Below are 123301 nucleotides of genomic sequence, written 5' to 3' on the forward strand. Positions count from 1 at the left end.
ATAGAGCAGCAGGTCATCTCAAGTGAACACCTGGGAAAGTATGGCCAAAGGTGGCCATTTGGGCTTCCTCCCAGTATTCTGGGCTCAGGACCTGGGGGTCAGTGGATTCTGGGGAGGGCAGTAGGCCTGGTGCTGCTGGAAGAGGATTTGCTCTTTGGGAACGCGGTCCAAGGAGGCCCTGGATGCCCAAAAGACCCACAATGGGCCTCAGACCAGGCCCCTAGAAGAAGCCAAAATGGCTAAGTCAAAGCTGTATCACCAGAAACCAAGCCTCATTGGGAAGAACGGCAATGCTTTGCAAAGTTGAAGGCTGAGAGAGTGTCACCTGCCCAATGCCTCCTGGGGGCTTCCATGGCTGAGGTAGGATTCGAACCCTGGTCTCTAGAATTCAACTCCCAAACCTGTGCACTCTGGCACTTAAAATGCAATGGGGTTAAAGTACCCATAAACTCAGAATCAAGGAAGCGAAGATACCAAAAGCAACAAGGCCCAGTCCTGGCCCTCAAAATGGGCATTGTTCTCAGCAACAAGGACAAGGAGTAAATGCCTGTCTAATGGACACACAGTCTAATATGGAGTCTCCCAGGAGCAACTGATTAAAAAATGACCCTAGTCCTGGCCTGCAGTTGGGGATGATGGGAGCTGGAGTCCAAGGAGCCCTCCCTCCATTGGTGCCATGCTCTTCCTTGGCCCCTTTAATACTGGTTTGTTTTTGGAGGCTATCAACGTCTTTTGAGGGAGGACAGATGCATGCTTGTGTTCATTTGTGTCGATGTCGAAAGTGTACAAGAGAGAAAGCGCCGCTGTCTCTTTAAATATGCAAATAAGCTCTCCCCCGCCCTGGAAAAAGGGAGGGAGGGAACCGTCAGCGCTGGTGACGGACAAGGCGGGCGACCAATCAGGAGCACGCTTGCCTTCCCTTTTGCAAAGCCAGGCTCTGCAGAGGCCCCGCCCCCTTGTCCCCCCTTTTGGCTGCAGGGGGGGTTCTCTTCTTTGGGAAAGAGGCTGAAGAAGGGAAGCGGAGCAGGTGCGGGATCGACGCGGAGCAGGAGCGGGAGGTGAGTGCGCAGCCCTTGCCCCCTTTTGCAGGCGCAGGGTTTGCAAAGGGAGCCCCCCAAGTGCAGAATGGCAAGGGCAAAGGGCCCCCCTTGGAGCTGCCCAGGCATTTGGAGAGAGCCACGCCCCCCGCCTTGGCTGCTGCAGCCCCCCCAAAAAAAGGTAGTGTTTATTTGGTGGGGGCTCTCTCTCTTTCCTTCCAAGGAGCCCCCCCCAAAAAAAAAAGATATCAGGGGGAAAAACAGGTTGGGAAAAAAGGGGGGGAAATGGTGCACTGGATCCCCTCTGATGATAATAATGGCAGAAGAGGCAAAGAGAGGGAAAGCAGGGCCATTGGCCAAGGCAGGTGCAGCCAGGAAGTGTGTGCCTTCTTGTGTGGGTTGTTGTGTGTTGTGTTTCTGCACAATCATCGATGGAGGAGGCTCTTCTGCCCAGGGCTCAGCCTCAGCCTCTCTCTCTCTGGGGCTGCTGCTGCTGATGCCTCCGACGCAGAGAGAGAGAGAGAGAGAGAGGGAAGGCATGGCCAGCACTGCCAATGGTCAAGGCTAAAGAGGAAGGAGGAGGAGGAGAGGAAAAGGAAGGGGAAAGGGAAAAGAAGAGGAGGAGGAAAGGGGGAGGAAGAGAAAGAGAAGGAAAAGGAAAAAGGAAAGGAAGAGGAAGAGAGGGAAGAGGAAAAGGAAGGGAGGAGGAGGAGGGGAAGAGAAATGGAAGAAGAGAATGAAGAGGAAAGGGAAGAGGAGAAGGAAAGGGGAAAGGGCAAGGCCTTGGCAGGTGCCTTGTCGCAGGTGGGGCTGCTCCCTTGCAGAGGCAGCCATGGGTCCAGCCCACCTTTTGGGCAATGGGGGCTTTGGAGGAGGAGGAGGAGGAGGAGGAGGAGGGGACAGATCTCCAAGGAGGCCCCCCAAATCCCCAAAAGAGGGGCACCCCCAGACCCACCTCCCTCTTTTTGCCTATCTTTACTTTTTGCAGACCTTTGGCCAGGATGCCCCTTCTCTGCCACTTCTGCAAAAGACGGCTGAGGGTCTGGGGGCTCTTGGGGTCCCCTTCTGGGGATAATGGGTCCTCCTCCTCCTCCTCTGGAGCATTTGGGGCCCCTCTTTGGGGGAGGGTTGGCCAAAGGTCTGGTTCCTCCTTTCCCCCGGAGGACCTTGGACAGAGCAAACAAAGATAAATGCACATTTTGAAAAATACATCTATGTCATTTACCTCTCCAAAACAGCCGCCTGGATTTTTGACCCTTTTAAACTCTCAGACACCAAAAGAGGATTTCGGTGGCACTTATGCACCATCCACAGGTTTCTCCATGGTTTGAATCTGCATCTGAGGGAGTTGGGTAAGAAAAAGGGGTGCCAGTGGACTCCAAGTCCCATCATCCCCCAACCATTGATCCCTATGGGTTTGGGGTCCCTGCCACCAATGACCCATCCCCTCAGTAGTGTTTTTTAAGCATCTTTTGTGAGGCTCCTGGGGTTCAGCTGAGTGGAAAGGCAGCATATAGGCACAATAATGAATAAACTGATGGTTCAGAGGCTCCATTTTGCAGAATTGGATCTGGCCCAGGCTGAAGCATCAGCCGAGGGACATCTCTGGGCCTCCGGCAATTTGGGCTCCTTGCTTGCAAATGTGGCAACTCTTAGGACACACAGCCTTGTTCTCAGTACGCACCTCCATGGCCCATATCTTTTCCCTTTCGGTTTGCATTTGGTGCGTCCAGATGATCCTAAATACTTTGGCCCCTGGCATCCTGGGCAAAGTGTCCCATTTGTGAGCAGATTCCCAACTCTGGGTCAGGACTGGCTTTGTAGACCAGAGCAAAGGAGAACAATATCACACATTCACACACACTGCAAAATGATAGAATGGCGATGGAGATCAGGGTTCGAATCCTGTCTTGGCCATGAAACCCGCTGAGCGACTTTGGGCAATAAGTCACACTCTCTCAGCCTCAAGGGAAGGCAGTGGCAAGCCCCCGCTGAACAATTTGGGTGGGTTTGCCTTAGTGTTGCCATAAGTTGGAAATGACTTGAAGGCACACAACAAATACCTTGGAAACATAATTGTTAATGTTGTTTTTGCTGTTAATTTGCTTTCATCTCCATGAAAACAAACCCACACACAAGGCTGCGTTTAGCCATTGCCCTGTTTTTTATTTAATGTTCATGTTGCAAAGTCGTTTTTGCTTTGCAAACTTCCTTTTCTCTGCAATTGTCAGCCATTTTCTTTGTTTTGGATTGAGCCTCATGCAGTTGTGATTCTGAGGCTTCGTTCTGGAAGCAAAAAGCAAAGCCTCCTTCAGTGGAAAAACAGGACTCTTCCCTTGGCTATTGCCATTCCCAAAATCCACAGCCAGTGCTGCTTTTTCCTCTGGGATCTTCCGAAATGCCACAAAAAAGGAGTATGTCAGCCTTCAGATTCTACAGAGCTCTTCATCAACATTCAGACTGATACTGAAAAATGGAAAAGAGTTCTACAGGACTCACAAGTGGCACACTTTTGTTTTATTTGCACTGATGGTTTTGCATAGAACATGGCTAGAATGGGATATTTTTCTTCAATGTTTTGGTTGTTGCCTCTGCCCCACAAACAAGGTCCGCATTGCTGTACATATCTTTCCATGAAGATGCTTTAGACTTTGACCATGCTGCTTTTTACATCTCTTTTCCTCCAACCTTCCTGCAAGAGCTTTCACATTTCCTGTAGCTAGAAACAAACAGTGCACCAGGGCAGCGGTTTCATCCCTTAAGCTCTAGCTTTCTGTCTGCGGGGACGATGTGCTTTCGCTTCCTGCGGAGGACGGTTCAGGCATGCAATCCTCCAGCTGCAGATTCTGCACAAACAACCCAGCTCTCTGGTTTTGTGAGAGTTGTAAATGATTTTGCTCATTCGGTTCAGAGGACTGTGTGATCCTTTATATAAGGGCATTCTAGGTCCCCCGTTGTGGGGCTTTCAGTATATTTTTGGCTATGTTTTCTTTGCTAGACTGTTCAGTCATGAGATCCTTCATACTGTTCCCTGACACTCTAGCTTTCTCTCTGCGTGGATTTTATATTTTTGCTCATTTGGTTTGGAGAACCGCCATCAGAGTCTGCCCTGGCACTCTGCCTTTCTCTGCACAGGGTTTTCAAATTTTCCATTTGTTTTCTTCAGCCGCGCGATTGCATGACTTCAGACCAAAGCCATAGACAACCCAAACCTAGGCTGACCTCTGTGAGCCTCTGGGGCAACAGGTTGCATTCCTCTTTGCAGACCAGGAAAGAATGTGAGTTATTTATGAAGGAGGCAGGTGGCAGGGAAAGGGAGGCCATGGCTGCAGTCCACTCCAGGCAAAGCCTTTAGACCGAGACGAGCAACAACAACAACAACACTCTCTCTCTCTCTCTGTGAGTGCATGCATATTATTAGTCATTATTAGTATTATTATTTATTAATACCCTGTCTTTCTCCTGATATAGGGACTCAAAGCTGCCGCCTCGTCATGTGCACTGAACCATATTGCATTAGCTTTATAGGAATTGCCTGGCTGCCCATACACTTCTGGCCTGAATTTAAGGTGCTGCTCATGGCATTGCATTTGCATTGCAGAATTAATGGCAGTTTGACACCGCTTTAATTGCTGTGGCTCCATGCTGTGGGACCCTGGGATTTGTAGTTAGTTGTGGCACCTGAGATCTCTGACATCAAGGGCAAAATCTATCATGAAACTACAAATTTCATTACCTGCCTCGATCCTCAAAAAGGGAGAGGCGGGATATAAATAATAATAATAATAATAATAATAATAATTATTATTATTATTATTATTTATTAAATCCCTGGATTCCATAGCATTGGGCCATGGCAATTAGAGCGGTGTCAAATGGCATCATTTCTGCAGTGTAGACGCAGCCCTAGATAGCTCCTTCCTTCCTTCTCTTCCCTTCTCTTCCCTTCTCTCTTCATCTTCCAGATTTTATCCCATAACTCCCATCTGAAAAGTCCTGCCAGTTTTTATCTTTGAATTCACAGATATTCCTTCCCAACAGTTATCAGGCTGGGGACTGATAGTCAACTTCCATTTTTGCTGACAGCCAATTACTTCTCTGTGTTTGTGTGTGTGTTTTAAAAAAACTCAAACCCTAAAAAAGCACTTGCAGGGAAAAAAGCAAGCTGGCTTTGCAAGAGCAGCCGGGAAGGAAGCGTGTGACTAAAGCTCTCTCGGGGAACGATGGGAAGCAGTCTCTGCAAAAGATGGTGGGCGACCAGAGGGTCTCTCTTGTGATGCTTTTCATGCCGAGGAGAATGGTGTGGTTGTCTCTTCCCTTCTGTCTCCTGCACCGAGAAAGGGAAGCAAACAAACGAGAAGCCTGTCCCCCGTTTCAGGAACTGGGTTCTAATCCCCTGCATTTGGTTCTGGACACCTTTCCGTCATGTGGGCATCTTTTTCTCCTCTCTGCAGGGTGAGTTCCCCGGTGCTCCCTTGAACACAGGACCTGGGAGAATGAGCCAGCGGCAGGCCTTCCTCCATCACTTTTGGGTAAGGAGCCAAAGGGGTCCCCTCCCCAGTTATTTAGCAACCCTTTTCCCTTTTGGTGGCAGCAGGACACTAGGAGTTAGAGCTAGAAAGAAAAGGAAAGAAAAGAAAAGAATTAAAGAGGCTACTTGGCTCCTTTTTATAGTTTTTGGGAAGCCTAGTCTGTCCTGCTTAGGGTTGTCTGGGGAAACACAGGACTCCTGTCTCTGTAGTGGCTGCATAAAAGAGAGTGAAGAGGCGGCATGATGTAGTTGTTCTGATGTTCAAATTCTGTCAGTCCTGAGAACTCCCTGAGTGCCCTTGGGCAAGCCAGGCACTTCTCTCAACCTTTGAGGAGGGCAAGGGTGGCAAGGTTCTTATAACAATTGTGGGTCAGTCTGGCATAATGGCTGGACAAAGGCTTGAGGGGATGCTTTGATTGAGATTTCCTGCATGGCAGGGGGTTGGACTGGATGGCCCTTGTGATCTCTTCCAACTCTACGATTCTATGATTCTATGAGTCCCAATCGGCCATGAAACCGGCTGGGTGCCCTTGGGCAGGTCATACTCTCCCAGCCTCAGAGAAAGGCATTGGCAAGCCCCCTTTGAACAAACCTTCCCAGAAAGCCCTGCAATGGATTCCTCTGAGAGTTGGCATATGAGAAGTGAGAATTTGAGACAAGCCACACAGCTGATGCCCCTTCTTCTACACAGCCATTAAAGGGAGAGGAGCCTCATTCCTTGCATCACATGGCACCCCTGAGTCCCCTCTCCCAAATATCTCTGGGAGAACCTAGGTTGGCAGTCCCTTGTCCGCTTCAGCCTTGCCCTGATAATGCAAGTGGCAAATTCACCCGTTCCTCTTCTCTCGTTTCCTGTTTTGGGGCTGTTGGTGGTTCTTGTTGGGCCGGAAAGGAGGGCGGTTTCAGCCCCATCTGTTGCACATCTCTCTCTGTGTGAGAGAAGGTGCCATCCTGTGACACGACCCGAAACCCGGTAGAGGAGCCTTGAAAAGCTTTGGGGCGCAGCAGCCACACTAGTTAGAAAGGCATTTGGGAGCTCAGTGTGCCAGGACCCCTCTGTCCTGGGTCCAGGTGATGCCTTTACCCCACATGTGTCAAGCTCAAGGTAGATTTGCATTCTGTGCGCACTCTTGGCTTCAGAGATTGTTCAGACGACGGAGTTACTTTCTTGAGCTGGGAGGCTGGAACAGCTGGAATCCCCCAGAAAAAAGGACTGTTTTATTTCCCCATATTGTTCCCCAAACTTTTGGGAGTGGTTCCTCTTTCTTAGAGGAGTGCGCATGTTATGTGCGGAAGAGCTTTGCAGAGGGAAGAGCAGAGAGTGGAAGGCGGCAGGAGAAAAGCAAAGAAGCCCTTGGCAAGGCAGCTTCGATAAGGAGGCCATTAAGGCACAGGAGCCTTTATATGGACTGGGGCCTTGAAATGGATGCCTAAAACCTCACAAAGTGGTGGGCCGAGGGCAGAGGGCAGAGGGGTTGCTTTGCGGGGTGTCCATCTGTCCGTCTGTCCATCTGCAGTCCTCCTGTTTCCACTTCCCTTCCTCTACTACTTTCCTTTGCACAGCATCCTCTGTTTCTATCTTTATTATTATTATTATTATTATTATTATTACTTTTGAATTTTCCATTCCTTTGCACAAATATTGGTCCATTTTTTAAATTTTTTAATGTACAGCATCTATTGTCTTCTCCAAACCTTAATGAAAACCGTAACTCAATTTGCAATACTCACTGAAACCCTTTATGTGCTCATATAAGTCATGCTTTCCCACTGTAATCTTTTTCCAATCTGTCCTAATCAGTTAATCTTCCTCATAATCTACAGCTTTTTAACTTGAATTCCTAAACTATCAATGAACATGTTTATATATATATATTTCACAGCAAGGGCCGTCAACTATCCATATAAATTTGCTCCACTCTGGGCCCACAACAAACTCCAACTCCCAGAATTCCATAGTCTTGGGACAGGGCAGTTCAAGCGGGACTAAACTGGGTTATTTATCCAGTGTGGATGCAGCCTTGGTGGGTCCACATTGCCTGGACCCCTTTTCACCCTATTTGTGTTTTCCTAGGATCCCAAGAGCTAAGACGAGGCCCGGCCTCAACCTGCGCCATCAACATGTCGTATTTTACCAACCATTTTTGGGTAAGAAATCCCACACTGTGTGGGCAGTCAAGATGTGAATTGCTGTGTTGTTGCTCGTTCTTGTGCATAAAGTCAAACCGTTCCAATAGTACTTTCCCCATTGTGAGAAAATGCAGAGATACCTGCGCAGAACTCTTCCAATATTTGCCCTTTGAGAAGCCATTAGTAATTCTGCACAGAAATACACATAGTTTTTCTGTTTCTCTCCTTGGAGGAAAGAATGGGCTTTTTTAATGCAAAAATGCACCTGCATAAAAAATAGGCTCTGGTGCAACAACAAACTGCGGTTCCCAGGATTCCACAGGATTTAGACATGGCTGTTAAAAGTGGTGTCAAAACTGGGTTATTTCTGCAGTGTGGATGCAGCCTGAGCACATCATCTCCTGTGTTGAAAACACTGGTGTGCCAGATTGTGTTTTATGCACAACACCAATATTCTGTATGTGTTTATGTTTGTAGAGTCATCCCTATGTTAATAGACTGAAATAGTTCATTTCGTGGAAAGTACCCTTTTCCAGCCTGATGCGTGTATGTATGCGTGACTGCAAGTCCCATCATTACCAGCCCCTTTCTAACCAGATGGTTGGGGATGATGGAGGTTGCAGTTACACACACACACACACACACAGACACACGTTAAATGCAGAAGGCAGCAGGCAGGAGAGGGCTGGCATAAGTACCCATCCTGGACGGAAATGGCTTTGTTGATCCCCAGCTCTTGGTGCTGAGGAGCTCCCTTTCTGCATGCGGGGAATGTTGTTGTTATGTGCGAGGATTGCCTTACTTTTAGAGGTTTACTGGTTGACTCAGGTGGTTTCCAAACATCCTTGACTTCTTCTTCCTCAGGGCTGTAAAGAGATAAACACAGAAAAGCAGAAGAGAGCCTCTCCCTGGGACTCCCTCAAAAAGGGAAGGGCACTTTGTCCTCCAGGCCACGGCTAGCGTCCCCCCCCCCCAATCCCAAAGGGGAGACCCCCTTCCCATTTGGCACAAGGGTCTGGCTGCTTCTTCCCCCCCCCCCCAAATTTCCCAGCTTTCCTTTCCTCCTCATAGGCTCCATTACTGGCAATGAAGAGCATGGGGGTATTTCGAACAGGCCTGGGAGGGGTCTTTCTTCCCTCCTCCCCCCCAAAATGGTCACGACTCCCTCCCCCCCATGACGGATGGATGCCACTCTCACCCCCTTCACCACCTACTCCTCCCAGGCGTCTTGCATCCGTGTCGCTTGGCAACCATCTCCAGTGGCAACGGGAAAAGCAAGGTGCCTCCAATGCCCAGGTGGCAAAAGAGGGTGGGTCTTTGCATAAAGGGGGGCTTGTTGCCGCTTCTCTTCTCCCCATTGCATGCTCTTCTGCCTGGCTGGCAATGACTGGGGAGCAATGGCTTCCCATTCAGAGTCACTGCCTTATGCTGAGCCTGGCGCAAGTGCAGCTGACTCTCCAAATTTTCCAGCAGGACCCTCCCTGAGACCCACCCAGAGATCCCTAGTCTTTGTCTTTGGAGGGGTCTCCGGTCTTTTCTGCCCACTGCTTGCTTTGAGGTTTGGAAATTTTTCAAAGGGAAGGACAAAGTTATCCTGTCCTAAAAAGCAGAGCTGTGCCTTCCTTTTGCAAAGGGATGACCCCTAGGAGACACAACTTGTCCCTTTTTTCTGGATAGTCCCATGCTTGGTCCACCATCCATCTGTCTGTCCATCCATCCACCCCAAAGCAGATCTTGGTGTTGAAACTATTGTCTCACTGCAGGGAATGCCAGGCATTTTTAAAACACCAAGATCTGTTTTGGAATGGATGGATGGATGGATGGATGGATGGATGGATGGATGGACGGATGGACGGACACCAATGGATGGATAATTAAATGCTAAGATGAGACTCATCCAGACCACGGGCTGCCAAAAAGACAGAATAATGGATCAGAGAACAAATTGAGCCCAGACCTTCCCTAGAAGCAAAACAACTCATCTGTCACACTTTGTGAGTGAATGTGATTCCTTAGGAAAAGCGATAATGCTTGGTCAAGTGAAAGGCAATAGGAAAAGAGGGATGGACTCCATTAAGGATGCTCCGTCTGCCCTGAGTTTTGCAAGACCTGAGTTGGGCAGCAGAAGATCAAAGGGCCCTTAAAAATCTGTCACTCTCTCAGAGGGTTACCATAAGTCAAAGCTGGCTTGATGCAAATATCCGCTTTGTTTTAGCCATTGCAAGAAGAGAGAGCCTGTTCTGATAATGATGGTGAGGAGGAGGACTGGAGATCCCCTCTCTCCCTCTCTTTCTTTCTCTTTCTCTATTTCTCCCTCCTTTTCCCTGAGTGGCACAGCCCTGATGCCCTTGGGCTTGTTTACTCTGCGGCTGGCACTGCCTGGCAGCAAGGGAAGCATCCCGAGGAGGAGCAAATGCCGGGCTTTTGGAGCAGTCATAGCAGACTCTTGGCCTGTTTCTACAGACTGCATCCTCACAGCCCTGCAGGTTTTTGAGACTGACCGGGCGCATACAAAGAGATTCAAGGAGCGCAGCGAAGGAGGAAGGCCTAGTGCCCAGATCCCAGTGGTGGGCAGCTTTTCCCCCCAGGACAGTGGTGCCCAAATGCCATCAAGCATTGCCACAGCAATGCAGCCAGCGCAAGGAGGGACTTATAGAAGGTAGAATGAGAGAGTAGTAGAAATAGAAGGGACACCCCAGGCCAATCTGTTCCAGCCCCATTTTGCCATGCAGGAATGCACAACTCAAGCACCCCCCAGAGATGCCCACCATGTAAAGACCTGCAAAGAAGGAGAGTCCTTCACCCTCTGAAGCAGCCCATATTCCACTGTCAATGCTCTTACAAGTCAAGGCATCCTTCATAACACTGCTTTCCTAGCAGTTTGGGTCCATTGGTTTTTGTTTTTGACAGGCATTTGGCTTTTTGCCTGGGTGGGAGCTGCTCCAAATACTGCCAGGGTCCTGATCCTTGTCTTTTTGTTTCCCTCTCTTCGCAGGGGGAGAAAAACCATGGTTTCGATGTCCTTTACCACAACATGAAGCATGGGCAGATCTCAGCCAAGGAGCTGGCGGACTTTGTGCGGGAGAGGTACAGAGTGGCCAGGGGTCTCTGTGCTTCGGTGCCCCTTTTTCTTCCTCTCTGTCTCCTCTCTTGTGGCTTGCACTTCCTTTCTCCAGATCTTGGGAGAGTTACTTTTTGGTTCCCACAAAGGATTCTAGGATTCTGACAAGTTAAAACACACCTCCCCTGAGTTCAATGCATGGCTCCTTCTTGCTTTATCTTCACAACAACATACTAGTGAGGCAGGCCAGGCCAGGCCAGGCATGTGTTACAATGAGGTTCTCGTCCACCATTTTAATGGCTTTCCTCTCCTTGTTCCTTCTCCAGGGCGGCTGTGGAAGAGGCCTACGCTAAATCCATGGTCAAGATGTCCAAGCTGGCCGGCAACTGCACACAGCTGGGGTGAGCGACAGCCGTGTGGGGCAGGAGATGTCGATGGGGGGGGGGGGGGCAGAGAGAGGCCGACGTCCTCAGGCAGCCAAAATTGGGCACCCAGGGGGTTCTCTAACCTGGAGTCCAAGTCAAGAAGGGGCCCACCATTGTCCTTGCTGTGTATTTCTTGCATGCCCCCTTGTTCACCCGCTCTCCATCGCCCTCCTAGGACTTTTGCCCCACTTTGGGAGGTCTTCCGCATCTCTTCGGACAAGCTGGCCCTCTGCCACGCTGAGCTGGTGAAGAAGCTCCAGGACCTCATCAAGGAGATCGGACGATACGGAGACGAACAGCTGCGCGCCCACAAAAAGGTAGGGGTTTCATGTGTTCGTGTGTGTTTTGGGTCCCCTGCCATTAGAAAAGGTATTAATGCCTCTCTTGGAAACCAGAGGATGGGGAGGAGGGAGCTAAACCTATTTGACCATTTTGGCCTGGCTCCTGGAACTTCTTAGAAACTGAATTTGGTCCTTGGGGAGGGCTGAACGGGGATCTGCTCTCTCTGCAAAACCAATCCTGCTCAGAAGGAACTGCAGCTGAATGGAGAACTTCGTGCTTCCCCAAAAGAAGGAACCAGCCGTCCTCTGGCAAGCTAGAATACTTTGCAGCCTTCAAAAAGGGTAGTAATGACCAGCTTTCTTCTTTGACAAACAGGCTCAAATCCGGTTTAGGTCCCCACTAGAGTGGGATTTATTATGCGTTCTGCCGCAGTTCAGCAACTGACCCTACAAACTGGCTGATCTAGTTGGGACTCACATGCAGGATGTGGCCTCAGTTGGAACCTGAGCCTTCTGCTTATGGTGGGATTCCAACACCCATCACCTGCAGCTGGGGCTGATGTGACCTGGAGTTGTCCCGCAGTGTCTGTGACCTGGAGTCCCTCTCCCCCTGGTCTTGCTGTGAACATCCATGCACAAACTCTTTGTGGTTTTCCTTCTTGTCCCTTCAGTCCAAGGATGAAGTGACCGGGACCCTGGAGGCGGTCCAGACATTGCAAGGAGCCACCCAGCACCTCCCAAAGGCCAAGGAGAACTTTCACAGCCGGTACCAGGAGCTGGAGAGGCTCCGCAGGGAGGGTGCCAGCCAGAAGGAGATCGACAAGGTGGGTCTCAGGGACTTATGGATTTATTCAGGGGCAGCCGTGACAGTGGGGTGTGTGTGAGAAAGAGAGAGATCAGAATTGCCTTGACTACTTTGGCTGCTGCTTCACACTCTTGACTTGTCTTTAGTTTGTGGTATAAGGAGACCCATATATGCTTTCTGCATCTACTATTTGTTGTATGTATTGTCTGCATTGCCTTATATTTTTGTCCCATGCTTTTGCATTAAAAAAAAATCACTCAAAGCAGGATCATAACCATAAAACCATTGCAACAGGCCGCTAAAAGTCCTCCTAGTAATCTGCCCAGGGCTACCTTTGCCTCCCTCTCTCTAGGCTGAGCTAAAGTCCCGGAAGGCGGTGGAGGCCCTTCGGCGGGCGGTGGAGAAGTACAATGCGGCACGCGGTGACTTCGAGCAGAAGATGCTGGACTCCGCTGTGGTACGCAAAGGGGCCGGAGGATGCTGGGTGGACAGCGGGTGTGACGGGGATCCCGTTCCCTCTGCTGACCATGAAGCTGACCAGAGAATAGACGTAACATGCATCATTGTTTTTAAGCACAGAGCACAACTAGGGAAAACGCTGTCTCTTTGCAACTCCCAGAATCTCCCAGCCAGCCCTGCATGCCGGAAGGTGTAGTCCAGTTAGGGGAAACATTTCCCCAGCTCCGAAAGATAAACCAATTTACACTTGCTTGGCAGCCACTTCCAACATATTTACTCTCCTGCTTTTCTGGACTGTGAATGCCATTGCCCACTCCAGGCAATCCAGAGTAGTAAACTGACATCTTCTTTTTGCTTCAGCGTTTCCAGGAGGTTGAGGAGTTCCACCTGCAGCACATGAAGGCCCTCATCGGGTCCTACGTCCACTCCGTTGAGGACACCCATGTTCAGATTGGACAGGTGAGCCAGAAAGAATCCCCAAAAGTGGGCAAGGGAATGACCTGGGAGGCCTTCTCAGAAGAGAGTGTGGGGCAGACCTTGTATGGGACCCAGCCCATATATACTGGGTGGGAAGCCCTGCTGTGTCAGCAACCCACCAATCTTGGATGAGCTAATGCACCTCAAGATTTCATCTGGTCTTCTTTTTTTACTGAGACTGGATAAATGTAATTGTTTAGATGGGAACAGCAGCCCTCCAGAATCCTCCCCATTCTTCTAGTATGGTCACAGAGAGCAAAATAGCAACTTCTGCAAGCTCAGTCCAGGAGCGTGGCCAGGATCTGGCTAGGTGTCCCTGCCTCATAACATCTGAAATTTCGGGTGGGAATGAACAGCTTTGTTGGCCTGTGACCCTGGGTCATGGTCAGGTAAAGGTTGACCTTTTTTGGACCACAACTCTGGGAGTAGCAGTCCCCCAAAAGAGTAATTTCCACCAGGATAGCTTGTGTTGTGGATAGCTGCCAGCATAATTATGATAGAACATACTTTGAGGATATGGTGCAGCACCTTGGATGGTCTTGCCAAATTTAGGAGAGCGTCCAGCCTTCCCCCAATACTGCCACGGGTGCAAGGTTTACCACCGTCTGCAGAATGGCGGCTTGGAAGGGAAACTGAAGCCGAGGGGTTTCCTCCTGGGTCTGTTGCTGTTCCTCTCCAGGTCCATGAGGAGTTCAAGCAGAACATGGAGAACATTGGGGTGGAGACCCTCCTGCGCAACTTCGCAGAGAGCAAAGGGACCGGATGCCACCCGCCAGGTGAGCGACTTGAGGGTGCTCCAAGTCCCGGATGGCTTGCTATTCAGGACAGCAACTTGGATGTAGCACCTTAAAAGTGGTGCTGTGAGTTTATGTTTAAAAATGGGTAACAACAGCAGGGCAAAGTCACATTTCATGATCAAGTCACAAGCAATGGCTGTTTGTTCTTGTGCACCTTTTCCACCTTTTTGGTGGAAAAAATGAAAGCTCTGTTGACGTCCATCCCCTTTTCCCCGATCCAGGACCCCTGGACTTTGAGGAGATCAGCATGACTCCTGTGCAGGAAGGCAAGTACGTCTGAATGCTGAGGATCAGCACCGCAGGTCTGGCAAAATGGGCGACTATGGGGGGACGATGGGCTCTGGAGTGGGGTGGAGAACAGGGGATCTGCCAGATCTATACGGTCGAAGTTGTGCAGAGGAGGACAAACTCAAGGCCATGAAACACAAAGACCATGATCTCAACAAGGTTAAGATACAGTTGGTTAGTCAGCCACCCTTGGACCGGTAGAAATCTTGGTTTCATGCAGTCTAGTGGAAACATGGATTTAGTATAACTGATAGTAAATTATAACACAACATTTTGGGGTGATCAGTTGTCGGAGAACCAGTGTAAGCCTTTGGCTTTCACAACACTGTTTATCATCTGTTTCTCCTTCCGTAGGTCCCAAACGCACCCGCAGCAAGGCCTTCCGCATTCCTGGCCTGGGCCGGAAGGAACGCGAGCGGGACTCTGTGTGAGCAAAAGCCCTGCCCTTCCCTTCCCTTCCTGGGCTTTACACTTGGAGAGGAGTACCTTCCATTTGGCTCTCTTGCCTCTCCAAAAGAGTAACTCTGCATCTCTCCTTCTTTTCCTTCTTTGGTCAGGGAGTCTCCGGATGCGGAGTCAGGGGTAAGCCATCATCCCTGTTCACAAAAACAGGGCCTCCTTTGAGACTCCATTTGCTTCCCCATCAACACTGCTATCCCATTATTATTATTATTGGGGGGATATTTCATAATGGAAAAGAGCCAGCCAAGACCTGGCACGGATCCACTGTCCACTGCCTTGTCACCCACCAGCTACCGCTGGCATCTCCCCATGTCTCTGATCACAGTTCTCTCCCTTTAGCTCCCAGAAGTCGATGAGGAGGGATTCACTGTCCGGCCTGAAATGGACCGGAACGATATCCTTTGATATTTGCGACACTTTGAGCTGGAGAAGGGGGCTGGGTTGGCCTTTGAGAATGACAGGGGGTCCGACTAGATTGCTTCTGGGGTTATCTCCTATGATTCCCTTTATTCCAAGAAAGGTTCCTATCATGCCCTTCCTGAGGCTGAAAGAGAGTGGTTTGAACCCAGACCTCCAGTGGCTTTCTGTGGCTGAGCTGAGGGGTTTTGAACTCTGGTCTGCTGGAGTCTTGCTCCAGCACCAAACTCTACACCCTGCTCTCTCTCTCTCTCTCTCTCTCTCTCTCTCTCTCTAGTCAAATATTTTGTTATATTGAACAGTATGTGTAGAAATAGATGGTTTCCATGTATTTCTCAATGCAATCTCTTAAGTGGCTTCCATTGAAATATACCTCTAGCACAAAATAAGAGCAATGTCCCAAATATATTTTGTTATAAGACACACACACACACACACTCTGAAAGTCCACCAGCCTACATGCAAATGGCTGAGCAACCTCATCCCCCTGGCAAGCCAAACCCAGGCACAGAAACTGTCTTGGAGAGATGCTTGCATGGCGCCATTTCCCTTGACTCGGTAGCTGCACGGGAAGCCGCCCCACGGCTCTGTTCCTCCAGTGACTCGGACTACGACGATGAGGAGCCCCACAAGTTCTACATCCGGATCAAGCCGGTCCAGCCCCGAGAGCGGGCCAGCAGCGCCGCAGCTGTCGAGCAACTCAAGGCCTCCGTGGGGAACCTCATCCTGCCGCCCAGCGTTGGGGTAAGGGGCTGGGACTTTGGGGCCCCAGGGTCTTTGGGGGGCAAGGTCAGTGTGGCTGGGACAACGTTGCCACAGCCACGCTGCAGGGTACTTTTAGGAACATCTTTGAGGTAGTGCAGGCATGGCCAAGTTAGTTAGTTTTTCCTGTTGTTGTTGTTGTTATCCCCATCATTGTACCCCCTTTTCTCCAGGGACTTAGTAGGATTTTGGGCATTGGGGTATTTGCAAATGTTCCTTAAATCCCTGCCTCCTCTCCATGCTTACATGTTGTGGTGTGTGAACACACTTCATTGTGGCTCCAACGTGCCTTCCAGATTTGGGTTGTCTTGTGTGGGAGTGGGTATGGGTAAGGGGCATGTTGGGTAATGCAAAAGAGGGATGTGTCCCCCACTTTCTCCTTGCACCCCATTTTTCATCCCCTGACGTCCCTCCTCTCTTTCCCTCTTTTTCAGTCCACGGTGAAACGACACTCATCCCGTAAGTCCCTTGTTTTCCCCTACGCCTTGGTTTATCCAATGTCTGTCCATGGCTCAGTGTGTATCTTTAAGGGGCCAATGGGAAATCTCTTTGCAGTGCATCTTCAAAGTGGGGTGGGCAACACATTTTCCTACCCAAGTAGGCTTGCAGCTCCTGTCAGCAAAGGATACTGGGAGTTGCAATCCAACATCTGGCAGAGGGAGAGAAACAGACAATTACATTGTACTGGGAGTGTAAAGAAAAATGGTGCAAAAATAAGTGTTTTGGTTTTGCACCATTCCTTTTTGAATATATGAGCAGGAAAGAGGATGATGTGGGTGTGAATGTCTGTATTTCTATCACTTCTTTCAGGCACAAATCCTCTTTCTTCCTCCTCCTATTTTCTTTTCCTCCTCTCCTCCCTTTTATCTTTCTCTTCTTCCTCCTCCTCCTCCTCAGTTCAGTTATCTTTACCCCAAAACCAGGACTCAGGTCAGCTTAGAGGAATCAGAGCCAATCCCTGTGAAATCCCATGCACAGCATCACCAAAACTCTCTTCCTTCCCCTTTATTTACCCCCAGGACATTTAAGAGCCCTCGCTTCTTCTTCTGCGGCCGAAGCAGATTCTGACCGGGTCCCAGTTCCAGGTGAGAGAGATTTATTTGGAAGAGAAATGGGCAAGAAAGAAACACAAAACAATCGCTTCCATCAATCTAATCTTTGATTTCCTTCCTTCCTCTGTACAGGTGACAAATCAGGAACCATGCAGACCCCTCATTTCTCCACCCGGACCAACAGGTACCACAAGCCCCTGATAAACAGACCCTTGAATCTATGGGGTGGTTGTGGTGGGTTTAATAGCTGGGCTTCAATACTTTACTCCCTCCTAAAAAACCTCTGCATGCGGCATTTACTTCCATTTTCCATCTGTTTCCTTGTTTGCTTGTAACATGTGGAAATGGACTGAAATGCAGAAATTGTTTGCAGGATTTATGGTCCATAGCATGGAAAAAAATTGGTGCATTCGTGGGATTTGACAAAATGTTGCCATATCCCACAGCTTAGCATGAAGGGTTCTGGGAGATGCAGTTCATAAAAGGAACATTTTCAGTTCTGAGACTGTGGGGTTTTCCCCTTAATATCCTCCCCCAAATCGAGATTATTTTTCTTCCCTTTCCAGCTGCAATGCCAAAGCTGAGCCGCAGGTCTTGCCTGTCAGTGCGCTTTTTGGACCTCCGCTGGAATCAGCCTTTGAAAACGAAGACTTTGCAGGTTATAAAAGATGTTTCTTTTCCTGGGTTCAAGAAAATCATGAGCCCACAGAGTTTGCACTGTTAGCCACCTCTGCCCCATCCTCAAAAGAGGATATGGGGGTTTAGGGTCGGCATCCCAATATTCAGGCGCTAATGGCTTTGCTGGTGGCTCCATAAATGTTGCTGGACTTTGCATCCCATCAGCCCCAGTGGTTTAGGTGATGGGTGTTGGAGAGTGACAGATGGAGGAAGTTGGTTTTAATTTTGGGGATGGTCTCCCCCCTGCAGCCCCCCGTTCGTACCTCCTGGCCTCCAGCCCGTCTCCATTCTCCTCTTCATCTCCTGAGAACGTGGAAGACTCCGGCCTGGACTCCCCTTCGCATGCGGCCACCGGACCCTCCCCAGAGTCCCGCCTGTGGAGCCCCCGGCCGGCCACCCCACAAAGCCCCCCCAGCAGCAAAAGGGCCCCCAAGAGCAACCTTGGCCTCCGTGGTGACTGCTGCAGCCTCCCCTCCGAAGAAGGACCCAGCCCCTGGCTGCCCCAGCCGGCCTCCCGGGAGCTCCCTGGCTTTGCAGAGGAGCCGGACTGGGCCGACCCGGAGCCCGCCTGGCCGCCACCGGTGGGGACTCATGGTAACAACCCCCCTGGTAGCCGCGATGTGGACTCTCCGGACCCCTTCTCCTTAGACGGTGTGGCCGGCGGACGGCGGGTCTGGGCCGGTCGGCCTCGCAGCCCCAGTTCGGAGTGCCCGCCGCGGACGATCTGTGAACGGGACAGCTGCCTCTCGTCCAACTCGGCCTCCTCCTCCTCCTCTTCCCCAGCGCCCCCCAGCAGCAGCGGGGACTCCACCAGTCCTTCCCCTTGGGCCCCCCGGAGCCGAGATGCAGAGAGCAGGACCCCGGGGATCCCAGACGTTTCCTCTGAGCCTGGTGAGTGGCCTTGGGCTGGTCTGGCACCATGATGGACCAGTCTGGGAGGGAGGGAGAGAAGAAGCAAGAAAGATGGGTTATCAGGGTGCAAAGAATGGAGATCTCACCCCAAAGACCTCACTGGGGTCCCACCAGGGTTTCAGTTACTCCCATGTCTCTTCCGTCTGTATTCCGCCTTTTCTGCCAGAATGCAATCCCAGTGCACAAATGTTGGAGAGCTCATTCCACACACCAGGACCCATGGTGGAACCTGTTTCTCCACATTGATTTATTCCTGTAAACATAAATATTTAATTGTTTATGGCCGCACATTATAATCACACATCCAGGGCATTTCTTTATTGCTTTGGTCCCTCAGGGCTCATGGAGCGATACACCACTGATAAAAGCATTCTTGGAAACATTAAATATCGTGGGAGGTAACAGAATTGTGTTCCACTGTTATGTCCGCTGCCACTGCCCTGTGGAAGTTTCTGGATCTTCCTGGGTCTACTGGGGGTCTTAGTGACCTTTCCCCAATTTCTTTCCTTCAGCCAACCTTCCTCCATCAGCTGCAACCGGTTTGGCGACCATGGTGGCTCCCCCTCGGCGTTGCCGGGCAAAGAGGCCTTCGGCCATTTCGGCCACCTGCGTCGGCAGCGAGACGGTAAGCGGGCCAATGTCCAAGTCACACTCTCTCAGCTTCAGAGGAATGCAAAGGCTAAGCCCCTCTGAACAAATCTTGCCATGAAAACCCATGATAGGTTCACCCTTAGCTCCCCATAAGTTGGAAACGCCTTGAAGGCGCACAACATTGTCCATCCCTGGATTGCGGTATTGAATCTGGTCTTTAAATTGGGGGGGGGATTAGAACGGGCTTTACCCACCCCACCACACCCTCTATAACCCCCCCATGTTCTCCCCCCGCAGCCGCGTTCCCTCAGCCCCTCTCCACTCTGGGCTTTGTCGGCCCCCCAGGGCTCCGGCAGCCTGACCGAAAGGGCCTTCTTCATGGCCACCCAGACTGGACTCGGTACGTACCCTGCGAGGCAGACCATCTGTGCCTGGAGGTCTCAGGGGGAGGGGGCAAGGCTTTGGGGGGTGTAAGCGATTAACAAACATAACAGTCATCCTCAGCTGAGAAAGGTAGAAATGGAAAGGTTTTCCTCATTAATTCAGTTATTAAGTTCTGCTTGTTTATTATTATAATAAATACATATTTTTAGTGAGTAACTGCATCTTTTTGGGATCCAGAACAAGCTTTTGAGAGATGTCTTTTATTTGCTTTTAAATTATATATCCATAGACACAGACACACGTTTCAAGTGCGAAGCAATTCTTAATTTTAATAATGTGAACATCTCTATGCACCTCATAAATTGATCTTCGGTTTTTTTCTGTTGTTCACTTCATTGAACATTGTAATATATATATATATATATATATATATATATATATATATATATATATTAAAAAAACCCAGCACACATTACCATACAGAATACAACCTTTCATTTTTGAATTTATCGTTCCTGGGTTTTTATTATCACGTACAAGACAGGCTCCCATCTTTGGTTTTATGACTATTGGTGTTTTGATGGCATTTTGCAGCCTTTGAAATTTTGACTTTGTTGGAGCAGGGAATCCCTAGGATTCTGAGGCCAGATGCGGGCGTCCAGGGAGCCAAAAGCAGCCCTGTCAGACCTTGGAAACAAACTTCTTTTTCTTAAATGGAGTCCTTCTTCCTAATCCTTTTTTGCTGGCAGTCTTGGCTGCATAACTCTGTGCTGTGACCCTTTCCTTCATTGGCTCTTGTTGCCTTTCCTTCCAAGGCATCTCCCGTGGTCCCTCTCCGGTGGTCCTGGGTGCGCAGGGTGGCTTACCCGTGGCAACCGCCTTTACCGAATACATCCATGCCTACTTCAAGGGCCACAATCCTGACAGGTAGTCATAATAATAACAGTAGTAATAATAGGGTGACAGAGAGGAGGAGGTGGGTGAGATTTAGGCTCCTTGAACATTTCACCTTTCTCAGAGCCATCTTGGGTGGGTGTCCTTTTGCAGGCTTCTCCCCATCTGTGAAGTTCCTCTGTCTGCTTGGCCATGCTGGACAGATGCATAGTGGTCAGTCCCTTGGTCAGCACAGTGGAGAAGATGGTGTACTTGACCATCCCTTCCTAGAGGGGACTGTCTTTCGCTGCTGAACGACTGACCGACTCGCTTTTTTCCTCTGCCAGCTGCCTGGTCAAAGTCACGGGTGAACTGACCATGTCTTTCCCAGCGGGCATCCTGCGCGTCTTCACCAGCGCCCCGGCCCCTCCAGTCCTCAGCTTCCGCCTCCTCCGCACGGCCGCCATTGAGCAATTCCTGCCCAACGCAGACCTCCTCTTCAGGTACGCAAAGGAGCACTGGAAAATTTGGGCACTGTTTGTTGGGAGGGTTGTGGACTCACAAAGAGAAAGGTTTGTACCCCTCAGCCGCATACTTCTGGATGTGAGCTTTGGAAACCGCAAGGGAATGGCTCCCTGTCCCAGAGAGGTGGCAAATATTTAAAACCTCAACACAGGGGCACTGATAAGAAGGAATAATATCCTAGTATTCTTATTTTTGAGAGCTAGCGTGGCATAGTGTTCCAATGTTAATCTGAAGTCATTAAGGTGTTTTCTTGGACATAGTCTGTGCATTTTTATCAGATCCTGGCGTCCAGTTATTTAGGTTGAGATGATGCTGTAATTTTCTTTAAATCTCCCCCTCCATCCATGAAGTGACACTTCCCAGAGTGACCCAACCAGCAAGGACTTCTGGCTCAACATGGCCGCCCTGACTGCGCACCTCCAGAAACAGGCGGAACAAGCCACCACGGCTCCGTATTACAACGTGACTTTGCTCCGATACCAGGTGGGATGCCAGCCTCTGGGGACAGGAGGTTGGTAGTGGAAGGGGGTAGGAATTAGGAGGTGAATGCCTAGTAGTTGGAGCTTACAGTAGCTGAGATAACCTCTCTCCATCCCTGTTTTATCCCCTTCAGAGCATGTGGGACCATTTGTTCTGAATCTTGTGCTCCTACATTGCAGACCTTGGAAGTACTAGAACTGTGGTAGTGCCTAAGGTGTCTTTAAATATTTATAACCTGCCTTCCATCCAAAAATCTCAAGGTGTTGTACAGTAAAATCAATTTAAGGCAATAAATCACAATGCCAGTATAAGCTTGCGCAGGGCACATGCTCTCAGCCACAGGGAAGACAGTGGCAAATCTCCTCTAAACACACCTTGCCAAGAAAACTCCATGATAAATTTACTTTAGGTTGCCATAATTTGGAAATGACTTGAAGGCACACAAAACAATAATTTTAAAAGACCAATGCTATATTGCCAAGCTCTGTCTCATTTTTTAAAACTGCCTGTTTTATTATCCCCCGAATTGGGCTTTGAACCCAAGGGTGATAATTCCAGGAGGCCAAACATGAACCTGGATTTTAGGAGAAATAAAAATTCTCCCCCAGAGTCCCAAGCGGTTGTTGGCCCATCTTTCTCTCCTCTTTTCCAAAACCCTCAGTATTCAAAGCAGGGCCAAGCCTGGGCCCCTTTGCAGCTCTCCGTCAGCTGGGACTGCGCTGTGGACGCCACACGGGTTTGCGTGGATTACAGCTACAACGGGGAAGCCCTCGGCACAGCGGTCACCCTCTCCAACGTCCAGATCCTCCTGCCGATTGAGGAGCCTGCTGCCAACGTCCAGCCCCAGCCCAAGGCATGCTGGTAAGGCCTGGATTCATAGCGCCGGGTGGGCGAAGAAGCAAACCGCGCCAGCCAGCTCATCTCGCCTCTCAGTTTTTTCTCTCTGCCTACATTTCCTCTCTTTATTTATTCACCTGACGTCTGTCCTCCCAGTTCTTCTCCAATTCCCAATGTTCAGTTCCTTCTAAGTTGTAGTGGCAAAGGACGTTTGGGTTGCAGTCTAGAAACAGATGGAAGGTAATGGGAGGATATTTATAAGTCCTGCCCGGTTGATGCCCAATGGGAAAGGATTGTGGGAATGGTGATCCAGGCTCCTTTCTGGGTTCTCCTCCTTGTAGGAACCTGGAAGAGAAACGTTTGTTGTGGCAACTCCTGGACGTCCCTGGCACCCAAGGCCGCGGAGGTGAGCTTATGGAGGATGGGGGTCAATGGGGCAGGTGGGTTTTAGGCCTGCTTCTAGGGCAGATGGAGGAGCTGTCTATTCCTTCTGAAGAGGCAATGGGTCCCTGGTTTTGGTGGGAGCATCGGTGTAACTGGAGGACCGTTGGTTGACTTCTCTCTTCCCTTCCCATCTCCTCCTCCTCAGGATCTGGCCGCCTACTGGCCAACTGGGAGCCCCTAAATGGTCCCAGTAAGCCAAGTCCAGTGGCCGCCCAGTTCACCAGTGAGGGGAGCACGGTTTCGGGAGCGGATGTGGAGCTGGTTGGCAGCGGCTATCGGATGTCGCTGGTGAAGAAGAGGTTTGCCACAGGTAACTGAGGACCCCAACTCACTCCTCTTGCTGGTGTGCAGTAAATTGTATCTTACTGTCAGTGTAAATCATACCATCAGCGTAAATCATTATGATCAGCGTAAATCACAGAATCATAGATTTGTCCTAACATATCCATAATCATATCCTATCATCAGTGTACAAAATTACCTTCTGTATACCTGCCTTTCCCCCCCTGATTCCCCACTATGCTTTTATTTTCTCCTTCTCCAGGGATTTACATTGCTGGCTCATGAACAACCCATGATCCTACTGCTGCTGTTTTTCGGGGGCCAGGGGGGTTGTTTTAGTTTTTAAAGTGTTCTGGAAAATGGAGAGAATATATTTGTGTGTTCTTAAATTATTATTATTATTGTTAATTATTGTTATTATTATTGGCCTGGATTTTAAAAAAACACTGGAAAGAATAAGCAAGGCAAGGACTTTTGGACGCTGGAGAATCCATCCAAGGGGAAAAGGAGGCAGCTGTGAATTGCACTGGAGGATAACCTTCCCTTCTCTTCTCCCTGCCACCTTTTCTTATTCTTTTAAAAAACTGACTTTCTCAACCTGTCCGTTCCTAAATTATTATTGCTCCAGTTGCCCCTCTTTCTTTGGAAGCCGTTGCCTCCTGCTGCTAGGGCCTCTCTGGGCCTTTGGGAACCTTGTTGCTCTTTTAATAAAAACACTTGGTTTTTCTAATTAAAAGAACACAAAAGCAAACCAGGAGCCTTTGCGTTAATTTATTTGTTCAGACAATAATTTGATTTTTTAAAAAATAACAGCACAGTAAAGCATGCAATCTCCCAGCTTAAAAGAATAAATTCAGCCAGATTCTCTCCTCCTAAAACCAGTTGCCGAAAAGGCTGTTCTGGGAATGGTGGGAGTTGTGATCCAACACATATGGAAGACGCCGCTTAGATGGAGGTTGGTGGATGTTGGAGGGGATATATGTATGTGTATGAACTGGTTTTTAAAAAATTGCTAGTTACATAGCTTTTTGTGAGGTTTTGGGGCTATGTGGCTGTGCTCTAAAAGAGTTTATTCCTGACGTTTTACCAGCATCTGTGGCTTTGGCGTCTTCAAATGCATTCTCCGAAGATGCCAATGCCACAGATGCTGGCGAAACGTCAGGAAGAAACTCTTCTAGAACATGGGCACATAGCCCTAAAAACCCACCAAAAAATATGGATGCCGTCCATGGAAGCCTTCGACTTCACATTTACTAGTTACGTTTTTATCTTTGGTATCTCCTCTTCTGCCTTCTCCGTTTTTTAAATCAAGATTTTGGGGTGGGTTTTAGCCTTTGGTGGCAGCGGATTCCCCCAGGTTAACTGTGATTTAAAATAACAGAGTCACACCATACCTGGGAAAAAGAAATCCCAGCAAGTCTCTTTTAAATCTTTATTGCCAGTTAAATTTGTTCTGAAATCACACTTGCCCAATAAAGATGCCAGCAAGGCCAACCTTGCCTTGCCCTCCCTGGCGTTTTCTTGCAACCCGCCACGGATCTGGACTGACACTGGTTTAACTGCCCTGGTTCAATGCTATGGCATTCTGGGAACTGAAGTTTGTGGTGGCCCCAGAGCGAAGCAGAGCTCTGCTCTGGGGCCACCACAAACTTCAGTTCCCAGAATGCCATAGCATTGAGCCAGCGCAGTTAAACGAGACCTTTTGTCCGTCTGGAGGGGACAAACCAGCCAAACAGGCTCCTTGCAGATAAGAGGCCGGCTAGACCAGAAAATCATACCTGCGTTGCGTGATCTTTGTGTGAACGACAATTCAAACCCTGCTGTCTAGTTTGTCGGCATCCTAATGCTCAAACCATGACACAAATAGGTTTTCTTGGCCAGATTCCTTCGGTGGAGGTTTCCATAGCCGAGTGGATATCCGGTCCCTGGTATCTCCTAGACTTATCCTCCAACATTCAAACCAGGTTTGTTAAGTCACGGCTGGTTTGCCATAGTGCTCCTCTTGAGGCTGAGAGAGTGTGACTTGGCTGAGTTCATTTTGTGGGTTTCCAGGGCTGAGCAGAGAGGATTTGAACCCTGGTCTCCCACCAGAGTCCCAGTCCAATGCTTGCACCAATAGGCCTTGCTGGCTCTCATGAATGCTAGCGCTAAGTACAGTCAGATGGATGGAAGGAAGGAAGGAAGAGAGGAAGGGAGGGCGGGAGGGAGAGAGAGAGAGAGGAAGGAAGGAATTTTTCCCAAGCCCAGTTAGCTTGGAAGGAGACATTTATTCAACTGGTTCCATTTCCCAAATTAAAACATCCAATTTTTTTTGTCATTTGATGTTTAATTTTTGGATTGAGGGAAAGGGATGGAGAAACACATATTTTTGATCTTTGGAAAAGAGGATTTAAAGCAAAGCAAACCAAAAAAGCCCCTTTCCTTGAAGCTTATGAATCATCGAGTTGAAGAAGTTCGTAAGGAGTTGAACTCCGCATGGAAAGAACAACCCTCCTTACTCACACGATAAATGTTCTTTTTCCTTCCGCTCGCCGAGCTGTAAATATAAATTTTGGTCCAGTTCTTGACATCTGTAATTTTAACCAGTCATGCCGCTCCTCCCTTCTGTGTTTCCAAAGCATGTATTTAATCCCAAGTGCGTATTTGTACCTCTCCTATTCCAGCATGACTTTCAGAAGGAAAAAAAGAGAAAGCAAAATGCACGGGAGGCATTATTTGAAAACGTTCGTGCGATCGAAGGAACGGGTTGCATCAGACCGATGCAGATTTAGCCAGGCTGGTCATAAGACAAATTCTGAAGTGCATATTTTGGTAATAACAAATACCTTTGTTTAGGCAGCTCCAAAAAAGGCGCAGGAGTTTGACGGTTGGGTTGATAAAGGAGAGGCTACAAAACGGCCTTTGCACCAGAGAGCAAGACGAAAAATTAGAGTTGGAAGGGACTCTAAGGATAATCTAGTCTGACCCTTTATCCTACAAAAATACACAACTAAAGCACTCTCAATACCTCCAAAAATGGAGACTCCCGCGCCCGCCGAAGCCGTCCGCATTCCTCCCTCAAAGGGCTCTTTCAGCCAAAAAGTTCTTCCTGATGTTTGGGTGGACTCTCTCTCCTTGCAGTTCGAATCCATTGGTTTGCGTTCTAGGTTTTATGTGTTTTAACCCATGCTGTACCCGGCTTCAACCCTTGGAAAGAAGTGGGTAAGACCTCTATTAATGTGGTTGTGATCATTTTCATGTTAGACAATTATTGCGCCATGGTTCCACTTTAACCACCATGTGGCTGCTTCCTAAGGAAAGTAGGGCTGCATAGTTTTACGAGGTGCTTCGAATTCTCTAACCCCAGGATTTCATAGGATGCCACTTTGCCAGTTAAAATGGAACCATTACACTGTCTTTCTGTAATGCAAACTGTCCCCTGAGTCTGGGAGCATTAGGAAACAAGCGCTCTCCATCTTCTTTTTGACAACCATGTCTCTCCTATCCCTTTATCACATCTTAAAAGAGAAAGTGCTAACACTCCCAAATGGTCCAATCCCCAAAAGAGAAGGGCTCTAGTGCCTCAATGTTGTCCCTTTGGAGCGCGAGATGAAGGGTGCCGACTTTGCCCTTGCCAAGGCTGCCTGCTTGGAGCAGAGGGGTGCCATTCCATGGTTCCTTTTTCTCTCTTGCCTTTGCTCCAATCCCTGCCTTGCTTTGCTGGGCCTGCCCTTACCTGCTCAGGCGAGATGGCCCTCAGGTGTGCTCCAAGGCGGGGCTGCAGCAGTCAAGAGCAGGGGAGCCTGGAGGCAGCACAGCCAGCAAACAGCTGAGAGGCAACTGCAGAGGAGCAGGCGCCCAGGTAAGGCCCCGGTTTATTGGCTTTTCCGAAGCATGGGCCGCCTTTTCCTTGGTGGAAAAGCAAGCCCACCATCCCTGAGAGAAGAGGGACCCGTTGATCAGAAGGAGACACAACTGGGATCCAGAGGGCAGGGCTTTTCAATAGCCAGGGCCTGGATCAGACATTGGAAGCATGGCTCTTTTGAAAGAAAACAGCACACTCTGGGAGTTGGAGTACAGAAAGTACCTTCCCCAGCATCTAGATTTGGATGAAATTGGTGGTGTTTTCTTTTTACTGATCATCCTTTTCTTTCCACATTGGCTTTTTGGCATCCATTAGGCATTTGTGGTAATTATTACCTGATCATTTTCTCTCCAGTGCCGGTTCCTTACTGTTTGCAAAGATTAATGTTTTAAGTCGAGTGCCATCATTCTCTTCTGAGGATCAGAAGATATCCTTCTTGCTCTCAGCTGGGTTTGGACCAAGTTTTTAGCCATGGAAAAGAGGCAACACAAAGCAAAACAAAACCACAACACTGGGGCTAATTATAAATCAGAATTAAAGGGCTGCGTACAATCCGAGCGAAGGGTCTTTTGCCACCAAAATCAAATCCTATTCAAGTCAAACATTGCCATTCTTTGCCTTTTTCAGGATAGAAAGAAATAGCAAGGGATCGTGCAGCTCCTTTGAGACTTAACCAAGGAAAATGCATTGGCAGAAGAAGTTTCCATGGATGGACTTCAATATGTTTTGCCAGATGATGCATTTATTTATTGGATTTATATCCCACCTTTCTCCCAAAATGGGATTCAAGTCATTGGGCCTTGGCTATCTGTTAATTTATGTTAGTTTAAAATCAATTTCTCATGACCTCTTAAGGGCCTTTCTCTCTCTTTCTTTTTATTATGTGGTTGGGCTCCAGCTCCCAGCATTCCTGACCACTGGCTAGGGGATGATGGGACTTGCAGCCCAACCATGTCTGGAAGGCCACCATATTCTCATCCAAGGGCTAGATCTAGCATGGTCAGCCACATGAAATGTTGCCATTGAGACGGACGATCCGGTCACTCAAACTTGCCCCTGAGCTGCGTAGGGAATCAGTGGGTCAAAGACCAGAGCTTTCTGGAGGACCATTCTAAGTCCCTGGCCAAACTACAAATCCCAGAATTCCACATTAAATCCATTTAATGTGGGATCACTTTCCCCAACTCCAATCCCTGTTACAGCAACAAACCTGGACATTAAAACACTGGGCACATCAACAACACAGAAACAATGCAGCTTGGCACCACTTTTGCTCCATTTTAGGGAATGCTAGGGATGTGTAATAATAATACACATAATATTTGTGAGACACCAGCTCTCTTTGGCACAGAAGGCTAGAGACCTTGCAAAACTACAAATCCCAGGGTTCCCTAAGATGGAGTTGCAGCATTCAACAAGTGGTGTCGAACTGCATTATTTCTACAATGTAGATGCAACCAGCAAAGCTTCTGCCATCAGATCTGAATGCGAACCCTTCTAGATGTCGGACTGTAGTTGAAATGGGATCATAGCGCAATAACTCTGTGGTGCGGAATGGCCCTGGGTTCAGAACTGGAGCAGACCTTTTCTGGCCGCTCTGACTTTGCGGAGCCAAAAATGACACTCCCCTTTCCCCTTTAAACTGTTTTTTTTGGTGTGTGAAGGCAATGTTTGTTTAATCGTCCGGCGAATCTTAACAATGGCTCTCTGTGTGCTTTTCTTGCTCTTAAGAGCAACTCAAACAGCGTTAGGGAATGCAAGTGGTGTTTGCTCAAGGGCTGCTGGTTTTGGGAAGCCAGTCCAGTCTCCCCAGATCAGTGTTTCCACAATAAGGATCAGGAAAGACCTGGGGCTTAAGGGAAAGAAAGGGGTCCGCATTTAGATTAAAATGATATTGGGACTCTCTGCACTTGGCCCATCTATCGCTAGACTTTGCAAGCTATGCTGTTGAACCAGTGTTGCGCCCAGTCTGTGCTGGGAATACCGGGCTCAGAAGCCCACTCTTTTGCCATCCCAGAAGCCTAGAGGTTGGATGCCTGCCTCTCAGGGTCCTTAAAATGGCCTCTTCCTTCAGGGCAAAGGGCTGGAATAGATGGCCCTTGAGATCTAAGCTTCTGCGACAGTGAATGTGGAGCTCTTTTGGCCAGGACTGTCCATTTCCTCTTCCTTTTTTATGCAAGTTTAATCATTTTGGGGTTTTTTATTATTTGCAAAATGAAGGGGAGAAATGTGCTCTCCAAGGTGCTGAAATTAATCTCCCTTCATTCCCGGAATCTGGAACAGCTTCTGTCTCGCTTTGCACACTTTGCGGAGCCTCCTTGATGCACACTCATCCCTGACCGTTTCCCAGGGGTCACTTTGGCTGTTAAAGCACTGGACATTCTAGCGCCAGGGTGGGAGACGTGGTCCTCTTGGCTCTCAGGACCATGGGACTGTTAATCAGTTTATTAATATGAAAATAATAAAATAAGTGGACTCTGGGAGACCATGGTTTGTACCCCTGGTCAGCCATAGCAATGCACTGGGAGACCTTGGGCCATAAGTCACACTCTATCAGCCTCAGAGGAGGGCAAAGGCAAGCCTCCTCTGAACAAGAAAACCCCATGATAGGTTCACTTTAGGATCGGCATAAGTTGGAATCAACTTGGAGGCACACAACAACAACGACCATGCCACAGTATAGTCCGAACTCATTTGCACATCTTCCTCTGAATTATCTAATGCCACATGGCTATGAATTCCTTAAGCCACACATTCCCAAGGTTCATGTAGTCCAGAGTTCAAATCCCAGACTGTGAAAAAGTAGGACGGTGCATAAATCATGCGGCTCATGAACATGTTTTCGGGGCAAGGCAATTTTGGCAAGCATCCTCGCACAATATGTCCTTCCCTTTCTGTAGCCCTTCCCTTGTTTTTCCATCATGGGAAGGTTTTCCATCATGGGAAGGTTTTCAGAAACTCTGCCTTAAGAAAAGCCCAGTTGGGTTTTGGGCAATCCTTGAGTCACATTCCCTCTGAGGGTCTCAGGATCAGAAAGGATCAGTGAGATATTGTTGAATATTATTTCTGCAGTGCGGAAGAAGCCCGTTTCACTAAAGGCTTTCAGGTGTTACCGGCTGGACTTTTGGACCATCTGTGATTGAAATTCTACCCTTAGTGACTCTCACAGCCCCTGGCCTACCTTGCAGGGTGGTTGTCTGAGGCCAAAATGGGGGGGGGGGAGAGCCACGTAGGTTGTGAAGGAAACTAATTGCAAGTATGCATAATAATATGTGTGTCATGCTTTGTACTTTGTGGGGATTAAATGCGAGGGCGAGGTGTTTCCTCTTCGTGGCTGGACGCCTTCTCAGCCTCGCACTCACACCCCGAAGGAGCCAAAAGCCCTCACTCTCCTCTGTCTGCCCTTCAGCTACGCTGCCACTTTCCTTCCTTGCCAGACTGGCTCTTCCAGTGTGTGGCCTTCATAACACCCTTCGCTCTCAGGCCTCTTTTGTCCTGCCCTTGGAAAGGCAGGGTGTGCCCTCCGTCACCGACCCAAACAAGGAGGGACAAAACTCACTACACTGCCCATCATCCTGGCCGTCCCAAGCCTTGCATCCTCTGCTCGCCTCTTCCCAAACTGTGCAGCCTTCCTTTCTGGCCCTCCTTTGCGGCCCGAGTGCCTTGAACCCAGGACACTGGTCTGGATGCCGCTCTTCACACATTCTTGTCATTTGCTGTCAATCAGACTTTGATGTACATTGATTTCACTATACATCTTAGGCCCCAGAATAACCTCCCAGTTCTACCAGTATCAGGAAGAAAAGCAAAAACAAATCTGAGCACACTGTTAAACCAAAAGCCGCCGAGGGCAGAGCTGGCAGCTGCCTTTGCTTTTATTGCTCTCTCGCTTGGCAAATAAAATTCCCTTTCTTCCTTACATAAAGATTGTTATCTGCAAGGGCTTCACACATTGGCAGGACTGGTTGCGCCTCTGACCCTACGTCTCCCTTGAGTTCATCATCACCTCCTTTTAACCCTCCTTTGTATGTTTCTGTGGCTGCTTTGTGTGTGTTTTTTCCTTTCAAAAAGAAAAGAGACAGAAATGCCAGGATTCTGATGGTATCTCACAAGTTTAGAAGTGTTTGGACATAGTTGTCTGATGTGAAACTTCTGCACATTAGGATGACTGTAACACACTCCACATGGGGCTGCCCTTGGAAACTGTTCAGAAACCTCAGTGGGTCCAAAAAGCTGAGGTGGGCAAAGTGCTGACCAGGGCTGGGTCCAGGGAACCCACAACTTCACTGCCTTTGGCTTATAATTCATGTGCCAGAATGAGCTTTTGACAGGGTTGTACCATGATTTTATTGCATGTTATATGGTTTTAACTGTTCTTTATTTTTACAAAACCTTTTCACCAGTTGTACCAAGAAGAGTGTGTCATCCTGTGTTGTTCATCCGCTCGCATCTCTCTTTCTCTTTCAGGGGGAAGAATGGTCCGCGGCTGGATCTACAAAGTGGAAGCCATTATCCTGAGCCTGGTTGGGTTCACCGGCTTCCTCTTTCTTCTCCAAACCAATGATTCCCAGGATATCCACATCCCAAAGGAAGCCAGAGAAAACCTGGCTCTGATCCCAGCCACCCCAAAGGGAACCCCCAGACCCATTGCCGAGTGTTGGGCAAACGCATCAGTGGGCAACGTCTCTGGCTTTGCCGAACTCCCGGATCACATCAAGGACTTCTTGAGGTACAAACACTGTCGGACATTTCCGCTCCTCCTGGACATCCCAGAGAAATGCGGCCCTCCCGACTCTTCTCACCTTGTCTTCTTGCTCCTGGCCATCAAATCCTCACCGGGGAACTACGAGCGCCGCGAAATCATCCGCAAGACATGGGGAGAAGAGCGGACCTTCGAGGGGGTCCGCATCCGGAGGGTCTTCCTCTCTGGCGTCGCCTCCAGCCCCCGGGAGACCCGCAAGCTGAACCGCCTCTTACGGCTGGAGACGGAGGAGCACCGCGACATCCTGCAGTGGGACTTCCAGGACAGCTTCTTCAACCTGACCCTCAAGCAGGCCCTCTTCCACGCCTGGATGGAGGCCCGATGCCCAGGGGTGCGCTTCATCTTCAACGGTGACGATGACGTCTTCGCCAACACTGACAACATCGTCCGCTACCTGCTGAGTGTCCCGGGGGCCGGCGACCAGCACCTTTTCGTGGGCCAGCTCATCACCAATGTGGGCCCCATCCGTGAGAAGTGGAGCAAGTATTATGTGCCGGAGCAGGTCACCGCATCCAAGTCCTACCCACCGTACTGTGGCGGAGGGGGCCTCCTCATGTCCGGCTACACCTCCCGTGCCATCTACAAGGAGTCCCTGGCCCTGGAGCTCTTCCCCATTGATGACGTCTACCTGGGCATGTGCCTCCAGAAGGCAGGTCTGGCCCCTGCATCACACATGGGCATCAGGACGGTGGGCGTGAGGGTGCCCTCCTCCAAGCTGGAACCCTTTGACCCCTGCTACTACAAGGAGCTGCTCCTGGTGCACCGCTTCGTTCCCTACGAAATGCTGGTGATGTGGAGGGACATCCACCGGCCGGACTTGGTCTGTGGGAAGAAGGTGGCTGTCTATGGCAGCCTCTGAGCCTCAGGAGGAACTTTACAGGCAGCGGACTCTACTTTGTCCCTTCCTCCTCCGTGGTTCTGCAAAGAAGGAAAGGAGAAAGCCGATCAAAGGAAAGATAGGTGCCAAAGATGCCAGGAAGGGGTCCTCCAGGGCTGGGCAGTGGCGGCCGGGAGGATGCTGTTAAGGGCTCCTGTTTCTCTTTTTGTCTCAGTGAATCCTCACTGGCTTGGCTTGGCTTCAGATGCCTTCTCTCCAACTCATTTCTCCTCCTTCCTCTTCACCTCTTACAACACCAGCAGAAGCAGCCCAAAGTTTCTCCTAGTCCTTTGATAAATATTCTAGCGTTGTCTCCATGGAAGATGCCTCAGTCGGGATTGGGACCCTCCTCTCAATGGCTTCTTTGGCTCTTCAGGGGAGATCCATGTCACACTCCTGAATCCTTTCAGGATATAAGCAAAGGAAGGGTGTCTCCAGACCCAGGAATTGATATTATTATTGTTAGCATTAAATTACAAATGTGGAGAGTTGCGTGTCTTTGTGGCAGTGGTGGCTCCACTCTATTGTTCTTTAGCTATGCCTTCTTCAGACCAGTTGCTCAAATCGGTGCGCTCTGGACTGTTTTTGTGGCCCTGCGGAGTTGGTGGCCCTGAAAGGCCAAGGGTGGCCTCACCCCCTCAGTGGTCTGGGGCACCTTCTGCTCCCCTTCATCTATGGACAGGGTTCCCTCCCTGGCACTCGGTTCTAGGTGCTGCCTAGTTCCCATGAAAACTAGGATAATATCCATTAATTGTGTTGTAAAAATGGCGATGATAATAAAACAATTATTTTTCCTATCTGGAATGCCTGCTGCTTTGGATGCCACCTTTTTGGATCTGTTGTTGTAAGTGTGTGTGGGCAGGAAAGGCCATTGGGATCAGCCTCTCAGCTTGAGCCTCATGTGCTGCTCCATTGTGGTCTCCCTACTGCAGTTTCACTCTCTTGTGGCATTATTACTGCAGTTGCACTGTGTTGTGGTGTCCAACAGCGGTGACACTGCACTGAGGACACCACAACACAGTGGCACTGCAATAGAGACACCTTGCTGTTGGTCAGCCCTCTGGACCATGCTGTTGCGGTGCCATACTAGTGCTCCCCTCTGCACCTTGCTGTCATAGCACTGTAACAGTGTGGCCCATTGGACTTCACTGTCATTCAATCCCACCGGACCTTGATGTCGCAGCGCCACACCAGTGCAACCTCTGGAACTGGTTGTCAGTCTGGACCTCAATGTTATGACAGTGTGACAGTGCAATCTCCAGACCTCACTGTCAGTCTGTCCCTCCACACCTCACTGTTGCTGATATAATAATAATAATAACAACTAACAGTATATATGCCCCACTCCCTTCCATGGTAGCATTCTCTGAAGAATAACTTTGCATTTATATCAATGTTTTTAGGTTTGATTTTGTAATGTCCTACATTTCGCAGTGCCTTGTCCTCTGTGGCTATGACACCTGGTCACTAGATGTGCAATTGCAGCCACCGGAGGGCGCCCGAGTGGAAGGAAGGGGGAGCTTTGGAGGATTCGGAGAGACAGGAGGCAATGCTCTCTTTCAGCCACCAGAGGGCGCTTCAATGGGAATGCCAGGGGAAGGAATTCGCGGGTTAGAGGGAAATACTCTATGCGTCCCTGCTGCCACAGGAGGGCGCCCGCGAGCAAGTAATGCTATTATGGTCCCTATGGACTTGCGCCCTCTGGTGGCGGGAAAGGGGCGTTCTTTTCTGTCTCTCCCCAAAAGCAACGAAAGGCTTCATTCTTGGCTCTCGGGCGCCCTCCGGTGGCTGTATTTGCACACTACAGCCTCCTCAGCATTTTTCGGCTCCCAAATGACCAATTCTTTATATTTTCCTGCAAAGGGGCCTTGTAACACCTCTCAGACTAGCCCTTCGGGAAAGTCAATGTTTGGGGTGTTGGACTGGAGAGTACTCCCCATCATCCCCAGGAGGCACAGAAAGTGCGGGGGAGACTCCCACTCAACCATCCTCAGCCCTAGAGCCCTTAAAGCAGTTGGACTATACAGTACAGTACTTCCCATCATCCTGTCCCCACATGCTGTGCCTTGTGAGGATGATGGGAACTGTCCTCCAAGACCCCCCCACATCCTGTACCTTGTGAGGATGATGATGGGAACTGTCCTCCAAGACCCCCCCATGCTGTGCCTTGTGAGGATGATGGGAAGTGTCCTCCAAGACCCCCCCCCTACATGCAGTGCCTTGTGAGGATGGGAAGTGTCCTCCAAGACCCCCCCACATGCTGTGCTTTGTGAGGATGATGGGAAGTGTCCTCCAAGACCCCCCTACATGCTGTGCCTTGTGAGGATGATGGGAAGTGTCCTCCAAGACCCCCTCACATGCTGTGCCTTGTGAGGATGATGGGAAATGTCCTCCAACCCCCCCCCCCCCACATGCTGTGCCTAGAGAATGCATAAGGCGGGGGGACGCCTGAAGCCAGCCCCTCAAACGTTTCGGAACAAAATTCCCACAATCCTCTAGCCCTCAGGGGTGGTGGCCATGTTTTCCTGGGTGATTATGGGAATTGTAGTCCAAAAGCAATGCTGGAGCGCCCTCTGGTGACCGAAAGGGGCGCTCTGGAACGTGGATCTCAAGCCAAAGCGCCCCCTTCCCTGCTCTCGGGCGCCCTCCTGTGGCCGCATTTGGGCACATTCCACTCTCTATGGAGCACATTCCCCTCTTTATGGCTCGCCTATGGAGCTCCTGTTACTCTCCACAAGCAACGAAGGGGCCTCAGCACTACTCTCGCGCGCCCTCGTGTGGCTGCATTGCCACACCACAGCCTCCAAAATGAGTAGTGATTCCTAATAGGAGTAGTATTGCAAAGAGGGGGGGGGGGGAATTAATTCTGTTCAGGAGATATATAAACAGTCTGAAAAAGGGGGCTTCCAGAAAAGGCCATTCACCTTTGCTTTTTGTCACACAAATTATTTAACTTTTTTTAAAAAAAAACTTTTGAAAACTTGTAAAAAAAAATTTAAAAACCCAAATTTTATTTCTTTCATTTAAAAAAAAATAAATCAGACAAAAAAGTATGGACAATACAAAATATTATTTCCACATTTTTATGAAGGTTATTTTATTTGCATATCAGGCATTTTTCATGAGTTCTAATAACTGCAGATAAAAGCACCCTAACGCCTCTGAAGAAGGGGGGGAAACCACACGGAAAACGATGGTTAAAATGCAGGGAAACTACAGACAGAATTAAAACCGTTTCAGACCGACCCATTAAAAGGTCATTTTTCCTCCCAACTTAAATATCAGAATCCAGAAATTGGTGCTTTGCAAATAAAAACCAGTCCGGAGCTTAGCTCTTGTGAGATGCAGCCAAAAGTCTTGGTTGAAAAGCAGGAAATCTCCTTAAATTGCTATTTCTTTTGTGCATTCTTACCTGGGAGGAAGTTGCATTGACACCCCTGGGACTCAGAGGCCATAACAAACTACAAATCCCAGCATTCCATAGACAATCAAAGCGGTGTCAAACCGCATTAATTCTGCAGTGTGGACACAGCAGCCCTCCATTTACAACATGGGCCTACTTTGCAAGGCTGGTGTAAAAATGCCCCCTGCAAAGAACCTCTCAAACCCTAAATATTTAAAGGCATTTTTATCTGGAGTATACTGGATGGGTTTAAAAAGATAAATGTAATATATTGACTGTACAAATTAAAATGTTTATTACGATTGCTGCCCTACCTAAGTGAAGTTGGAAGCAAAGAAATAAGGCAAAACCAATTATTAGCTTTTGGGAAGGAAAGCGCAGTATGGAAATGGGAGACCTGCAAGTCAAGATCGGTTTTTGCTAAGCAGCAGCACAAGTTGAAGGAAACAGTCCCTGCAGACTTGAGAATAATACAGGTCTTGCAAAATTAATAATGTAAATTTGGGGGAAACAAGGAGATCATACGCTCCCACCATCACCATAGCTACCATCCTCACTGGCGCGGCTGTTCGTGACTCTGGTTTCTTCATATATCTCTACGAGAAATATTAGGAAATGATCATGCCTAAAAAAGCGAGGAAGGCTATGCAACAGATGGCAGCATCTGCAGACACACACAAACCCACTTCACGCCTGGAAAAACCAAGGGATACCTTGCGATTATAGCAGGAGATTAGAAGGAAAAGGTCTAAGAATAACAGTAATAATAATAATAACGGCAATAAAAATAATAGAGGTATCCACATTTTTGTATTTATGGTAAAGAGCAGGCTCCTGATGCAATCTTGGGGTTTTTAGTTCTCTTCCGGAGAGCTGGACTCTGGGTGTGTTTTGTGGGATGATGGTGAAAAGGAGGCGCTGGGTATCTCCTGGCACAACATTGGAGAAAGTGGTGATGATGCCAAACAGAGTCACACAAAGAACCCCAGCCCTAAACGTTTAAGGTAGCTTCCCCCCAACCTTTGGGACCCCAAAGTCCCCAAACCACCGCCAGCAGGGATGTAGCTAGGATTTTAGGAAGGGGGGGGGGTCCAGACTAGGTGCCACCATTATAATAGGGTTGGGTGTGGCAGCACAGCAGCACACACCATTTATTTTTCTAATGGAAGGGGGGGTGGTCCGGACCCCAAGAACCCCCCCCTTGGCTACGTCCCTGCTGCCAGCCCCCCAAGTCTGGGAACGGTGCCTCTCCTTCCCTCCCAAAGGTGGGTCCATCCTGACCCAGTGGCTGGAAGGGCAAACCTGCCCTGTGTTCTTTGCAAAAGGCCTTTAATCGGCTTATGTCCCTCTCAGCACATGGGTCCGCCTGCTCCCCTCCAAAGGCTGGATGGAAATTGGTTTGGTTCGGCTTAGTCCAGCCCCATCCAAGCCAAAACCTTGAGGACTGGAATCCTACTTTATCTGTTAAAGGAAGGACTGACACTCCATCTGAAATATAACCAGCCTAAAATGATAGAAACTCATGGCAGAGGGAACCTGCACTGGGGGAGACCCTGACATACTCTCAGGTTTTCTGCCCAGCGCTTCCAGGTAAGGCTGGGGATGAGGGGGATCCTAACTCTGGGTGGTCTGTATCAACTTCCCACAACCTAGCGTCTCCCAGATGCCTTGGACTGCAGTTCTCATCATCCCCTGACTGGAGCCTCAGGGTGACTAAGTCCATGGCATCGGAAGGGAGATTAGGAGGCTCAGGAAGGAGGGGCTGGTACATTTACAAGTGTGGACTAATAGATATATATATATTTCCCTGGGAGGCTTAAATCCAGGAAGATAAATGAAATCGTCCTCAATTAATGGTCTCCTTCCGATCGCTGGCGCCCATTATCCCCAATTGAGCAGGAGGCACAAAGTTGGCGATGGAACAGGCAGCAGCGAAAGGGAATAAATCTTGAACTTTCCACGAAATCGGATTGGAGATGATTAATCTGAGATCCCTGCCTGGGAGGGTCCCCCCGGTTTGGCTCCATCTCATTAGGAGCCCCCCGCCTCTGAGCATGGACAGATGGCGCTTCCCTCCAATTGGCGAAGGGCGAAGGGTGGGCAATGGCCTGGGCCTGGTGGGCGCCATCCCCCCTTCCTTCCCGCTCTGCTTGCGCTGCTTCCTTCATCCTCACCTTTTGCTGGTGCAATTGATGCTCTGTCTCCATAGGAACCGGTTGTCTGGGGGTGTCTGCCAAGGACCACTTTCTCCCAGCCTCTCCATCGCTATTGCTGCCTCCTCTTCCTCCCCTTCTTCCCTGGGGAACAGGCGCGGCCGGCGGCTCGGATGAGGACCAGAGGACTAGGGCAGCACCGCTTCACAGGTAAGTCGTTGCTTCGTCTTCCAGAAGTTTAGGAAGGGGGTGTGTGCTCCTGAGTCAGAGAGAGAGAGAGAGAGAGAAGAGTTTCACCAACAGCTCCCCAAGACACGCCATGCCTCCCCGAATCTTGGCCTCGCTCCTGGATGACAGGTCCCATCGCCCACAAGGCAGAGGTGATGGGAGCTGAAATCCAGATGGTCAGTTCTGAATCGAAATTAATTTCTGAAAAAGAAAAGCTACCCCATTTTGTTTTGTTTTGGCCTCAGAGGCTGGCAGGACTTGGCTGGGCTCAACGAACGCAAGCGGCCGTTTGGGTCGGAGGGTTTGTGTTTTGGAAATGTCTGAGGCTGGGGAAGGCGAGGCTGAGATTGTGTGTAGTTTAATGGTGTGTGTGTGTGTGTGTGTGTGTGTGTATGCCTGTGAAAAAGGTGTCCAAAGTGTAAATGCCTTAAATTAAAGCCCTTGAATGCAGCAGGAACCATCTTCTGGGTCACTCTGCTCCATCGGTCAGTCTCTCTGGACAAAGCGTGAGAGGCCCCTGTCCTGCCTTTGGGTCACTCCTTTTCCCTTAGACACTCCTCAAACCACCTGTGTCTTTGATGGCTTTGCCGCCAAAATGACTCCCAACCTCTGGGCATGTGCAAAAGGCTCCTTCTTCCCTACAAAAGTGATCCCAAGCATTACCTTGCCTCTCCCCATGTAAAGCATGCCATTTGAGAGCTCCAAAGGCTGACTGGGGGGATCACACAGCCCTGTAGGGAAGGCACTCTGCGTATGTCCCAGGGACCTTTGTTTCATCCCATTTACAAGGAGTAGGCTCGTCACTGGAAAGAAGAACCTAAAAGGAGGGAAGATGTGAAAACCTTGCAGCTGGACAGGTGGGCTGAGTCCTCTTTGCAACATAGGGAAAGCAACAACCCACCATCTTGAACTTAGAAACGTTCCTTTTCTGGACTGCAACTCCCAGAATCCCCCAAACAGTGCCATCCATCCTCCCTGAAGGATGCTGCAGTCCAGCAAAGAGAACTTTTCCGAGCTTTGGTTTCTGTCCCCGATATCCGCAAAGCAAAGCTTGGGAAAAGAATAAAGGTACACATCAGAATAAAGAAACTTGGATCTCCAAAATCTATGGAAAAAATTGGAAGGGAGGGTGAATGTCACAGAACTAAAAAAGTGGAAGAGATTCCCAAGGGCCATAGAGTCCATATAGTCCAGGGCTGTGTGCTTTGCTTTTCCCTCCCTGGCTCTTTTGCACGGCTTTTGCACAACTTTCTGCGCACACCCATCTGGCGCTTTCCACCCCCATCTTTCAATCCGCCGCTGCAGTGAATTGAAAGGAAGACGTAAATCCCATAATCTGGAGGGATGGGCAGCAGCCTCCAAAGGTTATAGATTAACAGGAGAAGGGACCTTCTGGAAAACAGCCGGGTGGGATTTGGAGGGCACCTGGCCTGGGAAGGAGCCACAGAACAATCCCCTGCAAACTGGCAGTAGACCAGGGAGGCCGGGTTGGCAGGAGCCAGGAGTGCCAGGCCGCTTGGTCCAGAGGGTCAGTGGTTCCGCTGGGGCAATGGGTCCAGCCTCGGAGGGTGCAATGCCCTTCTTCTTCCTCAGCCCTTTCCCAAATCTCCTGACACTTCTGCTAGCACCAACATTTTTGCACGTTACCTGAGTAGCCGAGTAGCCATAAACTTATCTTGTGGGTTGGGAACACTCTCCAGACGTTGTGGGACTGGGATGCCTAGCATTCCTTACTGCTGGGAGTTGTAGTCCAACAGTCCACACAGTTCCCATCCCCTCCTGTGCCAGAAGAAGGCAGGCTTCACATGCTCAGAGGTCTTGTCTTCTTCAGCCATCCCTCTTGTGCCACAGTCGGTTACATCGCTTTCCGTGCCATTCCCGGTCTTCCAGCTCTTTCTTCGGAGTTGCTATGGCCATGACTGAGCCATGAGCAAACCTTTTGGGGAACAGCAAGGAGGGATGGAGAGCAAGAGGCTCTTTCCTTTATTGCAAAAGTCTCTGGCTCAGTCCCCTTAGAAGCTGGGACAGCCATGTTCTTGGAAACCCAGCAATTGAGCAACAGGGACCAGGATTTGTAAACTGGATGTACCTTGGAGGCTGGGGCTCTTCATTCTTGAGCTCAAAGGGAGCCCTGGGTTTCCCAAAATGTTTTGTCTCAGGAAGGAGAAGACATGGATCTAGGCTGCAAGGCAAAGACAAACCTGGCAAACCTCCTCTGAAAAAAAGTCTTGCCAATAAAACCTTGGGAGGCCACACTGAATCAGAAACAACCTGAAGGGACACAAGAAGGAACAGAAGTGGTTCCCATTTCATAAGGTGAGAAAGTCAGGGAAGTCATGTAAAAAACCTGCTCACTCTCTGGCTATACTAGTTTGGGTTCCAAGGAGCAGATAGAGAAGCCTTGGTTGCTGCACCAATTCGGTTCGGGAAATGTTTGTGTTTGGGTGTGCTTCTAGTGCTGACCAGCTTGCAAAAATGCTAAGCAAAGTGCGTTTGTTGGCTTGGGTGACAGTCAGCTGTGGCCAACAGAAGCTGGCAAAAGAAAGGAAGCACCCTTCAACCTGGGCACAGAAGCTTTGCAGGGCTAGAAGCCAAATTCTGATTTGGGAGAACTTCCTATGGTCTGCATCCCAAGAAGTACATGAGTTGGGTGGGAAAGCGGGGCAAGGGCAAAGCCAAGTAGGCAAGCAAAGCACCATTCTTACAACTACGGACCCAGTGTCCCCATGGCACACTTTCCAGGGCTGCCAACCAGAGCTCAAGTTATTTTCTCAAACAAATGCTTTGCTTTTTGTTCACTACTTTTAAGCACTTGCTGGTTCTCAGTTTTTTAAACGGGCGGCTTATCATGCTGCTTATTACATTTCAATCATTTACCATTTATTTATTTTTTAAATCTAAAACTACAAATATGATTAGGAATCACCACGCGGTGCAATGTTTCAAGAGGCACTTCGAACCTGTGCAACACCCTGAAATATTCAATAGGCTGGTTCTTAAACTATGTGTCTGGGTTCTCCCAAGGCATTATAAAAGGAAACATTTCCTGACCATGACCTGCCATACCTTTATGTTTTCCAGGAAACTGTGGCACGTAGCTAGCTTTTCTTCACCACCAGCACCAACCACCACCAAATAAATATTTGGGTTGCAAGGAGCCTTACCAGGAAAAGCCGCGTTTCCAGCGCAGCCTCATCGGCGAAGGATGCAGGCGCTGTGAGGCATTGGGCCATTCCTCTGCAATTGCGGTGCTCCGGTGCCATGGAGGATGCGTCTACTCTGGACTACGAACTGCTGTCTCCAGGCCAGATGGACCCTGGACCCGGGGCCCTCCTTGGCATGGATGTGGAGCAGAAGACTGTCTTTGCCTTTGTCATCTTCCTCCTGATCTTCCTGGTGATCCTGATGGTGCGCTGCTTCCGCATCCTCCTGGATCCGTACAGCCAGATGCCCGCATCGTCCTGGACTGACCACAAGGAAGGCCTGGAGAGGGGGCAGTTCGACTATGCCCTTGTCTGACTCTGGACGCCAGCCGACCCTGCCAAGACGGCGCTGTGGAGGGAGTGGTCAAGGGGCAGAAACCCTGGGATCGTCCTATTCTCATATTGGCTCTTTTCTATGTGGGGATATATGTTTTTAGACAAGGAAGCGGTGGGAGGGAGATCAGTCCAATTTGTTTAATCCTGACCACAACAGACCCATCTGACTCAATGGGACTTGCATAGTGGTGGCTAACAAATCCCATCATTTCAGTGGGTCTAAGTGGAGGCATTTCCCTTCCCCTTTGCGTCTGGTGTGCCCCCCCCCCCAAGTCTTTTGTGATGTGTCGGTCAGGGGCTGGAGGGTGGGTCAAGGGAAGGGTGTTGTGTTGCTGCAGGTGTGGTGCTGGTGGTGTGCATGTGTGCATAGGAACCAATGCGTAAACAGCGGGGAAAGAGAAGTCCGATGTGCTGGAGTAAGGAGTCGGGGCCAGTGTTTGGAGGTGGAAACCCCTGATCCTTTCCCCAGGTGTTCCTTTTTGGATGCTGCCAATAAATAAGAAAGCATCTTGAGCAAAAAGCTTGCTGGGGTGTTTAGTAGTCAATGGTGCCTATTGGCTTCCATGTTATCAGAGGCTATGAACCGTAAGATGCTTTGAACCCCATTTTGGGGAAAGGCAGGATATGAATCAAGTAGAATCTGTCTCAGGGTTTAGACCAAACTTTGAAGAGCGTTATCCCAAGCGCTGGACTAATTTAGTTATTGGGCTCAGCCCCTTGTATATACTCCCTTTAAGAGCCAGAGTGGACCTGCCTCCTGACTAACCACTGGCTCTGGACACATCCCTTTGGCCCTGGTCCAGGGAAGAAAGGCGGCAGCAAGTCCGCCTGCAAGGAAATGCTCCTTCCTTTGGCCTGTTGCTCCCAAAATCCCCCCCAAGCCAGCAACAATGCTCTGTTGAGGCCAACTGGAAACAGACAAAAAGGAAAAGGCTGCAACAAATTTAACCCAAAATAACTTTATTGCCGCCGCCGCTGCTGCTCCTGGTACAAAAACAAAACAGGTGAAGAGCAGCGGTTCCCGGTCTCAGTGCCATGTGTGCGGCCGGCCCTCCCGCAAACTGACCACTGGCCCACGGGGGAAATGACCCACAGACTGGGCTGGGAGGAGGCCGCAACAACTCCACACCCACACAAAAAACGCTCACCCACACATGCACACACGCACCTGCCTGCACACAGACACACCCCTTGGCTAAGCGATTATTACCATTGTCATTAATAATATTATTATTATTAATAATAATAAAGGGAGGGGGAGCACCGTTTGGCAAAACCCCAAAGGACAAGTTAGGGGAACAGCAACCACAACAACGACGACGACAAAAGCCAAGCTGGCGAGGGTATTGTGAGGTCTGTCGCGCCAGCCTAGCGCCTGCCCCCTTCTCTGGTGCCGGAGGCTTCAAGTTTTTGAGAAAGGATGGGAAATCTCCATGCCACCCAAGGGACACGTCTTCCTGGGCAGGGCCTTAGCAAATAAAGGGGCATGCCCCCCCCCCCCCCATATGACATGCATTTTAGCTCAAACCTCTCACAGGTTTAAGAGTTAGAATGGAAAGAGCCCAGAGAGAAGCCAGGGAAGTGCCTGGGGAAGCGGGGCACCAGGAGGGCCAGGCGCAGCCTCAGGGCCTGGGCTTCCCCATCCCTGTTTTTCAGCAGCCCAAAGAAACGTCCCAAGACCTTTCGGAAAACAAAACGGAGCAGGTATGGAATGGAGCAGAACGGAAGCAGAGTGGCTGACCAAGATGGAGGGATTAAGTGCACTGATAAGCGGTATAGAAATGGACTTGCTATTGCTATAAGATGACCCAAGGCCCAGAAATGACTGGGGGAGCTGGGTGTGTTTAGCTTGGAGAAGAGAAGACTGAGAATTGATAGGATAGAGCCATTGGAATGGAGGCCATGGAGAAGAAGATGAGGGAGCGTGTTTTCTGCAGCTCCACAGACTAGAACATGAACCACTGGGTTCAAGTGACAAGGAAAGAGATGCTACCTAAACTTTTGGAAAAAACTTATTGCATGTAAAAGCTGTTCAACAGTTGAACAGATTGCCTTGGAGATCTTTAAGCAGAGGCTGAATGAGTGTTTTTCAAGAGTGCCTTAGTCAGGTATTTTCCTGCACGGCTGAAAGAAGTAGCCATTGCGGCCCTTCCACACTCCAGAGAGAGGTTGCCCAGCTAGTTCCAGGTGTTTGCCAAATGTGTAAATTCCCTCAGGCCTGGAGGCAGCTGGAAATGGAGACCCCCAGTTTGAAACGCTGGCTGGCATTGACTGGGATGTGAGACGCTCCCCCCCCCCCGCCCCAAAATATGCAATGCAGAGACCCTGAAATGTTTGCAGAGACAAAGTCAGATGGAAATGGTTAGTACCTGAGAGCAGGAGGGAGGTTTAGGTCCCAATCCCAAAATGTTTGCTTTCTCAAAATTCACACTGGGAGAAGATTCAGTGTTTCAGGCTCTTTAAAACAAATACAAAAAAAGTATAATCAACAACGATACAAAAAGCACCCAAAGGTTAAAAAACAGAAGTCTCACTAGGGCAGCTTCACTGCTACCATGCCCAAAAATTAAAAAGGAAAAGAGAGCAAACAACAATTGTGCTGTCTCTCTTAGGTCCAGGACACACAGCAGAAATAATCCAATTTGAGGCCACTTTAACTTCCCTGGCTCTGTGCCAGGGAATCCTAGGAATTGTAGTTTATTGTGGTGCCAGAGCTCTCCGAGAGAGGCGGCTAAATGTCTCACAAAACTATGGTTCCCAGGATTCCCTAGCATTAACCCAGGGCAGTTAAAGCGGTGTCAAACTGGATTGTTTCTGCAGTGTGTTTTGGACCTTAGAAAAACCCACCCAGCAGCCACTCAAATGAGGGGAAGGAAGGATGCGTCAGAAAGGAAGATGCCCGAACATTTGGAGAAAGAGAGGCCATTGCCTTGCTGAGGCACAGAAAAGATGACTTAGGAGAAGGGGAACTCTGGCCCAAGGAGGAACCCACTATTCAATATATATAGGCATATGGTACTGAGGGAACATGCTGCTGTGTGCCTTCCAAGTAATTTCTCACTTAAGGAGACCCAAGGCAAACCTATTGTGGGGTTTTCTTGGCAAGATTTCTTCAGATAGGCTTTGTCCTCCCCTTCCTCTGAGGCTCCTGCCCCTGCCCCAAACCCAAAGGAGAATTAAAGCCTTCCTGGAGAAATAACCACATGCTCCACAATGCACTTTGCTGCTGTTCAGTTAACTCTAGTGTGCTCCAAAGGCATGCTGTTCCACCAAGGATGCATCTTAACGGCTCTGGAAGAGGTTTTGTGGAGCTCTGAGAGTCCAGACCAGGCTAGAATAGTCCACTGTAAAGCAGAGGAAAACATAAAGGGGACAGAGAACGGCAAAATGCATCTTCTTGCCCTGAGGTTCTACTTCAGCATGACATGTGTCCCTCATCAATCACTTCCCATTTAGTGACACACAACTCTAGAATGAGTGAGAGGACAGAGCAAGGCATTTTGGAAACAGAAGCCCAGATCCTCTGTTTTTTGGGCTGGTGGTAGTTGTGGAAGCTGGACTTTGGTGCTGTTCCCATGTCCTTCTGCAGAGACTGGATCAGATCAGATTAATAATCCAGCACGGTTGGCTTGGTTTGGCTGTTCGCCCCCCTGCGATCCCCTTAAATGCAGGATCAAATGGACGTATGAGAGAATGAAAGCTGCCTTTCCCCCTTCAGATGAGGGAAGAGATCAAGGGCTACCTGGTCAAAGCAGAGGACTTACTAAGATTTCAGACTGACGGAACGAGGGGAAGGGGCTGGAGCACAGAAGCTACCGGCTGAAGAGTACAGATGTTGCACTGATGCCTTCGCCTGAGGACTGCTTCCTCGGACCTTTCTGAGAGTCTCACACTGAGAGCCAACCCCCACAGTGTGTGAGGAAAGGCTGGAAGCCTGAAAAAGAAAACATGGGGTTTGGAGAAGGGTACATTTCCAGGGCGGTTGTTCTGAGACCCCCAGAAGGTAATGCCGCTGGTGGAAGTGCTGCCTTTCATGGCATGGGGCATGGCGCAGGAGAGGTGAGTTGAAGCGCAGCCAAAGGGTCTGTTTCCGCTGGTGTCCCCGTGGGTTGGGTCTAAAAGAGGTGCAGCTGCAGCCTCATCTTGAGCCCCCGGCCAAGCTCCCCAGCAAGGTAGTCGATCTCCTTGAGAGCCTCCAGTTTCTGCATTTCCCGCTTGCGGAAGAGTGGCACGCTGACAATCTCCAGGCGGTAGGTGCCTGGGAGGGCCTGCTTGCGGGCCACATGGAGGTAGCTGAGGCCCTCTCTCTGGTGGATGTGGAAGTGGCCGCCCTGGTTCCCCTGAGCAATGATGTAGCGGACGCGGTTCTCCAGAGGAGTCAGGGCAGGAAGTAGTTCCAGTAGGTGCTCCTTGGGGCCCAGGCTGGAAAGATTCAGAGTCATGGCCAGTGGTGCATCCACGTCAATGCTGGCCAGGCTGACCGCTGGCTCATGCTGCGGGAGAAGAGAAGGGAAGAGAGAGGTCAGGCAGGGGAGCTCTTGGAAAATGTATTTTCTCAGGGATGTGGGGCAAAAGGAGAGCATTTCCTCCCCAAATAAGAAGTCTTCCCCCTCCAAATGAGATTCTTCTTCAGTCTGCTTGTAACGTATTTGAGGATCCCAAAGCAACACGTAGGGATCCTCAAGTACGTCACAAGCAGGACCCTACCTTAGGGCAGAGCATTTGGAAAGGGCTGGCCTGGCTCCCCTTTCCATCCCCCCCAATGCACCTGGTGTTTGCTGGTGCCATTGATGCTGCGCCGATGGCGCCCTCTCTTCGGATAGCCATTGATCTTGCACTCGTAGCAAGCCTCGGGTGACAACAGGTTCTCCTCTTCCTCCTCCGGCGGGGCTGGCAGGTAAGCCTCCTTGCCAAATCCTAGGCCTGAGACACAGTGCCTGTGCAGGTGGAACACAAAGGAAGGAATGGGCTTGCCTGCACCTGTCTTCCCATCCTTTGTGGCTCCATGGATAAGGACAAAGGGGTGTTTGGGGAGAGGGAATGAGGCCGACACAAAGCTTGTTGGAACAGCTTCACTAGCTAGTGGTCCTCATTTCTGGGAACAATTCAAACTATGTTTTGTAAATATGTTGTAAAACACCTTCAGTCCCAAATGGGGAAAAAGGCAGGATATAAATAAACAGAACAACAGCAGCAACCTGGACAACTAGAGTCCAAACTCTTTGAAAGACCCTTTCTTTCTATTTGTGCGTTTGGGAGCCTTAACATCCTCAAGAGATGGCTTTTTCTTGGTCCTACCACCTTCAGAGGCTCAGTTGAGGAAGATGCAAGAGACAGGGAGGCCTTTTTGGTGGTTGCTCCCAAGCACTGGGAGTCTCTCCTATGCAGCATCTGGCGCTGATTTCTCGGATGAGCAGGCTGACCTAGACCCACTTCCAATATGCTTAAGGGTTGGAGACAGTGTTGATGACAGGAGACAGGGCCTTCTTGGTGTCTGCTCTTAGGCTATGGGACTCCCTCCCACAAAAGGGTTGCTTGGCCTCCAGCTTCTCTTCTTATTTACCCAAGCCTTTGACTGTCAATAGGACACTGCAAGAGTTCTTGTAACTGAAGTAGCCTGTAGTTCCATCTTATACATTTGACTGCTCTCCTCTGGAAAACATTTCAGCTTGTCAATATCCATCTTGAACTATGATACCCAGAACTGGACACAGGAGTCCTCCAAAGGAGGTCTGATGATGGGAAGGCAACTTCCCTCGACCTGAACTCTGCGCTCTAACTCGCACCATCAATGTTCCTCAAAAGGTCACTAGCCTGTTTCAACTATATTCTGCTTTGACCTAACCTGGAAGCTGCCTTGGGTGCCACAGAGAAAGAAAGGGGTGGGTGGGATATACATGAAATAAATAGGTGGATAAAATAAGCGTCCTTACCCCTGCCCTGCCCGGAAATACCCGCTGGGGCAGCCGCACAGGTAACCGCCCTCTGTGTTGGAGCAGCCATAGCTGCAAGGGCTGCCACCCGCCGCACATTCGTTCACGTCCTGGCAGCCCCCAAAGGCCTGGTCGAAGTCGAAGCCGGACGGACAGATGCACTTGAAGCTCCCCAAAGTGTTGTAGCAAGAGGCCGAGCCGCAGGTCGAGGAGCTGGAGCACTCATTCTCATCTGCGGCCAAAAGGAAATGAATGGGGTGAGAAGTGGGTCTCTCTCTGTGTGTGTAACACCGCCCCCCCCATCTCTCCACATTGCACTGGAAATCCAGGGACGCTTTGGGGTCCCCTCCTTATTTCCTGAGTTTTCTGGTCCTACCAGCAAGACAGAGTTTCTTTTTTAATCCAATACTTTCTCGGTTGCTAGACTTCTCATTGTAATTTTTACCCTTCTGCTTCTTAAAGTTGGGCCTGCAGTGCTCTATGTGTGTGTGTGTGTGTGTGTGTTTATGTGTGCGCATTTTACTTCACTGCTTTGCAAAACTGCTCTGAGGCTGAGGAGAGGAGGGAGACGGTGGAAAGAGGAAAAACAACGGGGGAGATAGCCAGGATTCCCTGTTGCTCTTAAGGTTGTCGTGTGCAGGGGAGGTGCGTTGTCCCATTCATCACAGTAATACACGAGGAAGGGGAGACCATGCAAAACATTGCAAGTAACATGGTCAGTGGAAACTAAGTAACTTGGCTGGTGCAAAAAGTAACTTTTGTAAAAATAAAATGCTTTCTAGTTATTTGCAAAATTAACACATTCCTGGATACTTTCCAAACTAACTAGTTTTTCTGGGTACATGTAAAAGTAGCAGTTTCCTAGTTACAATTAAAAAGTAAAAATTTCCCATGCTATTTCTAAAGTGATTAAAAGGCATGCCATAACCTTTAAAGTTGACCCGTGCACCTGTGGAAGTAGGCTCAAGTCTACAAAAGCTCATGCTACCAACCACTTTCTTCCAAAGGTGCTACAAGATCCCTTTGCACACTGATTTTCCAGACTCACATGGTTAGGTTTTTGAATTCTGTTAACACTTATCAGTATGACTTTTCAAATTATGCCCTAGCAGCCAAGAAGAGGGTAACTTGTTACAAGTAACTATGTAACTCTGATGCTCCAGGGGGAAGTAACTAGCACCCCAGCATTGGCCTCTGTTCAGGGAATGGGGGAGAGGCCATTGCTCCTCAGGTGGGTCTCAGGGCATCCCAGTGACCCACTTACCCACACATTGGTTCCACTGGTAGTGCTGGACGTAGCCGTGGGGGCATCCGCAGCGATAGCCCCCCAGGACGTTCTGGCATCCATGTTGGCACCGATGGTTCCCATCACACTCATCCACATCTAAGACCAAAGCGAATGAAGGGATTAACGCCAGCCTCAGTCAGAAGAGGCAGAAACAGGTCAGCAACAGGAGCGGAAACTGGGAGAAACCTTGGCCCCTGTTTGCCACAGGACAGCATGCCTGGAGCAGCCTGCGTCCCGTCCTGAATCCATGCACCCTCCTCCACTTACCTTCGCAGCTGCTTCCAGAGACGTCAAGGGCAAAGCCTTTCTGGCACTCGCAATTGTAGCTTCCAGGGGTATTCAGACACTGTCCTTTGACCCCACACAAGGTGGGCTGGGAAGTGCATTCGTTGTTATCTGCACAAAGAGGGGGGGAAATCATACTTTTGGGATGGACAAGTCAGCCAATTTCTTTTTCTCATTTCCCCAGTGTTAAAAAATTTGGTGTCTTCCCAAATGTCCCAGAACTCACCAATGCAGGATGAATGGTGCTGGGTGAATCCCGGTGGGCATTTGCAGTTGAAGCCCCCAATAATGTTCACACACAGGAACTGGCAGTTATGCTGCTTCGTGGAGCATTCATCCAGGTCTACGGCCAGCAAGGAAACAAGCCAGGGTTACCCTGCACTCAGGGCTGGGAAAGGGGCTTTTGGAAAATAATTGGCTAGCTCACTACAGTTCCACCCCGACCCCTTATGCTGTTCCTTGCATAGGGATGTCAGGTAATGCTGTGATATCAAAGGTGATCATGCTACATAGCACTATGATGTGAGAGTACTATAGTGCATCATGACCCTATAAATTACATTTTTTTTTTAAATTCAGGTGGGAGCTTACCTTTGCAAGTCTTCCCATCTTCCTGCAGAATGTAACCCCTGGGACACGAACACTGGAAGCTGCCTTCTGTGTTCTTGCAGATGAAATTGCAGGGCTTTGGAGACTGGCTGCATTCATCCAGATCTGCATCCGGAAGAACGAGAGGCTGACTGGAAAGGCTCAGTAGACCCTGCCAGGCTCTCTTGCCCACTGTCTTAAAACCAAGCTCCCACACTTTGGCACAAGGGATCAAAATGCTTTTAGTAGAACGTGTTACTAAAGCTTCTGGGGCACAAATGTGTTTGTTGATACTTGCCCATGCATTTTAAATGGGCTTTAATTGCTTTTAAAATGCCCTGTTCTAAGTGCTAGCAGCTGTTAAATCCTTTTTATGGTTTTAAGATGCATTAAACTGATCAAACCACATTTTGTTGAATAGACCTCTAACTTCTTTGGAGGTTCTTGGAAAACACTTGAAGGTGCACAACAACAACAGTAAAACAGAACCTGGATGGCCATCTGTCACAAGGAAGGCTTGGATTGTGTCCTCCTCCATGGCAGAAGGGGGTTGGACTGGATGGGCCTTGGGGTCCATCCCCATTTTATTATTCTATGATCTTCAGATATAAGACAGGATACTAATTTTCACAGAGATAGATACATAGATAGTTGCTTGTGAGTAGGCTACAAGCCACTATCTTGTATCACAAAATGTACTCCCCTCCCTCCACCTCCCATGAAAGAGCATGAGGCAGCAACAAGAACCAGCACATGGACCATGTAGTATTCCTCCTCCAGTCTTGACTGAAGCTGTCTGTAACTAGAAAAGGAACTAGAAAAGTTCCAAAGAGAATATAATCACCCCTTGTTAAGTTAGGACTGTAATGGAAGGCAGGTAGGCTGTACTTAATGCAAGAAGGAAAAAAAGGGAGAGGGTGGGAATCAGTTACAAGCCACACATTATTTGTTGTGTGTTATTTCAAAGCCCTGAACCTGCCTTGGCGGCCTACCTACCCTGGCAAGCGGTGCCAGTGATGTCGGTGGTGTAGCCCAGCTGGCAATGACAACGGAAGGAGCCCAGGCTGTTGATGCACTGGCCATTTTTGCAAAGGTTAGGCAGTACTTTGCATTCGTCAATGTCTCCATTGAGAGTGGGAGGGAAAGAGAAAGAAGAAGAAAAATTAAATTCTCTATTAAGAACAACTGGGATGGTGATGATGGTATTTCCATCCTGCTTTATAGCAAAATATCTCAGGTTAAAACAATTTAAAACAATAGAAATAATGTAAACAAGCTGAAAATACAATAAACACACCGACAGGTTAAAACATGTTGCAAAGATTATTAGTGTAGAAAATTATCTGTGTACAGCACTGGAACTAAACCAGTGAGGCCCACAGGCTTTGAAGAACGGCTGTATTTTTACTTGGTGCTCAAAGGAAACCCGTGTTGATGCCAACTGGGCCTCTAAAGGGAGGGCTTTCCACAACTGGGGTGCCACAGATGAGAGGGCCTTCTAGAGATAGGGAGGACCTCCACCCACCCGCCCATAGACCTCAATCCTCAGACAGACACATCTAGGGAGAGGGATTTCTTCACATTTGGGGGGCCCAAGCTGTTTAGGGCTTTAAATGTCGTCACTGGAACCTCTCATTCAGACTGGAAACGTGTTGGTAGCCACTTTTTGGACTGGCATTGTATGATGCCTGCTTGGTATTCCAGTCATTCCTTGACGGAGCCCTCCCTTCTCCACTGGTGCAAAAGAAAAGATGGGGTACTACTAAGGCTGAATCCCCTCTAGAGATAGGGAGGATTATTCTGAAGCCAACCAAGGCGAGGAAACAGTACCACGCATGGGCTGGAGAGATGCTTTTCCTGCCATCCCCACGGCTGCTGCCTGAGGCAAACAACTCATTCCGGCCCTTCCCTTACTTACCTCTCCCATCAGTTGTGTAGCCCAGCCCATGTGGACACATCTTCTTGTAAGGGCCGGTGCCTGGAAAAGGGCAGAGTTCGCACTGGGGACCCCAGCCTCGCCCTCCGTTGCAGCAGCACTCCGATTTGGTGACCTGGTGCCGGTTGGTGGAGGACATCTGGCACATGGTCTGGAGCACTTCCGTGAAGCAGAACCCTTGGCGGGTGTCTGGGGATGGAAGGGGGAAAAGGCAGGGGGTTCTCAGAGTGACCACTCACTGTCCCCTCGGATGTTTCATGAGGGCAAAGTGCAGGCAGGGCAAGGGCTAGCAGGGACTGGTCACTCTCTTCAGGGCATGGCCTGGTGAACCTGAGATGAAGCTAATAGCAAATGGGCTCTTCCAGCCACGTCTGACCTCCTGTCCAGTGTTTTCTGCATCAGTTGGGTTGACAGACCCAGAGGCAGGACTGGGGAAGATGCAGGGGTCAGTTTTCACCCCATGGCCTCAATCCCTCCCCTGGTTGCTGCCAGAACATGTCAAGAAGGGCACCCCATGAGCTGCCACTAAGGGCATGATCCGGGGAAAGTGGCTTACCCAGGCACTCGGTGCCAGAGGGGCTGCTCTGGAAGCCTTCATTGCAGTCGCAGTGGTAGCTGCCCACTGAGTTCACGCAGCGCCCATTGGGGCAGATCCCAGGCTTTGTGCGGCATTCGTTCTCATCTGGAGAGGAAGCACCAGCGACAGTTGGTGTGTATGTATGTGGGGGGATTTCATGTCTCCCACAGGTATGTGGCAAAGAGGTGGAGTGAGGACATCCCCAGTTTGGTGGAGGGCTGCTCTCTCTGACCACAGACAGGCCCAACATTTCCCATGGAAAACCCTCCCTGTGTCCCCAAATGAGAACTCTGAGAGCCAGCATGGTGTTGTGGTTCAAGCATGGGATAAGGACTCCAGGACACCAGGATTGAAATCCCTTTTGAGCCACGGAAACTCACTGGTTGAACTTGGAAAAGTCGCACTCTCTCAGGACTATGGACTGTGCACTTAAATTCTGTTTTTAGCCTCAACGAGTGTGTTACCATTTAGTCAATGGGATTTACCCACATATTCTCTATTAAACAAGACCTTTAATGGACCTAATCTACTTGGGACTAAACCAACAGGTTTCCAACGCTCGCTGTCTAACCTACCTCAAAAGATATTCTGATGATAAAATGTGTGTGCACGTATAAAACACCTGTGTACATTGCTCTCAGATCTCTAGAGGAAGAATGGTAATATACAAAGTAACACACAGTAAAACAAAAACATCACCCTTGCTATACCACTCCATCCAAGCAATTAATATAAGGCTCTGAGTAATTTCCTACAACTCAGTCTCCCTCTGGATCCAGAGGTTTCAACAGGGCCCATCTACGTGGTTTTTCCCTCCTGTACAAACATGACAACTAGAAACCTGATTTAAAAACAAAACAAACAACAGCATTTGTATCACCTGTACAGCCTTCACCATCATGCCTGCGCTGCATCCCAGGCGGGCAGATGCAAGCAAAAGTCCCAATGAGGTTCTTGCACATCATCCCATGAGATTCGCAGTCATGCATCCCTTCAACACATTCGTCCAGGTCTGTAGTAAGACAGGGAAAAGAAGCCGGGTGCAAAATGGAGAAGGAGACCCACATCAAGCATATGCTTACATATTTCATGTTTCTGAGACTGGAAACTTGCTTTCAGGGAAGGGGAGAGAGAATTATGTGGGAGAGCCTCTCCTTTGTGGGCCATACTTTCTGGGCTTAGTCAGGTAAGCCTGCACAAGGCTCCTTACCTTTGCACATCCTCCGGTCATCCCGCAAAGTGTATCCGGAAGGGCAGGTGCAGTCATAGGAGCCGAGGGTGTTGATGCACCGAAAGGCACAGAGCAAGGGGTTCAAGGCACACTCATTGATATCTGGAAGGCAGAGATGGCAGGGAAGGGGAGAGACATTTGGGTCATTTCACTGAACCTCGGGGTGCACATACAGAAAGTGGAAATTAGCCAGCACCAGCCATCCCAAAAGTAGTGCTTAACCCCATTACCTTCACAGGTCATCATTGGCCCCGGCTCAAACCCTTCGTCGCACACACACTCAAAGCCCCCGACCACGTTGGTGCAAGTCCCGTTCCCACATGGGTTTCCAATGGAACATTCGTCTGTGTCTGCCCATGACAGGAGAGAGCAAGAGGGCACAAGGGATCATTAACAAACATGTCTGTCTTGCGCCACTGGGGTAATCCTGGATTTGTCTACTCCAGAGTGAGACCCAGTGCGGGGTGTATGCCAGAGGCTGGGTATGAATTACACTGGCCGAGATTCAATTAAGGAGGCTGGTATTCCCTTCCTCCTTCTGCAGTGTCCAAAGCCCCCTGCCAAACTAACTGAAAAAACCCTGAAGCCACCTCACACACCCATCCTATACTCCATGGTGAGCAGGCAGGGTCAGAGAAGTGCCTGGCTACATCCCAAAGCCAGATGCACAACAATGACTTCAGTGCTGAGATATGCGGGGGTCTTCCAGGGGTCTCAGCACCACTGTGATCATTCCGTGTTTGGATTTGGCGACAGAGCCAGATGCCTCTCCAAGCCTGTCTGCCCACCACATCCCCAGGAATACTAATGGTAACAGGGGACAGAATATAAAACAACAGCCTTCTTGCCATGGGACAGCAACCCAAACACTTACCCACACAGTTCACTCCGGTGTAGTCGAGGTTGTACCCAAAAGGGCACTCACAGCGAAATGATCCATCGGTGTTAATGCATGCCCCATTGATGCAAATGCCTGGGTTCTCAGAGCATTCATTCACATCTGAAAGGGGAAACAGAAGGAGCCCAATAAGGAAGGCAAAAGATGTTGTCCCATTCCATTCCTAGCCCATCTTTGTACCAGTTTATCTTGTACCCAGAAGAAAGTCAGGGTTTATCCAGAAAGGTTAAAAAAAGACCCTGGAAGTATTGAGTCTTCCCAGCTTTTTTGGTTTTGACTTTACCTGCGTATGCACAGTTTTGCATCCAAACTCTTTCTGGAACTACCCCAGGTTTCCCTCCCTTCCTCTCCCTTGGGTCTTTCTCCCAAGCCACATCTAGTTCCAGTGCAACACAGTCATAGAGAGGTACATTTTGGGAAAGAGTGGATTATTTTAAACTTACTGGGGGAATGGGAAGGAAAAGTCCTTGGAATGTCTGGGAATTCTTCAAGATGGGCAAAAAGTCACTCAGTTCTCCAAAATATAATCAACCTGGACTGGAGCAAAACCTGAGACTTGAAGAGTCCCCACCCCACATTTTATGGAGAGTCTCTTAGGGCCCGAACAGACAGGCCAAAATAAAGCTGCTTCGGGTCACTTTGGAAGTATGCTGTTTAAATGACACATGCATCTGAAGAGGCTAGAAGCTGCGCCAAAGCCACGCTCCAGTCCTTAGGATTGGAGCATAGCTTTAGCATGGCTTCCAGCCTCTTAGGACGCATGCATCATTTCAATTGCATATCTCCAAAGTGACCCGAAGCAGCTTTATTTTGGCCTGTCTGTTTGGGCCCTTCGTCTCTTTCTCCTAGTAGAATTTCATGTCGTGGTGTAAATCTGAAAACAAATCTCGCCAACAAAGCCTCCTTTCTTTACACAGAAAGGAGAAAAAAATGCACACTTACCTTCTCTGGTATCTCCTGGTCCTGGAATAGCCCCATGACCATATGGGCACAGCTCCTGGAAAGCAACTGCACAGCAGAACAGAAAAGAGATAATTACATTGTCTTTCTAAGCTACAAACAAGTACATTAATAAATGATGCTGTTCAGATACTGGAGGACAATGCCCCGGCTGTGGGGATATCAGTTGAATTCAGATCAGACAAAGTGTGGGGCAGAAGAGCAGAGTATGACCAGGTTTCAAATCCCTCCTCAGCTGTGGAAATACACTGGGTGACTTTGGGCAAGTCATGCGCTCTCAGCCTCAGAGGCTTGGAGTACTTTTTGCCAAGAAAACTTTGTGACAGGTTTGCCTTATGGTCGAAATGCACACAATAGCAGGAACAAAAATATCAGCAATATTCCATTTTAATATGTAGATCTTTAGCAAGCCTCTTATGTAAAGTGCCTGGCCCCAGGACACACTCCTTCCAAAGATCCAAGCAGCCTGCATTTCTCTCTTTCTCAGTGCCAGACCCCCAAGGACAGACATCAAAGTACCTACCATTCCCCTCCTGTGGGCACAACTCGCAGGGGTCTCCCCAGCCTTCTCCGGGCATCTTGCTGCAGCAGCACCGAGCTTTTGTGGTGTTGAAAGCTTTGGGGACAGAGCACTTCCCATTGTCAAAGCGGGTGAAGCAGAAACTCTGGCGGGTGTCTACAAAAGGCAGGATAACAAGGTGAGACAAGGTGTGTAAAAAGGGCAAATTATACTTTAATGGCAAGGAATGGAAGGGAACAGGGTCAAAAAATTAAATAGGCAATAAATGCCTTTTATACAAATCTGGGGTGCCAGTGTAGAACACTGGATCCAGCCCTGTGGGGCAGCCAACCAAGTGATACTCACCGAAGCACCGTCGGCCATTATCAGAGAGCACGAAGCCTGGTGGGCAGATGCACTGGAAGCTCCCGGGCGCATTGGTGCAGGTGCCAAAAAGACAGATGTTTGGCTCCTCCTCGCATTCATTGATATCTGCAACCCCACCACAGATGACAGGTCAAGCCCCACAGAACAAGCGGAGAGTGGAAGGCCCTGGCCAGGCAGAACACAGCCTCTTTTGCCCCTATTTAATTCAGGCTCTTCCTCCCCAGAATTCCAAGGTTTAACACCCGAACAGGTCCAAGCAACTGCTACAGCTAAAATAGAAACAGGGCTGTCACTGATATCTGGCCCCTCTTTGGGCACCTACAAGGCACCCTCCATGTCTCAATGTGTGCCAGCTGCTGGCTGGTGTCTTTAAAAGAAGCTACAGTCATGCCAGATAACGCATTCCAGGTTTTATTCTTCAGAAACCCCTTTTAGAGATCAAGCTCGAACCCCAAACAGATTCATAGATACAGAAGTTACAGCTGTCTCTGCTGGCGGGTGTGAGTGTGCACAAGTGCAGGGTGCGCCCCTTCCCCTTACCAATGCAGTTGTCATTCTGCACCTCGTATCCTGGTGGGCAGATGCATCGGAAGGAGCCCTCCAAGTTCTGGCAGGTCCCTGGAGAACAGGTTCCTGGGAGGCTGATGCACTCATTGATGTCTGCAAGGGAGGGAGAAGAAAGGGATTGCCACCATGCCCCCCAAAAGGATAAGCAGCACAGCACCCCAAGGAGGCTTCACATCTCTCCCTTTGCTCCTAATTTTTTTTTTTTGGGGGGGGGGAGGTTTCACAGAATTCACTCCATAAGTAGCTGGAGATCTAGGAATCAGGTGGGCCCTACAAACAGGTTGGGGCAATTAAAGGAGGAGAGAAACATTGGGGTAGTTCAGAAGGAAGAAAAAGGTCAGGGTAATTCATGAGAGAGGAAAGTCAATTCAGCAGAATGAAGAAAAAAGAAGCCTTTTCTCTCCTTTGCCCCAGGGCTGAGCCAGACCCCCTGTCACCCTGCTAGGACCAGAGCCTGGTGAAGTTACTTGTGACTCCCAGAAACCCTCAGTAACCAAGCCAGCTAGAAATTCTAGGCACTGAAGTCCAGGAAAAGGGCACCTACCTACGCAGTTCTTGCCGTCCGGCGTGTGGTCATAGCCTTCTTGGCAGAGGCACCGGAAGGAGCCAATGTTGTTGATGCACTGTCCGTTACGGCACACCTGCCCCGCTAGCGAGGAACACTCGTCCACATCTGTGGGGAAGGGCATGTTGGGGCATGGGAGAAGCCGGCTGGCCATTCCCCTGGACCTTGGCCAGCCCTCCCTTCCTCCTCACCCGGCCCAGGCCACTGCGGCCTCCTTACCCATACAGTCGTTGTTGTGGGTCAGCTCAAAGCCAGGGAAACAGAGGCAGTTGTAGGAGCCAACTGTGTTCTTGCATGTGCCATTCCCACAGGGCTGGCGGTCACATTCATCAATGTCTGTGAGTGGGATTGGGTACACATAGTCACAAAAGCAGAGTAAAAAGATGAAGGTAGCTATTACATCAGACGGAAAGTGGGCGGTAGCGTTTTCAAACCTGAATATTATATGTTTGGCAACTTTTATGACAACCCTGAGAGGTAGACCACAACTATGCTCTCCTCCTTACACATGGGAAGGTGATGTTTGGGTGGAAGTAGTGGGTTTAAGGCTACCTGGAGAGTCATATTCATACCTGGGATGTTCTTCCATCTCATATTTTTATACATAAAAAACAGAACCAAAAGTGAAATAGGTTTTCATGGCCAGCATCCATAGTTTTTTGGGGGGTTTTTTTGGGCCATGTTCTAGAAGAGCCCATTCCAAAAGAATTTATAATGTGGAGACAGGATTGAATATAAAATCTGAAAAATTATGTGGGCCTCTTTTAAAGATCCAAAGCATTTCACATATATTAACCAACACTGTACAGGGATCTTTAATGTGAAGCCAACAGAATAATCTCTCACAACCAATCAATCACTTCAAGACATGACAAAACTAATTCAGAAGGATGGCAAATATGTCAAAATTATTTTAGAGCAAGGGCAAGGCTTTCTGCCCTCACTCCAAATTTTCGCAACTAGTCTGCCAGAAAAAGTCAAAGATGGATAATCTATGGGGGTTACTGTTGTTAAACCCTGGAGTTCCATCAAGACAGTTTCTGTTCTCCTCCAGTGGTTGGGAACTACTGCTACTCAAAGCGAAATACAGAATTCTCCCCTCCTCTCTTCTTTTTCTCCTTACAACAACCTTGTCAGGTAGGTCAGGTTGTGCAAGAGTGACCATTCCAAGATTATCTTGGGACTTTTGTGGCTCAGTGGGGCCTTGTAACCAGACTGACCTCTGGCTTTGGGCCGGCAGGTGTCAACATGCCAAGGAAAATGTGGCACACGTACCCATGCACATGGTCAGATCGCCAGTGGCCTTGAACCCGTTGAAGCAGATGCAAAGGTAGCTCCCTTCTGTGTCAACACAGTCACCATGGCTACAGACATTTGGGATTTCCTGACATTCATTGCGACCTGGGAACAAAAGCCAAAGACAGAAAACAAACTGAAAAGAAGGTGGGCAAATGTTCTGTCGGGGGCTTGCAGCAAAAGAGATTTCTTTCAGGGGGGAGAGAAGGGTCAGTGGGCCAGGATCCACATTTTTCCCTCTCCTGCTCAGTGGTACTGACCAGTCCAAGAGAGGCCACACAGTATATTTGCAAGCGTACACGAATGGAACCACTTTTAACTGCTACTCTCCCATCCTATGCAAACCCAGTATTAGTAGTTTCTCTACTGACCTTCCCCAAACTACTGCTCTCTGGGAGTGCAGTCCAAGTCCCTTGCCAAACTACAAATCCCAGGATTCTAAAGGACAGAGCCACGGCAGTCAACCTGGGATCAAAGTGCTATAACCCTAACTCCAGCAAATTAAGATACTCTCCAGGGTTGCTTCACCCTACACCTACAATGCTGGTCCTACATCTAATCCCACTGACTGAGGACTTCTGCATCCAGGATACGAGGGAACGGTTCCCATCTTACCCACGCACGCTCCGCTGGGAGAGAGCTTGTATCCAGAGGAGCACTCGCATCTGTAGCTGCCGGGGATGTTCAGGCAATCTGCATTGCGCTGGCAAAGGTTCTCTCCACTGCTGCACTCGTCGATGTCTATGGGGCAGCAGAAACGGAAGTGGAGAGACAAGTCACGTCCAGAGATGCAAAGATGCTCCATCCCACTCCCCTGCTTTAAGCTTAGACCTTTGGTCTGTGCATCTCGTCTTGAGAGGCCAGTCCCCACGCCACCCATGTGCTCTCTGACACGGGGATCCTTGCCCTTGATCGTCCTACCTTCACAGATCAAGAGGATGTTGTTGTAGCTGAATCCAATGGGGCATTCACAACGGAAGCTGCCAATCTGGTTGATGCAAACCCCGTTGGTGCAGATGGCTGGGATCTCGCTGCACTCATCAATGTCTGCAGGCAAAGGGGCTGTCACTCTGTGGCTCCTGGCACCCAGAGAGACCTGGGTTCACATCCCAGCATCTCCTCTTAGGGTCTCTGAAACCCTAAAGAGCTGCTACTGTCGGTCAGTGTAGACAAGACTGAACTAGACTGGCCAGGGGTATTGGGAATAAGGAGCAGAATTGCAGAGCACCCATCCTGCTAGTGAAGGCTCAAGAACCACAACTTTCCTCCCAGCTCAGATGTAAGGGCTCACATACCAATGGGTTTCCCTGTGTGGATGTCAATGATAAATCCAGGCGCCTGGTTGCCACAGAGGATCTGGTACTCGGCTGTAAGGAAAAGAGGTGGTCAATGGCTCAGTCTATGAGGGAAGCAAAGAAACCTCCCAAAATGCTCACCTCATTTCAAGCATCTGAATATTTGGGAGGCATACAGGGTGGTTCTGAACTAATTCTAAGATAAAGTGCTTGCAAAACCATATCTGTGGTTTTACAGTGTGGGCAGCTTAAAAATGGAAGAGTGAATATCCATCCATCCATCCATCCATCCATCCATCCATCCATCCATCCATCCATCCACATAAATAAACGCTCACCGTGCAGGAAATAATGCATAAAAACAAATGCAAATTTCAGGTGTGGGGAGGAAAAAGAAACAACGAAAAACAAATGGGAAGGAAATGTGGGTAGAATTTGGAGAAACTTTGTGAGATCGAAACGGCGAGGTTTTCACATCCCTGTGTACCTTTTGGGAAAACCTAATAAACTAGGCCTCAAGGGTTTTAATAAAAAGGAATTTTGGATTTGACACACTAGACATAAATTGGACCTCCAAGGGAAAGTGTTCCATAATCAGAGAGCCGCCAGTGAGGAGGCCTTACTTACTGCTGGCAGGCGTAGGGCAAGGTTCACATGGTTTATTCCAGGCCTTGCCGATGTTGTAGGAACAACAGCACATCTTCTTGGTCATGTTGAAGGAGAGCTCGTTCTCACAGGTGTCATTGTAGTTCCTGTAGCACAAGCTTTTCCTCATGTCTGGAAGAGAGGCAAGCAATGGATCCAGTCATTGGGTACATCAGGAGATTCCTGATGGCAGATCAAGCCCAAAGAGACTGCTACAAGTCCAGAGCCCTGTTCCCTGATGGTGAACTAGGTGCCATAATGGGAAACCCAAAAAGAAATGGATAGATTTTCCCACCTAGACCCAGAGAATTACAGTTGGAGAGATCGTGCTCTGAACAGCCGTACTCTCTCTATGAACCTGGCAGAGTCTTAAGATCCTCATACCCATGCAGTTGTTGCCTCCGTTGACTTGCATGTATTCCGGTGGGCAAACGCAAGTGTAATTTCCCAAGGTGTTGTAGCAGGTCCCTGGCCCACAGATCCCAATGTGAGCAGAGCATTCGTCGATGTCTGAACAGGGAAGGTGGATAGTGGGACAGGGGAGGAAAAAACCCAAGAGTTACCCAGCATGCTAAACTGAGGTTATTGTACTTTGGACTCATCCTAAGACAAAGTGACTCATTGGAAAAAACAATAATGCTTGGTAACATCAAAGGCAGGAGGGGGAAATGGGGACTGCACTACAGGATCCAAAGCCCCAAAGGGTTAAAGGAGAAAGGGGGACTGTTGTACGGTCTACCTCTGTCTTCACCAATGTTTCTGGGAATTCTGCTCTCCAAAAAGCAACCACACAATACCTTCGCAAATGCGGGTGTCTTCGTTCAGGTAGTAGCCCAGGGGGCATTCACACTGGAAGCTCCCAAAGGTATTGACACAGTTCCCTCCTTGACAAAGTCCTGGCAATTCTTGGCACTCATCGATATCTGTAAAAGGGGCAAAGAAGGAGACAGAGCATCCAGCTGGTAAATCAGGGCTGGCGACAAGGAGCACCCAACTTAGTGAAATAGGTGAAAAAATTCACTTTAAACAGCTGGAGAATAATATAACTAAAAAGTAAATTATTAAGAAATAAAGAGCGATATTTTCCTAACATTTGAACAGAATCTTGTACCGCAGCAGTGCATCTGTGGGGTTCAGCTGTAATTTACAGCTAATATTTTTAGGATTGCTAATCACAAAATGTCATTTTTAAGTTGCATTTGTAGCCAAAACATGGCTTCTCACACCAGAACCCTCAAAAGGTTATCCTCATTGAGCAGAGGCACTCTGTCCTGCTTACCTTCCAAAATTACTGTGATGGGGTTTGGACGGAAACCTTCGCCGCCTGGACACAAGGTCTTGTATTCCGCTGCAAGAAGAGATTGAAGTTACCCAAAGGAAAAGGAAACCAACTGCCTCCACAGCAGCCCCGCCAAGCGTGGCCCAGACTCACTGGTATTGGCCGGGGGGCACAGCTCACAAGGGTTGCCCCAGGCCCGGCCCAGAGAACAGCAACACGAGGCCCGGGTGACGCCAACGCCAATCTCAGCGCTGCAGGAGATGCCGCCATCGCCCCGGTCCTGCGTATCCAGGAAGCAGTTGCCGACTCGGGTATCTGGGGTGGCAAGAGAGAAGAAGAAAGAAAACGAAAGACAGAAAGAGAGAGAGAGAGAGAGAGAGAGAGAGAGAGAAACATGGCTGAGGAGTAGCAGTGGCACAAGACTGAGCAAAAGGTGGCCATCTGGTTGGATAGTGGACTCCAACTCTCATTGATACAGTCAAAGGAGTGAGGGATGATGGGTATTGCGGTTCAAGAGCATTTGGAAGTCTGCACAAATCTCCCCGGCCCCCACCTTAAGAGTGATGGAAATGCCTTTGTTTCCATCATAGTAAAGGTGCCTTAGCCCCTGAGGTTGGGAAAGTTACTAATTTGGATTGCAACAGGCAACTTGAAGGCACATAGACACATGACAGTTGGAACTAGATTTTAAGATACAGGCTAATGATTGAACCACAAAACCTTCACAGAGAGAGACCTGAAATGTAAAACAACACACACACACACACACACACACACATGCATGTACATATGTCCATCTTCGAGGATGCAATAGGGATTTGTCCCCCACCTGCACTTACCTACACAGCCCACTCCAGTGGGGTTCAGCTCAAAGTCTTGAGGACAGTTGCATAGGTAGCTCCCAGGAGTGTTGACACACAACCCGTTGATGCAGTTCACTGGATCCGCACATTCATTGATGTCTGTGGAAAGAAGAATTTGGAGGCAGGGAGGAGAGCGTAAGTACAGTTCTGTCCATGACTGGTTCTGTTTTGTTTGGTTGGCATTGTTTGGAAGTTTGTGCGGCCCTCTCCTGGAAGGCCTTGGGGTAAGAAAGCGTCTCCTGGTTATCCTCCCACCCTACAATGAATAACAGCAACGTATTATTAATGTTGTTAAAATAATTTTTCAGGCTCTGAAGGGGGATGTGTCAGAAGCAGCCAGGGAGAAAGCAAAGGTAGACTGGATCAGCTTTGAGAAGGGGTTTTGCATGCACAAGATGCACGATGGGGCTAGTTATCCGACTCTTGAAAAATAAACCCACCAAGTACCATCCATTCCAGCGCAGCCCACTAAAGACATTAGTCAACACCCCAGCAGCTCCCTGGATCCCCCCCCTTTTTACAGTGCTTTGGGGAAACAGTTCTTTTTTAAAAATGTTCATGTACATAATAGCCCCGGGCTGTCTATCTGTCCTTTGGCTTCACCTGGATGCCTTGCTCACCTGTACAGTTGCCTCCACTCCTGTCCAGCTCGTACCCATCATCGCAAGCACATCGGAACATCCCGGGCAGGTTCTGGCAGGTGCCAAACACACAGATGTTTTGGAAAGTGCATTCATCAATGTCTGTAAGGATGGGTGGGGGAATAGTCTGGGTGAAATCATGCGTGTGATTACCTCTTTCCTCAATATAGCTTCCACCGCAGCAATGCCCAAGATCCGTTATGGGGGAATTTTTCCTTCCCTCAAAAATTTCATCAATGAAACCCAGGATACATAGGGCCAAGTAACATCAGAGTGCAATGGAAGTGGCAAAAGTTATGGATAAGGAAGACAACACCAGCTAAGAAAGGTTGAAGCAGTTTGCTTTTGCCTGAGCTGGATGGGAAGGGCAAGGTTCTGCTATAGAAGTTTGTGGGCATGGATGATCCTTAGTAGTGAGTACTAAATCCCACATCTCACCTTAGATACCAATCCAGCCTACAACCAGCTTGCCACTCAGTTCTCATTCAGCAACAGCATTAGAGGGAGGTAAGTTCCAACCTATTGAGTTCCAGCCCAGCTCAGTTTACCAACACCTGTCTCTCGCTCTACCTTGGCAGGCTTTGCTGTCCTCCGTCGGGTTGAAGCCCATTTCACATTCGCAGCGATAGCCGCCGGGAGCATTCAGGCACTGTCCATTCTCACAGAGGTTGACATTGTCAGCACATTCATCCACATCTAGGAAAGAGCACCACAAGGGGTTAGGGCAGTGTTTGGCCCTCAGGGATCTTTTTGTGGCCTCAAGGCCCAGTTAATTATTATTTAAAAAGCATTTTCCTCCCAAATGCCCCCCATCAAGGAAGGAGGGAGTCAAAAATCAGCTTCTGAGTCACTTCCTATTGGAGAAAAGGCCTTTCCTGGGCCTAAAATAGCACCAAACCTGGTGAAATTTGGGGTCAAACATTGATAAAGGTTGTGGTGGTTGCAGTCCTCCAAGGTCCCTTAACCCTCTGGATCTCGGCAACTCAGGGAAGGTAAGGAGAGGTCCATTTTCCCCGGATGGGACCCACCCTCCAAGCCTCCTCCTCTGTCCCCTTCCCACCCACAACTCAGCCATCTTACCAGAGCAGGAGAACCCATCCCCATTGAACCCTTCCCGGCAGGCACAGCGGTACGATCCCGGGGTGTTGAGGCAGTTGGCATTCAGGTTGCAGCTGTGTGCCTCGGTGGCACATTCATCCAGGTCTGGGGGAAAACATCAGAGAGGGAAAAGCAGGGTAAGATGTGAGGAGAGAAAGCTGCTGGTCAAAAAGAAGACCCACTGCAGAGATTTGACTGATGGAAACCCTGCAGATTATCAGCACATGAGGAGGGCTGAACATGGGCCAAGACATGTGCAAGAGGACAACACGAGGTTTCCATTGTCCCTGCTCTTCAGCCACTTGGAGACTTACACTAAAGTGTATACCATTCTGTACCCATTCCCAGCTTGGGAAATCTGCTTTTGGGGAGGACTAGAACCTCCACAGCCAGGATATAGCTTTTCCAAGCTTTACAAAAGACTTGCTACTGCTGGAGATGAAACCAGCCAGAAATGCTTTTAGGTCAATACAGCTGCCTCTAGTTTTGGTCTTTCCCTTGAGGTGACCCTGTAAGAATCACTATCAGGAGAGTCTGGGCTTCATCACTGACCACTGGCAATGATCCTCAGGTGCTTGCTTCCTTAGGAGTCTGTTCCACAAAGGCTGGACACAATAAATAGTTGTTCTGTTCAAAATAAAACAGAACAACTATTTTCCCCACTGGCTCACCGTTGCATTTCAAGCCATCGCCAAGCCAACCCATCCGACATTTGCAGCGAAAACTCCCAGGGATGTTGATGCACGAAGCATGCATGTCACAGTTGTGGGCTCCAATTTCACACTCATCAATATCTGTGGGAGAAGAGATGAATCCAGAATTAATACAATTCCTTTTAAAAGTTGGTTTTCAAATTGGAGGCACCAAATGGAGCCACTGGCGTGATTCCCTCCAGCAAGCTCTCCTCTTTCCTGCCCCACATCTCTGTGAGGCCGATAGAGAAAGGAAGATGGAGAGAAGAAGAATGCTGGATGGATACAGTGTTACCAAGATCCTCTTCCTATGCTCTTAAAGACCTGCTGCCTGATCGGCTGAGCTCCTGTGATGCCATGGAAAGCTTCCTCACCTGTGCAGCCGGTCGTGCCCTTCTTGACGAAGTAGCCCAGCTGGCAATGGCAGATGAAGGAACCCTTGGTGTTCTCACACTCGCCGTGCAGGCAAATGTTTGGGTTCAGGTCGCATTCGTTCACATCTGAAAAAGGGCCAGGGAGGAAAGGGACGCAATTCAGAAATGCTCCCTTCTTCCAAAACTGAGTGGCCCGCTACGTTCCTGGCCCCAGACGACTACAGATCCTGTAACGGCACAAGGCTCAGCAATACAGTCCTCGCTTTGCATGCAGAAGGTCCTGAGTTCCATCAGTGACATCCTTAAATAGGGCAGGGAGAGACCCCTTGCCTGAAAACCTGGGGAGCTGCTGCCAGTCAGTGCAGGCAAGACTGAGCCACCTGGATAAAGCTTATCAGACTGCGTTCTTGTTCCTGTTGCAAACAGGTCAAGAGGATTGGAATCTTCATTTTCTAGACCGAAGCTCAGCATTAGATCCCCTGCTTTACCGCAGAAGGTCCTGAGTTCAGCTTCCAGCAGCATCTCCATGTAGAGCTGAACTGAGATGGAGAGCAATACTGGACTGAGATGGAGAGTGCCCTGCTTCCCTCTAAGGCAGTTTCTTATCTGTCTCTTTAAATCAGACTAGAACCTTATATTTAGTGCAGTTCAGTGGAGGTTAATGAAAAAGCCCCAACTAGGACTGAAGAAGATCCCAGTCTCTAAAAACCCCAAAGATTTGTGGCTGCTGGTCAATGTAGGAAATACTAAGGTGGATGCTGAGTGACTGGACCCATCCCCATAATCTGTGTCTTACCAATGCACATCTTCATATCCAGGGAAGCCATGAATCCATCAAAGCAGAGGCACCGGTATTCACCAGGGATGTTGGTACACTGGCCGCCATCACAGATGTCTGGGTTGTCTTCACACTCATCGATATCTGGATGACAAAGAGGGGTGATATGGGTTTCCAGCCCCCTGAGGAAGGGGTGAGGGTGGGCCACTCAGGACAGAAGAGAGGGACTTTTGCACATGAACCAACCAACACTCCAATTTTTCATTCCATCCCCTTACACTCCCAGGTTTTGTGACGAACTCCTATAAATCTCAAATTAAAATCCACAGCAGATTTGTTCCCTTCAAGACTTGGAAGGTGCTAGCTTACTCTTTCGGCCAGAATATACCCTTCCATTGCCAACTGCCTGCAGCTGATACACAATATCTCACAACCGTTGACCACATGCTCAATCCCCGTTTGCACTTTTCTTGTGCAGGGGATTTTTATCCCTTATTTCTCATCTATTTTTTAACCCTAACTCCACAAATCATGCAGTTGCTCTTGCTCCTGTTGATAACCCTCTCATGTTTGAGCACAGTGAAACTATGGCTACCTAACCACTGGAACTCACATCCCAGATATTAGTAATAGATGGGACAAGGTTATTATGGAGAAATCTGGCAGAGGGAAAGCGCATTATAAATCTTTCAAAACTTAAGAGAATGCTTGATATGCTCGTATAATACCTTCCTGGCATTTGGGCTGTAACATTGGATGATATCAGAGAACTTCTAATAGTGGGACCAGAAACTGGTCGGCAAGCTTGCTCACCTGTACATGACCGCTTGTCTGGCATGAGCGCATATCCCTCACTGCAGCTGCATTCGTAGCTGCCCTCCGAATTGGCGCAGTGTGTATCGCAACCTCCGTTCATGATGGTACACTCGTCAATATCTACATGGGGAGGAATCAGGGTTGACTTGGTGAAAGCAATGCTACCATTGCAACTCGTTGCAGTTACAGTAGTAGTGACTTAAGGTATTCTTCCTTTTATTGGCCACTTTTCAGTCCTGCATAAGTGGCTCTCCTTCACACTTAATCATCACAATAACCCTACAAGGGAGCTCAGTCTGAGAGGGAAATAGAGAGAATGGGGATCTCTTGCTCTTTTAGTGGGACCTGTAATAAAAATAAGTATTTCTCCAGCCAGACTCTTCAGGGATGCTCCATTCCATTCTTTCTTCCACATGGCTTCCCATTCAAATTAGCATTTTGTGGCCCACAGAGAATTCTCATTCCTCATCCAGCTGTTTTGGGTTTCCTCCATAATATATTTCCGCACTTCTGCAGATACTGGCATTCCCTCAAGTCTCCTTTTTGCACTTGGACGGCGCTGTTTTGGCTGCGGTTGAGCTGGGATGAACTCCAAACATTGGAAATCAAGGGAGTAGGGGAAATCTGTGCTCCGTGTAAGCTGGGGCAGACAAGTAGAAGCCCCCCATCCCCAATAATATTACAGAGAAGGGTGGCAGCCATAACCCAAGACAAGGGATCTGGAAGCTCACCAACGCAGCCTTGGCGATCTGGGGTACCCTGGAAGCCAGAGTCACAGGAGCACTGGTAGGTCCCAATGATGTTGACGCAGTGGCCATTTCTGCACAAGTTGTCACTCAGGGAGCATTCGTTGATATCTGGGGAGAGGTGCAAGGATGGTGGTGGTGATATTAACAGCAACAAATGCCAGACCAATTATTTGTATTTTTTATGAATATTTGTAGACCACTTCAGCATGGCATACAACCATTAAAAACAGCAACCATACGGGACAGAAAATACAAGAATGTCCATACAAAAATGATTGTACATTGGACTACAAAGGGGAAACAACCAGGGAATTAAATCCACATGTTTCCCACATTCATCTAAAACTAATCTAAAGTGGGAGTGTGTCCAATTTCTCCGGGAAAGGTGTGTAGATAATGATTTGGAAAAGGATTTAGGGGGTCTACAAATCCCAGAAATGCATGGGAGTGAAAGTGACATCAAACTGCTATAATTGTGCATCATGGTCCCTTTTCACAAACATGTATGATTGCTCCTATTCAGTCTGAGTTATTAGTTCTAAAAGACAGGTGTTGCTATAGGTAAAGCCTTACCCACGCAGGCGTTGCCCTCTGCCATGAGTTCGTGTCCCGGGGGGCAAAGGCACTCAAAGCTGCCCTCGGTGTTGACACAGACCCCTCCCCGGCATAGCAAAGGGTCTCTCTCGCATTCGTCAATGTCTGAAAGAGAAAGGAGTTTACTGCTGGCAGAAGCAAGACTGGAAATCCATTGCTGCTGGGTTACATTTCTATCTTGTCTCTCCTGCAAAGAGCCCAAGGCAGGATGCATGTTCCTCTTCCTTGTCAGATGTGGAGGAAGACAGATCTACTCTCCCTGGACCGAATTTATTTCTGAGCGTCTTATAAATGTATCAAAGACAGCAGGAGAATTTTCCTTGGTTTTGTGCTGCTGATGCCCCCAAACCCTTGAACAAACAAGTGCTCTCCAGACATGCTGGACCACAATCCGATCATCCCATAACCATCATAGCCACGGCTGGCTGGAAGTTGGGAGTTGTATGTACACATCTGGACAATGTACTGACATGCTCACAATGCAAGGGCTCCCTCCCGAAATCTGCCTTCTCACCCATACAGTTCTTCATCATCATGAATCCACTTTCATAGCCGTCAAAACATTCACACTCAAAGCTCCCGGGCGTATTGACGCAGGCACCATGGCCACACAGGTCCGGAGAGATCCGGCACTCATCGATGTCTGCAAGGAGGAAGAAGTGAGAGGAACTGAGGTCCTATAAACCAGTGCTGCTTCAGCAATTTGAAATGGGGCACCTGGAGGGTTATTATTCTCCAATGTACCATATTTTGTGCCCACAGATTACAACTGTTTTACTTTTTCCTGGAAACTTGCTTCAGCCAACAGGTTGCAGACAACCACTTTGAGCAGCACTGCTATAAACCACCAGGAATAGGCCTTTTAGTGGTGTCAGACTACAAGGACCACCGACCATGACTCCCTTCCGGAGGGGACCCACTTGCTCACCCCTGCTGTACACTGGACTCAGTGGAGCTTACGTCTGAATCTGTAAGGGATGGGGCAGGTTCAGGTGCACCTCTTACCTGTACAGTTTCTCTCTTCGGCATCGAGCGCAAACCCACTGCTGCAAAGGCACCGGAAGCTCCCAATGGTGTTCCGGCATGTGCCATGGGTACAGAGGCTAGAGAACACCTTACATTCATTCACATCTGCAGAGAAGGCAAAAAGAAGGAGGCCCTGGATCTAATGAGGCTTTGTGCCAGAGAGAAAGGAGCAGAAGAAGACATGTTCTCAGTGGAGTGACAAAATCCCAGGGGAGCAAGGAGGCTTGTAGGACTTAGGCTGTTTTTCCATAGCTGTAACCTCACTTATCAATTGTATTTGTATTACTGTATTATTTTATTGATGTAATCCCACCTCGATCCTTGGGAGAAGCAGGAAATATAAATAAACGTTGTTGTTGTTGTTATTGTTGTTATTATTATTGGGCAAATCCTCACTGCACAATTATCTGTTTCATACTACATTATCCAGCATGGCTCCCCACTAAGGAATCTTGGGCTCTGTAGTTCTGGGAGTGCCTTGTAATTCAGCTGCATCAGGGGAATCCAGAGACAATGACTTTCTTTCTGACGCTTTCACCTCCACTAAGATAAAACAAAGTGAAATTGGCTATCACTGGCATATTTTACCTTGTATGGCATCTAAATTTGTCTCTGGAGGTGTCAGTACAGAGACTTCTCAAGCGACTCAAAGCATTCTGCTTAGAAAGGGGTTTGTCGCTTCACACAGGGCAGATCAGTAAATGTCTTCCTTTAATTAACATCTGTATTTGATGAAGAATCTTGCAAGCTTCAAAAGCTTGTGTAATATATTTTGCACCTTTTAGTTGTACTAATAAAGGTTATCATTATCATGTGTTTTTTGGATTTTCTTATATTTTGCGGCATGGTCAACACAGCTATCCCGGAACATGTATGGAAGATTAAGTCAGTGGATTTCTGCTATGTAAACAGCAATCTGGGCTGTTTTCCTTAGGAATTGTAGTTTATTTAATCTGCTGCCTCCTCCCTGCCCCAGCCCCCCAAATAAGATTATCTCAAGAAGGTTTTACGTGGGTGAGTTGATTTACTGAAAGTGCAAATTGAAACCTGACCCAATTCTGTTTTTCCATGAGAAGCTTAAAGAGCAGCACATCCATTGGGTTACAATCCAGCACATCTGGAGGACACCAACATGTTGGTTTTATGGCTAGGTGGTCACAGGCAGGACTGGCAAGATTCACAATCTAATTTGGGGCAAGGAGGTTCAGTGGAGGATGGTTGCTCTGGGGCTGGGTGTGTGTGTGTTGATGGGTGAATCTGCTCTGGGCTTTAGTCAAGTTTAAAACAGCTGTCCAAGGTGCAGAACCTGTTGTCGGATAGAGCTGCCTTTACAGTTCAAGGTAAAACAGGGAGGGGAACGGCAAGGGAGTCGAGCCAAATCCTGCTCCTGCAGACCCCAAGCCTTGTGTTTCCAAGCCAGAAAATGAGTTGTTTTAAATAAACTGCTGAGTACAATCTATTATTAGACTTCATTCACAAATCTGAAAGGGCTCCCCTTCAGGGTCTGCTACCTGCCATTGCACAAGGCGTTTGTAATAGGAAGGAACTGCTGTCATCCCAAGAGTCTTCTCAAAGGGGACATCTTGCCTGGGAGCCTGTCTGAGTGCCTTTCCTGCGCATCAGGAAGCACAGCTGGGGCAGAGTCCACCCTGCTCCCTCTGCCCACCATACCTTTATAGAAAGGCCTGCCCGACAAGACATCCCCACGGTTGGCAAATCCAGGTCCCCTGGGGCAAATGGCCTTGTATTCTGCCGAGCCGGGCTTGGGGCACTCCTCGCAGTCACTCCCCCAGGCTGCCCCCACAGAGCAGCAGCAAAGGTCGATGCGGTATTTGCCCGAGAGGGGCACCGCGCATTCGTCCTCCACCCACTTCATGTAGCACTGCTCCAGCCGGACATCTGGGGAGAAAAAAGCGAGGGGTCAACAAGGGAAGATGAGAGAAGCGCTAGCTCATACCTTCACCTGGGACTGGACATATACTCATTTGTGAGTACGAAAGCAAAGAGGTAGAAGGTTTAAGTTTGGTAAAAATTTCAGCCAGCTCAGAGACAGCGGCAGCAGCTGGTGTCCTTCATGTCAAAGGTCAGTGCAGCCACATTCTGGGTTTAACTCAGAATGTTGAAAGGAGGTGTACAAAGCAGCAATGAGGTGCGGTACTTTGGAAAGGTGCTTTAAGGCTTGGTCTGCTCAGGGGTTGCCTAGAATCACTTTTTCATAATAGTTTAACCTAAGCTGCACCATTCTTCAGGAACTGGTCAGGATAAAAAACCAACCTCGAAATTCAAACAAGCCACGTGTGGATGAAAGCGAAACCAACACATTCACAACACACCATGGCAACCTCTGGACACATCTTCCTGTTAAAAGTCTAACTGCCTTATTTGTAAAATTGTAGTCCAGTGGTGCTAGGGATGACACTGGCAGGGCTGAGCTAGTTGATCCTTTCTGGTCCCTTCCAACCTGATGATTCTGTTACTCTGAATGGACAGAAGGAAGAGAGATTTCCCAGGATTCTTTGGCAGATGCTGCAAATACTAAACCAGTCCACACTTGTGGGGTAGACAGGCCCTAATGTTCAGTTACAGAGTCCAAAATATCTGTTACACCAGCTTGAGGCTGAAGACCCCTCAGAAACATAGGAAGGGTCCTCCATTTGCAGGCATGTACACACACCCCGCCACATCCTCACCCACGCAAGTTCTGCCAGAGCCGTCCAGGGTCAGTCCTTCTGGACACTCGCATCGGAAGGAGCCTGCTGTGTTCATGCAGTGGCCGTTGGGACAAACCCCCGGGAAAACCTCGCACTCGTTCACATCTGAAGGAAGAGAAAACACTCTCAGGATTGGAAGGGATGGCTGTTGTTAGGCTTCATACTCTGCTAGCCAGCAAAGTCAGGCAAGAATCTTGGTTTGTCCTCCAATAAACCAAGGCTTTAAAAGAAAAATCTATCCATTTAAATGGAGCCCCCATACCAAGAGGTAGTCTACTGCAGAATAATTAATTGCTGGGGACAAATTACAGGGAAGTACGACTGTGTACATGCTTCCCAGAAGATGTTAGCCATCTGCTGTTGGAAACAAGACACAACATTTAATAAAACCCTAGATAAAACTTTGGCTGAGTCATAAATCAAAACAGAGACTGTAGCCAAGATATTAGAAGAAGACTTAGAAAGGCAGCCATGAAAGAATTTGGTAAGATCCTCAAGTGTAAAGATATATCAGTAAATACCAAAGCCAGAATCATCCATGCCATTGTATTTCCAGTTTCTGTGTGTGGCTTCTAGGATTCTTCCTAGAAGCCAGGAAGATTAAACTGAGACTGTGGTACTTTGGCGTGATGTGACCCAGAAAAGACAATAATGCTTGGGAAAGTAGAAGGCAGCAGCAAAAGAGGAAGATACAGATGGATAGACTCAATCAAGGAAGCTAGTGTTGTTGCCCTGAGTTTGCAAGATGACTCCTTGGAGGTCTCTCATCCACAGGGTGACCATAAGCCAGGGCTGACCTGGTGGCCCAGCAGGCCTCCCTCAAGTCCTTAGGTTCTGCCTCAGCAGTAAAAGCAAGGAAACCCAACAGAGCCTGGGATCTCAGCCACAAAGAATCAATACCTTCACAAGAAACTCCCTTCATCCGGGCATAACCTCTGGGACAAGCAGTATCTGCAGAGAGTGAGAAGAAAGAGTTGAGAGACAAACCTTGAAACCTACAGGGGCTTCAGAGCATTCTGTGCTGGAACTGGGTCTAGTTCCAGGGCTCCCCAAGAGTCCTTCCAGAGCCCAACACTGGCACACATAACTGCTATAGCATAACTATGCTGGTATCATTATTATTATTATTATTATTATTATTATTATTATTATTATGCTTTATTTATATAGCACTAAAGATTTACACAATGCTCTACATACAAACAATAAAATCAATAATAATGAAACCTGCCAATAGTGTACATTCTACAAAATACATATAAAACAAAAGATAATAATACAAGATAGAATTAGATAAAAATAAGCAGACAACAAATTAAAAAGATCAAATAACCCAACTCCCATTGCTGGACATATTATGGGGAACCTGGACTGGACTGCAGCCCTTCCAAACTGAAGCCAATGGCAAAAAGGTTCCCAAGGGTTATGCAGTTTGGGCAAGACACCCCTGACTTCAGCTGGGGAGGTCAGGTAAGAGTGTTGGACACATACCAATCTCACAGCGTTCGCAGGGACTGCCCCAGGCAGCCCCAAGGGTGGCGCAGCACTCCGACTTCAGGGTGGCCCCGTTGATGTTCACCTCACAGCGGCCTTCCTGGATGTTCAGCCAGCAGGTCCCCTTCATGCTGTCTAAGAAAGGAGAGACACAAGGTGAGGCCAGAAGGACACACACATCACTGTCATGCTGCAAGAGGGAGAGACTCCAGGTAATCTCTCCCCTTTGGGTCATGAGTGGAAGAGTCAAAAATATCTTTTAAAATATGAAAGAGCTGCTCAAAAGTGGCATAGAATGCCTTGGAGGGCAGTGGGCTCTTCTTCTTTGTAGGCCTTTAAACAGGTGTGGGGTGGGCAGCTTTCAGAGTGCAATAATAACCAGGAAAAATCAGCAAAACCTCAAAAGCTATATGGCAAGAACTCAACACTCAGTCTGGAACAGCCCAATTGTGCATCAAAATGTCTTCATAGTGGACACTGACCAACATTAAGTCCCAAATGTGAGATATAAATGGATACTACATTTCTGTAAAGTTAACTTTTGCTATTTCTCCCTTCACAAATCAAGCTTTTATTCTCCATTTTTCTGAGCAATCCACCAGAGCCTCTCCAGGGAGCACCAGAGAGACAATCCTTCTGCCTCTTTCAGGATCTTGCTATTCTGGATACAGCAGCTCTGATCAGTATGGAGATTAGCTCTTTATTTGGCAATTTTGTGTTTTCTTCAATACAAATTGAAAGTATCCATAAAGGTTCTGCGAGAATAACATTTTGCATTGTCATGTGACTTAGGAAGTTCAGAATTTTTTTCCCAAAATCTGTAAACTTAGCACAAAAGACCCACACATGTTCCCAGGTACATATGCCTCCATGCTGTCACCACCTTTTTTGGAGGCTAAACTATTGGGCTCTTTACCAACACATATGGTGCCACCAGAATCCAGTTTGCTTCCCGGGGAGCATTCGCAGGCAAAGGATCCGGCGTTGTTCCGGCAGACGCCATTCACGCAAGGGTTGGATGTGCACTCGTTGATGTCTAGAAAGGAAAGGAAACACCTGTCGTCAGGGTCTTTCATAGGCCCCATCCAGAGAGGTTAGGGAACATGGCACTCGCAATGCACCATGCCAAATCATCCCACCATCTCCTTGCCACCATTGTGATGAAGCAGAAAGACAAGACGAAAACCCAGCCAAGAGCGGCTGGCTCCCTTGCCTTCACAAGTGTCTGTTTCTGTCCGGAAGACAAAGCCTTTAGGGCAACTGCAGCTGTAGCTTCCAGGCGTGTTGCGACACAAGCCATTGTCGCAAAGGAGACGGTTGACGGCACATTCATCCACATCTGGGGAAAGATACAGAAGAGTGAAGGACAGATGAGACCATGCATCTGGAAAAGAACTAGTGGGACCAGAACCACCCCTCTTTGACCCTGGGAAATTATAGGTATTGAGCCAAACATTCTATACCCGAAAGGATTAGAAACTTTAGAAATGCATCTGAAACCTCTGCCATAGGATTTTCCTGCAGTGCTATGTACTCTTGAGGATTAGTTGTAGATCTGAAATCTCTCAACAGTCACCAATCCTGTGCAATCCCATTGAACACTCTTAACATCCCTAGGAAGCCACTCACCCACACAGTTCTTGCCAGTAGGGTCCGACTCGTAGCCCAGATTGCAGATGCAGCGGTAACTCCCCCGAAGGTTCTCACACATGCCATTGGGGCAGATGTCGGGGTTCAAAGCGCACTCATTGATATCTGCATCAACAGGAAGGAATGGCATTTGGCCCATTAATCCAGCAAATTGGCATCTTGTAATTCCCTTCTCTCACACTCATTAACAGTCTCTGCCTGAGCACTTTCACACACATTCCACAGGTGTGCACGATGGAGAATCTTAAGAGTGGATGTATGGCCAGCATCTCCAATGGCTTTCTGTATCTACTTCCTAAATTACAAGAAAGGAAGGTTGCATAACAACGCTCCCAAAGTTGTGAAAATGGGTTTATCACAAACATAGGTGCACTCCTCTCTCACACTCTTTTATTAAAATATGTATATTCCACCCCATGAACCAACATGGTGTAATGGTTTAGAAGTGGATTAGGACACTGGGAGACCAGGGTTTGAATCTTTGCTGGGAAACCAATGGTTAACCCTGGGCAAGGTACTCTCTCTCAGCCTCAGAGGAAGGCAAAGGCAAACCCTTCCTGAACAAATATTGCCAAGAAAACCCTGTGATAGGGTAGTGAATCCAGCCCCAAAAGGTTGACGATACTTCTCCCAAACGTACCTCTCCCATCGGCTGTGATACCAATCCCACTGCTGCACAGTGCTTGAAATTCAGCTGCAGGGTGAAAACGAGAAAAAAAATGTGTCATTCAGTAGCCAACATATCACTGCTGTGTGAAAATGCACCATTGCCAATACAACCCGCCAGGCAGAATTTCTACGCCAGACTTGCAAACCTTACAGCTTTCTGAGTGAAGGCAAGTTCATGCCTGCAACCACAAAACTGAACAAGAATGGGAGATGTTTTGTGCATAAAAAGCCATGTGTTCCTCTCTGCACAGAAAAATCAGAACACTTCAAGATGTTTGTGGACTGTCAGAAAATGGCACAAATATCTCTGCTCTATTATTCTTCTATACTGTCAGGAAACAATTATTCAACTGGGAAACAAATATAATCTTCTTTCCACCCCCCGTTCTGAGACTTCTCCCTTCAGCTCAGAAAGGACCTGCTTTTTTGCAAGGTTGTCCAAAAAGGAAACACTCCCCTCAGCTCAGTTTGGAAAGGACCTGATCTTTGTGAGCTTACTCAGCCAAAACCTGGTGAAAGCGTCTCTCAGTTTGGCTCAGAGTGGACCTCATATTTTGCCAAGCTGCTGCTGAGTGAGCTTTTGGAAAAGGTTGCCTCTGCTCTGTTTGGAATGGAGCTGCTACTTGCAAGCTAACTGGATGAGTGTTTGGGGAAATTCCCACTCAGATCAGCTTGAGAGGGACACACTCTTTGGGAGAAAATGTCTGGACAGCCTTCCATGTGGGATCCCTTCGCATCAGGAACTGGGGACTATGGAGCCAAAGAATGGTTTGGGGCAACTGGAGGAGAGTCCTCTAGGAGTTTGGACAGCAAGGACTTACCTGAGTTCTTGGCAGGACAGGGGTGGCAGGGCTCTCCGAAACCGTGGTCTGGGTTGGCACAGCAGCACTCGGACTTAGTGACGGCCCCAGGGAAGGGCCGGGCACAGGTGCCCTTCTTAATGCCTCCATAGCAGGTGCTGCGGACGTGGGTGTCCACGCAGACCCGTCCGTCCACCCCAATGGCCAGGCCCCCCAGGCACTCGCAGCGGAAGGAGCCCTCCATGTTGATGCACCAGCCGTTCATGCAGATGCCGGGGGTCTCACACTCATCGATGTCTGCCAGGTGGAGAGCACAGGAAAGAGAAACCCAAATACTAGTTCACTCAATTACTGGATAGAGACATTACTCCCTTCCACCTGCAACAACAGTCCTGTGAGGGAGACCAGGTTGAGGGGAGAAGACAGCACAGCTGCTGGGAGGTAATAAACAACATGGTTTTATTTGCTGTGAGTTACTTCTGCCCCCTCTTTCTCATGAGGATGTAATGAAGTTATGTTTCCAAAGTAGTATAAGGAGGCAAATGAGGGTTACTTTTCTTGTTGTGAAATAGGCTGGGAACTGCGAGACCCTCTGGATGTAGTTGGACTGCAACTCTCAGCATTCCTCAAAATTGGTTGTCGCTGTTGGGAGTCCTGACTCTGGCCAGGGCATTCCTTCTAATGCCTATCTGCCGCCTTGCCAAAATCCACCTCCCTGCACTTGGGCCCAATGGCTCCATCTCTACCTTTTGTAGCAATGGTGAACTTGAGATGTTCAGGCATTCGATGCCAGTGTCCTCCCTTAACTTCCTCTTCTCCAGGCACAGAATGTGGGAAAAATCTGAGAGGCCATCTACCCCAACCCTTATTCAGCACAGGATCCTGTAACTCTTTCCTGGGCTAAAACATACTTAGCTCTTCCAGCTGTTCTCGCAGGAATGGAAGATCAGGGGAGCTGCAAGCCAAAGAGCCTGCAAAGAGTCACACTTTCTCCCACCCAAAACCTCTGCCGTAATGGAGAAGGACCCACCAACACAGTAGCGTCCGTTGGGGGCCAACACAAAACCCAGCTTGCAAATGCACTTGAAGCTCCCATCCTCATTGATGCACATCCCATTGAGACACATGTTGGTCGTGGCACATTCATCGTGATCTGTAGAAAGGTTGAGAAGGAACTGGTCACAGGCGCACCTTCATTCTGTCCCTTTCCCCACCATAAAAAACTGAAATTAAATTTGAAATGGAATTGGGTCTGAAATTAAATCTCAACTATATCTCAAATTTCCTCTTTGCTTTTTGAAACTGCTTGGCAGTGTTTATCGCTTCTCATGGCTCCTCCATCCTGCCCTCTCCCTCTCCCTCAGGAACAGTGGGAAATTTAGTTTGAAAAACAATGTAATTTAAAGTTCAGTTTTGATTAAAACTTCAAGTTTCTCTTTCCTTTTTAAATAGATTGGTGGAGTGACTGTGTCCTCTCATGGCTCCTTCCAAGTCATTTCTAACTTATGGTGACCCTAAGGCGATCCTATTGTGGACCACTCTACCCCAACACAGGGTTTCTTGGTTGCCTTCTTCTGAGGCTGAGAGTGTGTCTGGCTTGCCCAAGGCCACATAGTGGGTCTCCATGGCTCAGAGGGGATTCAAACTCTGCTCTCCAGAGTCACAGTTTAACCCTCAAGCCACAATGCCACGCTGGGTCTCTCTGTATACTGCACACCCGCAGGGTAATTCCCACAAGCAACGGGGCAATTTTTTACCGGCACAGTTCTTCCCATCCGGGGTGATTTCGAAGCCGGCATTGCAGATGCACTGGAAGCTCCCATCAGTGTTCACACAGCGCCCGTTCCGGCACATCACTCCATTCATGATACACTCATCGATATCTGGCAGGAGGACAAGGAAAGACTTTTAATGCAGAGCCTTTTCCAGTAACATCAATCCTTTTAGAGCAGATTCGAATGCCACTCTGTTGCTTCTGGAACCTGGAAAATCTAACACTGTGGGGGCTAAAACTCTGAGAATGCTGGATGGGGATATTGGAAGTTATAGTAAAAAGATAGAAAAACCTTCAAGCTCTCATCCTGCCCTTCTTTCCACTTCATTTTTAGTTTTTGCTTTCTACAACTCCAGAATCCCTGGATTCTGACCTCCTTATTCAGGCTCCTCCAGGACCCAACCTTTGAAAAAGTTTTGTTTTGGCTGACAGCTTCCACAATCCCTCAGTCGGCACAACCACTAGCCATGCTGCCGGGGGATTCTGGGAGTAGCAATCCTCAGGAAACTTTTATTTTTGTTGGCACAGGTGGCAGCTTAGCCAAAAGAGCCACTGGGGCTATCAGTCGCCCAAGATGGAGACCGTCCTGCACTTACCAATACAGGCCTGCTTGGTGGGGGTGCTCTGGAAGCCATCATGGCACTTGCAATGGTAGGATCCGGGGGTGTTCACACAGTCGCCATGGAGGCAGGGGCTGCTGGAGCATTCATCCATGTCTGGGAAAGGGAGAGATCACAGCTCTCAGCTGGAAACGATTCACACCATCACACACCTCCAACTCCCCCAGTTTCATATTCCCTTCCAGATCTGTGATTCCATGCTCCCGGACATTTCACAGATGAAAAGACAGACAATCTAGGAAAGACTGCAGCAGTTTGCCTTTGCTTGAGCCTGCTGGGAAGGGCAATGTTCTGCTCTGTCTTCTCCCTTCCTTTCCCCACTGAATTAATTGAATGCAAACTACTTTCCCACTTTGAACTCTCTTTGCAGCAATGGAAGTCAGCTGAGGACAAAGTAGGGGGAGGTTAGAGAAACCAAAGTGTTTTTAAAAAACATCTGAGGCTGAACTTGAACCTACTTATGAGAAACCTTATTTCTCTGTTACACAGATATCCTATCTTCCTCCCAATTTTATCCTCACCACAACCCAGCCAGGTAGGCCAGGTGGAGAATGACCTGCCCAACATCACAACTGGAGGGTCAAACCCGGAGCCCTGTTTCCTCCCAGCAGCATCCCGGGTTTGGAGAGACTCCATATCTGGGGCTGGGATTTTATTCCCAATCAATAAGGAAGCCAGGAAGGCTTTCCTATCCCCGAGGCCATTGCTTCCTACAGCGCTGTCAACTTGACTTTTTCATCTTTTGTGACACCTCCTTGCAACTCAAATTAACTACCTTGCTGTCTCCAAATCGATCACCTTGGCCTGTTCTCACCCAAACTGCCCTGGAAGGGCGACTAAAATGGTGAAGGGTCTGGAAACCATGCCCTATGAGGAACACCTTACGGACCTGGGTATGTTTAGCCTGGAGAAGAGAAGGTTAAGAGGTGATATGATAGCCCAGTTTAAATATTTGAAGGGATGTCATATTGAGGAGGGAACAAGCTTGTTTTTTGCTGCTCCAGAGACTAGGACCTGGAGCAATGGATGCAAGTTGCAGGAAAAGAGATTCCACCTCAACATTAGGAGGAACTTCCTGACAGTAAGGGCTGTTCGACAGTGGAACAAACTCCTTCCTCGGAGTATAATGGAGTCTCCTTCCTTAGAGGTCTTCAAACAGAAGCTGGATGGCCATCTGTCGGAAATGCTTTGATTTAATTTTCCTGCATGGCAGGGGGTTGGACTGGATGGCCCTTGTGGTCTCTTCCAACTCTATCATTCTATGAATCTATGATCAGACCTTAATCTCATGCCTGTCCCGAGACAAATCGCCCCAGAGAGCTTTGGGCGCCAACAAATTGATGGGGACAAGGCTGCCGGCGATGAAGGAAAAGTCTTGGCCAAGGGAGGGTGGCACTTAAATCTCTCCCAAGGAAAGCACCGTTTCCCCTTGGCGGCTGAGTCACACACCAGCGAGATGGAAATGGAGATATTATTCAGCGTCCGTGAGCAAATAGCTGATGGAATTATATGTATTTTATACCATTTCTCTCTGTGTTTATACCTCTGAGACCCATAATTTCTTGCAGACCTCTCTTCCTTTCACACACACATTACTGCACTGGAAATATTCCAATTCCTTTCTGTCCCTTTTTCACCAGACCTTTCCCCTCTCCAACCTCCATTCCCTTCTCCTTCGAATCAATGGCATCCAGTGGGTCACTGGGAGGCAGAAAACAAGCGCCGGGTTTTAGCCTAAACTAGATGACCACTGTGCGTGCGCGCACACACACACACACACACGTATATATTAGTATGAATCCCAGTTTCGGGGAAAAGGTATATATAAAAACATATATAAAGATAAGGAAGAGGATGAGGAGATGAGGAGAAAGAATATCCTCACCTTCAGATCCAGCTTTCACCTGGAAACATGGCTGAAAAAACACTATTTGTTCATTCTTGCACTGAGAAGAGACAGGCCAAGATTCGCACACAGAGCATACTCCTGGCTCCAGTGTGGCTAGGATGGGCCACCAGAGGTCTAGTCCAGGTAGCCAATGCTCTTCCTCTGCTTACCAATGCACTCCCCCCGGACATCTTGCTTGTATCCCATGTTGCACTCGCAGCGGTAGCTGGACGGAGTGGGGATGCAGCGGCCATTTAAACAGAGGTTGGTGAAGTGCTTGCAGATGTCGATCGTCTGGTTCAGAGTGGCTGTGCCTGAAACAAACCCAAAATTAGCCTCGGAAGAGAGGTTTGAGAGAGGGCTTCAAGGCAGGGCTGGAGGACTGCGCAAGAGCCCCTGCTTGTATGCAGAAGGACCTGGCTTCAAACCCTGGCAAATCCAGCTAGGCCTGGGAGAAGGAACACCTGAGCTGGATCCCCAGTCGGACACTGCTGCCAGAGAGTGTAGGCTATACTGAGCTACACTGGTGTGTTTTGCTACACAGCAGGTTCCTGTTCAATTGATTCAGGACCACAAGGCCTAAGGGGATCTGATTTAATTCAGTCTCCAGACAGGGCTGGGAAAGAGCCCTGCATCTGAAGCCCTGGAGAGCCACTGCTGCCAGGCAATGCTGGGCTAGGCAGACTTCTGATTTCAAGCTTCCTAACCTCAGTGCTTTCCTTCACTTACCGATGCTGGAGCTGCCTGGTCCCATGCCAGGGAGCCCAGGGATCCCGCCCTGCCCATTTGCTCCATTAGGTCCAAAGCCCCCGGGGCTGCTGATGCCTGGCCCGGCTCCATTCGGCCCAAAGCCAGGGACCCCTGGGAAGGTGCTGGGGAAACCTGGAATCACTGGGAGTCCCTCAATGCACAGCCGGCGGTATTCATCTGGAAAAAGCAAGACAACAATGACCATGTTTCTCAGTCACAGGTTTGGCAGAAAAGCCAGGAGTGTGTCCACACGGCACCCTCTTTATAGCACTGACATCCCTCTTGGGTCATCCAGGTCAGGGCTCCCCTTTCACCCCTCGTGATGGAGGGGGGCATCCAAAGATCCTGAGCCTTCCCTTTTGGGGGCTCACTCACCTGACCCTCTAACAGGGCACATCTCGGGGATCTGGCCAATGGCCCAGCAGCGTCCAGAGTCGCAACAACACTGCATCTTGGTGTACTGTCCAGGCAACTCCCCTGCGCATCGTCCTCCGATCAGCGCTGAGAAGCAGGTCCCAATCCGTTGGTCTGGAAGGAGAAAGCAGAAGGGAGGAAGAGAACCAGAGAGGACTTTGGGGAGGGGGTCTATTGGATCTCATTCCAATAAATAAGGTTGCTCCAAGATTATGAAATATTGGCTCTGGATCCACTTCATAGTCAATATTGGGAATTGTAGTTGTAGTGGTTGTTGTGTGCCTTCAAGATAAGTTCTGGTGTTTTCTGGGCAAGATTTGTTCAGAGAGGGTTTCCCACCACTATCTTCCTCTGAGGCTGAGAGAGTGTAGCTTGTCCAAGGTCCCCCAGTGGGTTTCCATGGCTGAGCAGGGATTCAAACCCTGGTCTCTAGAGTCCTAGTCCAACACTCAAACCACACTGGCTCTCCACCGAACTATTAGCAATATTAAAACGACTTAAAACATAAGCTTTATTTTAACAAGATTTTAAAAGCAGTTTAAAAGAAACACCAGAGTACCCTCTTACAGGCTCTTTTCTTGAAAACTTTCAGTTCCAAATTTTACCAGAATAAAAAAGTATTTGCCTGCCAACAGAAGGAGAGGGCTATCTTGGTCTCCCTGGGAAGTGAGTTTGGGAGTCTAGGGGCATCCACCAAGAAGGCCCTTTCTCACATCCCCTGCAACCCTCCTTGTGACGGTGATTTTGGGGACTGAGAGGAGGGTCCTCCTGTTGATCTCAGGGTCTGGGCCGCCTCTATATGAGGAGAGACTGGCTTTCTGATAGCTTAGACCTAAGCCATATAGGGATTTATAGGTCATAACTAGCACTCTGAGCACAGTTCATGGCCAGTCGCTCTCTTTCCACAGCCAAAAAATGTCCTCGCAGCCTCCAAAGCATTTCCAGGAATCCAACAGACTCCACCGTTACAAGATGGAAGTAACCTATTGCAAGGAGGGAACAGTCCAACTGAAACCCACTCCCTTAAACGCACAAACACACATACATCCAACTTGCGTGGCAAAGAAGCTGGAGAGAAAAGAAAACCAAGCACATGGAATGCAGAGGCCACAATGTCTGGAAAGTAATTGCTGTTAATTGTGCCATTTTGGCCAGGTCCCCGCTGCCCCCCAAGAAGGCCACCCTCCCACTCCTCCAGCAAAGGCCTCCTTTCATCCTCAGTCTCTGGGCCGCAATTAAGGCCTTGCTCAGGATGTGGTCTTGCAGGGCAAGAGGGGCTGGGAAGGAGCGCCAAGGGGTACATGAACACATTAGCCTGGCATCTCTCTCTCCCTTCCCTCAATGCCTTCTAGGAACCAGGCCTTGAGCACCAGACCAACTGCGCACAAAGTACTTGTCGCAGAGCATCTCTTGGATTGCTCAAAGTCCTCCCTACAGAGTCTAGACCTCAAACAGAGCAAGGGATGAAGCCAAACAGTCCCTGCATCATACCAGGCAGTGCCTTTGGGGTAGGAGGGCACTGAATAGTGGACCAGGGAAATACATTTCCATGCATGCAGAAAGCTAGCCCTTCTGGCTTTGGGGTGGGTGGGCACTGAATGGCGGACTAGGGAAATACATTTCCATGCATGTAGAAAGCTAGTCCTTCTGTCAGGGCCCTGGCACCCTGGTTTTCTATACTGCAGGGCACTTTGTCTTCTCCAGCCCTAAAGGGTCACGCTGGCATTTCATAGGTTCAGGTCTAAGAGAGAACAAAAGAGAAGTCTGTGATGAGAGTTACAGTCCAACGTATCTGCAAGGGGCACCAGGTTGGGGAAGGTGCGACTGCTTCTCATGTTCTAAGGACCTCCAAGATGACCCTCTGCCTTTCTGCAGCAATTTTGGGTTGGGGGGCAGGAGATGAAAGGAGGGAGGAAGGGGACAGTAAGGCTCCTCTTGGTCCTTCTTAACTCTGACGTTGCCTCCTTTTGATTAAACTCAGATGTCTCCCTCAAATTCCTGCAGCTGCCTGTTGATTCTCTGTACGAAATTAAGGTCACTGACTTCATTTCAGCCAGCGGCTCAGTCAGTCAGACCCAAGCCTCTCCAAGGGAGGCATCTAGGAGGATAAACGGTCTCTTTGAACCTATGGCCTCTGGGTGGAACCACCTGAGCCTGCCATGGGCACAGCGAGCAAAGTGCACCCAATGTCTTCCCAACCCATCCCCAGATTTTGCAGTTTTCTATAATAAATCTCTCTGCAAGCCCAGACAGATGGACCCAAGAGCAGATGGTTGACATAGTTTAAAAAGAAAACAAACCCACTGGGAAAGGCAAAGAGGATCTCTCAATTGCCAGCCATGGAGAATCCAGATGTTGTTGGGACTGCTGCTTCCAGAATCCCCTCACCCTTAGCCAAGTTGGCTGGGGCTTCTGGGAGTTGGAGTTGAAGAACATCTGGAGCCCAGCTGAGGAGAAGCACTCTGGATGGAATACATACAGCCTCCAGGTAGTTCTGTACTTTCTCTGCAGTTGCATGGAATCCCTTCTCTCTGTCTCTCTCAGCCCTGGCACAGTTTGGCAGGACACAACGGTTGCAAAAAGGAAACACACACACACACACACAACCCCAGGGAAGGGAGGTCACAGTAGTGCCAACTCCCAATTCAATCAGAAACAGTGGAGCTTCCAGTGGAATTGGAGCTGGGAAGGGAAGGGTTAAAGGCCCACCTTCCATCTGCTGCAATCTAATTGCCCAACGCCCATTCGCAATTTCCAATTAAAAGAAAAAGCCAAGCACCATCAATTCAAGGGGCACTGGACCTCAAACCAAGTTCAGCCCCATGAGTTTGGGATATGAAGGCATCCATGAAAGAGGAAGGGGCAAAACCCACTCTTGTAATTTTGGGGCCCTTCGGTCTCCAATGAGCGGAGATTTGAACCCTTCCCTCCCAGAGTCCTAGTCCCACGCTCAGACCTTGGCGCTAGGTGGGCTCTCTGTACTGTTTGCAACACAAAACAAAAGCACCCCAAACCCCAGAAAGTGAGGCATTTTTGTCCGGTTCAGAACATCCACATTCAAGTCATTCAATCATTTCCACAGGCTGCCTTTGTTATGTGCCGACAGTGCAAATGGTTGCACATTCTATTGCGCAGCGTTGCCATTCAACACAATTAGTGTGCGAGTCCAAGTGGGGGAGACTTTAAATGCTATGCCCTTCTGGCATGGCAGCTTGGTCTTGGCCTCTAATGGATGGGTTTCTTTTTGCCAAAGGAGCAAAGGAACAATTCTGTCACATAAAAAGGTGGAGGAAGAAGGAATCCTATGGAAATGCTCCTGTCAAACGCACATGCCCAAAGATGAAAGAAGGGAGATGGAAATCATTTGGAACTCAAGAATTGCTGATGAGAAGCTGGGAAGCATGGCAACCTAGTCTTCTGCAAACACACGCAGAGGAGACACCAGCCTTATATTTTTCTCAATCTTTCTTTCTTTTAAATAGCTGCAATATAACTTATTTCCTGCTTGGAGTGGAAATAGCCCCATCCACACCTGGCAAGTCTCAGACCGCTCCTAGCAACGCCTCAATGTTTTGAGTGGGGGGTTTCATTCAGCAACAGCATTGGCGTTTGTTTTTGAAAGCCCACCCTCCTCTTGCCGTGAAGCCTAGCAGATGCCAGGGAGACTCCGATGGATGCGCTCAGCATCACCGCTGAGGAAGTCTCACTCCCATCCCTTGGAACAAAGGCACTTTTCAGGAGGCAGCGCATAGCAATTCGTAATCTGAGGACCCACTGGGGCGCCGCTCTCCTTCCTTGCCAGCAAAAATATTGTCCATCCCAGAGAGTGACGGCCCATGTTCGCTGGGGGAAAGCAGGCCTGGCGCATGACGTCTTGGTCGGAGGAGCAAGGGGTCCCTTTGGGAGCGCTGAATTATTTTTAAAAGCCGGGTTCCCTAATTAAATTTGCTCGGCATGTTTGAGAAAAAACTCTTGGCAGCCCTGAAAGGACTTCAATGTCGGTCGGTATGCCTCATCCTGAAACACATGCTCACAACCCCAGCTCTTCCACACAGACACAACCATGAGGAGATGATGCATATGTCCCCACCTGGTCAGGGCTTGGACGCAATGCTTTCCCGGCTGCCTGGAAGGAATTACGTCTTCCCCCAACACAAGGAGCACAAGCTGAGTAACTTAATAAGTTGGAGAATGCTTTTTAGGGAGGGAGTGGCACATGACAGTTTCTGCTGGCTTTTGGGTCGCATTTTTATTGCATTTTTGCTTATTGACCTGACTGACCCTAAGTTGTTTTCTTAAGAACATTGCAGTTATCGACCTTATACTGTTAACACTGGTGCATTACTTTGGGGTTTGGGGCAGTGGAAAAACAAGGCACCCAAAGGGTTCTTCTTTTAAAAGTTACTTTCCAAGCTGTACATCTGCTTTCTGTTTTTTGGGGGGAGAGGACTGAAGTTCAAACTGCAGACACACAAAGCAGCAGCTAAGCTGAACCAGAGCTTGGACAGAATGCACTAGAAGGTTTCAATGGTTTTTAAAAAATGTTTTAAGTTTTGAATTATTTAAACTTGTTTTATTGTAAGCCATCCAGAGATCTCATGATGTAGGATGGGAGAGAAACAGTGCAGCAGTCATGGCAATCTATAAAACGAATTAGTGCAAATAGTTTAAATAAGTGGCAAGGCAATGGTCTGCAATGAATTGATAAACAGGGACAATGGGAGTGTGCATCTGAGTTTGTATACACAACACTATATATCTATATACAAACATGCACAGCTATGTGTAGGTTTTGTTCTCTGTATAACTTAAATAGTTTGCGAGTGGAGTTTGCTTTCTTAGTTATTGACCTTATTAGTCAAACGTAGCATATTAATTTTGTAACTGTGAAACCCCAATGGCAATGAATTGCTTGGGCAGGCATACTTTTTTGTGGTTTTTTTTCGCGCTTTGTGGCCATGTTCTAGAAGAATTTATTCCTGACGTTTCGCCCGCATCTGTGGCTTTGGCATCTTCAAATCTTCTCTGAAAAACCCAGAAAAACCTATGTACTTGATTGGATTTTGTTTAATAGCTACCCCATCCATTTTCCTTTCAGAGTTCCTTCCCAAGCTCAGCTGCAGTTAGTCTCAGAGATCCCTTTGCACACCAAAACAAACTATCATGGCTCTGTCTTCTAAGTTCTGTATTCGATTGCTGCTTTAGGAGCATAGCAGTCACTCAGTGGTCAAGTGCGCGCTTTGCGTGGATATGTCCCAAGGTTCAACTGGGAGGAGCTGGTTTGGTTCACCTAGACTGGTGCTGTCTACACACTGAGGGTTGGCAAATGCGCAGGGGCCACCTGGCAACCCCCCTCCGGAAGCACACCAAAAGACCTCCATTTTGCTTCAGAGCCCCAATCAAAATGGTGGCAGAAAGTGAAGATATGCACATAGCTGGAGGAAGGGACAGGAGGCTGAGGCTGTAGTCCCCAGGAGTAACTCTTCTAATTTCTGGTGACAAGGGATGATGATGAGGAGGAGAGACAGGGTTCACTGAGAGATAGTTCAGTGTGTCAACCTCCCCCTGCATTTCAATGCATTTTGATAAAGTGATTTCTCCTTTTTTGCCCCTGAGCGTATTCACAATACTTTCCCAAATGAGATTTGGAACCGTTTAAATGTCTCCACAGATACACACACACACACACACCCAGCGTTTCCCATCTGAAGCAAAATATCCTACATTTCCCAAAGTCCCTTTCCCTCCCTCTGCTAACTTGCCAGCCTAAAAATAAACCATATTTCTGTTTCTCTCATGGAAACCTATCACAAGCCAGTGACAGGCCAGTCGGTTTCAGGCAAAGCTTGGGAAAGTTCCTTTTGGGGGGACTCCAGCTCCCAGCATCCCCCAACCCAATGAACATTTCCAAACTCCAGTTGCACAAGGTTTTATGGGATCCTGTTGCCTGCAGACTGTCGGCAAAAAGAGGGACCATCTCTTTGGAAAACCAAACCCCTTTGAAGGCCTTGTTGCAGAGAAACAAGAGAAATGGCTGGGAAAGGAGGGGGCAAGCTCTCAAATCTCCTGAAGGTGTGGAGGAAGAAAAAGAAAAAGAAACAGCTGTGAAACATGCTTTCGCTCCCCTAGACCATGAGGAATTTGCTCACTTTTTCCAGATGAGAAAAAAGCAGGAAAAGACTCACATCCTGCCCTGAAAAAGGGGAGAGGAAAGTCAGTTCTTTGCTGGAGAGAAGCCCCCAAGGGGCTACCTTTTTATCACCAAAGAGATGGAAGGGGTTTTTAATACCTTGGTTTGCAATGTCAGACTTCCTTTAGTCTGTTTTAATAGCTCTGCTCTTGCTAAAGCACCCTTGAGAGGTGGCCATCCAAGGTACATTTAGGGTGCCAGGCTTCAGGGCGAGGAGAGGGACGGCTTGCTCTTCCAGCCCTCTCTAACAATTGGGCCTCCCCACTCAGTTTCCAGCTCAAGACTGGCCAGGGACAGGTATATATTTCACAGATACTGCAACATTTCACAGATGAACATGTGTGGACACATGCGTGGACAGCGCAGTCAAGTTGGCAAGGTTTATTGCAAGCTAGGAGAGGCTGTGGCAGTTTGCTTTTGCCTGAACTGACAGGGAAGGGCAGTATCAACACTCTGAAACAGTCCCTGATAAATACAACAGAAGAATTTAAATGGGAGAAAAGTGCATTAAATAAACCACCAGGGCAAAAATGTCTAAAAGAAAAGCTAAAATAGTTATAAACCCTGTTCCTATACAGTTTAGGAAGCACTAAGAGGCCCAAATGGCTTTAATTAAAAGTCATATTTTAACCCAGCACCTATTAATGAGTTACATTTAGACAGCCCCATTCTCTTTTTCTTTAAACAGCAACAACAAGCCAACAAGGTTAAACTTTGGATCCAAAAGAGCCTCTCAAGGAAAATAACGTGAGAAATGAGAAAGCCACAACGAGCGGCATTTCACATTAGGACCTCCATGAGAATGGGGCGGCGGCGGAGGTAAACCAATGGGGAATCCATGCGTGCCACGTTCCCTCAAGCAAGACTTAAGGAAGGAGAAAATTAACTCCGTTTGTTGTGCCTGGGATTGCCAAGACAGCAGAAATGGAGCTGGGATGGAAGAGGAGTCAAACCGCATGCCTTTCCTTCTCCTGGGATCTCAGGAACATTGTGATCCACAGGGAAGAGCAGAGGAAGGTTTCCACTCCTGGAAGATGTGACAAGTGGATGCTTCCCTTGGCCAAGATGCTCTTGTTGAGGCACAGAGTGACCCCTCTTTGTCCAGGTGGACTGGTCTCAGGAGGGTTGGGTGACCAATGGAGGCGGTGGGCACACTGCCCCTTCAGAATAATATGGAGGGCCATGCTCCATGTCAGAACCCTCTTCCCATGCAAATAAATCACTTTTTGTCCCCAAGTCCCTCTTGGGAGTGTGGGAGCCATTTTGACCATGTTTATTCCAGGAGAGGCCTTTTCTGATAACAGGATGAGACCAGAAGCCATGTCTTCTTCATTTCTAGTTTTTAAAGAAGTCCTCTCTTGGGCTTAAAATGCCCAGGGGCAGGGTAATAGGTCAAAAATGCCCCCATGTGCCCCAGAGAGCATTTTGGATTAGACTGGTGTTTTTTTAAAGAAGACCCATTCAAAAATATATACACTCATCCCTCCATATTTGCAGCTTTGATATTTGTGGATTTAATTATTCATGGATTTGATTAATATGTTCTCTCTAGGAATCTCTAGGTCCTCCAGTGCACCTCTACGGTCAATTTTAACTAAAAGTTGCACTGAAAGGCCTAGCGATTCCTAGAGAGAATACTCTACTAGGTGTTTGTAGCTCCTTCAGTGCAGTTCTATGGTCAGTGTCTGTCGGATGTTGACCACAGAGTTGCCCTGGAGGACCTACAGATTTTGAGAGGTGTGCTCTCAGGTAAAAACATGGTGTTTTTGTTATTTGTGGTTTTTCCATATTCACGGGGGTCTTGTGCCCCTAACCCTAGTGAATATGGAGGGACAAGTGTATATATTGACACCTGGGGGCCCTTGGGAGAGGCATGTGGCTTGTAGGTCACACAATGCCCAAGTTTAGAAGAACAGTTTATCCTGGCCAAAATAAAGCTGTTATCCTGGCCTAGGAGAAAGCATTTTTTGAGGTCTTTTAGAAAATCCGCACATATTCTGAGACAGAATAAATCCTTGGAATATTCTGAAGTGTTCAAATCCCAGGAGAAAACTTTGCAAAGGTTTCCCAAGTGCTGGAAAGAAGAATTACTGTCAATGTTCCCTCCGTCGCTAAAGGAAGCCCTGTTTAGGTGAATTCTGAGCCCTTGGAATGATGGGGAGACGGAAACACAATGCAACACTGGTGTCTCTCTTACCTACGCAACGGGATCCATCTGGGCTGGTCATGAAGCCCCGCGGACAGGCACAGACATAGCTGCCGGCTGTGTTGGTGCACTCGCCACCATCGCAAACACCAGCGATGCTCCCGCACTCGTCCACGTCTGGGAAAGACAACGCACAGAGTGTGTGTGTGTGTGTGTGTGTGTGTGTGTGTGTGTGTGTGTGTGTGAAATGGGTCATTCAAAGAGCCCCAACCCTAGTTTCAGGTCCAACACCCAACACCCAACAGGCCTGGCAGAGACATGGAAGGTTTGACAAATTTTAAGAACCTGGCTAAACAAGACCCTGGTGCTGATGGCACAAAATGGCACACCAACTGAGGTCCATGTGGGCAAATAACTGGTGTGATCACTGGGGCGTGGCAATGTGGAGGAGGGGGATGATGGCACTGCCCCCCAACCCAGAAATCTGCATTAAATTCTCCTTCAGTCCCCACATTTCTAGCATTGCAGAGTGAGACCTTGAAAATCTTCCATACCTAGGACTTTTCCACCGGGTTGCTCTGCTGCCCCTTTTCTCTGAGTGCCTAAATTTTATTTCAAAATCCTCAAAAGGGGCTACTGCAAGGCTAGAAATTTGGGGGCAGAAGGAAAGTTTCACTTGAAGGGGGCAGAATTCTTACCCAGGCAGCAATGTCCTCAATTTGAACCCCTGGCAGAGACAAATTAACTGATATGGGTCACCCTTTCATTGTATTTGCGGGGAAAGAATGACCTCCACAGGACCCTTCGTAAGAGCTTTTGAAGTACGGGAAAAGTCCATTTTAAAAATTGCTTTTTGATGTTCTTGACAACCCAGTCTTGAACACAAAAGAGAAATTGGAATATAGTGTTTAAAATACCTTTCTAGCACCCTGAACAAACACATTTTGTTTGCAATGTCCCATTTCTTTTATGTTCCTTTAATAGACCTTTATTGTTATTTTTTAAAGGACTAGCACCTTCTAGGATTAGAGGCTTTAGAGGCCTGATTGACTTCATTCTGTTACCAAGTTAAAATGTGGCTTACTATTAAAAAGCTTGGAGGGGGAAATCTTAGTCTGCATCGACACTGGAGAAATAACCCAGTTTGGCACTGCTTTTCAGCATCCTGGCTCAAGGCTATGGAATTCTGGGCACTGGTGTTTGTTGTGGGGCCCAGAGCAGACCCTGGCTCAAGGCTATGGAATTCTGGGAGTTGGACATACTCCAACTCCCAGAATTCTATAGCCTTGAGCCAGGATGCTGAAAAGTGGTGCCAAATCAGCTTGTTTCTCCAGTGTCGATACAGCCTTGGTTTGAACATATGCATGGTTTTCATTGGTTTAACTTCTTAGACAGTTTCACCTTTTAAAAACGTGTACTCCACCTTTTTCTGTGGGGGAAGTTAGTGAGTGCAGCCACAGAGTCCACGTGGCCCCTGGGGTCTCATGCTGCCCCCCACCCCACAGTGGCATCCCTGGTCCCCACAGAGGCGCAACTCACTGGGATTTCTCCTTCAGACACAGACCCACATGAGAGAACGATTCAGACACAGACCCACACCATTTCTGGCAGAATGGCCACCTTCCTAGAAGCAGTAGAAGTCATTGGTGTGGTACCCTCACCCTCCATTCCTCATTCTTCCAAACCTCTGTTAAAAATTAAAAACCAGCCCCCAGGTTTCAGCTCTCAGACAATGGCAGGATTGAAGGCGCGTTGACTTTGGAAGCTGCTCTCGTCTCTTTGGGGACGGGGGCGAACTTGGAACGGTTTTGGGGTTTGGAAGCAGGTGTGAGCCAAGGCTCTGGGAGAGGAAGGAACCAGCCGCTGAAAAACGGCCAAAGGGGAAGCCGGGAAGGCGCTGCGGAAACCTGACGTCGACTCCAGAACCTCGTGGATTTCACCTCTCTCACTCAACTCCATGCAAAGCAACTGACCCAACAACCAGCACAACGGCAGAAGTTAGGGAAAGAGGGCCCTTCCAGTGAACCCCAGCCTCTCTATGGTATGAGCCCATCATTTTAGGAATTTTGGAAGACAAAGTCTGAAAAGCTTTTTTTTTTTTTAAAGAACCTTACAAAACGTGGAAGAAACCCTGACAAGTCAGTGAACCTGTCTGCTGTTGGGCAATGTGACGCCATGTCCACAGACATTATGACTGCTCCAGGGAAGACACACTGCCAGCAGGAAGGAGGACATTTCCACCAGTTTGTCAGTCACCCACCCCCCATTTCCATCCCTGAACCCCCTCCACAGCCCCTCCTTGGCATCCTCACCTTCGCATTTGTGGCTTGTCTCGCTCTGCTTGTGGCCTGCTGGGCACTTGCACTCATAGGAGCCAACGGTGTTGAGACAGCTGCCCCCCTGGCACAGTCCGGGGATTGCTTGGCATTCGTCCACATCTGTGGGAATGGAGGAGAAAGAGAGTCAAGCGGGGTGGATAGTTACTTGAAAAATGGTAGGGAAAAGAAACCATATGACTACTTTTCCAGTGATAGTTCAAAATTCTGGAGCAGCTGGGAGCATAAAAGTCCTTTTGTATGACACAGGAAACCTTGGTCTCCTTTAACCTTGGCTCAAGAAGCGTGGTTTGAGCATCTATGCAAATAAGCAAACTGGGATTTGTATCTATCTACCTGGCATCTTCTAAGGAAACCATGGTTTGTGTGTCTTTCTGACAGCTTTCAAGTAAACAACAGTTTCTATCTGTCTACCTGGCATCTTTCGAACAAACCATGGCTTGTACCTGCTTAGCCAAAAGTTTCCAGGCAAACTAGGAAGAGAGGGCTGGCTGGACCAATGGGCTCCTCTACAGTTCTAACAAAGCTGGACTTTACCTTGGCAGGCTCCGGTCCGAATGTTGGGGATGAAGCCTCGGCGGCAAGGGTGGGGCTGGGCCGGGCACATCTCACACGGGTGTCCCCAGGCCCGGCCGATGGTGGCGCAGCACATGGTCTTGGTGCAGACAATGCCGCTGAGCTGGCCCTGGCACATCTGGTTGCTGACTTGGCTGAAGCAAGGGCCAGTGCGGTAATCTGGGAATGAAAAATGTGGGAGTGCCTGAGTGTGAGGGTGCTTTCATTCAGAGGCAGGCGCACAAAGGGAACCAGGAGACATTATCGGGATAAGTCCAATTGGTGGCATTGAGGGTCGTGGTTTCTGCATCAGAGGAATGGGGTGAATCTGGAGCCAGTGCCTCCATGTTCAGAAAGAGTGCTCAGAAGTGAAAACTTTTCTATTTCAACTGGAAAGTACTTTTAATAGCATGACTTGTATCTTCTGTCTTTGTTTCAAATGGTTTTAAGTCTATGAATAGTTTAATGGCATTTTAAAGAGACTTCCCCGATGAAACAGCACCACTGGTTGCCAGTTTCTTTTCAATCCCAATTCAAAGTCCTGTTTATGACCTATAAAGCCCTGAACAGATTGGGTCTAGGGGCTATTTGAAGGACCATCGCTACCTATATGACCGTGTCCCTGTTTTGCAATTGGGGAGGAGGCTTTCTCTCAGTCCCATCGCAGACACAAGGACACTGGGGAGGCACTCCATTCGCAGCAGCTGAAGTAAGCCAAGGACAAAAGGGGGAAAGGGGGATGGCAGAGGATGAACCGTCTGTCCCTGCCAAACCAGGACAAGGATGGTGACAATAATATAGGCAGTAGAGCAAAGTCCAAGCCCCAGATCATAGGGAGAGGGGGACCCTCCCCCCAAAAACCATCTGGACCACCCTCAGGGGCAGAGGATTTAGGGATTCGGATGCAGATCTCAAGAGGAGAAAGATCAGGAGACGAGGCAATAGCAGGGAGGCAGAGGAGGAGGAACGGAAGAGCAAACTTCAGGCAGAAGTCTGCTCAGCTCTGGAGTTTCAAGGCAGCTGCCTGTTTCCTTCATGGTCATTGTGCATTTCCACACCGACCGAAACAAGGCCAAAGATTTCCAGTGAATGGTGTGTGTGTATGTGTGTCTTTTTTTTGGGGGGGGGATTATGGGAAACAGATTGAGGAGCTAAGTCTCTCTCTCTCTCTCTCTCTCTCTCTCAGCAACCAACCGGAGGATCTGCAGCTCATTAAAGGATCCCTGACAGACCACATTTCCATGTGTAATTGTTTAACTCATTCGCAAAGAAACAACAAAACCTCATCCAAGGAGTCAAACAAAACCGGGATCTTTTCCTAATGAGGAACAGTTGGGTTTCAGTCCCCCTCGAAGAAGAAGAACAAAGCCATACATCGGGGGGAAGGGAGCATCGTTTCCTGCCTGGCTCAGAAATATGTCCCTTCGACGAACAAAATCATGCGTGTTTTACAAGAGGGATGCTCAAAGCCGTCAAAAGGGATCCCGCCCGACTGGCTGTGAACAGTCATTTTAAAGGCTTACTTACAAAGCCCATATATTTCTTTTTCCAAGAAAGACAAGGCAATTTATTTGTTCTTCTCTTCCATTTTTGTCTCCCCAACAACCTTGTGAAGTCGGCCCATGTCAAGATCTGGTGTCCACACAGTGAGCGTCCAGACAGGACTGGAACTCAGGTCTTCTCCCTACTCTCCAATGTCCTCCAGTCTGATGCCTTCCAGGTGTTTTGGAATGCCACAGTTATTGTATTGTTTTTAAGTATGTTTTATGTTTTAAATTCTACATTGTTTAATTGTATTTTAAGGGGGGGGGTTGAGGGTTCAGATTGTATATTTTTAATCTTGTAAGCCGCCTCGATTGCATTTTGTAGAGAGGTGGGATATAAATATTATTATTATTATTATTATTATTAATCAGTCCTGAATAAGTCAGAAATGATGACTGCTGTCATTGAAAAATCCCATGTTTAGCAGCACAGATGGGGTGCCTTTTTGTCTGAAAATGGCACAGAATTTCCACAAATCGACTAGAGATGTGGCATTTACCTCCGAGGGCACCAAGCGGTTACGCTATTTGCATTGTTATTTCTGTACCTTTACTGCTAGGAATGGGAAAAGATGGTTGCTTGATTGTTTTGCCTCTGGTTGCCTTTTGTGGCCATAGCGCACCTTGGAGTTGGGTGAGCATTTTGGGCATGGACAACACACCGTTTTCCTCCTTGCCTCAGGCTGCAAAATGCCTTGCCCTTGGGGAGGACAACTCCCATCCTCCCCATGACCAAGGATGATAGGCTTCCAAAATGTCTTCAAGAAAGTAGGGTCTCTAGCTCTGCGTCCCCCCCTCCGTGTCAAATGCCACAATCCTTTGTCCTGAAATGGCAAAAACCAAATGCAGCCCTCTCAGATCCATTTATACTTTCTCTCAAATGGGCCTGCAGCCTACTGAATGCAAAGGGTCAACGCCACTGCAAGGAGACCCTTTCAGAATGAGCTTTCTAAAAACCAAAATGTGTGTATGTGTGTGTGTGTGAGAGAGAGAGAGAAAGAGAGAGAGAGAGAGAGAGAGAATGGGAACAGGAACACAGGCGCATAGAAGGGGGTGTCAGGGAAAGCGCCCAGACAAAAATAGCATTTCGGATTTTGGTTCCAAGTGAGCCAGGGACCGGGGCCAAAGCCGTCTGCAAGTTTGCAGACAAGAGGCCTGGGTGGGTTGGCGGTGAGCCAGCCTGCATCTGGGCCTGATTTTAATGGGTCAGGTGATTAAAGGTTTTAATGAGGCTCCAATCAAGCTTTATTAAGACCCTGGGATGGGAAAACTCCTGCCCCCCTCCCCACTTCCCCACGGCCCTAATCTGCCCCTGCAGCCAGGCTCCAGGTACGTTAGCAAGAAAAACCTATGGAACAGAACCTACAAAGTCCCCCCATTGCTACTCAAAGAGCCCTTCTCTGCTTCCTTCCTAAAGGCCCAATTGAGGCTGAAGCTTACTTCCATCAATGCCTTTCCCTGGGAACCAGGAGGACTCAGGCGTTGCTTTATTTTCAGAGAAAGGGTCCTCAGTGGTAAGGCACCTGCTTTGCATAGGTAAAGTCTCCCATGGCCAAGGTCCCTGGGGTCCCTAATTTTTTGAAACATGGATTACAAGCAGCAGAACTAGGAAAAGGTGAGGGTTTTTGATCTAAACAAAAGCAGAATTCGCACACAAAAGTTTCGGGAAAAAACCTTTTGTCAAAAACGCTAGAAAGAAGCTGCCATTCAGCATTGGCAATAATCAGAAAGGCGGGCCAGAATTTTTAAAAATAAAAGATCACTGAGTAAGCCAACAAACCGAGCGCCAAGAGTTCGGTCTCAGCTTAGATGTCCTACAAGTTAGATGGAACGCATTGTCCAAGACAAACATCGCCCCGAGGAACTCGAACTCACTACACAGGCCCTTCCTTGCCAGCCGGCCAGCCTGTTCTGTCCTCTCCAGCTTTCTTTGGGAAAGGGATCTGGGTCCAAAGGAATTTTCCCTTTCCTTAAACAAACAAGCCAGCCAGCCAGGAAGTATCCGAGGGAATCTTCGCCCTCCAATCCCGTCCTTCTTTTTCAGAACAACATTTTGAAGTTTTCTCTCAAAACAGAGCCAGGGAATGTGGCTCAAAGGAGGTCAGTGGGACACACCAATGGACGGATGGATGGACGGAGGGGAGAGCCCCCTCCATGTGGCTTTGGTGGGAAACTGGACCCTTGGCACCCGGCCCCAGAGGAGGAGCGTCCCTCTTCCACCCTTCTTTCCCCTTTGCTGCTGCAGGGAAGAGTCCTAGGACAGCCCTCCCTGCCTTCGCACAAGTACAGCTCACACTGCACAGCCACACTCTTAAAGGACCCAAAAAACAGACCTGGGTTTTGGGAAGCATACACACAAAGAAAAAGTGTCATGCACCATAGAAACCCTCTCAGTGCAACGGTCACTCTCTCTCCAGCTCAAGAGGAAGGCAAAGCCCCTCTGAACAAATCTTCCCAAGAAAACGCCACAATAAGGTCGCCAGGAGAGTCTGAAACGACTTGAAGTCATGCAACAACCATAGAGGTGTTCCTTTCCAAAAACTGTGATGCCCTTTTGACCAGAAGTGTCTGTGGGGAAGACACACACACACACGCACACACACGGTGGTGGTGGGGATTTGGAGGCTACAACTCCCCAAACTCTATGCCTGGTCAAACTGGCTGGAGGGATCTGGAAGCTGTAGTTGAAAATGCAAGGTAGAAAAGACCTTCCTCAACCTCTCTGCAAAATGGACACCTGAGAGCAAACCAAGTGGTCCATTTCCAAAAGCCATGCGTCTCCCACGAGTCACCTGTTGCCAGCTGCAGTGCATTGAGGAAGGGAAGTTGTAGTGTACTTGTTGAACCTCCCCAAACCCCAGGGCCCTGATCCGCCTGCCCGCAGCGGCCCAAGCGGCATGGGTGCCCCTTCTTCCTTTTTCAATTCTGAGGATCCCGCTTAGGGAAAGGCTCCCCCATCCAAGCTGCTCAAGACTCCCCGCCTGCCAGGGCTGCCTTTCCCCATCTCTCCTCTTGCACAGACGTTTCTAATAAAAGGCCCTGTTTATGAGACAGTTCCTCTTTTTAGCTCACAGGCGTTTTCCGTGTTGGGCCGGTCTCCTGACACGCACCAGCTTGGCTCAGAGGGACGCTGGGCGGAGGAGAAATTGCAAGCGGCAACGTCGACTGCCATTGCGCCTCCTTCCTCCTCAGGGAATCCCAGAGGCAGCCCCGGCACCCAGATGCATCCCCCAAGGGATTGCATTCACCCTTTTTGCAGCAGCATCACACTGCCCAACGCCTTCCACAGATCCCCAGGATTCTGTATTACTGCTCTCCTCCAGACAAAGTTTGTCTACATCAGGAGTGGGGAAAGTGCAACCCATAGAATGCACTTTTGTGGACATTTCCCAATCCAAGCCCCCCAAACCCCATGTTTAAAAAACAGTCACAATTTACACACACATTACGCATAGAAAGCCCCACAAATGCACACACAAAAAATGCATGTTAAAGAAAAAAACACCAGTACGAACCCCTGCTCTCCCAAACACCTCCGTTTTTGTGGGAGACCTTCTCAAAATGGTCACAGGAAGAGACACAAGGCCATTTTCAGTTGGCATTACAGGAAGGGCCACAACGAAAAGAGAGGTATTTTGGGGCACCATCTGGGAGGGGGGAACAGATGGGAGCCCCTTTCAAATTAAACAGAGAAAGAAAGAAAGAAAGAAAGAAAGAAAGAAAGAAAGAAAGAAAGAAGAGAGCAGGGAGGGGGCCAAGTGGACCTCCTGGGGATGGGTGCACCACAATTGGGAGCTGCCACTGAGAAGGCCTTGTCTCCCAGGTGCTTTGCAAAATTGGAAAGGTTTCCCAATGGCTAACCTAAGAGGTCTGCTTGTCAAGGGTCCTCTTTGCATTACGCAGTTGTTGCACTTTGATCCTGCTTTGATTGCCATGTCTGTGCCTTTGGGGAGTCCTGAACTTGGTAGCTTTGGGAGGCACTAGAGCTCTCTGGCTAAGAATTCAAAAGGCCCCTTGTTGAACTACCAATCCCAGGTGTTACCATGGCCGTTAAAATGCAATCATACTGCTGTAATGTATTTACTTTCTCCCACAGTGTGGAGAAAACTACAGCCGTTATTCAAGCAAAGACAGGACGTCGGAGCAATGGCATCCCTATGGAGACCCGTCCCTTTTGGAAACGTGGCAGGCAGCCAGGAGGGCTGTCCTGCATCTCTGGGGCCTCGCTTCCCCCAAAGCCATGCCTCTTTGAGGCAAGGCTCCCAAAACCCACACCGACCCTCCAGATGTGGGCCAGCACCTCTACAAGGCGTTCCTAACACAACGTCTGCACTTCGGATCCTCTGAGGGGGCTGGCATCATTTCAATGTTTCATTTCATTTTCAAATTCATTTCATGCATTTCCGCTCACATCCCAACACCTCCCTGAATCCCCCAAAATGTGTCTATTAGGAAATGATCGAGCCGAAACCCACACTAACCTCCTTATGAAGCCATTGAGGACCTCAGAAGGAGTGCATTTCCTCCATTAAGCAGCATGACTGCCAAATTCCTCCCTTTACAAACCAATCTCTCTCTCATCCTTCTCATCCTCCCAGGTTCTGGTTTGGGGATTTCTGTGGCTTTGGGGACCCTGTGGAAAATTTGGGGAAGAGACCCCCAGCGCACAACCCCTTGTCCCCACCATTTGAAAAGGAATGATACAAAGTCTCTGGTTGTACCAGGAAAGCGACAGGTGGCTTGGGCACGGGTGAATCTGCTCTGGGTTTCAGTCCAAACTTTAAAGAGGTGTTGAATTTTATCTTCTCCATGAGTTTAACGTCCCAAATAGCTCCTTTAAAACCTGGACAGGATTCACCGTTCTTCCGCTAACCTGGAAGCCATCACCAGGGCTCCTAATGCCAACTCACAGCTTCATCCTCCCTCGATCCAACCCTGAGCATCCCCAGGGTGATGGAACTTGTAGTCCAAGGCCCAACTGCAAATCCTAGGCCATTGAATGAAAGGCTGGAGGGCAAAGCAAAAATAACTGGTTACAGATAATGGTGCCCCACGGCTCCCCAAACCTGGTTTCAGGGGAAGCCCCAAAACTAGTACAGAGACCTTTATATGATTCCAGATTCCCAAAGGAAGAAACTGTGCCTTGGTGCTGGAAATCGAGAGAAAGAGAAAGAGGGAGTGTTGCCTCCAGGAGAGGAGAAGTGGCTTTGAAACCTTATCCTATCTCTCCATCCCAGTCAGCTCCCTGTTTGTCTTGGCAAAGGAGCCAGTCCGGACGTAGTCGACACAGCTGCAAAACTTGTTTCATCTCCGATTCTCTGCCGGGGCCAAATCCCTTCAACCACAAGCTTTGCAAAGTGTGTGTGTGTGAGTGTGGTGGGGATTTTGATGCAGGGCTTTTCAGACATTACAAGATCCCTCCAAACCGTGGCCAAACGCGCGCACACACACACACGCTTGCACACACATGCTCCGAAATGGTGCAGTGAGGTAAAGAAAATTAAAATCAGTTTTAAAAACAAGAATTTGGGAGAGGGGCAAAAATAGAGCCTGCAAGAAAAGGGCTCAGGGGGGAACCCATTGCAAATTCGATTTGAGGCATTGCAACTCTTCCTCTCTTTCCGTGGGAAAGAAACCCTTCCTGTTCCATCAGGCTTTTTGTGGTGTGCCAATTTGCTGGGTTTTTAAAAAAATATACATCCCAGAATTCCATAGCACTGAGCCATGGCAGTTAAATCAATCTCAAACTGCATTAATTCTGCAGTCCAGATTTAGCCATAGGGTGCATCTGCATTGTAGAAATAATGCAGTTTGACATCACATTAATGGCCATGGCTCCATCTTATAGAATTCTGGGATTTGTCATTTGGTGAGGCTAAAGACCTTGTGAAACTACAAATCCCAGGAATCCACAAGATGGAGCCATGGCACTTAAAGCAATGTCAGACTGCATTAATTTGTACAGTGCAGATGTACCCTCAGTTTAAAGCAAAGGTCATGGTGTGTGGATTAGAAAGGTCCAAGTGGGTTTTTAATTTAATTTTTTAAAATTACTGCGCTACGAATGAAGAGGAAATGTGAAGGGCTGAGTTAAATACCATTCCAGAAGAAGGCTGGAAATCTTTTATTGTCTTTATTGTTAGTGTGTTAATTAGTGTGATTATGTGTTTTCTAATACATATCTGTGTTGATGTGTCTTTATGTTTACTTTAACAATAAGGAGTATTTGTTTATTAGATTTATCTTTCTCTTTCTCCCAAAATGGGATTCAAGGTGGATTAATTTACAACAAAAAAGTAGGGTTTAAGGGCAGCATATGAAAGTCTACAATTTCTCCACCTGATTTTATGTACACATGCAAACACACACACATATACACACACACATGTATGTGTACATCTATACTGCACTGGAGGGTGACCACCAAAAAACTACTTTCTGTGACTACAGAAACCCTGGGCAGCGTAGGGATGCTGGGAGTTGTCACCTACAAAGCAAAGGTGCTGGCAGGCCCCTGAGGCCGTGGTGCGCGGTCCACCTACCTCTCTCGCACTGGGGCCCGGTGAAGCCGTAAATGCAGGCGCAGCGGTTGGGTCCGATGCAGCGGCCTCCGTTCTGGCATCCACTCTCACAGACAGCTGTGTGAGAAACAGAGAGCAGTCAGGGCAGTCATCTTGGACAGAAAACAAGCCAGGATCTGCAGGAAATGTGGCTTCATGGCGGGAATCCGGGTAGGAATCCTGAATTTTTCCCATTCATGAACCGACAGCAAAAAGGGAGCAGGACGTGGTGTTTTCCAAAGTTTGTAGGCCATTGGGAGGCCAGAAGGGCCAAATTGGGATGACCCAGGCTGGAGTGGACAGATGAGACTGGATTACAATTCCCAACATTCTTCAACATGGCAAAGGCTCATGTAGTTTCAGGGCATTTGGAGGCGCACATAATTCCTGCCATAGAGCCGGCATGGTGCTGTAGTTGGAACAACCAAACCCCCTTAGACTACAAGCCCCATCTGACACACAGCCAACCAGCACACCCAGTGGTTTGCTGCAGTGGGAGTTGAGGTTGAGACCGATAAAGTGGCACCAATCACCCACCCAAACCCAGCACCCTACAATCATGATGGCCTGCAGCAAAGTCCTAGCCCTGTGCTCACACCCCTACACCGCTCTGCCTCATAAGGTTATCCCTCCCAAGTTCCTTGCACATGGAGGGGTGTGCACAAGCGCATGCAGCTACCTAAGCATGCCTTGATACTCACGCTGGCCGCAGTATGTTCCTGTGTATCCCTTCTGGCACTGGCAGGCTTCTTCGTTGCAGCTGCCGCCATTCATACATCGGACGTTGCAGGACTGAGCTGGAGAAGGAAGGAAGGAAGGAAGGAAGGAAGGAAGGAAGGAAGGAAGGAGATCAACAGGAGGATGAGGAGGAAGCAACCTCTCCTGTTCCTTTAGGGGTTCTGGGTTTGAACTCCAAAAATATTTGACTTATTTCTATCGGTTGCTATGAGCCTCCAAGTCATGGCAGAGTTTTCTTAGCTAGATTTATCCTTCAGAAGAGTTTTGCCACCATTGCTTTCCTCTGAGGCTGAGAGAGCGGGACTCTCCCAAGGTCCCCCAATTAGTTTCCGTAACAGAACAAAAATTAGAACCCTGGTCCCTTGGAGCCCAAATCCAGCACTCAAACCCTGCTGGCTCCCATGTATCCATCTTCCTTTCTCCCAAGATGAAGCACCAGGCAGCTTACAGCCAAGGTGAATATAAAACACAGCCAACAGAATTTCAGGGGCCAAAACTATGGTGTGTCCCACCTCCATATGTTGTGGGACTTCAGCTCCCAGCATCCCCAAGCTAGCCTCATTCATGGTGAAAGATGCGGGGAGCTGCAGTTCCACTACATCCGGAGACAGGCCAGACAATTCCCACCCACCAATGTAAGTCATAGGTCTCTTTATGAGGAAGATGCTGGTATACCCAGGCTTTATTCAGCCTTTTCAGATCAGCTCTGCTGTTAGAGACCCAAAGAGCGACAGGGGTTGGCGGAGGGACTTGCATTGGGGCCAAGTGTGGGTTTTTTAGGAATAGCAAGGAGCCAGGAAAAGGAGAGACCTTTTGGCTATCCCTGCACCTTGAAGGGTATTAACACCTGAGATGGATCAGGCCCCAAAGCGGTCTGCCCCACTGCCCCCATAAGCCTATTTCTAACCCCAAACCTTGCCTTTATCTCAGCATTCTATTAATCCTAAAGGCATCGGATCCTGCCTAATTGTGGAAACTAAGCAGGGTCAGCCCTGGTTAGTACTTGGTAGGGAGCCTGCGAAGGAACACTTCAACTCCTAGGCTGCATTTTAGAGGAAGGGTTTGGCAAAACCGCCTCTGAGGACTCCTTGCCCAAGAAAACACCACGAAATCCATGGGGCCACCCTAAACCAGCAAGTACAGATTAAGCGCTCCAGAAGGCGCCCCAAGTCCCGCCATCAGCCTCGGTGCAGCTTTGCCCCCCTTCCTTCCTCTCCTTGGTGACCCATAGGGCCCTCTGGAATGTGGGATATTCAAGCCCCTCAGCTGCCCACCCGCCTCCCCTCCGCAGGCACACATTCCTTGCATGGTTGGGAAGATTGTGAACATCTGGGGTCTCCATTAGAGCGGAAAACGACAACTTGGGCAGCTTTAAAAAAAACACCCCTATTTGGAGTGTGTGAGAGTGTGAGAGTGCGTGCGTGTGAGTGTGATTTTGCAAGAGGCAACAGACTGGAATGGGCTAGCAAGACTCCAGACTGGTCCAGCGGAGGCCAAAGTCCCCAAAGTTTCTTCCCCTACTCCCATTATAGCTTAACATGCTTTGTAAAATAATAAAAAATACTAGAGGTGATGATGATGATGGTGACAATGGCCACTTAAAACACAGGGTCTGGTTATCTCTGTAAGGGAGCTGAGGTCGAATTGAAAGAAAGAATCAGAAAGACTGTCTGCAACTCCAATCAAAGGACTGGGGACGAGGGGCTATTAAATAAAAGTCATAGTTTTCTGTGGGTTTTCCGGGCTATGTGGCCATGTTCTAGAAGAGTTGGCCACATAGCCTAGAAAGCCCACAAAAAACTATGGATGCCTGCCATGAAAGCCTTTGACTTCACATTGGAATTAAAAGTCAGTTGAGAGCAATCGACTTTGGGATTTTGGCCGAATATAACAGCATTCTCTCCAAGGCGGTGAAAGCTCTCCAAAACAGGGTCAGAAACTTGCAGAGATCTTTTCAAGTTCAGAGTAAAACCCAGAGTGGGTTCTCCACAGACTTGGGAGACATCAGCATCAACAGCCAAGGAGTCTAAATGTGTGGAGTCTGGTATGTTTAAAGAGAGAAAGGTAACGACGGGAATGAACCCACTGTATTAAAATGACAAAGCAAAGGAGTACAAATGCCGCATGTGCTTCCTAGTTGCACACGCTTGTGCATGCGTTCACATGGATCCAGCGCAGCTGCACTCACCTCCTCCGGAGCCACAGTTGGGGGAAAGTTGCCCGTTGGAACAAGTGCACATGTTTGGCCGGGAACAGAAACCGTCCCCGCAGGAATTTCGGCAAATGGCTATCAGGGGAGAGGAGAAAAGCAAGAAGAGATACTCAGCTATCCTGTTATTATTAATTATTACTGTATATACCCATTAGTACAATCCCATTCTGAATCCACGAAACAGCGATACCTTTATAAGAGCACCCAAAATGTACAAAATATATGTTGCAAGCTTTCAAAAGCTCCACTGGCTTCTTCGTCAGGCAAATCATGGCAGCCTCTCAAAGGACAGAGGCAACTAGGATGTCAAAGGAAGTATCTTTTTGTGTTGCTAAGGAGTTTAATTTCCTGGACTTTGTAACTCCTTGTCTCCCAGAACTCACACAGCCAACAAAGAGGAACGGCCTCTGCCCACATGAATCTCCCTCCAGACCATCTTAACTCAAAACAACACAGCAACATCTTGACAAAATGCAGGCCTGTGACTCCAATATCGTCATTTTTTCCCTTTCTCCTGTTTGATTTTAACACCTTTGCCTGATGAAGAAGCCAGAGAAGCTTGGAAAGGTTGCAGCATGGATTTTGTGCATAAAGGTATTGCTGTTTTGTGGATTTGGGGTGTTGTTGTGCTTTGCTGTATGGCCTACACAACTACCCCCAGATATGCTTTCTGTATCTACTCATGCATAAGGGTAGGACTTTCAGTCAGACCATTGACCTTTGGCCAGAGAGATGGGCATCGCCAGGGGCATCATCAGTGGCATACTCACGGACAATGCACTGGTTTCCTCCAGGGAGGGTCTTCCATCCAGGACAGCAATAGGAATGGAACCGCGACCCACAGACGTTTGGCCTGGAAGTCAAAGGAGGGAACTGTCAGGAGCAACAAGGGATTCGCTATCAGATCTCCATGGTTCCCCAGATTTCTATTCTGCGCTTTCCCCAACAACCTCTAGCTTTGCGTGCGGGATTCTCCTCATCCCCATTTTATCCTCGCAACAACAACAACCTTATGAGGTAGGTCTGGCAGAGATTGATAGAGAGAAAGGGAGACTGGTTCAAAAGCCCATGGCTACTGGACTTCCACTTTAAGGGGCCAAAGAATCTGTTCAGGTTTTATTTCAGAGTTTTGTTGTTGTTGTTGTTGACATAAGTCATTTCCGACTTACGGCGATGCTAAGGCAAACCTATCATAGTCTTCTTGGCAAGTTTCTTCAAAGGGGGATTTGCCATCGCCATCCTCTGAGGCTGAAAGAATGTGACTTGCCCAAAGGTCACCTGAGGGCAGGATTCGAACCATGGTCTGCCAGTGTCCATTGCTCAAACCATTACACCAGGCTGGCTTTTGGCAGATTTATTTCAGGGTCTAAATGAACTATCTAAGGTGCTGAACTTTCCTTGGAAGTCTGGAATGAAACCCGGAGTGGACTCAATGCCTGCCCCAATGTGGAAAGCGCTCACTGCCATCCACAGGTATTTCTTGGCTTAGTAGGGCCAGATTGCTTCTGTGGGGGTTTGCTTTTGCCTCCCTCTGAGGCTGAGAGAGTGTGAATTGCCAAGGCCACCCAGTGGGTTCCCACGGCTGAGCGGGATTCGAACCCTGGTCTCCAGAACTGGGATGTAAGCTGCCCTGTTCTTCCCCAGGGACCTCCTCCTAAAGGAACGCATGGAAAGGATGGAAGCCAGTGAGAGAGATGGACATCTGCCGGGATGTGCTTTGCGTGCCTCTTGTGTCAACACAGCAGTCCTTGTGTTTACACCGGGCGCTTTGGCCCAGAACGCGTCCAGGGAACAAATGTTCCTTCAAAGTACCTCTCCCCCTCTTTGTTCTCTCCGGGGGTCTGAGGAAACAAACAGGGCACACTTTGGGCAAAGCCAAGGACTGATTTTGAGAAAGGGTCAAAATAATGGGGGCCGGAGAAAGGGGGTCAGAAGGAGAACCATTTGGCCGCCTCTCCCATCCTCAGAAAAGGCAATGCTCCTCCAGTCTTAGACCTGATGCTTTTTATCTGGATGACAAATAGGCTCCTGGGAAATCACCCCTGTGACATCATCAGGGGGCCACTTCCTGTGACATAAGGGGGAAGCCCTTATGCTTTGGCCCTTGATTCTCCAAGGTGTCCTTTGCAGTTAAAGAGCTATGATTCAAACCCTGGTCTCCAAAGTTGTAGTCTCAAACCGCTACACCAAGCTGGCTCTCAGGTCATGTAAATTGGGACAACTGGAAGGCACACAACAACAATAGCCAGAAAACATCAGATTAACATGCAACAGCCTCTCCAGTGTGAAGGGCTTCCCCCCTGCAAAAGAATCACTGCCAGCCCCATTTGAATGGCTTCTGGGGATACTGGGAGTTGCAGTAACCCACTTTGTGGAGCTTTTCTGGAGGGGAGGAATATATGCATTGCAGACAGTTGCATCAATGCAATGGGTTTGAAATGGGGGGACCTGGGGGTTTCTGTCTGTCTGGGGAGATGAAACCTGTAAGACAGAGAGCACAGCTGCGGCCCAAGTGCCAAATGGAGGCCAAACACAGCCACCTTTGTTCACACCCTTCATTTGGTCCCTCTTGAAATCTGAGAAACGCTGCAGGTCTGCTAATGAGATTCCAGCGCCTCCCTCTCCGTCTGGTTTCTCTTCTTCTGCCATTTAAAGACTGTGACCTTTTCATGCTCCAACCGGGCTGGAAGTCTTCCCCTCTTTGTCTCTTGGAAAAGGAGACCACCTCTGACCATGTACAAAGGTTATTTGAAAGCCCTCGGCCTCTTCCCAGAGAGGTGCCTCTAGGCATTTCAGCCATGTACAACCTCCTGTTTAAAAGGCCCCTGACAAAGACGCTCCTTTTCACAAAGCCTTGTTATGACCCCAGCCCCATGGCTTCCTCCTTGACTTCTGTCTAGCGTGAAGATTTTTAGCAGAATCAGCATTAGGAGGATAACCAAGATGAGCTGGAGGCACACAAACTTTCAGAGCTGGGTTGCAGGAGCGTGTCTGCAGTGGACAATGCAAGAAAGATTAGAGATTTTATTTTTGCCAATCCTACCATAGCCATGTGTGCTGGCCTGCAACAGGCAAGGTAAACAGGAGCTGCCCTCCGAATCCCTTCGTGAGAAAGGGCAAAACAGAGAGAAAAAAACAGAGGGCAGACAAGCCTGCCTCGGCAGCTATCCCTCCATACTACAGAAGCAAAGATGTACCTCTGGACACCTAGACGGAAATCATAAGGAAAATGGAGGCTTGTGAAAGTAAAAGTCCTCCCTGGATGCATTTTGGAAGAAGCCTTATAGAAGTGAATTCTACAAAGTTCAACATGTTTTAATTCACTTCTGCAAGGCCTACCTGATCTGGCATATATTGCATATTGTTAACTTTGGATAAACCATTTGCAGAAATAGCTTGAACTGCTGCTCGTTTTGGGGGTTCAGGGATCGCTCTGTATTCTTTCCATGTCATTTTGGGTCTGGTAGTAATGTTTATATTAAGAAATTATGCCCAGGAGCACACTTTCCTTTAACTGTGTAGAACAAGGCTGAAATGGGATCAAACCCAAAGCCTCTCTAGCTGTCCAGTGCCCAGTTCACACAATGACCAGCCAGTTGCCCCACTGGGAAGGCCACATGCTGCCTCTGGTGTTTGTTGTATCCCTTCAAGTTGTTGCCGACTTATGGAGACCCTAAGGCCACCCTGTTGCAGGGTTTTCTCAGCAAGACTTGTTCAGGATGAGTTTGCCTTTGCCTTCCTCTGAGGCTGAGAGCGTGACTTGCCCAAAGGTTTCCATGGCTGAAAGGGGATTTGAACCCTGGTCTCCAGATTTGTAGTCCAACACCCAGGAGGTGAAGTCCAAAGCCTCTGGAGACCTATGTCCTGCTCCACTCCGTACTCCATTCCGTTCCCATTTCTTTCCCACCTCTCCTTATTCCATTAAAAAACAAAAACCACACTCCCGCAGCATTTTGAATCTCTCCTGCATGCTTTTTGCTCATAAATGGCTTCAAAACTTGGGATTTTCTCATGTCTGCTGGAATAGACCTTTCTTTTGGATGACACCATTTTGGCTACCTGCTCAGAACTGTGACCACTACTTCCATGCAGACACAAAGTGTGGTTCTCAGGAGGCTGCGTTTGTGTCTGCTCCCTTGAAAATTCACAGATATTTGTATATTTCGAAAAGCTGGGTCTAAGGAAGTAAAGGGGTCTGCTTACCCTCGCAAGGTATCGTGTCCTCTCCGTCGCACGCGGCTGGATGGCGGCTTGTTCTCGTAGTTTGCAAACCGGTCAGCCTGAAGGTCTCCCTCATGTTGGCCGGAGGCAAATCCCCGATGGATGGCCAGCAGAGGAACGCATCCCAGGAGGAACCGGGCCAGCCACGCCGCTCCCATGGTGGCCAGAACTAGCCCCCAAAGTCCTCAGGGCAAGGTCTAGGTCAGGAAAGCAGGCTGCCTTCTGTGAACCTGGGAAGAATTATCAAGATGAAAGCGGGGGCACGTGTGGCCAAACAACATCAGTGTGGTCAAAATGGCAGAAATGATGGATTAGGAGAAGCTGCAGCAGTTTGCCTTTGCCTGAGTTCACAGGGAAGAGCAAAATTATGCCCCCTCCTCTCTTCTCCTCCCTGATCAATAAAGTGCAAATGCCTTTGCCTTTTGTGCTTTGAACTCAGTTTACAGCAACTGAATTAAGATGAGGACAAAGAGGGAAAAGAGGAGGAATAAGGAAGCAAGACATTTTAGGAGCATCTGAAAGAACAGAGGATGAACTGGGATTCACCTTGTCAAACAGGGACAGAGGCCAGAGAGGCAGGCAGACCTCAGCTTCACAAAAAAAGGCCAATATTGCCTGGATGTGGAGAGAAACCTCTGGATGGTCAGAGCAAAGTAATGATGGAGCTGATGGCCTAGACTGGTCTTTCTCATGCTGAGAATATCCAGCTCTGTTCTGGACCTGGACTTCCACTGAGCAGCAGGGATGGACTGGATGACCTCTAAGACCCTCCTCTCCAATTCTAGGATTTAGTGGAACCAAACGCATGAGGAATTCCCAGCCATTAAAAAAACCAAACAGTTTCTGTGCAGCAGTGGGCTCTGCACATGTGTGTGTTCTTTCCCCATCTCGTCCTTTAATAATTCACATATGTGCTTTTGTAAACACAATGGGGAACGTGGGAGGAAGCCATCTTGATATGGTCACTGAGTCCAACTCCAAAAGAGTCTCTTTTGGGGGTGGCATTAGGAGCAGAAGGTCCTCCTCACTTTTCTGTGTGTTGATAAAAAACGCACATACCCCAATATGACCAGTTGCACTAAGATCCTTTTCACGTGGCGTTGCACCAACGCCCAAACATCATGCTTGTGCAATGGTGAAAGGACCCCAAAGGGATGGGCCCTATGCCCCTCGGAGGGCCAATTCGGACAGCCTTTAGACCAGTTAAATAGCAACTGCCGGAGAGACATTTACGTTGGGATCTAACACTATTTGGTAGGCTTTTAAAACTGTTTTAACTCCATACTTGGTTTTAATAAGACAGCGTAGTAGTAGTTGTTGTTGTTGTGTGTCTCCCAGTTGCTTCTCATTTAGGGCAACCCTAAGATAGGATTTTCTTGGCCATATTTCTTCAGAGGGGGTTGCTATTGCCTCCCCTGAGGCTGAGAGAGTGTGACTTCTTGCCCAAAGTCACCCAGTGGGTTTCACGGCTGAGATGAGAATCGAACCCTGGTCTCCAGAGTCCAACATTCAAACCTTATGCTCCCAACAAGCCTGTTTAGATGTTTCTATTTCTCTAAGATTATAATTCATCAGTTTTGGGTGTATTTTCTTTAACCTGTGTTAAGAGAGGAAGGATTAAAGGTAACGGGACGAACAGTCCATATAAGTCACACTCCCTCAGCCTCAGAGGAAGGCAAAGGCCAAACCTCTCTGGACAAATCTGGACAGGAAAGCCCTGGGACAGGGTCGCCATAAGTCAGAAACAACATGAATGCACACAACAGACCACAACAACGGACCAAAACCTGGTACAAGGGAACTTGGTGCAAAGAACTCTGCACCTTGAGGACTAGAACCTTGCTTTCTTTCTTTTCAGGATAAGGACCAGAAGTGGAACCCCTGCCTTTGGAGCACAAGGTCTTGGGTTCAAGAGCCGAAGTCTCTGGGTAGAGCCAGGCAAGAAAACCCCCTCCTCCAGTTCCTGCCACCAACACACCCACCACAAAATCTACCCCGCAAAAACATGTAGATCCACAGTATGCTATTCTCTCAAATTAAGGAAGGAGGCACTGATTCTTTTTGGGGGGTGGAAGGGATTGTATTCCAGCATCTGCAAAATCAAAATGTGTTTGATAGATTCTGGAAAACTCCAGAAGAAAAGTTCCAAGACAGCAGGATTTTGGAGAAAGGGGAGGAAAGTGGAGAGGAAGGACAAAGGAAGAGAATTCCTCGAAATCCCTGGGCTTCCTCCATAAGCAAGGCATGCACAGCATTTCCTGTGCCCCTTCCAACACCCAAAGGTCCCACCCTGAGCATCATGCGCGGGCCCCATTCACTCCAAGAGCTTGCTCAGGCGTGTGTGAGATGATGGTGATGATGCACCCCACCGCCCTCCATTCCAAACTCTTGAACACGCAAAGGTTCCATCCTGCGCATCTTGTGCCAATCCCACTGCTTCCAGAGGTGGAGGTGGGGGTCAGCTTGCTCAAAGAAGTCTGAAACTCACACACTCCATTAACATGATGCCCCCTGACACCTTCTGTTTTGTCATCTGGACACCCCCAGTGCCCACATTGCACATCATGTGCTCATCTCATTCATGGGATGGGATGGAGAGGCTGGCCCCAAACAACCTCCCCATTGACATATGGCAACCACACACACGCACACCTTTCAAAGGCAATGCATGAGACCCAAACTGCTCCTTTTTAAAGGAACCGTTATTTCCTTGCGAAAGCATTTACCCAAAAAAAGACAATGGAAGAGGGAGTGGAAAACTTTGAAACACCCATGTACCAAAGCACAGACACAGCTGCAAAAAGACTCCTTGGACTACAATCCCCAAAATCCCCAGCCGCCTTGGAGTGGTGTTGGTGGGGAGGAAACTTGCAGCTACCCCCTCCAACAAAACCAAGTCACTTTCCCCAGCTCTCAAAGGGAGTGACAGAATGGGAAGAAGGGATGAGAAATTTCCCAGCCTAGAGACTCCTACAAGTTTCTTTCCTCCTGCAAAATTTGGGGAGATGGCTTTCTTCTAAGGGAGGGGTAGCCCTGCAGACCCAAAGAAGAAGAGCATCCCAAGGGAGAGTTTCAATGACTGGCCAAGGAAGGAAGGAAGGAAGGAAGGAAAGAAAGAAAGAAAGAAAGAAAGAAAGAAAGAAAGAAAGAAAGAAAGAAAGAAAGAGGAAATGCCTCTTTGGAGGAATGTCAGAAGTGAACAAAGGAAAGCCCCAGGGAGGAGGGCTGAGCAAGGGCTGCAAGGCAAAAAGTCACCCAGCCAGAGAGGGGAATGAAGCCAAGCGGATCCCCCAAAGGCCCAAGACTCCAAGGACCCCCAAGTCCCTTCAAGAGAGTGGAGAGGGAGAGAAATAAAGAAAGAAAGAAAGAAAGAAAGAAATACCTTTTTGGGTGGTGGGCTGTGAAGAGATCCAGAGGGGGGTTCTGGTCACCCCTCTTGTTTCGGACAAGAGCAGAGGAGGGTCCAAGGGGCTCCACAGCCAGGGAAAAGGGGGAGCGAGAAAGAGAGAAAGGAGAAAAGAAAGAAAGGAGGAAAGAAAGAAAGGTACACCCTCGTAGTCCAACTTGGGCAGGGGGAGGGCCTTGGAGGAAGGGGTGCCGAGGGGAAGGAAGGGGGAAAGAAGGCACACACACAGAGACAGAGAGAGGCACACACAATATACACTCACACCCAGAGACCCAGGCCTCCCCTGCAGACTTTCCCCCAGACAGAGGAGAAAGGCAGAAAAGGGGGGCACAGGCTGAGGATGAGGCTTTTTACCCCAAAGGCAGAGTCGAGGAGGGGGGGTCTATTTTGTGCTGGTTTTGCACATTGTACCAATACCTCACTGGGTGGTTTGCGTCATGTGCGAGTCTCTTTGCACACTCCTTGTGCCCCACACTTTCTGATTCCTCCCCTCAAACATTCTCAATATACAGCTGTGGAGGGCAAGGAGAACATGAAGAACCACAGAGGAGGGTAGTTTGGGTTGGGGTTTTTATTGCCTTTCTCTCTTTTTTGGCTAAGTGGTTGAGTGCAAATGAAAAGGAGGTGGAGGACATTCCACATTAAAGAGATGAAGCCCCATCATCCCCGGGACACCCTCGAGATTTCATGGTGAAAAGTCCAATGGTGTGTGTCACAGCACTGGCTCCTTCAAAAATAAAAAGATGAGAAGGAGGTTGTTGTTACACACAAAACCTTGCCTGTCTTAACAATACAAAGGATTGCCAGCCTTCAGGTTTCACAGAAATCTTCATCAGGCCTGGTGAAAATGGTCTGTGAGACTTGAAAACTTGCAGATTATTTTGTTCTCCTGGATGAAAGGCACAGGAGGTGCAGATGGAGCCAGTGTGGGTTGTAGTGGGAAACAGCTTATTTCTTTGGACTACATCTCCCAGTAGCTAAGACAGGTGGGGATACTGGAAGTTGTTAAACAAAAAAAGGGGGAACTTTCCAAACAAGGGTCTTCTCAAGACCTACCTGGAAATGGTAGGAAGGAGGACGTCTGACCTTCTGGGCAAACTGGGGGAACTGGGTACAAAATTGTGTTCTCATGAAACAATGTGCAAATCTGACTGCAAGAATTAAAAGCAAAGGTCTCACCTGGAATGAACCGAGGATGAGACAAGGCCCCCATTCTAGAGTCTTCAAGGTATTATTGCCTTTGTCCCTTTGGAGGCTGCTTGTTGCTGTAAAGGGAGAGAGGGATTAATATTGCCATACATCAATGGAAAACAGCAGTGAGACTGGGAGGAAATGCAACAAAATCAAGACTAGGAGACTTGTGACACCTGGAGGCTTGCAACCCTGATTTGATATGTTATTTGCCAGTGGAAATGATCCATGTAAGTAACGCCAAATTGGTGTATGGGTTATGACTGTTGGGGCCCGGATTCGTATCCCTGCTCCGCCATGGGAACCCCTTGCAGAAGTCACACTCTCTCAGCCTCAGGGGAAGAGACAAGGACAAGACCCCTCTGAGGAAATGACAGGTTCATCTCAGGCTGGTATAAGTTGGAAATGACTTGATGGCACACAGCAACAATTAAAAATGACAAAAAGCCATTTAAAAACTGTGCCACTGGAACAAATACAGCACCTTTTAAAGGCTCTTCAAAGTCTTCAGTGCTCAGAATAAGATAAGTAGACTATAAATGGAAATGAAGTGATTGATCCAGAGATGGAGCTCTCTGGCTGAAACAGAGCGAACAGACCCAAAAACCCCCTTGCTCTGCCAGGAGTCTGGGAATCACACCTGAGAGAGACGCATCAGGTGTTCCAGATTTTTCCTTCAAACTCTTCGCAGTCTCTCTCCACCGCCCTTTTCATTCTTCTTTCCTTTTTCTGGACTCCTTTTGGCACCAGGAGCTACAGATCCACGGTTGGACTGAAGCCAAAATGGAAGGAAAGGATCTGACCCTCCTTGGCCCAAAAGGGCTGAGATCTAAGGCATAAAAGCCCAGTCTGGGCAAAGTGGATGAACGGCCAAGAAAGACAGAAACCTGCTTTTCTTGCAATGTCAGACAGGATCTGGTGCCTTTAGGGTATTTAGGCCCTCACTTCGGGTGCATCTACATGGTAGAAACAATCCCTTTTGACACTCTTTAAACTGCCATGGCTCCATCCTACAGCATCCTGGGATTTATAGTTGGTGAGGCACCAGCACTTTTGGGCAGAGAAGGCTAAAGACTCTGTAAAACTACATATCCCAGGATTCCATAGGAAGGAGTGACAGCACTTAAAGTGGTTCTAAATGGCATTATTTCTCAGTGTAGATGCAACCTCTGTCTCTCCAGGTGCCAGGACTGGTTGGACTCCACTTTTATTCCCTCTTTTCTGCTCACGGGAGACAGAGGCTGCATCCAATCCCTGAAATGGCACAATTCTCTCTTATCCTAATTTTTTTAAAATCACTATGCGGCCAAAAGTAATGGAAAAACCCTGCAAGTAATGCAAGGCTCAGCAGCCACAAAAAACATGGTAACTACAATGAATTGCTTGTTTTAACGCTACAAGGATCCAGTGGAAGGAATGGGACACTTGGGAAAAACAAGGTTCCTCCAGGACAGTCAGCCAAGGTTTCTTGTACATAGCATGGGTGCTATATGCAATTGGAGTCATGTATGTTTAAAAAGCACTCACCGATCCTCATGTAGTGTGGCTGATACTTATACTTTTAAAAACCCCACACCAATCTGTATTCAGCATGCCTGCTATTTGCAGTTTTAAAACAATCCTGGCCCCCATTCTGTGTGTAGCATGGTTGATATTTGCAATGTTTAAAAACCCTCCACTGAGTCCTAGGATGTTGCAGGGCCAATACTTATACTTTTTAAAAGCCCACACCGACCTGGATGTAGCAAGGCTGGTGTTTGCAGTTTTAAACCCCCTTGACCTGAGCTGTTTGGAGCATTGCTGGCATCCCCACTTTTTATGTCGCCTGCCCTGGTCTGCTTCAGCCTCTTTGTGGGGCAGCATCCCTTCCATTGAGGTTTCTTCTCCTTCTCCTCCTCCTCCTCCTCCTCCTCCCAGCCCCAAAATCTCTCCCTTTCCTCCTCCTCCTCTTTTCCTGACTGGGCTGTGCATTAATCTAGCATGAGGTCACTGCTTGGAGAGTTGGAGGTCCTCTGTTGGGTTGTTTCGGGGGGGTCTCCCGCCCTCGGCTTGCTTTTTCCTGTCTGAGGCCAGGAGAGGCTTCTGCCAGGTGCCAGCCTGAGCATGTTGAGGGCATTGGCCAAGAGGCTGGACTCCACTTGGATGCTGTCCACCCATTCCTAGACAGAGGGGAAGATCCAGCGGCAGAAGGACCTCACCGTGGCCCAAAGGCTCCTCACTAACTCTGTTTTTGGGTATCCGACTTTGAAAAGCCCACTGACAACAAAACACTTTTAAACTTGCTCCTAAAATGGCTGGTGTTGGACTGCAACTTATCAAACACAGAGAGGAATGCTGGGAGCTGCAGTCCAACTACAGCCAGAGTAGGGTTATCACAGGGCCTGGTCAGTGGGTTTCCATGAATGAACCTGGTTTCAGACCCTGGCCTGTTGGAGTCCAACACTTGGACCACACTGGTCCAATATATACAGTTATATCCAATGTGGTTATATCCTTTTATAACCCTATATTTGGAGTTACATGCTTGTTAGATCCTGCAGAATTTCCCTAGTAATGTGGATCATGTGTGTTTTGCTTTGTTATATGCGTTCGACTCTTTCTGGGATTTCCTAGAAGAGAGATTATTCGGAGGATGTTGCCTCCCTCAGGGTCCAGGGGTCACTCAAAGGGTTTCCAGATCTGAGCCAGGATTTGAACCCTGCTCCTCCAGAGTCCTAGTCCAGCACTCAAACCCCAGTGCAGAACTGAATCTGCTCCCCAATAGAATAAAGGGGGGAAAGAGATATTTCCAAAGCTCCCTTCTTGGGACAGCTGCATAAACCCCACACTGATGGGGAAAAGAGGGAGGCTGAGAGAGTGCGCAAAGGAGCCATTCATCAGGATCCGGGAACAACGTCCCTGCCATGACGTCATGCGCCCAGGGAGAGTGTGGGGCCATGTCAGAACTGTGACCTCACTTCCTCTTTGGCCTCTGGGACCAAGGGGGAAGGGGACCAGCTCAATCTTGGGGCCTCTCTTCACTCCCCCCTTTCAGCCTCCCCCAAATGGTGAAGCTGGACCCCAGGGGCCTGGATCCCTCCCCTCCTTTCCTGTTGTGTCTGCTTGGAAGCAATGGGGAGGGGTCCCATCTTGCTGCTGCATTTAATAAAATAAACCCCAGTTGCCAGACGGCTGGCGGCCAAATGAACTTGGCATGCTTCTCCATCTCTGGAGGATTTTTTTTTTGGGGGGGGGGGGAAGCAGAAGGACCCCTCCCTGAAATCAGGAAATAACTCTGGAGGCAATGGGGGGTGAGGCGTGACTCATAAAGGCCCCACGGAGCCAAAACACCCGACTATCCTTTCTCAGCAGCCAAATTCTTAAGGTGGGGTGTGCAGCCAAGGGGATGCCTGCCCAACGCCCCCCCTTTGGTTTCATCTACTGGTTGCTGGACCAGTTTCAGGGTTTAGGATCAGTCCAGTTTTGGGGTGACCCCTCTGCAGGCTAAATGCCGCCCCAGTTTGGAATACTGGAAAGTGGGGAGTGGTCTTTACCGTCCTCCAGGGTTCGAGGCTGGGATGGTGTCCTGGTCTGGCCTGGTTTTCTGGCCTCCCTCCAAAGGATGGGCTCCTGGAAGCAGAGCAGGGGGTTAATGGCAGGACTCTGTGGCCCAAACAGTCAAGGGGCCTCCTTGGGCAGCAGGAGTCTACCCCAATGGATATCAGCCACTAGCGGCAAGTATTGGTAATGTAACCAGGGTCCAAGAACCAGCTTGGACTAGGAGACCAGGGTTTGGAACCCTCCTGGGCAAGTCACACTCTCTCAGCCTCAGAAAGGCAATAGTGAACAACCCCATTATAGGGTCCCATAAGCCAGAAACAACCCGAAGGCACACAACACATAACAACACATAACAATTTCCCTGGGATGAGCTGGCTCCCCAATGGGGGTTGTGCATATAAAAAAGAGGGGGGTTGATAGGGGATTCTGGGGATCATTGTAAAAAAAAAAAAAACCGCACCCAGCCATCCTTGCAATGGATCTTGAGAGAATCTCCCCTTCTCTGCCAGGGCTCCGCTAGCACTGGAACACGCAGAGGAAGAGGTAGCCTCTGAGCATGTCTAGAGTACAGCCCAAGCTTTGAAACTGATACGTCCAAAAATCAGGACACTTTCTCCCTGCAAAGGTGATTTTTAAAAATTAACAAACTCTTTCGTCTTCTACCTTCTTTGCATCCTACTTATTTTCTGGTTTAAGACTCAAGGCAGCCTACAGCAGCTGAAAGAAACCTAGCTAGAACAATACACCAAAGACGAGAAGTTATTAAAATGCCTGGAAAAATACAAACCGATTTAAAAACATAGATATGAACAAGCAACAATTAATCAGTTAAGTTTTCAGACTTCCGTATGCCCTCGGTGGACTGTAAATCCCATTTGGCATTGGTTTGCCCCCAGACTCAAGAGTTCCCTTTCTAAAATCCCATTGAGCCTCAAGAGCCCTTTCCAAACATTCAGTTCAATGGCAATAGGGTGCCCTCCTGTGGCCAATATCAGGGTTGCAGCTAAAGGAGTCCACACTGGAGAAATAACCCAGTTTGGCATCACTTTAAATGTGTCTTGGCTCAAGGCTATGGAATTCTAGGTGTTGGAGTATGTTGTGGGGTCTGGGACCACAACAAACCCCAACTCCCAGAATTTCATAGCCTTGAGCCAGGGCAGTTAAAGCGGCACCAAACCGGGTTATTTCTCCAGTGTGGATGCAGCAAATATGCTTCTCCTCCTTGGTCAGTTACTTTTTATCTGTGTGTTTGTGGGCTACAGTCCCAGGAATGGCAGAATCCATTGGCCATGCTGACTGAGGGGATGCTGGGTGGTGCAGTCCAAGAAGAAACTTTTACAAACTTGCATCTGAGGAAGTAGCAAGATTGGAATCCAATCATCGAATACTGTAAGAAGGCATAATAAACTGGAAATACAGATATCCAAAGTAATCAACAGTTATATTGAAGTAACTAAGAAAATGAGAAATACAGAAGTAGATAAGCAATGCAAAATAAAAGTGTCACACACGACAGTGAGATAGTAGGAAGTATAAAGCAATAGATAAAAACATAATGCACCCCATTAGAAAGATCCTTCCACCCCAGTAAACTGAGAGCAGAAAGAGGAGGCCAACTGAGCTTTCCAAGGGAGCAAGAAATAATAACAATTACTTGTTGTTGTTGTTGCTGTTGTTGTAATGACAACCAAGAATGGCTCTCTGCTGGGTCTGCCTGCCAGCCCTGCCCTCTCTCTCATGCGCTGCTTCCCAGGAGGCAGAAGACAACCCTCGGCCTGTGAACTTTGGGTCCAAGGGCCGCAGAGGCTCCTTTCCAAGCAAAACATCCCTCTGGGAAGCAGCTCCGGAAGAGAAGAAGAAGCAGTGGAGAGCCAGGGCAGGTAAGTGGGGAAGCGCCATCCAAGCGGGACGCATGCATTCTCCTGACTGGGAGCATTACCTGTTGGATGAGTGGTGCATGCTGGATTTCTGACCCACACACAGCTAGCAGCTCTGGGACCTGTTGGATTTCTGTTTAGGAGCACTGCATCTGTTGAATCACTGACGCCTGTTGAACTTCTATCTGATCCGCAACTTATAGCAGCGAGCGGGCAGAGAACATAACAGCTTAGATCTCTGACATTTTCCCAGCTTTTGTTCTGACCCAAGCCAGGGACTTCAGATTTGACTTTACTGCTCAGACGCTGAAAACACGTCACTTTAAAGATTTCTTGGTTTGACCGGTGTGCGGCCAGGAGCCACATTCCCAGAAAGAACCCTTGCACTTGATGGTCTCAGGGTGAGGCTTCAACCACATCATCCTCAATTTCTTCTCTGCCCTGGCTGTTGCGTTGTTGCATGTGCTTTTAGGACTTAAGGCAACCCCAAAGCAACCCGGTTGTAGGTTTTCCATGGCCAGCTGTGTCCCAAGGAAGGTTGCCACATGACCTTCTTCTGAGTCGCTAAGGCGGTTGTGAACATTCATTTCGACACAAGAAAGCTAAGACACTGCCAGAGCTTGGGGAGGGGGCATTCCTTTCTTGAGATTACAGAACCCAGAATCCCCCAGCTGGAGGCAGTTCCAAAAGAAGTCATTCTTCTAGGCTGAAAGCACCAGGTAGCTTGCAGCTGGCTGTTTCCCCTGCTGAGGTCTTCTTATAACTGAGGATAAATGAACAACAATAACAACGCAATCATTTTCCTTTGACAGGCAAGGACTTTTAAATTTTGGTGTGGGCAGCGTTCCCAAGAGGGCCCAGGCTCTCTGAAAGGCTCCATCTGAAGGCTTTCCTTTTTTGGTCCCCCAAACCTTCTAGATATGTTTGGAAAGGATGCAAGAGACAGGGACTTCTTGGTGGCTGCTCCCAGGCTGTGGAACTCCTTCCCACAAGACTTACATTAAACAGACAGACAAGCAAACAATAATCTGAATTGAAGGGGAAACATCCCGGAACACATCGCAATAGGGACCTACAAAAATGTTCCAGATGACTATGGCTGTGAAATCCAGGATGTGACAAATCTGCACATGCACCTTCCTCCCTGTCTTGACCTGTGACCCTCCAGAGAGTTCCATGAGCTTTCAGAAAGGCCAGACGCATGATGTGGGATGGCAAGGGGCCCCTTGTTTTCCACAGAGGCCTCAGTGACCCAGGCAGCAATAAGATATCTTCTTGTGAGGCTTTTCTTGCTCCTAGTTGTCCTGCAGAAATGCCACAGATGGTTTTATGCTCTGAGTCTCTGAAGGAAGGAAGGAAGGAAGGAAGGAAGGAAGGAAGGAAGGAAGGAGCCAGCCAGTGGAGAGGAAGAAGATCAACGAGGCTGGGGAGAGACAGAGGGGCAAAAGGAAGGCATTGCATCTCCAAAAATAAGATTTTTTTCTCCCCTGCTGCCTTTGATCCCCAAATTTCAGCCTCATCCCCAAAGTTGCACCTTTGGAAATAAGTGTTTAGGCACCAACAGAAAAGGGCCAGACCCAGTCACCCAGAAACGCAAACCCAGCAAATGGAAAAGAGTTCTAGGGGGGAATGATTTTCATTGTCTCACTTTCTGCCATGCTAGAAATTAAGGGACCGAAGGAAAATGTCCTTTTCGGGGTCAGAATTCTTACTGGAGGGCCATGCTCTTTATTTTACAAGATCCCTGGTCTTGACTGTGTCAAAGTCGGGGTCTCACCCTCGGTCACTTTGCCCACCAGGACTGTGTGCCCACTGGCCAGTGTGCCAGGGTCTTTCCTTTTAAAAGACGTCCAGCCCTGAGCTTTTGGTCCCATGGTCTCCTAAGGTGATTTGCGGCAAAGCCACGGACTCCCCATCTTTTCCAGGGAGGTTCGGGAGGCCATTTTAAACCCTGGCCTTGCTGACCATCTGAACAGCCCCCTTAAGATGGTGGTGATGAGGAATGACTTTGCTGGCAAAACCTCCTCTGAGTATCCCTTGCCTTATTTATTTTTTTGTTTGTTTGTTTGTTTATATCTCACCCTTCTCCCAGGACTAGGACTCAGGGCAGCTTACAACATTAAAAACAATATGATTAAAAAGATACAAAAATAATACATTAAAATAATATTAAATTAAGAAAACCCTCTGAAACTTATGAGGTTACCATTGCGTTGACAGGCACACTGGACCCATGCGCACAAATGTATCACTGAGGGGCAAAGTGAGGACATTCCCTCCCAAATTCCATCCCGCAATAAAATTTCCCGTCAGTCCCCAATTTCCTTCAGTCCTGCAATTTCTAGCATTGCAAAAACTGCAGCGCAAGAGAGAGAGAATGAGAGAGAGACCTTTAAAATTGTTCCCACCTAGATTTCTTTGATTTGCAAAATATTTTTTGCTTTGGAGTTGGGCCAATACAGGTATCTCTGCTTGTGGATTTTCAGTTTCCTGTGTTTGCCTTTCCTGGGTCCCCTGGCCTTCTCCTTTTCTTTGGATGCCTAAACCCTTCTTACTAAATGCTCAGCTGAAGGTTTAAATACTTGCCACGCTAGAAATCCAGGGACTGAAGACGAGAGAGAGGAGATTTCACCACAAAGTCCACAAGCGTCCGGCTATCTGCAAAAGAGAGATAAGCGCCAAGGTTTATGCCACACCAAAGGTCCAAGGGGACTTCGCAGCCATTAACTTTGTGACACCACAGGAGATTATACCAGGCTAAATCTCTTCCCCAACGTGGCACTTTCCAGGCACCTTGGGCTACAACTCCCATTATCCCTATCTTGCAGGGTGATGGAGAGATAGTCCAATGCATCTGGGGGAGGTCAGGAAAGGCTTTTCTTTGTATTTGGACTGTAAAGGCTATTTGGTTTAATTCTCCCAAACCAGTGTCAAGCCCTTCTCAGTCAGAACCAGTCACACCAGCACCACACAGGCCTGGGAGGTTATCCAGACTCAGGATGCCCAGGAGGCAAAGCTAGGATGATGGGAAATGGCCTTCATTTGGGTGCCCCTGTGGCTGACGGTGGCCCTTATTCAGCAGAAGGGACCCCCAAAAGATTTGAAGCAATGGAGCTGAAATCATGGGAAGAACATGAAATAGGAGTACAGGCAAGCTGTCCAAAACCCCCACAGCTTTTGAGATTTGGCGACTGGACCTGTTGAGCTCCCATTGTTTGGAAAGGGCAAAGAGAGAGCCACTGTCAGTTGCAGCCCCGTTTGCGTGGCACTGGTTGGCCCTTTGAACTGACAACTAGGCTGTGCCCCCTGGTTCCCACCCTTGGATGTCAACCGCCTCCCTTTGGTTTCTAAAACCCAAAACAAGGGCCCGATTGTTCCCGAGGGAGCCATTTCCAAGCGGCCCCCCTCCTGGCCCGCCCTGCGGCCTGTCCCCCAGCTTCCTTTCCAAGAATGGCCCAAGCCAAGACCGGCTGGTGTCCCCAGCGCCATCTCTAGAAAAGGCGAGACCCGTCTTCCCCGGCGGATTAGGAGGCCGGAGGGTTGTTTTTCACCCCGGTCAGAGTTGGAGGCTAATCTTCCAAGCCAAGCCCCACTTCTGTGGAGGATTAGAGGCAGAGAAAAGGAGGCTCTGGGGATGATGGGTGCCAGGGCAGGAGATAATGGCGGCAGGATGGTGAGGAAGCCATATGTTACCACCCAAATAAAGCCGTAACACTCATTTGTTGCCAAAAAGCCTCTGCGGTGGAAGAAGCAGTAGGCAGGCCATTTCTCAAGGCTCCAAGAACTGGACAGGCCCCGGGAGGAACTTGGAAGGAACACATAGTACATGGCTGCATCTGCACTGTAGAAATAATCCAGTTTGACACCACTTTGATTGCCATGTCTACATCTGACAAAATCCTGGGATGTGTAGTTTGGTGAGGCACCAGCACTCCTTGGCAGAGAAGGCTAGAGACCTTGTAAAACTACAAACCCCAGGATGCCATGGGATGGAGCTGCAGCACTCAAAGTGGTATCAAACCCCATTTATTTCTACCATGTAGATGCACCAAGATGGTGCATGTTAGCTCTCAGCAGCAAGAGGGAAACAATCCGTTCCCTCATGCAAGAAGAAAGGGGTTTTGCCATTTCTCCTGCCAGGTGTGTGTCGGTGTGGGTGCGCATCACACCAGCCTTGGCACCGGGAAGGTTTGTACAGTCATGCTCAGGAATTGGATTACAAAAGGGTTTGGCTAAGTGACTGGCACAGCTGCGTAAAGACGGCCGGTTCCTGTAAAAGCTTTCCTTGCGAGGGTGGGCCGCAGCAAAGGCTGCAGCGAGGGCAGACACAACTCTCAGCTTTCCTCTGGATGGGAAACT

At 48.7% G+C, this 123301-nt stretch overlaps 4 protein-coding genes across 6 annotated transcripts; 3 read left to right on the plus strand and 1 right to left on the minus strand.

Moving 5' to 3' along the window:
* The first annotated feature begins 968 nt into the window (after nt 1-968).
* Nucleotides 969-23735, plus strand: FCHO1 (FCH and mu domain containing endocytic adaptor 1). 2 transcript variants are annotated; one of them, XM_089535368.1, is made up of 30 exons: nt 969-1058; nt 5492-5569; nt 7643-7716; nt 10694-10785; nt 11086-11160; nt 11360-11501; nt 12137-12289; nt 12623-12727; nt 13090-13188; nt 13886-13982; nt 14225-14269; nt 14646-14718; nt 14849-14873; nt 15093-15147; nt 15739-15914; nt 16367-16391; nt 16952-17017; nt 17117-17168; nt 17551-17642; nt 17912-18256; nt 18446-18553; nt 19087-19199; nt 19463-19565; nt 20365-20476; nt 20770-20925; nt 21298-21430; nt 22089-22288; nt 22606-22670; nt 22854-23018; nt 23253-23735. In XM_089535368.1, the coding sequence occupies exons 3-30, from the start codon at nt 7690-7692 to the stop codon at nt 23273-23275; spliced, it is 2922 nt and encodes a 973-aa protein (XP_089391494.1). In that variant the 5' UTR covers nt 969-1058; nt 5492-5569; nt 7643-7689; the 3' UTR covers nt 23276-23735. The 2 variants fall into 2 exon arrangements, with proteins under 2 accessions (XP_089391494.1, XP_089391493.1); XM_089535367.1 differs by having other exon boundaries at nt 17912-18553.
* A 3037-nt stretch (nt 23736-26772) lies between these two features.
* On the plus strand, nt 26773-33263 carry B3GNT3 (UDP-GlcNAc:betaGal beta-1,3-N-acetylglucosaminyltransferase 3). Its single transcript, XM_089535371.1, has 2 exons — nt 26773-26831; nt 31302-33263. Exon 2 carries the CDS (start codon nt 31310-31312, stop codon nt 32453-32455), a length of 1146 nt encoding a protein of 381 aa, XP_089391497.1. The 5' UTR covers nt 26773-26831; nt 31302-31309; the 3' UTR covers nt 32456-33263.
* A 4070-nt stretch (nt 33264-37333) lies between these two features.
* LOC149308237 (cortexin-1-like) lies at nt 37334-42462 on the plus strand. Its single transcript, XM_089535372.1, has 3 exons — nt 37334-37466; nt 38086-38239; nt 41339-42462. The coding sequence occupies exon 3, from the start codon at nt 41519-41521 to the stop codon at nt 41774-41776; it is 258 nt and encodes an 85-aa protein (XP_089391498.1). The 5' UTR covers nt 37334-37466; nt 38086-38239; nt 41339-41518; the 3' UTR covers nt 41777-42462.
* A 288-nt stretch (nt 42463-42750) lies between these two features.
* LOC149308238 (fibrillin-2-like) lies at nt 42751-113600 on the minus strand. Of its 2 annotated transcripts, XM_089535369.1 has the most exons (65): nt 113514-113600; nt 108911-109158; nt 105478-105560; nt 104684-104782; nt 102459-102554; nt 101740-101835; nt 93636-93833; nt 93075-93200; nt 90814-90939; nt 82388-82540; nt 81992-82189; nt 81433-81576; nt 79351-79470; nt 78738-78863; nt 78011-78133; nt 77002-77277; nt 76152-76205; nt 75491-75616; nt 75075-75200; nt 74778-74897; nt 73859-73996; nt 73268-73318; nt 72347-72472; nt 71328-71555; nt 69636-69761; nt 69145-69273; nt 68610-68735; nt 68019-68144; nt 67285-67407; nt 66490-66615; nt 65694-65819; nt 65299-65421; nt 64610-64732; nt 64100-64225; nt 63509-63631; nt 62865-62987; nt 62179-62340; nt 62026-62094; nt 61544-61669; nt 61131-61256; nt 60729-60878; nt 60102-60173; nt 59728-59853; nt 59422-59547; nt 58786-58911; nt 57730-57846; nt 57490-57618; nt 56919-57038; nt 56358-56483; nt 56016-56168; nt 55475-55540; nt 54509-54634; nt 53865-53984; nt 53614-53736; nt 53284-53415; nt 52383-52508; nt 51809-52015; nt 50887-51012; nt 49894-50016; nt 49529-49645; nt 49285-49413; nt 48994-49113; nt 47730-47961; nt 46565-46733; nt 42751-46289 (listed from the first exon to the last, which is right to left on the minus strand). In XM_089535369.1, exons 2-65 carry the CDS (start codon nt 109084-109086, stop codon nt 45912-45914), a joined length of 8631 nt encoding a protein of 2876 aa, XP_089391495.1. In that variant the 5' UTR covers nt 109087-109158; nt 113514-113600; the 3' UTR covers nt 42751-45911. The 2 variants fall into 2 exon arrangements, with proteins under 2 accessions (XP_089391495.1, XP_089391496.1); XM_089535370.1 differs by lacking the exons at nt 104684-104782; nt 105478-105560; nt 108911-109158; nt 113514-113600 and having other exon boundaries at nt 81433-81570; nt 102459-102546.
* Between the last annotated feature and the right edge of the window lie 9701 nt (nt 113601-123301).

This window comes from Sceloporus occidentalis, unplaced genomic scaffold (genome assembly GCF_023333645.1).
Source record: "Sceloporus occidentalis isolate IW3139 unplaced genomic scaffold, rSceOcc1.0.p SCAF_8, whole genome shotgun sequence".
In the NCBI taxonomy this organism is placed as follows: domain Eukaryota; kingdom Metazoa; phylum Chordata; class Lepidosauria; order Squamata; family Phrynosomatidae; genus Sceloporus; species Sceloporus occidentalis.

Bases quoted from the DNA above. Each gene is read 5' to 3' on its own strand.
- FCHO1 (XM_089535367.1), top strand. From the start codon at position 7,690: ATGTCGTATTTTACCAACCATTTTTGG. The intron at 7,717-10,693 runs GTAAGAAATCCC...CTCTCTTCGCAG, and splicing joins ATTTTACCAACCATTTTTGG to GGGGAGAAAAACCATGGTTT. The intron at 13,189-13,885 runs GTGAGCCAGAAA...GTTCCTCTCCAG, and splicing joins CCCATGTTCAGATTGGACAG to GTCCATGAGGAGTTCAAGCA.
- B3GNT3 (XM_089535371.1), top strand. From the start codon at position 31,310: ATGGTCCGCGGCTGGATCTACAAAGTGGAAGCCATTATCCTGAGCCTG.
- LOC149308237 (XM_089535372.1), top strand. From the start codon at position 41,519: ATGGAGGATGCGTCTACTCTGGACTACGAACTGCTGTCTCCAGGCCAG.
- LOC149308238 (XM_089535369.1), bottom strand. From the start codon at position 109,086: ATGGGAGCGGCGTGGCTGGCCCGGTTCCTCCTGGGATGCGTTCCTCTG. The intron at 75,617-76,151 runs GTACGTTTGGGA...CTGTTGATGCAG, and splicing joins TATCACAGCCGATGGGAGAG to ATATCAATGAGTGCGCTTTG. The intron at 75,201-75,490 runs GTGAGTGGCTTC...ATCTTTCCCCAG, and splicing joins TACTGGCAAGAACTGTGTGG to ATGTGGATGAATGTGCCGTC.